Genomic DNA, 129,349 nt, shown 5'->3' on the forward strand with positions numbered 1-129,349 from the left:
TTACACACCGTAGTAACACGTTCCTGCATTTCCAGAAATAAAATCCATCTTATGCTAGATAAGTGGGTGCATGTGTGCATGCATGTGTGTGCAAGATTCTGGATGTCGTCATGCAGTCTGTAGTAAAGATAATGTCCCAAATTCCCCTCCACTGCCCAGAGCTGCCCAGCACCCACCCACCCTCCCTCCCTTCCTTCCTTCCTTCCTTCCTTCCTTCCTTCCTTTTTAGCTGACGGTATCCCCGCGCTGCCTATTGGTATTTTGACTCGTGGGAGAATCAGTTCCTCTCAGCATCACAATTCCCTGTGCCCTTTTGCAGGCAGAGCCCACAACGTGTCACACGTGGCCGCGAGCTTTCCTTGCCAGGCCCTGCAATCTGCTCCAGCTGTGCCCTCATTTATCCCATGACGACACTGTGACAGCAAGTCCTGCCCTTGTGACCACGAGGATTGATTATTGTAATACCCTCTGAGCCGGCTGTCCAGACCAGCAGCCCCTCTTGCTCCCTCTGCCAAAGCTGCTTGTTCAGAAGACAACGGCATCGTGGGCAGCCCTGATCCTGTTATCTCACCTCCCCACGTGCCCCTCCTTCTCCGGGAGCGATTGGCAACGCTGCTGAGAGCGCGGCATGTGGCAAACTGGACATTGCCCTGTCGCACCATTAAGCCCTTTGCAGTGTTGGCTCTGGGATTTTAAAGGTCTTCTGTCCTGTTTTACTACAGCATGCCCCGGGCTCCATGACTCAGGTGTGCACCTGTGCATTGTGTGTGTGTTTTCTTTTAAGGTGGGGGGAACATAAAAGTGGTTTGGCTTCCTGCAGCTATGGATGCTAGTACCGATTAAAGAAGATGTCACAGGCTAGGCTATAGAAAAGGTAGAGTGGTACCATGGTAGAGTATCTGCTTTCCAGGCAGAAGATCCCAGGGTCAGTCCCTAGCATCTCCAGTGACAGGAACAAGCCAGCAGGAAATCAACCAAGCCAGTTGGAGTTAACTATTTATTACCAAAAACAGGATCTGCACAGGAGTGCCAGGCCTAATTTGCATAGCAACACATCTCTGGCAGGTCTTGCCCCCATGAAGCAGTTGCTGAGACTGAAGGTCCCTGGCTCCCCACAGGTGCCTAAGTCCCCTCCTCTCCAGGGTTTTCCCCAAGCAATCTGAGACTGTGCCTGCGTGAAGCTGACTTCTCCTCTGCCTCTTTATGCTTCTTCTGGGCCTGGGAGTCCAGAGAGGAGGAGAGCTTGTCGCAGTGGGAGAGGGAGACACTTGTGCCTCTTCAGCAGCCGCACTCATCTCTGCCTCTTGGCCTCCCTCCTCTCCTGCTTCAGCTTCTGCCTCTGATTCTGGACTTCTTTCTGTCACAGACTCTTCCAGCTCACAAAGCCCTGTTACCTCTTCAGCTTTTGACACTTCCTCCGTTTTCTCCCTCTGGCCACTCATCGTTGCCCCACCACCACTCCCCTGGCTCTGAGCCTTCTTCCCCTGGGGGTTCCCCAGCTGGTTCCTCCTCCCCCCCCCATTCCTCTGTATCCAAGCAGTCTGTGACGTCCCGGTTTGCTGTTTTAAATTCTGTCTAGGAAGTACCAGAAATATTACATTTTATTCTCTCACCTTAACAAAACCTTGTCTTTGACTACTCAGAAGGTAAGCAAACTAATTTAGGGAAATGGTGTGTGTGTGTGTGTGATATCTAGATACCTCACACCCACACCCACATGTTCATATCAAAGAGATGTGGCTGGAGGACTGCTTAACAGAAAAGGAAAATACGAATGTACAGCCATGTTAGCCAACATGTAACTTCTAGCTTTGTGTATTTGTAGCTTTTGAATTTGGTAACCAAATTCAAGGGTACATGCAGTCCTGGGCAACTTGCCTTACCCTACCAAAGAGCCAGGAACCTGAAGGAGACTGAAGACCTGTTTCTCATGAGAAGCACACACCCCAATGCCAATCAGCAAACTACTTTTGCAGTTGGGGGGGGGGGGTTAAAAGCAGCCTCTGACCTGGTCATAGGGCTTAGCTACCCAAAGAAACAAAAGCCCCAGGCTAGGGCAATCCTTTTATTTGAGGCTTAAAGGTTATTTGGACCCCGGGTGCTCATGGTTTGAACAAAGGATCTTCTTGAGCAAGGTATAAAATGCTTGCAAACATTTCCAGTGCGATTTTGGGGAGGGGGGCAGCTTAAGAAAACCCTCTAAATGTTTGTTTTTTAAACTGTTTCCCGTTTGTATTCCAGGGAAGCAATGAGCTATAATCTGACTTGGTTGGCACTGCTAATGCACCAGAGTATTTTGCTGTATTAAATTCTGTCTAGGGTATCAGAAATACTACATTTTATCCTCTCACCTTTTCTTGTCTCTAGCCTAGCAAGTTCTGAAGCGGTAAAATTAGGTCTGAGCTATACCATTTTAGGGGGGGTTCATTCTGCTCTGCTAACAACAACAACATCCTCCATATAGAAAACTTGATACCAGCGAGAAGAGTTCTTGTCTAGCTTGTTTCCCTGACATGCTACTTTTCCATGTGCAGGAATTTTTTGTCCAGAGCAGCATTCACTAAGGGTAGTCCCTGCTTGTAGCATGAAGTGGCATAGACCAAGCACAGATTTACTGCTCTAGTGTAAACTCCTCTGCTGCCTTCTCACTTTTAGCCCCAAGAAATTTCCCCTTTATTCCATTGTTTGGCTTCTGTGTTTTATGGCTGCAGCTGGACAGGTTTTGAGCAATTATTCCAGAGGCTGGTTTAATTGGGTGCTATTTGTGTTTGTGTTTTCTTTTCAGGTTTGGACATCTTGGTGCCTGCAATGGATGCTGATGCAGATGGAATTAATGTTTCAGTGGAAGTGGAGCCAGGATGGACATGGAACCTAACCATCCCTAGGTGAGGCAGAAGAATGGCATGTTGAAGTCTATTTGCAGCACACTGTAGCTATTACTACTATTCTTCTTATTAAGAGTGTGCTTGATTTTGGTGGGGATAATTCCATCAACCCTGGAGGCCTGGTATTCCCTTGACAGTATTTCAGTGTCTGTTTCTGTAAGTTAATTGTCCAGGCTAATTTCATTTTACTGTAATTCATGAACTGTGGCATTGGTTGGGATAACAACAAGCACTGCCCTTGCTCTCTCAAGCGCAGCAGAGGAATTGGCTGGATGGTCAGAAGTGCTTAGTGAGCCTCCCCACCCCCAGCTGAGGAAGTTTGCAACTTGGAAAAAAAGGAGATGGTCAGATCTGAGCTCATGGCCACTGCATATTTACAGGCAACTTTCAAATCTTTAACTTTTAAATATGGGGTACCTTGGTGCAAGAAACAGCAGGGAAGCTCTAGGTGTTTTGCCACTGTGGGTGGGTGGGTGGGTGTCAGTGTCAGATTCTCATCTGGATATTCCTGAAGTATAGCTCCTTCCCTAGTGTTAGGGATTAGCCATTATATTGTGCAAGTTAGGAAGCATCATGCCAGAAGCAGCTCTAAATTGTTTTCAGCTGTGCACTTGTTTCAGTCGATACAAAAAGACCAGGAATAATAGTAGCAGTAGAAATAAATAACTAAACAAGCAAACAAGTAGTGTGACATGGATGCAAAGGTTCTGTCTGTCCTCTTGCACACAGAAAATTCTCACTTGAATGATTTAAAGCAGGGACGGCCAACTTCCAAGAGACTGTGATCTACTCACACAATTAAAAACTGGCAGTGATCTACCCCTTTTTTTGGGGGGGGGTCAGGTCAAAGTTGTTAAGCTTTTTTAGGGATGAACGTCCAGTTTTTTTTTTTTTTGGGGGGGGGGAGGTTCAGGACCTGTTGGACATCCCTGATTTAAAGTATCATCTAGTGGCTCAGAAACAAATTGCTGCTGCGTTCTAAAAAGTACCTGACAGAGGCAGCAGATCTGCCTCCTACCCCTGTTGGCCTCCTCCTCTGCTGTCATCTGTCATGGCCACCCTTCTGTGCAGGGCGCCATTTTGAAAACCTTTATGGAATAAGAACTTACTGACTTTGGCTACTGGGGGGGGGAACGACTCCTAAATTGCAGGTCTCCAGAGATACAGAGGATCCAGAATACTTCTATATCATCTGCTAGGATTTTATTTCTTATGTTTTAGACTTAGGCGCCCAGTGTTCACCCACTGTCTATGCCAGCTTAGAAAATAAGGATGTCTTGCTTTATATTGGGTGTGTTGCCACTACTTTTTCTTTTTTCGTATGGGGTGTGACATAATAACAACACTTTGGAGGTCCCGAGCCTCAAGGAGGTTAGATTGGTTTCAACTAGGGCCAGGGCCTTTTCAGCACTGGCCCCAACTTGGTGGGTCTGCAAGATGGAGCTGTTTTGCCTGGCCTTCGGCTTGGACTCACTCTGACCCCTTAAATGGGATTTGGTATATAAATTTTCCCTTGGTTTTTTTGCTGGCCCATGCAGGACCAGCATGGATAGCTGGCTCGGGTGAATATCTGATGTTTCCTCCCTTTACGGTCTTGATTTATGGGCTACTACTAAAATGAGGCTGCATTTTAAGCTATATTTTAATTGTTTTTTTTTTCTATTACGTTTTATTGTAATTTATATTCGGTGTTAGCCGCCCTGAGCCCGGCCCTGGCCAGGGAGGGCGGGGTATAAATAAAAATTATTATTATTTATTTATTTATTTAGCCTTGCTATGGCACCTAGGTATTGTGAGTTATGGTCATTGTGCTTCATTAAAACGTAAAAAGAGGGAGGGGAGAGTTCTCCCCCCAAACCAAACCTGAAATGACACCCCTCCAGCAGAAAGAAAAGCAGTTCAGCTCTTCAGCCTTAATGAACTTCATTGCACCCTCCATGGCACTTTGTCCCAGGTATTTAGCAGGCGTAGTGCACTCCAGTTTGGAAAGGAGGCAACTCTGAGAGCGAAGTCAAATGAAGGCAGTGCATTAGTCACACCAACCCCTAGCTATCTTGTGGTGTTAAGTGAAAAATTAGCAGTTAGGTGATGGCTCCTCAGGAGGCCTTTGATCCTACTGTGACTGTAATGAGACAAAGTGAATGAATCTCAAAAAAAAGAGCCTTGTAGAAATGAACAGGCAGAATATCAAAGGTCTTTTCTCTTTCTCTCCTTAAAACAGACTGGAGCTAAATTAAATGCATTTCCTCTGGTTTCTGTTAAAACAGCTCAACTTTCATGCTGTCAAGTTTGCTGAGGGCGGGGAAGTCTAGGCAGGGGCATTGCTGAGCTGTGATATTTTCCAAATATTAGGCTAGTAGCCCATTTTCAAAAGAAATTGAACTTTTTTAAAAAAGATATATATTTCATTACCTTCAGAAGTTATTATCATCTCATGTAACCTCAAGGTGAATACTGTAAGACTCATAGGAAGCTCTTGGGTTGCTTTGCTTATGAATATATAATTGACCGGCTCTGGTCGAGACCTGACTTGCCCACTGCTAGTGCATGTTTGTGCTGCTTTTGTAATGCCACGTGAAAGATCACTCTTTACTTCTCCTGTTTGCTGGAACTGGTTCTTGGCAGTGAGGGCTGCAGGATCCTCCATGGAGGACGCAGATTTGTTTCACCACTACTACCTTCCAGGGCTGGACAGTATATCAATATATTGTCCAAAACCAGTTTCAAGTCCATATCATGATTTCAGTTTCATATTTTTTGACCTGGCAATATATTGCAAATCATGATGTGTGTGTGGGCACGTGTGCTGTGCAAAAATCACATGGGGGAGAACTGTGAAGCTGGGCAAGGCTTCATCCTTCTATCAAACATTGTGATATATCACCAGCTAAACACTGTATTATACTGATAGTCATGGAGTTGATAACCAGCACCATCCTTATTTCAGACATTGTGATATATCAATAAAACACGATGTTTATTTGGTGATATATTGCAGTGTTGAAAGCCAGATGTTGCTCAGCCCTACTATCTCCAAGATCTACATGTCATATTTTCCAATGGAAAATGGCCAATTTATGAGATCTATCCATGACAGTAGAATCCCAGGGGGTTGCAAACAAACGATCTCTAAATGAGAAGCAGGATGCTACAGGCATCGTTTCTGATGGTCCCCACTTGATCAAAGGAACTGCTCAGAAGGGAACATGCTGCCTTTTCCTTGACTATGATGCTTTTAATAGTTGGCTTTATGGTTTCCAAAGCTTGCTACAAGCAGAAGTCAAAACAATGCTATAAACCAGTCCCTGTGCACCTATCATTTGGGGTTGGGGAGGCACACGAAACCTGAATTACACAACTGGCAGTGTAGGCTGACTAGATGGCTGTCTGAGCCTCTTTGTTATCAGTTGCCTGAAAAAGGACCAGAGTAAACTTGGATTCAGTAATCAGCACTTCAGGTACTTGAAGCTTTATAGTTGGCTAGGATAGGGACTACAAGGCATATCTTTGAGCCGGCTCAATGTAAGGTTATATTTTGATCCTCAGCTCTTGAGTGCACCCGCAGGACCTTGCCTGGGAAGGGAACTCACTACAATTCAAGACAACATGGAGCAGACATAGGCAATAGGTTTACAAATTGCCCGAATTTCATACGAAATGTATAACTTGAGAGCACTTCCAACAGGCATGAAAGGCTGCCCAGGGCAGGCTGGCCAGTCTTCATTTAATGGATCTGGGAGACCAGGTTATTGTGCAGAACTGAAAACCTAACAATTGATAACCCCACCCAACAAATTGAAATTCACTCACAGTCCTGCATACTTTCACGGATGCTAGTCCCAGTTAAATTGCATCACTCATTTTCAAGTATTAGCAATGTGGTTCAGAATTTTTGAACAGGGAAAGCAGTAGCTTAGGGCAGAGCATCTGCTTGGCATGCAGAAGGAGCCACGTTAAGTCCCCAAGTGGGGAGAAGGACACTTCTTGTCTGAAACCCTAGTTGCTGCCAATCAGTGCAGACCAGTGCTTCCCAATTAGCTAATGACTGAGGACCCCCTACTTTTGAAAATTTAATAATTCTATTGTAGTTACGTCTGCAAAGCAATTTTTTGAACAAAATTTGGGGTAGCCCTTAATAAGCAAAGGATTTTAGGTATACTAAAAAAAACCAGACCATAAAATTTGTGATATTACCATGCAAAAATGTCAAAAAATAGTTGGGGGGAGGCAATGGACGGGGCCACAGACCCCCGGGGTCCCCGGACTTCAATTGGGAACCACTGGTGTAGACAATAAGGAACTGACTCTGTATAAGGAAGCTTCCTGTGTCCTATGAGTGACCTCGGGGTCCCTTTCTATAATTCTAAGTTGGACCAAAAAGATTTCAAAAACTCTGTGAAGATGGATAAGAGCTCTAAGTAATGCTGTCTAGTCTCATTCTAATCACAAGATTTGCCAAGTCCCAGTTGTAATGTCTGTTTAAAGTGGTATGCTACTGCTTTTAATTCATAGTGCAGATGAGGCCTTGGTGCAGTGATGATAGTCTATTGCTAAAGGTGTGTTTTTAGGACCTAGGTTAAAAACAGTGGCAGGTTAGTCCCAGTCTAATGTGAATTAAGCAGCGATGGCAAGGAGAGGAGAGTTTGGTGCATGCCCCCACACTCATCTACTGTTGCCGCCTTATCTAGCCAAGGATCCTAGCCAAGGATCCTCTGCCTTGAAGTGGCAAATGCAACCCGCCCCACCTCACACACCCTTCTTCTCCTGGTGGGGCTTGGGGGGGGGAGAGAGCTATGAAGGCAACATCTAGGGATGTCTCATGTCCTGGTGCATTTGACTCAAGGGAGGTTGAAGGCGGCAACCTTTGTCAATGTGGCCAAAAAGAAAGAATGAGAAAGGAAGGGTGTGTGAATACATTTTAAGAAGTGTGTATTTAATAACCTCCATTTGGCATTTTGGGCTCTTTACGAAGATCCAGAAAGTAATGTAAAACACTAAAAATATCATACTATGCCCCCTGTTCAGTCCTCTATACAGTCTCCATTTATATCAGTGCATTATGGGAAAGCAAGATAGTCCTAATCATTTTGTTTATTTGTTTAATAGGAGGCTGTTGGGCATTTCCCACTGTGTCACAGACAGCCATGCTCTGAACGATAAACTGGCACTGAAATGTAGATGGTTGACACTGCAACTGATGCTTCATAAGCTATCCACAGAGGCAGCATGACTGTGAATCACCACCATGAGAGAGTCGTCTTGTACGCGAGTGAGGGCATCCCAGTGCCCAGCAATGGAAGACTTTGGAATCAGTCAATAAAGTGCCTTCAGCTGCTCCCGCTTTGCGTTTTGGTCCATTAGAGGATGGAGAAAGGTCACTTGCTCTTACGTTGATCCGGGGTGGTAGTAGTGAAGAGACAAAGAACTTTCTGCTGATACCGGCTTAACAGGGAGACGCAGAACGCTGGCTTGGAGGGCCTTGTCTCTTGCCCTCCTGGATGAGCTTCTTCTCTGCTGTCTCCAACCGAGCATCAAGAGCCCCAGCATCTTCCCCCTATCAGACTTCGGACTCTAGGCTAGAGATTCGCCTCCACGATCTTCCTGCGTAAGGGCTGTGCATCCTCTGGGTGCTCAGGAAGTCTCTCTGCTCAGTATTGACCATCTGAAGAAACGTTGGGTCCACCCTGCTGCGGTCCCTGTAGTCTCTGTAGGTGCTACCAAAGTACATGGTCCTCTGGCCATCCTGGTGGACCAGGAAGTCCCTGCTGCAAGGCGACCAGGGAGCTCGGCTGAAGCAGTGCTGGGTGGCACTGGACTGTTCGCACAGCTGCGGAGAGCCTGGGTAAAGGCGCCCCCAGTAGATAGGCAGGTTTGTGTACGAGTTCATGTAGGCATACTGCTTGTGCACCACTGTGGAAGAAGCCTTGTGCACGCCTGAGCTGTTGTGTAGGCAGGCCTCCCGGTACGAGGGGAGCCTCGTGGACTGCGAATGCAGCAGCCGCTGGTCCTTCCAAGGTAAGCCATTGGCCTCCACACATTTCCTATTGCATGTATAAGTCGGCCTAAGGGCACCGGGAGGGTAGGAATGCGTTCCAGGCACTGACATTGTTTTTGGAGCCCGGCCAGCTTTGGGGAAGAGGTCTGGCACATCCCCATAGGCTGAGGACTTCCCATGATGTTTCCACAGGCCTAGAGACTGGGGTCTCTCCTGCTCCCAGCCGGACCTCGAGAGATTAGCTCTGTGGCTCGGCTTCTCTCTCCTTAGCTCTATTGAGTCAGATTCTTTGTACAGAAAGGGTCTGCAAGTCCTGTTAGCTTTGGGGAAGGAATTGTGGACACAGGCATGAGGCGGAAAGTGGCTCTCCAACTCCTTTCGCTTCTCGGAAGTGGAAGCCAGCCGCTCCACCTGGGCTGAGCTGTTGTCACCACCTTCTCCGTACACCAGGTGAACATTCTGGTGGTGGAATTTCTCCTTGGTGTGCCCTCTGGCCAAGGCCAGCTTATGCTTATGCTCAGGTAGAGGAAGCTCCCTAGCGGTTCCTACTGGGGAGTGGGGAGCAGCACTAAGGTGGTTTCCAAGTGGCACGTGGTTTCTGACATGGGTCTGAGGTGTGGGTCTTACCATGTAGTGGGGGGAGCTGTTCACAGTGGAACCGGGGAGCACCTTGTCCTCAGAATAGCTGCCTCGGAACTTCAGCGGATGAAGAATCTGCGGCTGCTCTAGTGTCCCTCTCCAGTTTTCACTGGCTGGCACCAAAGACTGCTGGAGCGGAGAGAGGGATTGTGGGAGAGACCTCCCAAGCCTCTCAGCTGCTGCTGCATCGGAGGCATGAGCTGGCCTGGTAGGCCCACTGGTGTTCTGCACAACAAGCTGAGGAGTCCTTAGGGAGAAGGTGGTTTGGAGGTTTTCGCTCCTGTTTGACCAGTTCTCAATGGTGCGTGTGGCGTTCTCCAGGGAGTTCCCCACACTGGCTGTTGACACCATGTTCTTCGCGGCCTGTAGCATCTTCAACACGTTGGCTTGAGCAGAGTTAGCAGTGACGTCTGGTTTGTGGACACGGGCAGGGCTCTCCAGATTCTGGACTCCACTGAAACAGCTGTAAATGCCCTGGAAAGAAAGAGAAGAGGGAAGGCAGTGACTAAGTAGGCATGTATTGGAAAGGGGATGAGCTGGAGGGTAGAGAGGGCAGGTTGGCTTAATGTTCAAGCTCATGCAGGACAGACATTACAAATACTGAATGAGCACATTTTTCTGAGTGAACTGGGAAAATGTTTGAGCAACAAGATACTTGGGTAAGCTAGCTATATTGACAGTCCTACTTACCCTGTTGCAAACCAAGTGCTTCAGCCATTCAAAGGAAATACAGTGGTACCTCAGGTTAAGAACATTATTTGTTCCGGAGGTCCATTCTTGAAACTGTTCTTAACCTGAAGCACCACTTTAGCTAATGGGGCCTCCTGCTGCTGCCGTGCCACCGGAGCACGATTTCTGTTCTCATCCTGAAGCAAAGTTCTTAACCCAAGGTAGTTTCAGAACTTGGGTGAAAGATCAGGATTCCATTATAAGCTTGGCTGGATCACCAAACAGGGTTGATAAGAAATGTGTTTCCTCCTTTTCTGCTGACCAAGTCAGGTTGTCCAGGAGGTTGTTCATGTCTGACCCCCCAGTCACTCTAGCATTCACAGATCCAACTCCCTCTCGCTGCTTCTGGCATTCCAGTCTCCAATTGCCATGTACTGTTGTTTTCTATGAAATATCGCAGGTTTCCTGTTTCGTTTCTTGGAGGTGAAGTAATTCTGTTAAAATGTATCACGCTTACACATTTGAGAATCACTGTACTAGATTAATTTTATTTCATATGTTTATCTCCTGCTTTCCATCCCTCAGGTTTAAAGATCCTACAATTTCTGAATCCTCGTTATCTGAACTTCAGCCCAGTACACCTGGAGGAGCGTCTCCACCCCCATCATCCAGCCTGGACACTGAGGTCCAGCTCCGAGGGCCTTCTGGTGTTTCCCTCATTGCAAGAGGTGAGGTTATAGGGAACCGGGCAGAGGGTCTTTTCAGTAGTGGCGCCTACCCTGTGGGATACCCCTCCCAGCAGATGTTGTATTGTGTTTTTATTGTTTTTTGTCGGGAGCCAGTCAGATGGGTGGCATATAAATAATGAATTTGAGTAATAATAATAATTTATTATGTCCCATTACTCTTAAGGGCCCTCAAGGTGATGGCATTCGACAAGATTAAATACCGTATATACTTGGGTATAAGCCAACCCGAATATAAACCGAGGCACCTAATTTTAGCAGAAAAAACTGGGAAAACTTATTGACTCAAGTATAAGCTGGTTCACCACACCACAAACCTGGTGGTGGCGGCAGCGGTGGAGGAAGGAGCAGCCCAAAAGACTGCTTTTGGGCCGCTCGTCCCTCTGCCACCGCTCACAGGAGCAGGCATAGGAGCCACGGTTGGGAGAGGCGCAGCACAGGGCAGCACCGCTCCTGTGCCTGCCCTTGCGAGAGACGGGCAGCAGCGGCGGTGGGACCAGCGGTGAGAAAGGGCTCCTTTCTCACTCGAGTATAAGCCAAGGGGGGCTCTTTCAGCATTAAAAATGTGCTGAAAAAGTCAGCTTATACTCAAGTATACAGTGGTGCCTCGCAAGACGAAATTAATTCGTTCCGCAAGTTTTTTGTCTTGCGAAGCACGGTTTCCCATAGGAATGCATTGAAAATCAATCAATGCGTTGCTATGGAGACCGTCCGGGGACAGAGGGGAAGCGCCGCGCGCCTTTCCCTCTGTCCCCGGACCTGTTTAAAGCAAGGGGCGGCGGGGAGAAGATTGCTTCTCCCCGTTGCCTGCCCCGCAATCTCCGGGGACAGAGGGGAAGGCGCGCGCGCCTTCCCCTCTGTCCCCGGACCTGTTTTAAAGCAAGGGAAGGGGCAGCGGGGAGAATCGCTTCTCCCCGTTGCCACCCCTTGGTTCAAAAGGGGTCTGGGGAGAGAGCCTTCCCCGCGCGCGCCTTCCCCTCTGTCCCCGGAGATTGCGGGGCTGGCAACGGGGAGAAGCAATCTTCTCCCCGCCGCCCCTTGCTTCAAAAGAGGTCTGGGGACAGCGGGGAAGACGTGCTGCGCTTCCCCGCTATCCCCAGAGCTTGCGGGGCAAGCTTCATTTTGCGAAGCAAGCCCATAGGGAAATGCGTCTTGCGAAGCGGCTAAGAAAACGAAAAACTCCTTCGTCTTGCGGGGCACCACCGTATACAGTAACTAACATTTTAAAGTTAAGAACAGATTGAGGACAGAGATGACAATAAAAGGCCCTGTAATGAGAAAGAGGCCTATTCTGATACTAGATATCAATCCAGATTATGTAGAAACAAATCTCTCTCTTGCTTCTGTTCAACATTAAATAGTTTCAAACACCTATTACTTTGATCAGGTGAGGCACTGGCAGGAAACAGTTAAGGCATTTTATGTTGGAGCAGACAGTGCAGCCTCGAAATGTAAATGCAGTAGAACCAGGAACAGGCAAATCAATTTCCTGGTCTTTTCTCCAGTAAATTTCTAATTGGGAAAAGATTGGTTTTTGATTGGTTTAATTTCAAATACATTTCACACAAATTAAGCAGCAGTGATGCAGTCCTCTACAAATTGCTTCACAAACCTGTCACAGAAAGCCGTGCTCTGTCTTACCAGTACTAGGGAAGTGGGTCATGACTGGGCTACAAATACTGATAAGGCGGCTCCTTCAGTGTACATGAGGAGCAGCACACTTGTTGCTTTATCCGCAGGCAGGTTGACTACGGAAGGCTTTCTTGAGCCTGCCCTGTCCACATGTTGCATTTTTGACCTGAAAGAATTGTGGCTGCCTAAGAGCTGACACCCTGCTCAGAAGAAGCAGGGTCAGGCAGCTGTGGGCAGCGTTGTTCCTTATCCAAAGATGAGTTCCTAGCAGAAGGTTGTGCCTGGTTGGAGCACTCTTTGTTAACAAGGCCCAGGTGGCCCTAAAGAAAAACGGCGCAGGGCAGAGGTAGCTTCTGTTTTTACACTCTGCCTCCTTTGTTAGCTGTAGCCACCATGGGTATCATTACTGCTAAAACTGCTTGATATCATTCCTCCAGAACCATGTATGGAAAAACTAATTTCCATAAAATACATTTTCAAATTTAAAATTTCAGGTTCGCGTGAGGAGGACTGGAAGCTGTCCATGGAACCTGTATGTGTGGAGAATGTATTCAGCTTATCTTTTGGTTGCTATTTTGTTAATGTTGTTAACATTGTTTTATGGATTATAAATGCTGTATTGGTTTGTTAATCATATAATGTGACTGGCTTGAATTGTGATGTTTAGCTTATCAGTTGTTGATTTGTAAATTTTATAGATTGCAAATGTTCTACGGATGATTTGTTAATTATTCTATGAGATTTACCATATTTTTCGCCCTATAGGACGCACTTTTCCCCTCCAAAAATGAAGGGGAAATCTGGGTGCGTCCTACGGGGCGAATGCAGGCTTTTGCTGAAGCTTGGAGAGCGAGAGGGGTCGGTGCGCACCGACCCCTCTCGCTCTCCAGGCTTCAGGAAGAGATCCGCAGCCTAGGCAGCCCTGCGGGAGATCCCGCAGGGATGTCTAGGCTGCGGATAGCAGCCTGCTGCCCAGCGCAAGGGGCGCCCTGAAGCAGAGCACCCCCCGCGCCCGGCAGACATCCGCAGCGTGGGGAGCCTTGCAGGAGTTCCCCGCAAGGCTCCCCACGCTGCAGATAGCAGCTTGCCGCCCAGCGCGAGGAGCGCCCCCCGCACCGGGCAGACATTCGCAGCGTGGGGAGCCTTGCAGGAGTTCCCCGCAAGGCTCCCCACCCTGCAGATAGCAGCCTGCCGCCCAGCGCGAGGGGCGCCCTGAAGCAGAGCGCCCCCCGCGCTGGGCAGACATTCGCAGCGTGGGGAGCCTTGCAGGAGTTCCCCGCAAGGCTCCCCACCCTGCAGATAGCAGCCTGCCACCCGGCGGGCGGGGCGCCCTGATGCAGAGCGCCCAGCCTGCCACCCGGCGGGCGGGGCGCCCTGATGCAGAGCGCCCCTCGCGCTGGGCAGACATCGGCCAGCCCCACAAGCTCGGGGGACAGCAGGGAGGCGCAGCGCTGCCATCCCGCTATTCCTCGACCTGGTTCGGTTTCCCCGACCTGCTTTTGGGGGGGAAATTGTATTTGTGATGATCTGTAATGTTAGTGTTATTTTTTGTATGTAAGCTGCTTTGGGATTTATTTGAATGAAAAGCAGCAAAGAAATATAATAAATAAAAACTAATTCATTTAAGCCACCTGCATACCCCTTCTTTTGAAAGTGAATAATAGATTGTTTTTAAGCATTCCTGGTATGAATGTGGGGACAGACCAGGAATCAGACAAAGTGAAACTGAATTATTGGCTTATTCCACCTCCCAACTACAGGAGAGGAGAGGGGAATGCTTGAGCTATCACTTTGCACTGGTTCCTTCTTTTGTACTTATGCATGCAGGGCAACACTGTGGTTTAAGCCCTCTGTTCAAATATGACCAGCGGCTTGGAAGAATAAACTGTCTATGTGTCACATTAGGAATAATCTCAAAGGGGACATAGAAGGGGTATGTACATATCTACATGGCATCCTTACCCTGCTTATAGCCAGAAGGAAATCCAGCTTGTGAGACTTGGGTACAGAATGTCTCAGCTTCCAATAGACCAGGTGTTCCCAGGCAAAGACGAGTAGGCTCAGCCCCATAGCCACCAGCAGCATGTAGAAGACGCCTGCCATGTTGTCAATGTCCAGCTTGCTGCTCATCACCTCGTTCTTCTCATTTTGGCAGATCCCTGACAACCACACAGTCTCTAGCTTCTGTGTTTCACCTGGGAAACAAATAACAAGAAGGGAAGACAGTCAAATCCTAGCAAAGGGATCTCCTCTGATTGACATCACAGATAGCTGAACCTGAAGAAATTTAGATTATTTTTGGCTTGTAGTATTCATTGTCCACCTCAGTCAAGATACCCATGGCTACTCAAGTAAAATTTCCTGTGTTCCCATAAGCATTTCTGGAGGTCTATACCATGGAAAAACCTTTCCCCAGACAACAGAGCTTAAATTTAAGATTACCAGCTTCATGGGCTTTATAGTATAATCCTAGAACTGTAGAGTTGGAAGGGACCACGTGAGTCACCCCATTATATAAAGCTCCTGTGTACAAGTGCAGAGTGCATTTCCTTAATCAGGCCAGAAGGTATGGTCTCCACCCAGGCCAGAGTCCTGGGAGCAGCTGTCCACATGTGGGATGTTCACCCTGTGCTCTTCACTGTCGCCCCACCACTGAACACCTCTCTGCTTTAAAACACAAGAAGCAGTGTTCAGAGAAGAGACAACAAGTCAAGACTGTGTGACAGGAACTCATTAAAGGGACCCTCTGATGTGTGCTTTAACCTTATTTGCTTTTGTTCATATAACAGCATATTTGTCATTGATCATACGTATAAGTGTACAGACCTTCCCTTTTCCTCTCCTTTTCTCATAGCCTGTCTCCTTTTCTGGCTCTCTGATCCCCCATTATGTTCGACATTTCCTTAAAACACTTCCATCTGAACTCCCCCAACCCTGCACACGTTTTTTTTAAAAAAACAAAACATTTTTTTGCACACAGATCACTTGCTAAGGTCTCCAGAGTGACAAGAGAGCTTTATTTCCTACTGAAGGGAAGAGAGAGTGATTTCAGGGCGAGATAACTTCCCAGACACCTGACAAGGAGACGTTGTGCTTGATTTAATGTGGACTACCAAACGGTGTGGCAGGGAGGAACAGCGCTCTGAAACCTTCTCAGAATTCTCCCTAGTGGCCAGAAAGGAACTTTGGTCACAGGCTGGCGGCTCAGTGGAGAGCGCCAGAATCCGAGCATACAGTTGTCCCAGCACCCTGGGGCGAAGCAGTCAGCAAGACAGAACCGACGGGAGGCACTGCCACATGGTGGTCAGGAAATTGGGTCAAGGAGACAACCGAGGCCTAAATACATGCAGCAACTGTAACACAAACGGGAGCCCTGGCCAGCAGCAATACAAGGAAAAAATATATATTGGAGGAGGCATAATAGGAGCAAAATGCATGGGGGTGGGGGCAAAGTTTGTCCCACATGGGATAAATGATTCCACCCACAAACATCATACAGTGGTACCTCAGGTTAAGAACTTAATTCATTCCGGAGGTCCGTTCTTAACCTGAAGCACCACTTTAGCTAATGGGGCTTCCTGCTGCTGCCGCGCCGCCGGAGCACAATTTCTGTTCTCATCCTGAAGTAAAGATCTTAACCCGGGGTACTATTTCTGGGTTAGCAGAATCTGTAACCTGAAGGGTATGTAACCCGAGGTACCACTGTATAATTGTACTAATTTTGATGGTGTAGGGCTGAACTCCTAACCCCATTTAATTGGGAGCAAGCCCTACTGAAGTCAGTAGACATGTTTAGGAATGCAGCCTTAGCTTTCAAGTAAACATGTTTAAAATTGCAGCTTCAATTTAAATTCCAGTTTATCCTCCCATTATTATTTGCATGTGAAAATGCCTTTTAAAGCAACTGCTATAATGGAGGGAGGGAGGGAGGGTGAGGGACTTGTGAGGGGGTGGCCTTCCTTATGCCTCTTTTGCCCCTCAGGGTCTGAGGTTTTGACAGGCTGTTGGAAGTTTTTTTTTGGGGGGGGGACGGGTATAACGCCTTCATATTTAAAAATAAATACAATTTTAAATAAACACAGGGCTGTTGTGATTGTGCCAGGGAACATGGAGGGGTGGATGAGAAAGTGGAAAGAGGAGAGAGGGAATAAAGATTAAATAGGGTTCAAGCTTTGTGTTTGTGAGGCAGTTGTGGCCAGGTGTCCCCCCCCCCCCCGCAACCTGTTAAGACAGAGGTTTTCTTGTTCTGTGACCCCTTGGAGAAAAATACATAGGAGACTACTGGTAACTACCCCTGAGGATGAGGAAGCAAAGTGTGTTTGCGGGGAGGAGACAGAGAACTACTTACCATCTCCCAGGAATTGTAGGAGGGCTAAATCAATTGGCCTCTTCCACTTGGAGTCCTTCTGGAGGGCAATGCCATAGCCGGTGGTGGCAAAGACTTTCCCGCTGCCAATGGTCACCAGTTTGCAACCCTCATCCTTGCCCGCCATGTAGTTGAGCACTGCGGCATCATATATAAATGCATCCAGCTTTCTGGAATCAAGCAGAGAGAGAGAGAGAGATGGAGAGAGAGGGGGGGAAATTAAGGGACAGCAACTACAAAAGCCACATGGGGAGGGGGGTTGGTAAGCTAGAAGGTCACACAGTGCCAAGTGCCAGGCTGTAAAATGATGCAAGAAAGCAAGCAAAGCTGTTCTCATCTGTGGGCTTGACCATATTTGTAGGAGAGTCCCAGAAGCTTCAATCCAATAGAAAAAGTGCTACGCTGAGAGTAACCTAGTCTTGCAGTGCAATCAAGGGGCAAGAGAAGACAGCATATGTCATCGTCTTGCTTGCAATTTTTTGGAAACAACTCGTGCCTCTCTTAACACTGAAGATGGGGACTGCACACTGTTCAAACAATTCATGTAAAAAAACCAGTTCACAAAATGGTGATATCTAGCATATTCTCCAGGGCAGCCACAACTGTAATAGTTTGGAAGATAAATCACATTTTCCCCAGCTGCAAAATCTCACAGTTTGAGTGATTGGGGGGGGCAATCACTTTCTCCATATCAAAAGTATGGCCTTAGGGGAAAGCAAGCATTACCCCACTGTCATAAACAACAGGGCAGTCACTGTCCATAAAAACAATTTCACAGAAATACGCTTAGAAACTATCAGGCTGTGGCTGCAGTCATGTGCTCCCTTTCCTGAGAGCAAATTCCATTGAACTCTGGAAAGCAGCAAGGACTGCTTGGCTTGGGCCTGTGCATGCACAGCTGCAGCTTTGCAGCTCCTGCAGCCCCACCTTGAAATGCTTAGGCAGAATGTGACATACATGCATGCACGCTGCAGCCTAGGGCAGGTGAGTACAAGAACTGGCTTGAGAGCTTTCCCTCCCTTGGTTTTAGAATACCACATCACACTCAAGCTTCATTGTGCTGTGCAAGTTGCCTTTTAAAAAGGACAACAAGAGGTCAACAGATCAAAGGATAGCAACAGAGGAATGAAAGAAAGAAATGGAGCAAATGAAATTAGAGGGTGAATTAGAGGCTGGTAGCAGAGAGAAGACTCTCCTACTAATGAGAAATACATTCGAAATCTGAACTTCCAGAAACTGGAAACGTGGAGACTTCTGTTGCTAAAATTAGGAAGCACTAAATATTTCGAGGCTTGTTAGCTACAGGAGTGAAACCAGCATTCACTCTGGAACGCACCCATCAGGCACCAAAGGAAACCTCTATAAAGAGGCTTGAGAACCATTGTTTTGATTGATCTAGCAGCTTGCAGGGGTATCAAAATTGTTAAATTTTGCATCACATGTAAAGAAAGGAACCTTACATGTGATACACACATATTCCAAAACATCCAGATTGTTAGGAAAGTCTGAAAACAAGATATTTGGGCATCTCACGGCCAGCACTCGGTCTGTGACATTTACCTCACAACAGCAGCAAGCAAACTTCCACCCAGAATAAACATAATCGTGTTTGGACAGAATATAGATACCTAGTTCACATATTTGTGGAGTTTGACTGAGAGAAGGGATTCGCAGTGAGAACCAGGAACTTAAGTCAACACTCTCACAGAGAGTAAGCCAGCTATGTGACAGAATACTGAAACGTAGTCATCATTAGCAGAGAGCTTCTTTATGGTTTAATCTCACACAGCATCAAGCGTGCAGAGAAACTTCAGTCAATAAAGATCCTGTTCATAGGATGGTGACTTGACCAGGTTGCTATGGGCTGCCCATTTTTGACATGGTGGCCAGTCCTGCGAATGCCCCAAGGAAGTGGTCAGAAATGCAGCATGCCATAGTGTCAATCTGTGTGAGAGGCATACAGGAACATTCACAAAACTGATCAGAAGGTTTGCCTGAGTCTGTCATCACTGAAGCAGAAGCTCACAAGCAAACAGAAAACAAGAACCAGAAGCTGAAATGGGCCAGTTCCAACAACCAACTTCAACGACATTATTGAAGTATATGCCAGTATATTTACTTATCCTGTTATATTTGCTAGGGCTGGCCATGAATGCACTGAATGTGGCACAGATACCTTGAGGCCTTCTTACACGCTGCTCTTTCTTATGGGGAAATGCTGCCACCTACCCCATTTTGAGGCTGACCAGGGCATCCTCCACCGAGCGCTGGTTGTACTTCACCATGTGCGAGTGCATGTCATGGTAGTTGCTCCGAATGTTCCTCTCGGTGCTGCCATTGGGAACTGTTCCAAACCGGAATGGGGGGTACTGCTCCTGAGGCCTTTGAAACTGGGAAGGACACCACAAAGACAAGTCTGTTGCCAGATCCAGAATGGAAACAGCACCCCTCTATTCAGACTTGAGGATGTGCATTTCAGAAAGGACTCTGGGCTCCTCCAACCTAACTATTGAGCGTTCAGCCCTGAGTTGCTTGCACAAAGCTTAGTTGGAGGTTAGACCTGGCCCTTACTGGGCATTTGTTCGAATTTGTTAGTGGGAAGGTTATACAACCTTCATCATGGATTCATCCTGATTTGTTTGTGCAGTGGTTATATGTCTTCCCATTAAATCAACTGTTCATCCCACAGTTTTCAATGCATTTCCTTGCCACTTTCCAAACCAAACAACAAAAAACTAATCCTTTTTAAAAAAAACAACCCACAGATTTGTTTGCACCAGGGTGACAGAACCCTTTAATCCACTTGAATGGCTGCAAACCTAAATTTTAGGTGTGTGCTTAAATCTCTCCTACAAAATAGTTTTTATTTAATGTATTGCATTGTAACCCATCTTTGCTCAAAAACGCTCAAGGTAGCATACATAGTTGTTGTTCTCCTCCTCCCCTATATTGCCCTCACGAACAATCCTGTGAGGCAGGTCAGGCCGAGAAGGAGTGACTTGACCAAGGTCTCTGAGTGACCTTCATGGCAGAGTGGGGATTTGAACCCTGGTCTCCAAAGTCCTGGTCCAACACTCTAACCACTGTATAAAACTGACAGTCTGGAGGCAACCTGAGTGTGTACTTCAGTACCACCATTTTAGCATAATTTTCTACATTTACTTATTTCAGTTTATAGTCCATGTTGCAACAGTGTCTTGGGAGCCAGTAATACAGAGGTTAGAAACTTTGAGAGTAAAAAAGCAGAGCCATTGAGTTATCTTCAGCCTTACAGATGCAAAGGTGGGCACAGAAAGGGACACTTTTGTGTGGGCTTAATTTTCCTTGGTAACCAAAAGCTATCAGGTTTCCTTTAGCTGCTTACCAAAGCCAGCAAATGTAACCAACTTGAGTTTATGTCCTGCCATTCAGTCAGCACTAGCACATCTTCCTTGTGGGATATTCCAAGCTACAAAACGTTGCACCCATGGCCTAAGCACTCGACATTCATTCCCTTTGCCACCATTGCTCAAGCATTCCTCACCTTCTTATCGCTGAGCCCAGAGACAGTATCAATGTATTGCTCTTGGATCATGAAAGCTGCCAGATTAGCAGTGTAGCTGGCCAGGAAGATGACGGCGAAGAAAGCCCAGATGAGCACCATGATTTTACTTGTAGTCCCTTTGGGGTTTTCAATAGGAACGGAGTTGTTGAAAACCAGAGCCCAGAGCAGCCAGACGGACTTGCCAATAGTGAAGGAAGGCCCCCCAGATTCTAGAAAAGATGGAAGGGAAAGCAATTTTCCGTTTTCGTTCATTGTAAGCTTTTGGAAGTAAAACACGTGCATTTTATTTACTTTGGAGATCTCTGCTGAAATATTTCTGGCCGCCATTTCTGCTAAGGCTCATCATGTGAGCAGGATTTGCTTTGGGAAGGGATTGCTTCTTCCACTTGTTAAGCAAAGACATGCACTTGTATTTAAAGATGTAGGCACAGCAGAGTTTGACAAGCAGAAGGTCAAGAAGGAGAGAACCAGGGCAATCCAGAACCCAACAGTGTACTTAAGAGACCTCATAATCTGTTTGACCTTTGTTGGATTGCAACAATTGCTGCAACCTTTTTATTGCTCAACACAGACACAGTATTGAGAATGCTGGCAGATTAGCAGCAGAGCTTGCCTGGGAGACGACATTGAAGAAGACCCAAATAAACACCACAATCTTACTTGGAGTGCCTTTCCAGTAAAACCTACTGAGAATCCTGAGAATGTTCATCATTTATTGTTTATAAGTTTCTAGACCCTATGACTACAGGGGAAAGCCTCAAAACCCAAACAAATAATGTGGGGCTTCAATTAAGCAGATCTCAGACTTTCTAGGACCACCCTGCTGAGAGCCAGGGGGCCCTGCTCCTGCCTCTCTCCACCTGGCCCAGGGTTTATAAGGGCTGCTGCTGCTGCTCAGCAGAGAGGGCTTCTTCTTTTATATCCTTTTAAATTGTTTTATGAACTGTTTTAAACGGAGTTGTAAGGGCATTTTGTGCGATGTGCCTGGGAGGAGAGGAGCAGGGGGAGGCCCAATTGCAGGGGGGCAGGGGGAGGTATGGCGTGGGAGGAGGGGCAGGCTGCGTAAGGGGCACACAGCACAGGCAGTTAGTGACTGTGCTGTGTACCAGTCCCCCCTCCAACCTGGGGAATTGTGATTGTCATATCAGCCAGCCCTCGGGTCTGCGACTGCTGCTGTTGAATGCCAGAATAAAATCTCCCTCATCCATGATCTGATTATGGATGAGGAGGCAGATCTGGTATGTGTCACTGAAAAACCTGGGTGGGTGAACAGGGTGGAGTTGGTCTCACCCAGCTGTGCCCACCTGGGTGCAGCATCAGGCCAGACTCAAGGTTCGGGGAGAGGGAGCTGCTGTGGTCCATAGAGATTCTCTATCTCCAGGCTCTCTGTCCAGTTGGGGGTGGGATCTAGAGTGTGTGTTCCTGGCATTGGGCATTCAGGACAGATTAGGGATTCTGCTGGTTTACTGCCTGCCTCGCTGCCCAGCAGTCTCCGTGCCTGAGCTGACAGAGCTAGTCTCAGAGACAGTGTGGAGGAGTCCCAGACTGCTGGTTCTGAGAGACTTCAACATCCATGCCAAGGCATGGGGAGTCTCAGGATTTCATGGCCGCCATTGACAACTATGAAGCTGTCCCAACATGTCACCAGCCCAACGCACATGGCAGGCCACACTCTGGTCCTTGTTTTCTCGACCCGGCAGGAAGAAGGTGATTTGAAGGTGGGGGGCATTGACATCAGTCCCTTGTCATGGTAATAATGATGCCAAAGGAGGGACGGTGGCACAGTTAGGAACGTTTGCGAGTTCTTCATATTTCCATTTCCCTCCTGTTTGCAGTTATGAGATTCTGCTGCCATTTCTAAATTAAGAATGCAACAATACTGAACAAACAAGCCAAAAAACAAAAAAAAACCCACCCTAAAATCGAAAACCCAGAATGTGAAGAATGGTTCAAAGGCAGCTCCCAGTGAGAGGAAGGAAGGAAGGAAGCAGCAGGGTACCAGCTACTCACACTCTGCCAGAGGGTTTTTTGGTTTTTTTTTACAGAGTTGGATGATGAAAGCTAAAAATAGGTTGTATATTTTTATTCCAGGCTATTCTCTCCTTGTAGCTACCAGTCTCCTCCTGACTTCCAGCATCTTTTACCTTTGTTTGATCCACCTTCAGCAGCAAATTCTCAGAGGTCAAGTGGGACGGTGGCATTTGGGGAGCTCTCCCGGGGAAAAGGCTAGCCAAAGGTGGCTGGAGGGTGTGTGGGACCTATCTCTCAGCACCCGAGGAGCCTTTTCATTCCCCGCATGTCAGGATGTGTGAGTTTTAATGAGCATTTATCAAGGGCAGGGATGGTAGGATTGGCCTGGGGCTGACAGCTTCTCCGAGCAGCTGTGAGAAATCTTCTGCCCAGCTCACTTAAGACGTGGAAGCTGTTAACAGGAGGAGCCGCTCACGGAGTTTACAGGCGAGCCTACAAATCAGGCTGGCTGATCCGGCCAGCTGTTGACAGTTCAGACACAAAAGATGCTGACATGACTCAGAGCTGGATCGGATCGGCCTGCAATGGATGCATTTGTTTCTTCGCACAGACTGCTGCCCTTGCAGGAGGAACACTTCAGGACCAGCTCCTGGGTGATCAGGAGGGCTTCCTTGGTACCCTCTAGACTGATTCGGAAGAGATCCAAAGGCACTATATCCTACAGGAAAGAGTCAGGGCAGGGCACTGTCTCTAAACGGCCTTCGCATGTGCCGACTACCAGATGCAATCTGGTGCCTTCCATAGCTGCAAAGAAGCCAGAATTTCTGCAGCTTTGTCATGCAGAGGTGAGAAAATCTGCATTGACATGTTCCCTTCTGTGCATCTATTTTAAAGGCACAGGAGCCCTGTTTGCTTTTACACCTGGTCCATCTATACACATGTAAATAAACAGGACAGAGAGTCCTGTCAGTGTCCGTATAGTTTGCTTGAAAGGCTCCTGGGTCTCTCTCCCCACAGCAGGGGACTCTAAGTGGGCATTTTGGGTGCTTTTCAGTTTGCTCTCCTAAAATCTAAAGGGTTGTTTTTCCAGATTTTGTCACGAACTGCAGAAAATGTCTGGCAGGTCTTAAATATTTAACAACATCGAACGGCACATATTTCAGCGGAGATCTTTACCAGTCTCCTTTGCCACATTTCCATTCTCTTGTTTGGGGTTTATGTGTGCACATGGAAATGTTATCGGTGCTGGTGGTGTGAAAAAGACAGCGACCATAAAGAAATAAATATCGTTGGGTCGCCACAGAGTGCTGTACCGCACCCCGGTTTTGCTGGGTAAAGGAGATGTCTGGAAATGCCATAACTCAAGTTACTAAATAAATGGAGGAATCCTTACACCAGAAACTGGAATGCCATGGGACTCTTGTGGTGGGGAGGCAGAGAAATCCCACCTGCTGGAGATTGCCATGGGCTCTCTTTCCAAAGGTCAAGGCTTTCGATGAGACACTGAGAATTGTTTATCTTTTGCAACTGTTTAAATGTGGAGTGTATAATAGCAGGGTGGCTCATGCTTATTACACCCTGCTTTTTGTCATTGCCCCCACCAAAATAATAAGGCTCACTTGCTGTGCGCAATTTTGGAAACTTACTTACTTTTGCCACTGGTTAAATTCTGGTTGTAGCCAACAGGGCTGAAATACTCAAACATGAAGACTGTGATGGCAACGACAGTGAGACACATCACAAACATCATCACCCACACGGCTGGACTGTAGGGTTCTAGAAGACAAGAGGAAGCCAGTCAACCCAGAGCAAGTGACAGGTTAAGAGTCACCCATCGATGCTACAAACACCCCCTCCCTGCCCATTGATAGAGAGAAAAGATGGTCCGATAGACAGCGGGAGACTTGCAGTCAATGCCTGCTGAAGTCAACAACATGTGCTGTGAAATGCACCTCTATTGTGCTCATTCTGTGCGTGTGACAATAGGAGTTGTGAGTGTGATTTGCAATGAATTGTTGGAGCAGGGAGTGCTTCCATTCACTGCACCAGACAACCCGCCACACCCTCCCCAATATTGCCACCCTCTTCTCCATGGTTTGATTCTGCTATGGCTACATTAACACCCCAAACGTCAGAAGCACAGAGAACCAGTGAGACCTGCAACAAAACATTACAGAGTGGAGGACTCATTTTCATCCTCTCCTCCTCTCCCCAAACCAAACAGTCTGTCATCATTCAGTGGCCCCTGAGTATGCTTGGTCCTCCTTGGGCTGTTTTGTGGGACTACCCACTTTTCTCTCTTTTTTCTCTAAATACTTCTGTGAAGTGGGATTCCCCTGAGCTTCCTGACTCCCTCTCAGTGTCAGTCTGAGCACTGAAAATGGAAAGAACGGTGATTGTATGTGTAGCGATGCTGATAACAGGTATGGGTACATATTGGCTGCTGTGGTGGCACTGTTGAAGTGCACCCCAGCACCAGTATCAAACACCATGCAGGACTTACAAGAGCCCATATTATGAGTAGGCCAGCAGTAAATAACACTGCTCAAGCTGGAGTTGAGTCTTCATTAGTCAGAACACAATCTGCACAGACTTGGTGCAGTGTCAGGCCTAATGAGCACAGCAGCTTAGCCCCATGGATCATGTGCTGAGACCGAAAGTCCCTGTCTACCCACAGTCATCAAAGTTCCCTCCTCTCCAGGGCTTTTTCCAAGCAGTCAGAGACTGCGCCGGTGTGAAGCCAACCTCTCCTCCACCCTTTTCACGCCCCTTCCGGTTCTTGTAGACAAGGAGGGAGGGGAGCTTTTCACAGCATGAGAACAAGACACCTGCGACTCTTCACCAGCTTGACTCATCTCTCTGCCTCTTGTCCTCCCTCGTACCACTCGCCTGCTTCAGCTTCAGCTTCTGCCTCTGATTCTGGACTTCCCTCTGACACTGATTCTCCCAGCTCACTTAGCCTTGTTGCCTCTTTAGCTTCCAAAACCTCCTTCTCCCAGTCTTCTCCTTTTGACCACTCATCATCATCCCACCACCAATCCCCTGGCACTGATCCTTCTTCCCTTGAGGGTTCCCCAGTTGGTTCCTCCCACCGTTTCTCTGCGCCCAATTACAGCCCAAGAGACACAGGAACCATTTTAAGACAATATGCTGCTGCTGTTGCCCTGGGTACTCAATGGGGGCGGGGGGGGGAAAACTCTGTCCCCAATCTATGCGAGTTCATTAAATATCTGAATGAAGACAGGGAGACAGGCAGAGTCTGCTACTGGAGGCCCCTTCATTTAGCAGGGAGAGAAGCATCAGGTATGGAAAGAGTTAGAGTAGTACAACCACCCCTGGTGATAGGTGCTTAAAGAGTCAACTTCACTAAAATTTATGTACGTAACCTTTCCATAGCACCACACCACACAAACACTTGCGTCATCCACAGCGATGGTTTTGACAACAAAGCAAAGGAAATTAAGGTGACACCCAAGACCTTGGAAGATGTCCTTATCAAGCTGGAAAAGGCTGTTCATTCCCCATCTCTACAGGACATTTATTTTCTCTCTCCCCAGTGCTGTCAATAGACAGACATGAGTAAGAAATTTGGTTGTTGTGTGTGCCTATTATACTCACATTCATAGAATCATAGTGTTGGAAGGGATCCCGAGGGTCATCTAGTCCAACCCCCTGCAATACTGGAATCTCAGCTAAAGCACCCATTTGCTGCATTCATTGGTTGCAGCAGATACCATAGAGTGTGCAACTAATGTCCATCAGGTATGTCCTAGGGAGTCCTCTCCCCATGTGAACGGACCCAGACCCTGCAAACATCATCTAAGGCCCTTCTTTGTGCGCCGTCTCCAAGAGAGAACAGGCCTTTTCTACAGTGGCTTCCCTTGTTGTTAAATGTTCTCCCCCAAGGAGGCTTACCTGGCGCCTTCATTGTGTATATTTAGGCACCAGGTGAAAATGTTTCTCTTCAACCAGGTATTCGGCTGATTAACATTCAATTTTTTTAAAAAAATGTGTTTGTGGAAGGTGTTTGGGGTTTGTTTTCTGTCTTTGTTTTATTGTGTATTTTGTATTCTCATTCTTTATTTTTCTGTTGTGAACAACCCTGGGATCTTTGATTGAGGGTGGAATACAAATTTAATACAAAATAGTAAATAATAATAATAATAATAATAGTTCCCAATTAGACCAGATCTTTCTTTATTTCCCCCTCTGAAACTTAATGGAACCAGAGTCTTTACTTGAAAATCTCTATTGAACCGAAAGCTTCAATGTTTCTCTGCAAGGTAACCTCTTGGTGAGAAAATCTCTCTCCTTTTCTGTGAAGGGTGGGGAGTGGGGGGTGTTAGAAAGATGGGCCCACCGTGCAGGACTGTCAGTAAATATTACTATTCCCAAAGCTAAGGCTGAAGCATTTTCAGGAGCATTTAGGAACCCTAAGCCACATTTTAAAGCTGTAAGAATGAACAGGCTCTCAAGTCAACGGGATATTTTTCAACACAACACACCCCAAAGCTACTTGTCTGCCTTTATCAGAACAGAAAAATTAACATGGTTTTCCCTTCACCTGTCAAATGCGGTTTTGCACACCAAGGTGTATGAACAGAATGTGCTTTGCAGGGCTGAGGCAGAGAATGAGAAATACCAACCCCGTGACCAGTTGCTTCAGAGTATGAAATATTTTCCCATCCGGGGCTGGTATTTTGTCAGCAAAGAAAGAAAGAAAACAAAACCCACCACAATGACTTTAAAGGTAATTTTGGGGCAGCAATATTTATCAAATTCCTTATGAAGATAGTGGGAGGGAAATTATAAGTACAAATTGTAATACAATGATGAAGTATACAGGAAATCTCCAAGCTTCCGGCGCATCTTACAGATGTGCTTAATTACACAGAAAGAGGAAAAACATATTATAAAGGCATCTCATTCTGTTAGTAATTACTCTGATGTAACTCTTCTATTTTGTTTATGTATTTTTGATGCACACGTACATATTACAAGAGGATCAGTTGCAAGGTTACAACCTGGTGATTTGCTCTACCTCTTTACGGACTGAAAAAGTTGCATCGGAAGCCCCCTGCCCTGCAGGTCCAGCATGGAGGGGGGGGCATGAAAAGGTTGTAAAGGGCAGAGAAGAAACAAATGAAGCTGTAGCTACTACATTTCCCACCTAGTTCTAAAGCAGGAGTGGAGAACCTGTAGTCTCCCAGATGTCAGTGGACTACAACATCCCTGGGTTGTGCGTGTAAGTTTCGTAGGATTCGGCTCTCCCCCTGCCCTGCTTTTCAGGCTCTGGTTATTGGAAAATGGGTTTAATGAACACTTTTGCCTGTGACCTGCAGTCGGAGAAAGAAGCTGTTTCTGCCCCTGGGTGAGAGAACCTGTTTCTGTGCACCAGGAGAGTCAAAAGAGAAGTGAGTGCATGAAGGTGGCTTGATTAATGGTTTCCCTGTGTCTTTGCCACAGGTTAACCAGTGTTCTCAATGTCTTTTTCATCAGTGCTTGGTCAGCAGTGAGGGAACTGTGGCCTTCCAGAGATTACCGGACTACAACTCCCATCATCCCCGACCGTTGGCCCTACCAATGGGAGTCAAAGTCCAGCAGCATATGGAGAGACACAGGCTCCCCATTAGGCGTGGCGATGCAGCAACTGGACTCGTGACTGGATGCAAAAACACCAAGGTAAAAAACACTAAGTTGCTGGCATCTGTCTATCTCGGGGGACAATGGAGGAGTGCTCCTTTGGGGGTGAAGTCCAACCGTTCGTTGGAAGGTTACAGCGCCTGCTGTGGCTGTAGAGACCGATAGGGGAGAGACATGTTTTGTTGCAGCTGGGGCAGGTGAAGGCATCCAGTTGTGCTGCTGCAGATGCACCATGGCGTTTCTTCTGTCTGCGCTCCTCCCACCAAACATTCCTCCTCTGGTCACTGGTAAGGATGCACGACCTGACTGCCCGTCTCCAGGCACTGCGATCGGGATTCCCATGGTTGATGTTGCCAGCCTTCATGCCGCGTTTGCAGACATCTTTGTAACACAGCATTGGTCTGCCAATGGCTTGGTGCCTGAAGCCAGCTCCCCGTAAAGCATGTCTTTGGGGATCCCACTATCTTCCATTCTGTGGACATGATGAGGCCAATGTAGATGTCACTGGGACAGGAGTGCGAACATGCTGGGCTCGGGAGAGCACATCTTTGTTTGGAATTCTGTCCTGCCATTTGATATGGTGGTGAATACAGCACATGATATCATGTGCTGTCCCTGGAGTTCGCTAGATGACATTGCGGGAGACCGCTGCCTCAGGAGAGCGCGGAAAATTCTTAGGAACAACTCACACCCTAGACAGCACCTCTTCAGGCAAGAGATACAGAAGTATAGTCAGCCGCACCAACAGGTTAAAGAACTGTTTTTATCCATGGGCTGTTGGGCTGCTGAATGGAAAAAAATAGTGGTGCAATTGACTTCCGACAAGCACACAGAGTGCGAACAAGACTGAGTGTATTGGGGGGGGGGGCGGCTCGTTTAATTTCACTGCACACAGGTGGTGTAGTGACAATAATAATAATTATTATTATTATACCCAAAATCCTCCTGACGCAGCTCATTGTGTAAGTTGCGTGGCAAGTCCCCTCCCCCCTTGTGAAATGAAGACAGAGGACACATTATTTAAGGCTAATGGGCATAAAAGGCCACAACTTTATTGATTACAGGAATTGAGAGGTATTGGCCTTAGGCATTGGTTCCTATCGACTACCTGGCATGGAGACCGGGAAGGGTTAACCACCAACCGGGGGAGTCCTGCTGAAGTACGCCAACTAGGATCCCCCGGGTGTCACCGCTTGGGGGCGTGCCTTAGGCCCACACCTCCATAGGCTTCGGACAGGGCAACACCCCCCAGAGTCCTTTACCAGACTACCCTTCGCTTTGGGGGAAGGCTTCCTTCCCCCCTTCATTTGCATAACAATTACCCCTGCCAATGCCTAACCGCCAATACCGGGAAAGTTGTGACGTTTGCTACGAGGTAGGCGAAAAAACCAAATGGCTGGAAATTTGCCAAGTGGAAAAATTCGTACCGAAGCAGCTGGAACGGGGAGGAGAGGAAAGTCCCCGGGCGCGCCAGCCTTAAATGTGTTAAGCCATGCCTCCCCGACCCGCTGATTGGCTGGCCGGGGCAGTGACGCGCCCGAGGATTCCCCAGCTCTCGCGGGGGCTGTGAGCCAGCCCCCGCATGCGTGGGGAGGGGGTGGGCCCGCAGCCCCACCTCCTCTCCAGCTCGGAAGTGGCTTTGACCACAACTCACTTCCATGAAGCAGCGTGTTCAGCACTCAAGCCTGGCAGACCTTCATCACGGTATGAGACGTTAGCATCACATTCACCCATACCCTTTTGGAGAGGCGAGCCATTGCCGTAGCTGCACTGCCAATATGCTTGTCCAGCTCAGTGTCAATCGAGAGGATGCAGGTTAGGGTGGAATCCAAGCAGAAAAACTCATCTACCACCTCGAGTGTGTGGTCAGCAATGCTGATGCATGGAATACTGGCAACGTCTGGACCCAGGATGTTGGAGTTTGTCAGGCTGATGGTAAGACTGAACTCCCTGCAGGCTTGGGCAAATTGGTTGACAAGTCTCTGTAGAGCTTCCTCAGAATGTGCCGTCATGAAGGTCTTCTTATTACCATATAGCCCTGAACAGCTTGGGATCAAGTTACCTTGTAATCCTGTCTGGACACCTCAATTCTCGAGAGAGACACTCCTTAGTAGTGCCATTTGCTCCTGAGGTTTGTCTTCATTGAATTGAATTGAAATACTTTATTGTCACTTGTACAACTTAAGTCCACAAAGATCCAGGGTCTTTGAAATGGTGGCATCACCCCCCTTGGTGTGTGCTCTCAAATGAACACCAAGTAGGCACTCCTGACATGTAGGCACCTGCTTAAACTCCTCTGTTCACTCAGAATTCCTCTGATGGGTGATCCAGCTGTGCCGATGTATTAATCTGTGATGCATTTTGAACTTTTATTAATGTAACTTCCTTGTTGATTTTATGCTCTTCGCCACCATTCCCCCCTCTTCATGTTGGAGGATAGAAATATTTGCAAATAAACAAGTTCCCTTCAGCCTCAACCAGCATGACTAGTGGTCAGGGAGGATGGCAGCTACAGTCCAACATCTGTAGGGCCCTAGTAAAGGTAAAGGGACTCCTGACCATTAGGTCCAGTTGTGGCCAACACTGGGGTTGCAGCGCTCATCTCGCTTTATTGGCCAAGGGAGCCGGCATTCAGCTTCCGGGTCGTGTGGCCAGCATGACTAAGCCTCTTCTGGCGAACCAGAGGAGCGCACGGAAACGCCGTTTACCTTCTCGCCGGAGCAGTACCTATTTATCTACTTGCACATTGACGTGCTTTTGAACTGCTAGGTTGGCAGGAGCAGGGACTGAGCAATGGGAGCTCACCCCGTCGTGGGGATTCGAACCGCTGATCTTCTGATCGGCAAGCCCTAGGCTCTGTGGTTTAACCCACAGCGCCACACACGTCCCTCTGTAGGGCCCTAGGTGCCCGCAAATCTGCTTTTAAAGGGTCGGAGGTGGAGGAAGCCAGATGCACATACTCTGCTGCTCTTTTGGTTATCACTCAGTGTGGGATGAGGTTGGGGGAATGCCAGCCGAGGCCGAGGTTCCCCTGCTTGCGTACACTGCGAGGACTGGCTTGTGCTGAGACACCACATCTCTTCCTCTAAGCAGGAGCTGTGCGGACGTGACCAAACTGAGGAAGAGAGCAACACAGGGGGGAGAGGAGGGGAAGAGGAGCAAACAGAGAGCCCAAGCAGTTGTCTGATGACAGCAGCAGACTGAGAGATAGAGCTCCAGCGTTAAAGGGCAGACTGAAGGATGGGATTAATTCAGGCCCTCAAAATACAGCAACCGAGGCCCATTTGTCAGCTTGTCCTTCCCTGTCAAGGAGGACAAAAACTTTATCTGATGGCATCAGATGCATTTCATTAGCACGTTGAGGCAGATGAGAAAGAGAGGAGATCCAGAAAAGCAAGCAGCACTGGGTGGGAATCCAAGAACAACAGCAGGAATGGCCCCTAATTTTCTCTGGGCTTAGCTTTGCCCCCACCACCCTGCCCTTCATCCAGATGGTTAGATGGGAGCAGGTAGCTCCCTCTTCTTGCCTTTTTGTTCTCCCCATTCTTAAGAGCCTTTTTTGTTTTGAGTTGCTCCAGTATTTCTATGGCTTCCGAAAGGCTTTAGAGATGATCACTTCAGGTTCCCAGTCCAAAATGTGTGGGTACACACACACACACACACACACACATGTTATATGATAACTATAGTACAGGTAATTAGTGTGTACCAGGGGGACTGTGAATGCAAGAGGCAGCCACTCTGTTCTGTGATGCTAAGAGGATCTGGCATGTAGAATCTCCCAGGTTTTTGTGCATGTGTGTGTGTTTTTTTAAAAATCCAGATCAGAGAAGTGTCTTTGTCCTAGAGGAATTTTTAAAATGTCTGATTCTTTTATTTTTCTGAAGTGTAAGTAAAAGGTTCCGAGAGAGGTTTCTGACAAGCCCTCTCCTCTTTTAAAAATAAAATAAAGTACATATTCCTCTAAAGTGGGGTACAGTGGTACCTCAGGTTACATACACTTCAGGTTACAGACTCTGCTAACCCAGAAATAGTACCTTGGGTTAAGAACTTTGCTTCAGGATGAGAACAGAAATCATGCTTTGGCAGCATGGCAGCAGCGGGAGGCCCCATTAGCTGAAGTGGTACCTCAGGTTAAGAACAGTTTCAGGTTAAGAATGGACCTCCGGAACGAATTAAGTACTTAACCCAAGGTACCACTGTACACTTCTACATGCCACGCTTACCCTTAACCAGTAAAGGCTGGCAGAGGTCACTACCAGAGGGGAGCTGGCATGGAGGCTGGAGCAAAGTTGGAGCAAATGGACAGGCTCCAGCGCTGCACCCACATCATGCCAGCCACCCCACTGCCTCCCCCATCTCAGTTACCAGCGGCACCCTCTGCAATGGTAAGCAATGCTGCTCCATTCCACCAGCCACTACTGCCCTTTAAAAAAAGCTTCCTGCCTCTATTCCATTTTAATATTCTAGCTGTGGACCAGGCATGCAATGGGCTGCTTCCACCCACACTGAAGGCACAAGGGAACTCGGCTCAGAGCCATGGGATGATGCTGGTTCACTGAGCAAATGCACATCTGTTGGTCAATACTATCAACTTTCCAAATCCCTGCCAGATGGGTTTTTGATAGTACTTGTGCCTTTGGGCAGCGATCCCCACCTGTAAAACAGTAGGCAAAATGGTACCCTCTTGATTTCCGAATGCACTTACTCCCTGCTAAGCGTATGCCATCGGTGTGCTACTGCTTTTCTCCCTAGGAGTACTGGATGCTCCTTTAAACTGAACTTGCACTTGATCCTCTAGTGCAGTGTTCCCCAACCTTGGGCTTCCAGCTGTTTTTGGACTACAACTCCCATCATCCCTCACTAGCAAGACCAGTGGTCAAGGATGATGGGAATTGTAGTCCAAAAACAGCTGGAGGCCCAAGGTTGGGGAACACTGCTCTAGTGGACTCAACAAATCTCCACTTCCCCAGGAATCAGCCACTGCCTGCCTTTCTGCGAAACGGCTCCTCTCTCATGAGGTGTAATAGATTCCCCCTGACTGTTAAACAAGCTTCTATTTGAAATACTAGACCAATCAATCACTTGCCGTGTCAAAAGGCAAAAACACAGCTGTTGTGCATCGAGGATGGCATTTCAAAGCTTTCCAAAGTACAACAGCATGACGTTGGATCCCCCCCACCCCACGCCCGGAAAATGTAGCTCACTTGCTCAGCACCATACTGTGAGGTGCTAACTCGTATAACGTAATACGTGTGCCTCTTTTTCAGAACCAGCAACTGACGGAAAACAGGCTACCACCTTTCTTGCACATAAACATTTGCCAGCGCTCACTCAACATAGCTAAAAAGCTAATATTTCACGCAAGGCTCTTGCAGATGCATAGCTACGTTAATTTATCTTCCCAATGGATATTGTTTTCACTAATCTTCAACAAAGAATCCCTTTTGTTTCCGTAATTATGTGTTTGCCGTTCCAAGAGAGAGCCTGATATGACCCCCCTCGACTGATTGCAGCGATAATTCTGCCTCCCTGTTGTTTATTTTATTGTTTATTTTAGTGCCTTCAGCTTTCGGCATAGATGACGGTTGGTGCCAGAGAAACACAAGAAAGGAAGTGACAGCTTTTGTTTCACAACAGGAAGGAGGAGGGGCAGCTCTCAGGAAGCCCTGCCTGCCTCGGAGGGGCTTTAATGGGAGCCTATGAGAAGCCAGTGTCCTCACCTGGCACTGAGCAATTCATTTCCAAGGGAGCTCCGTGGAGTGGAAGGAAATGCATCCCCTTCCTTCGAGGGCAAACAATAAATTCCGCGATATAACAAGCTAGAACCAAAGCGTCTGGTTTTGTCCGTATCTTTCAACTCCAAGTGGGAAAAGGAAAAAGCCCCTTTCAGCTATGATACACCCATGGATAAACAACACAACTCGCGGAGGTGACCATGTGGCAGCAGGCTCCGCCCCTGCCCAAGGGGCCTGCACTTCATTGGCTGCACACACACCATACGTTTAAAGCACTTGACATTCCCCAAAGAACCCTGGGACTGTAGTTTGTTGAGGGTGCTGGGGGACTCTAGCTCTGTGAGGTGTAAGCTACCATTTCCCATCATTCTTCAAGGAAGTCATCTGTTTTAGATGTATGGTATAGTCGTACCTCGGGTTACAGACGCTTCAGGTTACAGACGCTTCAGGTTACAGACTCCGCTAACCCAGAAATAGTACCTCAGGTTAAGAACTTTGCTTCAGGATGAGAACAGAAATCGCACGACGGCGGTGCAGTGGCAGACCCCATTAGCTAAAGTGGTGCTTCAGGTTAAGAACAGTTTCAGGTTAAGAACAGACCTCCGGAACGAATTAAGTTCTTAACCCAAGGTACCACTGTATTGGGGAGTTTTTAATATCTCTCTGTTTTATTATGTTTCTGTATATGCTGGAAGTTGCCCAGAGTGGCTGGGGCAACCCAGTCAGATGGGCGGAATACAAATAGTAAAATTATAATCATCATCATCATTGTGTATGTGCAGCCGTTGTTTCAAATGAGCCTATGATGTGTTCAAGCGCACCTACAAAGGTACCCATCCTTTTGTGCAATCAGAACTCTATTGCTGTGGTACTGCTACCATTTTTACGCCTCTCCCCCTCTATTTGACTTTAAAATGCTTCAAAAGATTATTTGATATTACTGAAGTAATTGAGCAGGAGCATTTAAAAAAAAGTGATTAAACACACACACACAAATCTGATTGGGAGGAAAAGTAAACAAATGGCCTGCTCCTTCCCTGACCACTGAACTACATTGCGGCTACTAACATGGGGGGAACACAGTGTAATCTAGACAGACGCAGGAACATAGTCAAAAGGTAAAAGGTATAGGACCCCTGGACGGTTAAGTCCAGTCAAAGGCGACTATGGGATGCAGTGCTCAACTTGCTTTCAGGCCAAGGGAGCCAGCGTTGGTCCACAGACAATTTTCTGGGTCATGTGGCCAGCATGACTAAACCGCTTCTGGCACAACAGAACACCGTGATGGAAACCAGAGCGCACGGAGACATTGTTTACCTCCCTGCCGTAGTGGTACCTGTTTATCTACTTGCACTGGCGTGCTTTCAAACTGCTAGGTTGGCAGGAGCTGGAACAGAGCAACGGGAGCTCACTCCATTGCAGGGATTCGAACTGCCGACCTTCTGATTGGCAAGCCCAAAAGGCTCAGTGGTTTAGACCACTGCCTGGCATATGGAAAGACAATTGCAATTCCATGCATACTGACTCTATCTCGCTACACACATGCACCTTACACCAGCTTTGGCTGCAGGAAGGGAGATAACTTCACTTTCCAAGCCATCCTCTATTTGAAACTTTTTTGGAGAGATCTCTACATCAAGAGTCTGCCTAATGATTAGCTCCCATTAAAAGACAACTAGCAGCTATCCTAGGCTATTAACCAGCCATCTCCCCGACAAAGGAATGGCTGGCTAGCAGCCATAACAATACATCCACATCCTTGTAAACAGGGGTTGCAAGCAAATTACCCAATAAAAGAGTCGCCACCGCCAAGGGCTGCTATGTTTAATATGCAGAGACCGTATTATGCTAGACTTTCTACACTGTGGGGATGATGCAAGGAATTTAGACCACAATAAACAAAAGGAAGGACACGGGATTTTCTGGGAACCACGGGTGCAGTATAAACTGAAGCTATACGGCTGGCTTCAGCACAATTCTCAAGCTATCCAGCACTAAACAGATGAAAGAGCTTGCCAGAGGGGAGTGCTAGCAAGCTAATTGGCCCATGATAAAAAAAACCACAATACTTTAAGTGGGAAATGAACTCTTAACGCTGCTAATCCAACACGCAAGTTTAAAACTTAAGTGCCGCCTCCCACACTGTATCTGTCCCAAACTACTCTATGGACGCCGCCAAGTAATTGATGTATTTGATAGCAATGCATCAACGGAGCGCCCATCAGTCAGGAGACATCATTAGAGCAATAATTTTTTATCCTACAGTACATTTCATCCAAGAAGCACTGAGTACACTATAAAACCGTTGATGAACTTGCTTTACTGCTTTGCTCTGCAGCTGGGCAGCCCAACTTTTCATACCAAGTGAGCCGCAAGAACACTTCAACACAGAACCTGCAGGCCACACACCACAAGGCCCAAATTTGACACACGCCCTTGCACTGCCTTTCTAAAGCTGACTAAGTGAGGCACCAGGCTTTGGGAAGGGGTTGCAAGGCTCTGACAGGATCCTAGAGCCCTCCCACCTCCTTCCCAAATCTGGGAGATCACTAGGCTTTGGGAGGTTGGTGGGAGAGATCTAGGACCATGTCAGAGCCCTCATGCCCTCATGCCTTCTTCCCAAAGCCCAGCGCCTTGTTTGCCTGGCTTTGGGAAGGCAGTGGGGGAGCTGGGGTGTGCTGAGGGCCTTTGAGAAGCTCACAATGAAGTTTCTACAATCTCTCTGGAGAACTCTGGTCTATCGGCAGATTTTGAAAGGTAAATGAGACTCCACTGGGAAAAGGTCAAATTTTTCCAAAAGAAACGAAAGGGACACGAGAGAATGTATTGGCTCTTTAAGTCTCTGGAAACATATCAGAACAGATAATGAAGCAATACATCTTTAAGTCTCTAGGACAACACAGGGTGATTACCAGAGATCAGCATGAATTTGTTAAGAACAAATCATGCCAGGCTAAGCTAGTTTCCTCCACTGATGGAATAAACTCATGTTAATAGATAAGGGGGTGTAATTAATATCATATATCTTGACAGCTCAGCCTCTTCCGAGCCCTGCTATATTTCCTTGGTTTTGGAAGGGGAATCGCTGGCAACTGTACATCTGATGGTATCTCCTTGCTGCCAACCTTCCTTGATACCCTTTCCCTTTAGCATTTCCAAACATGTGACTTTTCCTGTCAGTTCCCAAAGCAACACATTATTTCATGCTCATTGTTCTTTTACCTACTGCTCACCTTAACTTCTCAAGCTATCACTTCATGACAAGATCTTCCCAGGTCACCTACAGCCTCTGTTCTCTCAGCCAGTTCCTTCCTGTTTGTATCAGCCCAATTCATTAATCTCTTAATTGGTTGCCCAATTTTCTGGTTCAAGGCAAAGCGGCAGAGCAGTTTATAAGAACTTTTGAAAGGATAAACACCTCCCTTTTTGAAGTTGACGCTCCATTCTTTTACAATTTACATTGTCCTCTCTTCTTCTCCACTCCCTCAACGACATTTGCCTGCCCTCAGTTGCATCATCTCATTAGCAATTTAGCATTTGATGTCACTCATTACATGTTCATTACATGCTCCCCAACTGTTGGGAATCACCCATATCACCGCTTCCAACGAAAAACAGCTTAGACTCAACATTAACCAAGGGAAACAACACCAAACAATGTTATGAAATCGACTGGTCATGCAAAGTGTTCCTTTTGGAAGTATTTCTACTCTTCCACAAATCGTAGTTTTCAGCTTGAAAACTGAAATTGGGTAGCATTATGTACAGCCAAATATCTAAGCAGTTATAAAAGTGCTAAATTCTCCCTAGCACACATGATTTGGATCTGGCATCAGCAAATCCTCTCCTCTATTTGTGATGATCAAAGGTGAGGGCCAATCCTTATACAGCAGGACCTCTACTTACGGACATAATCAGTTCCGGAGGTCCGTCCGTAAGTCGATCCGGGTCGCTGGTAGAAGCGCCATTGTGCACAGGCGCATTCGGCGGCAGCACACTCCTGTGCATGTATAGACGACAGCAGCCACTTCTGCGCATGTGCGATTTGGGGCAAACCTGGTACAGTCACACCTCATGTTACGTCCACTTCATGTTACGTTCTTTCAGATTACGTCCCGCAGTGACCCGGAAGTACCGGAAAGGGTTACTTTCGGCTTTCACCGCTCGCGCATGCATGCGCAGAAGCGCAAAATGATGTCACACGCATGCACAGAAGCGGTGAATCACAATCTGTGTGTGTGCAGATGCGCCACTGTGGGTTGCACTCTTTTCATGTTGCGAACGGGCCTCCGGAACGGATCCCATTTGCAACCAGAGGTACCACTGTATTTACTTCTGGGTTTGCCGTGGTCGCAACTTGGATTGGGCTCAAGTAGAGGCAGTCGTAAGTAGAGGTTCTACTGTACAGCCAAAACAGCATCATCTGCACACAGGGAGGAGGAAATAGAAGCCTGGAGCAGGGGGCACTGAGGTTTATAGAAGCACAAGACATCTTTAAAAATAAACTTGGAGGGGACGGGGACGGGACTCCACCACCACCAGCACCTCAAAGCCAAATGAAGAATGAGTATGTTCAGTGGCTACAGGACACTTGTGGGTGGCGGGCGGGGGGGGGGGGAGAGAAAGGAACAGAATATCATGGCAAAAGGCATGGCTGGCTGAAACAGTGAACAAGGGCACCCCATTCTGCAGCACCCACTTATAGCAAGTCCCTCTTTTTGAGTGCTATCGGCATTAGCTCATACCTAGAAAAGCGGAAGGCGAGACGGTCCCATTGCTTCTTGCTACCATGACGCTGATGCCGGTCTCCACAAAGGGCACAGAGAAATCCACAATTTGTGAGCGCTCCTCATTGATGGTGAGGGACCCAATGGCCATGTCTGCTCGCTTGTAATACACCTAGAAAAGAATGAAACGACAGGAATAAATCCCTCACCACGTGCACACAAAACACCACAACAGAGCCAGCTGCACACAAACTGAGCAGAGCATCTTGCACTCATTGATCCCTTCCCTATCTTGTGCTGCATCTCTAACAAGCGGAAGAGGCTGCAACCTTATACACACATGTCTGGCAAGGGCTGTAGCTCAGTGGTATCATCTGCTTTGCATGCAAAATATCCCAGGTTAAATCCCCATTGGCTCTCCAAGTAGGGCGGGCAAAGAAGCCTGCCTGAAACCACCTTGGAGAGCCACAAGTTAAAACAGTACAACGCATCATCAGAGACCTACAACCTCTCCTGGACAATGACAGTTCTCTTTCTCAAGCTCTGGGAGGAAGACCTTTCATTGCCTACAGACAGCCACCCAATCTTAAACAACTCCTAACCCACAATAATACTACAACCAGACTTAACACGGACACTGGCACCAGAGCCTGCAATAAACCCAGATGCCAACTTTGCTGCCACATACACCCGGACAACACCATTACTGGCCCCAACAACATCACACATACCATCTCGGGACTATTTAATTGCTCATCGTCTAACATTGTGTATGCCATCAAATGCCAACAGTGTCCTTCAGCTCTCTATATTGGACAAACAGGCCAAACCTTACGCCAAAGAATAAACGGACATAAATCAGACATCAAGAATCACAAAACAGAGAAACCAGTAGGAGAACACATCAATCTCCCAGGACATTCTATACAAGATCTCAAAGTAGCTGTTTTACTACAAAGGAATTTCAGAAATAGACTGGAAAGAGAAGCTGCTGAATTGCAACTCATTACCAAACTTAAAACCATGGAGAGACCTGGTCTGAACAGAGACATTGGATTCTTATCTCATTATACATGACTAAGCCATTTTTCACCATCTCACCCCTTGCCTTTTCCTGTAAGACCTATTGCAGTCGTTAAGAGTCGTCAACAGGCTCATCTCAGCTATCTGCCAATCACTCATTCCCACCACCCTTCTGAGTAATACCCCTCCCCACCTTCTCACTATATAGAAGGATCTGGCAACTTCTGTTTCAGTGTATCTGAAGAAGTGTGCATGCACACGAAAGCTCATACCAAGAACTAACTTAGTTGGTCTTTAAGGTGCTACTGGAAGGATTTTTTTTATGGAGAGCCACTGTCAGTCACTGAACTAGATAGACCAATGGTCTGACACGGATAAGGAAATGTATATAGAATTGCTCCCTGGATAACCTATCTGCATGAATGTACTAGTGGTAAAGGTAAAGGATCCCTGGACGGTTAAGTCCAGACAAAGGTGACTATTGGGTTGTGGCACTCATCTCGCTTTCAGGCCGAGGGAGCTGGCGTTTGTCCACAGACAGCTTTCCAGGTCATGTGGCCAGCATGACTAAACTGCTTCTGGCACAACGGAAGCCAGAGCACACGGAAATGCCGTTTACCTTCCCACCACAGCGGTACCTATTCATCTACTTGCACTGGCATGCTTTCGAACTGCTAGGTTGGCAGGAGCTGGGATAGGGCAACGGACAGATCACACAAACACACCATTGGCTATAGGAAACTAAAGAATAAGGGGGAATGGTTCTAACACAGATGCCTCCCAAATATGGCAGATTTCCATGTGCAAAATGACTAGCATTGTCTGTGTTGGCTCCTTGTCCTCATGGCCCATAGTAAGTTGGCAGTGCGCACCCTCCCTCCCAAGACACCAATCTTCTATTTGCACAGCATTTTTATATGGATGTCAGGTGCACTGTCCTTCTCCCCTTCCTGTCAGAAATATCATCTTGTCTTTAATATTGCTCTGTCTGCCTTGGGAACATCTGATTATGCTTTGTTCCACTCTTGCGACCTAGGCAGGAGAAATGACATTGCCGTGGCTATATAAAGGTTCTTTGTACTCCCCGCCTGCACAAGCTCCGCTCTCGAGACCACTTAGTGTAGGGATCCTTTCGGCCAGGGTAAGATGCTTCTCCCCAGAACCAGGGGAGCTGGTGGGGAGTCAGGTCAGAGGGGGCAGCTAACTGCGGGTGAGTCAGTAATAGCCCTGTGAATGAATGAATGACATGACCCCAAACTCTCGCAGCACAGAGACTCACATTCACAGCACACACTATGCCTGCAACAGACGATGGTGTTGATGATGGAGAAAGACCTGAGGCAAAAAAAGTATTAGAGCCAAATAGTGGCAGTGAGGAAATGAGGCTGTAAATGCAGGACTGGGGTAATTAAGGCGGGATGAAAATTCGTACCAATTCAAAAGTTCAGGATCTACAACAATCGAACCTTCAACCTTCAGTTCAATCTCAAGTGTGGACCCTGCTATAACCTGCAACTTGTCTGAGCAATAATCCTTTCCTCCCTCAGCAAAAGACAGTGGCAGCCCAAGACATTTCTCAGTCTGGAGTTCAAATGGAGACCCTCCACAACTGCAGCCAGTAAGAAAGCCTCACTGTATCGTTTGCACACCACTTCCTGCCTTCATCTATCCTCCCATGGGGGGACACCTTAAGCAGGGCCACTTCCCCCTTGTGGCATGGTAGGGCCGGCTCTGCCTCAACTGGCTCCTCCCCCTTTTGCACATGGTCCATGCAGGTGATGCTGCTGCCGCCGATCCTCCTTCCTTCTTGGCCCACCCCAAAAGGCAAGGATTGGGAAGAGGCTGAATAGGGCCAGCAACATTATGCCACAACTTGCTAAATTCAATACCTTGTGGAGGTTCCTCCCCACCCCACTGCATCTTTTTTTAAAAAAAATATGTTAATTTAAATTACACACATATACAGAGAATTTAGAAAGAATTTACAATCTCATACTACAAAAAGAAAATTAAAGAAAAAACAATTAAGAAAAAAAGAAAAGAAACTACAGAAAGAAGAAAAAGCAGATTTATGTGCATAAAAAACCTTCCTAATTAATACTTAAACACTTAAATAAAAAAGACTTGACAAAACGAGTCTTCCAATCATTCTCATTGTACTGTTTATATTGTCATTGTTTTTTCGCAGTTTTATATTCGTTAATATTGTTCCCATCTACTCCACAAACGGTGTTTATTGTTGTCAGGTGTTCAGGAGCAGAGGCGAGGGCAAGGGAGGAAACAGAGAGCGAGGGGGAGGAGGCAGAAGAAAAGATGAGTGATGACGACGACCCGAGATCTCCGAGTCTTTCCAGTGAATCAGAAGATTCACAGAAAGGAGCACCAGTGGCCAGGGCAAGGGGGGAGACTAGGGGGACACCCCAGGAAGATAGAGCCAGAGGGGACTCAGAGGGGAGCAGTTGGAAATCGGGACCAGCGTCACCGCCAGAGAGCAGGGAAGAGGAAGGGCGCCAGGGATCAAGCGCTGGCAGCTCACAACAGGAGGGAGGGCACGAGTCAGGAGTGGCCACACCTCCATCGGGGAGCGAAGAGACGGTTAGACGGAAGGTGGAAGGTTGGGCGCGCGCGCCAAGTTCAAATGCACAGGGAGGTGGCGCAGTAGGCAGCCCGGAAAGGGAGCCAGGTCCTAAAGCCCGGCGCAAGGAGACAGGAGGGTCCGGGGGGTCAGCGTCAGAAGAATCCCGGAAGGAAGAGACCCCGGGGGGCAGAGGGACCCAGAGAAGAACAGTCAGGCGGAAAAGGTGGAGCAGGGCTAGGATATTAAGTTGGTGTACAAGGGGCGGAGACTCAGACGGAGCTTCGCCGATCTAAGCATAAGACGTAGAGTTGCACGCAGCAGCTTGAGAATGGAAACTGTAACTCAATAAAGACTTTTATTTAATGATCGCTGGCTAGCGTGATCCTCTGTGAGCTAGGATCTGGAAGCAACTCTGACAGTAAGCTCCGTCTCCATAAATTGTGGGCATCCACGGCCTCGCGGAGAGGAGAGAAAGCGGGTGCCTACTAGCGAGCTCACGAACGGCAGACAATATGACGGCCGAACAGCAGATAGCGGAACTCAGAGAAGCAGTGTCACGACTGAATGCCGAGGCTCTTGCATCCAGGAAGAGAGAGGAGGACGCAGCTGCCGCCTGCAGGGATCTCCAGGTCAGGTTGGAAGTGCTTACGAAGCAAGGGCAACAGACACCCAAACCAGAGGGGATTGGGTTGGGGAGACGAACAGGCGGTCTGGTCTCTCACTTTGATGGGAATTTGCAACAGTACCCCAACTTTAGAGCAGATGTAATGTGTGCACTGCAACTGCTGAACAAAGACTTTAGAGATGAGGAAGAGAAGGTGGGGTTCATCATGTCCCATTTGCATGGAGACGCTAAAGCATGGCTGCGCAATTTGTGGAGAGATAAGGATCCGGCGCTCCAAAATGCGGATGCCTTTATTAAAGCGATGGATGGGTGCTTTTTATCAAGCATTGACGTGGATCTTGCCCGGAAGGAGGTGCATGGACTAAGGCAAGGGAGGGCCAGCGTAAGGCAGTACCATGCCCGCTTTTTCGCTTTGGTCAGTGCCCTGGAATGGGACAGAGATTCGGCCCCTGTAAGAGACCTGTTTTGGGAGGGATTGCACAGCTCGGTTAAAGATGAAATTGCGAGGGGGGAGAGACCCCGGACCACGCAGGAGATCGTTCAGAGGGCGCTGGCGGTGGGGGTGCGGCTGGAAGAACGTCCGTGGAGCAGGGACGAAGGGCGTGGAGGGCGTGAACCAGCCAGGGGCTCCTCCTCCCTTCCCAGAGAAGCAGCGCGTGCGCAATCCACGCCTCCGCCCGGAGGAGGGGCGGAACCTATGGAGGTTGGAGGTGCAAGGGCTCAGTCAGCAGCCAGAGCCCTAGCACCGGCAACAGTGAAAGCGAAGCCTCCTAGAGGGAACAGGAAGTGTTACATATGTGATGATCCACAGCATATGGCGAAAGAGTGTCCCCGGAGGCTCCACAAGCACACTGCAGCCTCAGCAATGGTAACTGCAGCAACGCAGCAAGCAGAACCACAGCAGGGAAACGACGGAGTCTGGCTGGAGGAAGAGGCACTGGGGCCCAGCCAGACGTCTCAGTGAAGCAGTCCCCAGAGATTTTACAGCCCATGGACCCCCTCCCGCCCAAACCAGTAGTAAGGCTCACCGCATCTCTCCAGCTGCCCAATGGAATCACCATGGACGTGCCAATCACCATTGACTCAGGCAGCAATGCGGACTTTATAGGGCAGGACTTTGTCGACCGGCACGCTATACAGTTGCTGCCTGCCACGCTGCCCCTGCAGGTTGTCACGGTGGATGGCAGGGAGCTGCTAGGGGGGCAAGTGGTGAAGCAGACGCCACCAATGGTGATGCGACTTGGGAATCACAGGGAAGTCATCAGCTTCAACGTCACTCAACTATCGGACACGCCCATTGTATTGGGCATGAGTTGGCTGGACAAGCACAGCCCGACGCTGGCTTGGTACCAGAGGCAGCTGACCTTCGGCTCTTCCTTTTGCGCTGAACACTGCATCGTACCCCGGCAGGAAGGAGAGGAAGAGGAGTCACAGCTGCAGCTAGGCACGCTGCAAGCGGTTCCCCACAAGTACGCAGAATTTTTGGAGGTTTTCTGCGAGAAGGAGGCAGACAGGCTACCCCCCCACAGACCATATGACTGCAAAATTGACCTGCTGCCGGGGGCGGCGCTGCCCAAAGGGAAGCTGTATTCCATGTCTGAGGACGAACTGCAGGAACTCAAGGAGTTCATAGATCATAATTTGGAGCGCGGTTTCATCCGAGAGTCCAAGGCAGCGGGGGGCAGTCCGGTATTCTTTGTTAAGAAGCGGGACACGCCCCAAAAAAGACTCGTAGTGGACTATCGCATTTTGAACAGTGTGACCAAGCCATCGGACTTCCCCATGCCCCGAATCGACGACCTCCTCGCAAAGGTACGCAAGGGCAGCGTGTTCACCAAGTTGGACCTGCGAGGGGCGTACAACCTCATTCGCATGCGGGAAGGAGATGAGTGGAAGACAGCCATGTTCACGCCCCTGGGCACCTACGAATATAGAGTTATGCCTTTTGGATTGCAAAATGGCTCCCACGTTTTTCAAGCTTTCATGCATCACGTGTTGGCGGGGCTCCTCTACAAGACGTGCGTCTGTTTCTTGGATGACATCCTGATCTTTTCGGAATCGCAGCAGGAGCATGACAGACACGTCAGGGAAGTGCTGAGCAGGCTACAGCAACATAGGCTTTACGCCAAGCTGGAGAAGTGCCAATTCGACGTGACGGAGGTGGATTTCCTGGGCTACAAGTTGTCTGACAAGGGGCTCGCCATGGACAGCGCCAAGGTTCGAGCAGTGTTGGATTGGAAAAGCCCACGCAACCGGAAGGAGGTCCAACGGTTTGTCGGCTTCGCGAACTTCTATCGCAAGTTTATCAAAGGCTTTGCTATGCAGACAGCGGCCATCACGGACACGCTCAGCTCCAAGAAAAAGAAGTTCATCTGGACAGAGCAGGCGGAGCAGTCCTTTCAGGCACTCAAGCGTCTCTTCGCATCGGAAGAGCAGCTGCTTCATGTCAACCCCAGCAGGCCGATGAGGGTTGAGACAGACGCTTCGGACAGAGCCGTCGGAGCAGTCCTGCTGCAGAAGGACCCGCAGGGGGTTTGGAGGCCGGGAGCGTTTTACTCAAGGAAGCTCAGCAAGTCCGAACAGAACTACACCATCTGGGACAGGGAGTTGCTGGCCATTCATGCAGCATTCAAAGCATGGAGGCACTTCCTGATCGGCGCCAAGCACACGGTGCAGGTCTGCACAGACCACAAGAATCTGGAGCACTGGCGCACGGCACAGTTCCTGAACCAGAGGCAAATACGTTGGGCTGAGTTCTTTGCGAACTTCGACTTCCGAATAGAGTATGTCCCGGGGGACACCAACATCATGGTGGATGCTCTCTCCCGTAAGCCACAGTATCTGGAGGAAGCAACGCCAGCGGCCGCCATGCACATCTTCGCACCGACAGTGTGGGCGTGCGCTGCGGCAACAGTTGACCTGGAGGCGGTGCGACAAGCGTTGCAGGATGACTCCTTCGCGCAAGCAAAGATGGCAGAGGTGCACAGGGGCACGGCAGCGACCGACGAGTTCCAGCTGCGAGATGGATTGCTCCTACGTAAAGGGGCCATCTACGTGCCGGGAGACGAACTTCGCGCCAAGGTACTGCAGCAGCTGCACGACGCGCCCACTGCCGGGCACTTTGGCAAGGAGAAGACGGTGGAATTAGTCGCCAGAGACTTCTGGTGGCCCAGAATGAGAGGGGAAGTCGCGGACTACGTGGCGAGGTGTGACACCTGCCAGAGGGCCAAACCAGTGCACAGACCGCCGGCCGGACTGCTGGAACCGCTGCAAACTCCGTTCGAACCATGGGAGAGAGTGGCCCTGGACTTTGTCACGGATCTGCCCAGCTCGAGGGGCAAGACGGCTGTGCTGGTGGTGGTGGACTTGTTCTCCAAGATGGCACATTTCATTCCGTGTGCGAAGGTGGCCACGGCGGAACAAACCGCCAAACTGTTCATAGATCACGTGTTCAAGGTTCACGGTCTGCCGCGGTCTATTCTGTCCGACCGAGGGCGACAGTTCATCTCGAACTTCTGGCAGAAGCTGATGGGCTTCCTGAACGTCAAGATCAACCTGGCGTCGGCTAGACACCCGCAGACCAACGGGCAAGCGGAGCGGGTCAATGCCATCATGCAGCAGTACCTGAGATGTTATGCGAATCAACAGCCTGCGACGTGGGTGGATTACCTGCCTCTCGCCGAGTTCGCCTACAACAACACGAAGCACGTGTCCACGGGGGTCACGCTGTTCTTCGCCAACAACGGGAGGCACCCCAGAACCTTCCCGGGACTGGAAAGAATGGGGGAGGGGGAGCCGCAGACAGCAGATGCGTTCGCGTCGGAGTTGCAGGAGGTCCACGATCAGCTGCGGCGGCACCTGGAGCTGGCTAAACACGCATACAAGGTACAAGCGGACAAACACAGAAGGGTTGGCGAAGAGATCCATGTGGGAGACTGGGTCTGGTTAGCAGCCCACGCAGTGCCGGCCAGGTCGTTGGCAAAGAAGAAACTAGGGCATAAACAACTGGGGCCCTACCAAGTCGAAGAGCAGGTCAACCCGGTGGCTTTCAGGCTGGCGCTTCCGGAGGGCTCCAGGATGCATCCGGTGTTCCACAGATCGGTGCTCACTCCCTACAAGGCACCTCACAGGTTTCAGGAACCAGGAACGGCACCGAGTCCACTCCGAGAGAGAACCGGGCAAGGGGGAGTGGCACAGGAGGAGCGCATCAACGAAGTCACGGAGATTTTGGACTCCAGATGGGGGGAAGAGGGGGTAGAATACCTTCTCGCCAAGGAGGGCACCCCGGCCAGTGCCAACAGCTGGGTGCCGGGCTACGCTTTAGACGAACCTCTGCTCAAAGAAGAGTTTCATGCCCTCTTCCCACATAGGCCAATGCCAGCAGACTTTTTCGACGACTGGCTTTTCACGCCCACGCTTTCAGCCAGCACGTTCCGGGGGTTCGACTCGGACGAGGAACCGACACGAGACGCCCGTTCCCCGGAGGGGTCACCCTCGGGATCTGCTTCAGAACCCTCGTATTGGTGGGATGATCGACCAGAGGAGCAGTGGCGCAGAAAGTGGCTGGAGGGTCCAGGACGAGCAACGTCTCCAGAAGGAAGCGAGGGAGAGACGGACATGGACGTTTTCGGGGACGACCCGGGTTTCGAGCACGGCGGCACAGAGATGGAAGCGGAGGTGACCGTCGTCGACGAGAGCAGGGAGGAAGAACCGGAAGACTTCAGATGGAGGCCCGCCACGGGAAGCGAACTGTACCCGACATTCGTCCCCTTGACACGGCAGCACCCAGCTCCCTCACCGGAAGGAGGGGAGGGGGGAAGAGGGGGCTTCGAGGGGGGGATGGATGTCAGGGGTTCAGGAGCAGAGGCGAGGGCAAGGGAGGAAACAGAGAGCGAGGGGGAGGAGGCAGAAGAAAAGATGAGTGATGACGACGACCCGAGATCTCCGAGTCTTTCCAGTGAATCAGAAGATTCACAGAAAGGAGCACCAGTGGCCAGGGCAAGGGGGGAGACTAGGGGGACACCCCAGGAAGATAGAGCCAGAGGGGACTCAGAGGGGAGCAGTTGGAAATCGGGACCAGCGTCACCGCCAGAGAGCAGGGAAGAGGAAGGGCGCCAGGGATCAAGCGCTGGCAGCTCACAACAGGAGGGAGGGCACGAGTCAGGAGTGGCCACACCTCCATCGGGGAGCGAAGAGACGGTTAGACGGAAGGTGGAAGGTTGGGCGCGCGCGCCAAGTTCAAATGCACAGGGAGGTGGCGCAGTAGGCAGCCCGGAAAGGGAGCCAGGTCCTAAAGCCCGGCGCAAGGAGACAGGAGGGTCCGGGGGGTCAGCGTCAGAAGAATCCCGGAAGGAAGAGACCCCGGGGGGCAGAGGGACCCAGAGAAGAACAGTCAGGCGGAAAAGGTGGAGCAGGGCTAGGATATTAAGTTGGTGTACAAGGGGCGGAGACTCAGACGGAGCTTCGCCGATCTAAGCATAAGACGTAGAGTTGCACGCAGCAGCTTGAGAATGGAAACTGTAACTCAATAAAGACTTTTATTTAATGATCGCTGGCTAGCGTGATCCTCTGTGAGCTAGGATCTGGAAGCAACTCTGACAATTGTGTTTACAAGTATCACTCAAGTTCTGCTAATATGGCGTGGTTGGTACAATATGATTTTATATAATCCTTAAATATTCTCCATTCTCCAAATATTTTCTGGTTCAATGCTCCTCTAACTCTTCCCGTCAGTTTTGCTAGTTGTAAATATTCTAACATGAGTATCTGCCAATCTGTAATTGTCGGTATTGTTTTGTTTTTCCCACTGCATCTTAAACCCCTCAAGACTAACAATATCCATAGCTAGCAATACTGAAAGTTCAGAAAGATTCACTGCCATGTGTTTCTGAGGCCGCTTCAGATCACAGCCGCTTCCCGATTCTTCTGAAGTCTTCTCCCATTTTCTCTAGTGGATAATTTTAATAGCTGGAATCCTGGAGCAAGAATAGTTTCTACTTATGGAGAAACGGTGAGCGTTCAAGCTAGAATTCGGGGCTGCATGCCTAATACCCCACTCCCAATTTCATTGCTGCCAATGACTGCCTTTTCCCCCTCTCAGGGCTGCTTAGCTGTATTTGCCAGCACACACAGTGGCCACTTAGTGCTGCTCTGGTGACTCAGCCAGTTCAGATGGATTTGTGGCTCCTTACCGGGCTGATCCAAAGCAGCTGGAGCACACCAAAGCTGTGCCTGGTGTAATGTGTCAATATTTTCTCATCCCTTTTCTAACAGGTCAGATAAAACCGACTGTCCCCTGGTTGCAAATTCTGACATAACAGCTCTGGCCAAGCTGTACGTTTGATTTCTGCTCTACCTGGAGATCTCCTGCCGTACACAAAGGGCATAAGGAAGAAGGGGAGGCTAGAACCTTCCTTCCTGTTTCACAGGACATTTGTGACATAAGTGTTCCTACATATAGTAAAAATAAATAAATAAATTTTTATTTATACCCCGCCCTTCACGGTTCAGAAAACCGGGCTCAGGGCGGCTAACAACAAATTTAAAAAACTTAATTGATGCAAGAAAAAAACAGCATGAAATACAGTATAAAACGTGAATGACAATAAATTCAGAATTCAAAAATCATTTTTTTTGGGGGGGGGGGAATCCATCCAATAAACATTAGATGACCACCAGGGCTAGCTGGCTAAATTAGTCCTATTTGGGCCAGCGAGGAGACCAGGGGAGAATTAGCTGTGGGATCCCAGAGCGGGTAATCTTCATAAAAAGGGGAGGGGGAGGAAAAGAAGGGGAATAAAAGATCAGGCTAAGTTCAAATTGAAAGCCAGGTGGAATAGCTCTGTCTTATAGCTCCCCCCAGTTTGTATTGTGAATAGGAATAGTCCTGGGAGGACTGTACCATGTGCTTTTTCTGAATATGGCTGTTACATCCATGCTGCAGATTACATCTAAATATGGATGGGGTTGAAAACATATGATCAACAGCTAGAGAAATGTAAACTGAACCCATGGAACAAACTTTTCTAACGAATGATGTACGGAGGCCACATTCACACCAGACATTAAAGCACTATGATACCACTTTAAACAGTCCTTCTGGGAGCCGTAATTTGTTAAGCGTGCTGAGAGCTGCTAGGATACCCCTATTCCCCTCCAAGAGCTACAATTCCTAAAATTCTCTGGAAAGAAGGATTGATCCAACTCTATATCCACTCTCATTTTAACACAGTTTTTCTCAAACTTGGGTCTCCAGCTGTTTTCGGACTACAATTCCCATCTTCCCTGACTACTGGTCTTATTAGCTAGGGATGATGGGAGTTGTTGTCCAAAAATGAGTCTGGGAAACAGTGCTCTAACAGAGGCATCAGGAGAGTCCCAGATCTTGCACATCCGATGACTTCTCTGTTACTCGCTATACAGATGTTACAGAGACTTTTCTAGGAAAATGCAACCTTCACGTATTTCCTTACCTCTCCGATCATGCCATTCCAGAAGCCATCAACTATTTTTCCATGTTTCCCATTTGTCACCAGGTAGAGGTCATAGGAGAACTTCACTGTCTTGGCCAGCTTCTTTAGGATATCAATGCAAAAGCCTTTGCAGCAGAGCTTGGTGTAGGGATCCATTGGTTCTTCTCCACTGAAAGAAGGATATATTAAAAACACACACATAGGACATGCTTAGTCCTTTGCCTCCTGCATTGTGCTGGGGCTCTCCAATGATCTCTTAAGCGTGAGGGTGATCTCCGCCTAACTCCCTGGCCCCTTCCCTGTTTACTCAGAGCAACACTATAGCAACTGGCTCCATCACTCTTTTCTCAGAGGGGCTAGAACTCAGTCATTTGGAGGTGGCAGCCAGCCACATCCCAATCATACAATTTTTGCAATATAACTTTATCAGTGGCAAGAGAGGCTGCTGCTCCCACCTTTCCTATCTCACAAACATCTCTCTCTCCCTCTCCCTCTCCCTCTCCCTCTCTCTCTCTCTCTTCCTCTCTCTGTGTGTGATGGCCATTACTGAAGTCAACTTTGCACGCAAATGCTCTCACGAAGTACACAGCTGTCAGCATGTTCTGTCCCATGCCATTGCCCTCTAAGCACCTGTGAGGTTCTGGCATTCTGGAGCCCCACGCAGCCTAGCTGGGCTGCACACATAGTCAAGGTGTCTAGGTAGAATGAGTGATAAGAGGAACGCAACTAGGTTTGATAGTTATAGAAAGCAGATTCCAAAATACCCATCTCTATGAGAGCTGAGGCTCCAATACTTTGGCCACCTCATGAGGAGAAGACTCCCTGGAAAAGACTCTGATGCTGGGAAAGATTGAGGGCACAAGGAGAAGGGGACGACAGAGGACGAGATGATTGGATAGTGTTCTCGAAGCTACCAGCATGAGTTTGACCAGACTGCGGGAGGCAGTGGAAGACAGGAGTGCCTGGCGTGCTCTGGTCCACGGGGTCACGAAGAGTCGTACATGACTAAACAACAACAACAAATGAGGGCTACTAGCCCTGCTCATTTCCACTTACTGCCCCAAAGAAAAAACAGCAGACAGTTTTTTGCAAATTTGTTGAAGTCCCGTCTGCAGAAATGTTCCTTCACCCTTGAGTATGTGCAATCCTTTTCCTTCTTAAAGGTTGGGGAGGGGGTTACATGCACGCAAGAGGGAGAGGTGACAGCAGGCAGGGAGGAAGGGAGGAGTAACTGATTCCAAGAAGCTTCATGGAGGGGATGCCTCCTAGCTCAAGAGGAAGTGGGCAGAGGGGGAAATAGAGTGTCTGGCAATCTTTGCTCAACTCCTTTGGAAGGGGACATGCTATCCTTAGCACTAGGAAAAATGCTAATCACGTCTGGGAAACTCTGCACACCACAGTGGGATGCGGGGAGATGAGCAGTCTTCTAAACAGTCTGGAAAAAACATCCAGTCAGAGACCACTCCAGGAAAAGAGAGGAAAGATTAGGGGTTCTGGCTCTGACAAGAAAGAATTTGATACAGGCCTGGTAAAACAAAAAACAACAACCCTTAGGTTCCACCTTAAAACTAGACTTGCTTAAAAGATTGTACTTGTTGTTGTTGGAAATGATAGCTGAAGTCTCACTTGCTCACAGCCAGTTTGCACGTCAGAGCCAGACACATCAGAGTGTTGACACCTCACTCCTTCCTTTTGTACTGATCTGATCTCCAAGGGAATTGTCCTCGCCTCCTCTCTGCTCAAAAGGACAGGGAAGGAAGGGGGTGTTCCACTGCTGTGGATGCTGCCACCACCAGCAACATCACTTGATCTCAGGCCGTGGATGCAGGTGAGCATTCCCCCCACATGGCAACTTGGCGCACAGGCCATCTGCTTAATTCCAACTGGTGACAGGGAAATAGAATCTTGCCACATTTCTGCACCTGGTTACAAACCCCAGAAAAGCAAGCATGGGGACAACACTTTTCTGCCTGGTAGGACAATTCAGCCAACAACACATAGTGGGCAATGCTCACTGGGAGAGAATGGGGTTTCCCTGAAGGTTTCAGGTCCAAATCCTAACCGTCTCCAGCTAAAAGGTAACAAGTAATCAGGCTAGGAGAGGGCTTGGCCTTCCCCAACTCTGGGGCCTTCCAGATGTTGTGGCACTCTAGCTCCCACCATCCCCAACCACTGCCCACACTCTCAGGGGCTGATGGGAGGTGGAGTCCAGCACCAGCTGGAGGGCACCAGACGGAAGAAGACAGCCTTAGTTATTGCCCGTCAGAGTAGAAAAAAACTAGGTTACTCTTTATTGAGATTTGAAATATTTGAATGCTGTCATTTTCCTTAATTACATTTTTTTTGTTTCATTTCACAGAGAAGGTCTTTACCTTTAAATATTGCATATAAATGTTTCCCATAAATAAACAGATGACAATATGGATGGACACACTACAAGGCAGATTCATATGTTCAAAACTGGCTTGCCAAACCATGTTTTCCCCTAGGGTGCTTGTGAATATACTGCCCACTGGAAGTTAGTTTCAGAATCTGTGTTTCTGCAAAAGCTTTCCGATAGTTTTTAACCTACATTTACTGAGCTGGGGAAAGTAGCTTGCTTCTTCACCCAGCAGGTTGGCTGACACAACTTTGATCAGAGGACTGCAGAGGTCGGCAACAGGCAGGTGATTAATAACTATGGGCAGACTTTTCAGGTTAGGTCTCGGTGGGGGCGTGCGGCAGAGCGACTGCCATGACCACCTTTCCAGCTAGTTGCTTCCAAGGAGCAGCCACAGCCTTGAGAGTCTGCTTGCAGGGTCACTACATGTATGCAGTCCTGGAAGTGTAATTGATGGGCCAGCTCACCAGGTAGCCTGCTGGGAAAATGCTACCTTTATAGACATAGAAGTGGAGGGGAGGATGCTGCTGCTGGGGCTTCAAATCTACCTGCAAGCCAGAGACACCTCATCCAGAGCCTCCATCCCAAAGCCTCAGCTTGCCTAGAGAAACCAAGCTGTCGGTGATGGGACAGGAATCCTTCCTGCATTAAGAAAACACTACTTCAAATCCCTTCAATGTTTTGCAGCGAGGGTGGGAAGCCTATAGCCCTCCAGGCGTAGTTGAGCTCCAACACCCATCAGCTGCAGGAGTCATGTCCAATGGTCAGGGATCATGGGAACTGGAGTCTAGCAACTGCTGGGAGAAGGACACAAGTTCCCCTCCTCTGTTTGGAGCAGTGTTTCCCTAACTTGGGTCTCCCGCTGTTTTTGGACTACAATTTAAAATATCACCTAGTACAGGCATAGGCAAACTCGGCCCTCCAGATGTTTTGGGACTACAACTCCCATCATCCCTGACCACTGGTCTGGCTAGCTAGGGATGATGGGAGCTGTAGTCCAAAAACAGCGGAAGACCCAAGTTTGGGAAACACTGGTTTAGAGGAAGCAGCATTTTTAGTTTCTCTGTCTTTGAAAGCTGCAAATCCAGGAGAAAGTCAGCAAGTGAAGATTTTCCAATGTAGTGATAGGAAAAGCTGTGCTGAACTGAATTTGCCTATGTTATGCAACTATTAAAAACATGGTGACCCTTATTATGGAAGGAGAAGATAATTAAACGTAAGCACAAAAATAATCTCATTTGATAACCTTGCTATCATTTAGTGAAATGGAGGTTTATCTTAATTTTTGACTACCTGGTTCTTAAAATTGTCTTACTCATTGTAAGGATATGATACATAGCAGATGTAACTATGATGCATTGAGATTTGCATACAAGTTGTTTTCTCTTTTTTGTTATTTCTATATTTATTTAATAATATAACAGTAAATTTAAAAAAATCTGGAGAAAGAAAAGAAACAGTTAAGAATGCTCTGATTCCTAAGACTCAGCCAGCCAGGAACACTCAAGGTAACTTCTCTGTTTTCCCTGCTAAATTTTTCAGAAGTAAAAAAACCTCTGAGATCTCCATTGACTGATAATCATTTTCATCCATCAAGATGACTCCCACTTCTAGTGCCACCCTGGGAAGCAAACAAATGGCATTTCAAACTAACGGCAACGATTCCTCCAGCCAGTGGCCCAGCATCCATCATGTTTGTGTAATTTTTATGCAAATTCAATTAATTGTGTATGTAAATTAAAATATGTCAAGTCCTGATGTGCTTCTTTTGTGGTTCTGGATATTGAGCACACTTCTCGGGGGCCCTGCCTGGGGCAGATTCTCATATTCCTTGGGCAGGCAGCAGGAAGGATAACTTTATCACTCACACACTCGGAGCCAGGAAGGATGAAGGAAGCCATCATATAAAAAGAAGACTCCCAGCAGCTTCCTCTCAGCTTTGCAACTGAATCGAAAGACAGTCAGCACACCAGTGAATTTGTCCATCGTCTTGCCCCTCCATGCTTCAGGTGGCTTGCCTCTCTCGGACTCACACAGCCACCGTTTGTCTTGGAAAGTTAATTACGTTTCCCACAGATACAGAAAAGAGAGTCACAGGCTCTGATCTGCTCTGCAGACTGCAGAGGGTATGACAAGTTTGATCTTCTTGCTTCACACAGAGCCAGCAAAGGGTACAGCCCTTCCCCATTTCAGACATCCATACAAAGTCAGAGGGTCGTTTCTGTGGTTTTGGGGCAGCAGGAGGGGTGGTTGGGCAAGCAAGTCAGTGCCAGGCAGACTGCTTCAAACATGAGATGCTTGTCCAGTTTATACTGAGGAGCCAAGAAACTTCGAATAGGCTTAAGCCGAACTTCCAGCATCTACGGCTGCGATGCTGGCATTATTTGAGTTGGTAGACTTGTGTTTGCCTCTACATAGCTCCCATCCTTATTTTAGACATTGTGATATATTGGCATAGTGCAATGTTTAGCTGGTGATATATCTCAATGTTGAAATCCAGATATCGTCCAGCCCTACTCGCAACTAAGCTATTTGAAATGCAAGCACCTTGTCCCAAGACTACTGTGCCCTTTTAAAATGGGGTGTGTGTGTGATTATTGGGTTGTTGTTTTTATTTTGGTTGTGTATTTTGTGGTTTTATATTCTGATTTTATCCTGTGAAGCACCCTGAGCATAGCTGTCAACGTTCCCCTTTTTTAAAGGGAAATTCCCTTTTTCTGAATAGGATTCCTCGCAAGAAAAGGGAAAAGTTGGCAGGTATGGCCGTGAGACCAGAGGGTGGAGGGAGGGAGGGAGGGAGGGAGGGAGGGAGGGAGGGAGGGAAATAAATAAATAAATAAATAAATAAATAAATAAATAAATAAATATGAACATAGCGGCTGAAGGACTCGTCAGCACACGGCAGAAGATTGGTACAGAGAACACCAGGGCAACAAGAATTGAGTCTGTTGCATAAGGTGCCACCAGCTCAACCACGGACCCTGCTGGAATGTTCATGCCATTGAAGAAGCAACCCCAAAGGTTATTATGCAAAGGGTTATCAACCCCTTCGTGAATTCTCCAAAGATGTGGACATCTGAGTTCCACATCTGGCCCTCTGATCAGGCCACTGAATTCAAACATGATCGTGCCTGCCTTGCTGAATATTCTTTACGATGCGAAAGAAGGCATAAAGGTGAATGATAGCGGCCCACAACATGAACCCTTCGTTAAGAAAGAAAAAACCCTACGGGCTGTTCTCAAAGCAGCAATAAGCCATAGTCCTGTCAGTGCAAAAATTCCCACTCCAAACCACCACCCCCTCTCCCATGTGCCCCTTAAATCTGTTCCAGGGGTTCCCCCAACCCTCCAAAGCAATTTTAGGGAGGGCATGGGATGTCCCACTGCACAAGTGGAAATATCTGAGCCTTAGAGATGCAGGAGTTGGGATACTGCCCTATTTCAGGTACAATGGGAAGGCCTATGGGGCAGGGGGGGCACATGGCTTCCTCCAGAGGCTGGTGGGCATCCATTCCCATCAGTCCTAGACATTGTGGCCGATGGTCAGGAGCTTGTAGACTAGCAGCAATGGAAAGGCGCCGTGATGGTTAACCCCACTGCAGGCTTATGCTGGGGAGATGGCCAGCAGGGGGAGGCAGCAGGAAGCTCAATGCTCAAAAGGCACCCCATACCCGCAAACCAACCCTAAATATAGACTTGTGCTAAGTGTGTCCCAGAAATCCTTGCTGCAGTCCCCCACCCCTTAACTGCCTTCCTATTTACCTCTTTGTGTGGTTGGCCTGTTCCCGGCAGGGGACGGTATTGCGGACGCACACTCCGGTGGTTGGGTCTGTCTTCTCCACAATGACAAAGGGCCGCTCCTCCAGGGTGGCTACTGTGAGGTGGTGGCTGTCGGCCATGGGCTGCAGGAAGGATCCGTAACGTGGCCACACCGGGTATTTCATGTGGATGATGCCCTTCTCCCATTTCCCCACCTGTGCAATGGGCAGAAAGCAAGGGACACGGTTTGTACCAAGCAAAAGGAGGCCCTCAGCCATGTACACACCTTTGACACCCCGGCTGTGCCGTCCTAAATAGCCTGTTGTCAGCAGGAAATTTCTGCTGCAAATGACTATAAGACTGACAGGGGAGGAGAACATAGGACAGAGCCAGGTCTCTGTGCAGCTCATAGGAAACCAAACAGCGTGAAACGGACCCAGAAGTCAACACAGGCCCCCGGGGCACAGGAAATGCATGCTGCTGGCAGCCTCTGCCCTGACTGGGGAGGCGGCAGAGATTGGCAGCTTCCAGGCAGTCCCAACCTAGAACAATTTGCCAAGCAACTTGATGACAAGCCAACAGAGCAATTGGAAGGGCAGTTAGCATTCAGTATGTTTTGTATGGATACAGAAGACAGATGTTTTATTTCTGTTTCCCTGATTGAATGGAGATGATTTTTTATGGGGAGGGGGGAACCACACTCCCGCTGCAACTGAGTTCAGGAGATAACAGTCATTTTGGAAATAGAATTTGTGATATTAGTTTCAAATGAGCCAGATTTTGAAATGGCCCGGCAGCAATTGGCTATAGAGGCTCTTATTTATTTACAGAGATTGAACACAAACTAGCTATAACCCCAGGCAGGAGGAACTTAGGTTTTAAACAGAGCATTGTGTGGAGAGATTTTCTTTTGCTCTGGGACAGCTGTCTGGCTCCAGTAACCAGACAGAGCACGCTCTATGGCCCCACTGTTAACTCTAGGTCTGCTGCTCCTCATCTGAGCTCTCCATGGTCAACCTGTTACTTAGCTGGATATCACACTCCCCAGGAAGCTTGGAGGCTAGAATGTGAACTACAGTCGTACATCGGAAGTTGAACAGAATCCGTTCCAGAAGTCCATTCGACTTCCAAAATGTTTGAAAACCAAAGCACGGCTCTGATTGGCTGCAGTAAGCTCCTGCAGCCAACTGGAAGCCCTGGAAGCCCCGTCGGACATTCAGCTTCCAAAAATAGTTAGCAAACCGGAACAGTCATTTCAGGGTTTGCGGCGTTCGGGAACCAAAACATTCAGGGACTAAGCTGTTCTAAAACCAAGGTACAACTGTACTTCCCTGGAGAAATCAAACCTTGTATCCATGAGCAAGGAGATTCCCATGACATGGATTAAAAGGACCACTCCACTAAAGAGCTCTTGCTCTTTTATAGTTCTTTAATCATCCCAAAGGTGATTATTACAGAAACCAATCCTGGGGCGTGTATCTCAAGGGATGATGGGTCAAAACCATGCTTGATCAAAGTTGCAAAAAGGGAAGGGATGCAATGGCACAGAGCTGTTGCTTTCCATAAAATGCAAAAAGCAGTGGTGGTGGATAGGATTCCGAATTTTTAAAATCTACTCAAGTTATTGTGATCTTACTGAAATTACATTTTTATTAGAATTTATTTTTATGTATATTTATATACTGTGACAACAAAAGCTTTGCAATAAATTGATAAGATCGAAGTGTGGTCGAAGTCAAGCATGAATCACTTGACATTAGAGATGCTGCCAAGACCTGCTCAGAAAGATGAATCTTGGGGCTCACAAAGCTCACCCCAAGTACATTGTGAGCAACTTGACCCCTAAATTATCCTTGAGCTAAAACGTCTGCAGGAATGAAAAAGTTTTTTCAACTGATGTTGAAATGACACCAGCAAAGCATCATAAAAGCCTGTCCTCCTCAGTGACCAGCCCACCATATCTATATCAATTGGGGCACCAAATTAGGACCTCCAGAGATTATCTCAGCATCCTGGTAGGCTCAGATAGCAACAACCAATTCATCGGATGTGCCACGTTTTAAAGTCAGCCCATTTAAAGCAAATTTCATTGAAAAATCATATAGTGTACATTTTTACACACTTGGCATTTAGGTAGTAATCTTGGCTACTTTCACTACTGAAACTTGAACATTATCAAGTGAAAACTATTTATTTATCCATCCCTCCTCAAAAAATGAATTTTTAGAATGAAATTATAGAATGTAGTTATCTAAATTCTGAAGTTGCCATGTTTAATCTGAGGCATGCAGGTTTAAGGCTGTGTACACACCATACATTTAAAGCACATTTAGCACATTCTCCCACCCCCAGCTCAAAAGAATTCTAGAAACAGTAGTTTGTTACGAACTGTGACTCCGCAAGGGGTAAACTGCAGTTCCCAATATTCCTTTTGGTGGGTGGGGAACAGACTTTAAATGTATGGTATGTGTGCAGACTTGGTGAATTCAAACTATACCTTTCAAACTTGATTTTGCTCTTAGAAACACAAAAGGAACGCAGCAAACTAGGATGGATAGGATAAAGGCTTATTGTTGTTCGAAAAGATAGATGTGTTCTCTTTTTATGCTATTTGGCAGTTCCCTCAATACCTTCAATGAGAGAATATTAGGACAAGTCCATCCTAACACTGCAAATGCAGTTGTATCGACTGTGTTTATAGCATTGTACTCTTGGTTTCTTAAGAGAAGTATTGACAAAGCAATAGTAATAATTGCTATGATACACGAGAGAGCATTTTAACAGCCCAAACCAGTCATATCATAAAGGGAAAGTGTCAATGGAAAACATTTACTCAAACAGCAGGGTTGACTTAATTAACACTAATATTATTCCACTGGTAGCTTTCATCTCGGCCAAAGTACTTATGGCACTCTTCCAAAAAGAATAGAAAACCCAACCAGAAATATTTAGTAACACATGTTTATCGGATAGAATAATCACACACACACACACACACACACACACACACACACTTGGCCATCACAAGCAACTGGCTCTATTTTCCTCCCTTAGGTTTCGCCACTTCTGAAGAGAGAAAATAATGGCCCAGTCTCAAATGCATAAAACGTCCAACCATGGAGCAGGGAGACAATGCCAGTTCTCCAATCAGCAGTAGGATTTGGTTGCATGTATGGACCCCCAGCACAGTCTAATTGCCAGAACGTGCTAATAAGGCCAGGGGAATGGCAGATTCTGGAACATTCTGACACAAAACTGGGCCTATGGCACTGTTCAAGAGCCTACACTTACTGGAGCATTCCTAACCGGTAAAACCATGCAAGGATAAATGAAGCCAATAACCGTGGACGACCCAAAATTAATCCTGACTATAATCCTGACTATACAGGGCCAACCTAAGACCCTGGAATCTTCAGGTTCCCATCTGGAAATCTGGAAAGCCACAGCCAGTCAGTTTTGACAGTACTGAACTAGATGGACCAATGATCTGACTCAGTATAAGGTAGCTTTGCATGTCCCTGTGACATTTTGCAGAAAATGGTGCCCTTTCTACCCCAAGCAGCACAGTATCCGAGGCCAATTAAGTTGTTTTACACCTGAGGCAGGAAACTGACAAGGGCCTTTCCCCTATCCCAGACCATAAAAATGCCCCAATAATAAATGGAACAACTAACAATTTCCTGCCCTTTCCCGACACGCAAAATCATCTGCCTGAGGGGGCCGCCTCACTCTGGCTAACAGTAGGACTTGACCTGTGGACTAGACAAAAGAATGAAGAGTCTCACACAAAATGTAAATACTGGTGGGGAATTAACGTTCAGTGTCTATAGCAGGATATCAAACCATCTAAAAACAGAACTTTGTTCTATCTTTTGCCCTTTCTCCCTCTGAGGTAGAGATGGGTAAGTCTATTTCTGCTCCATGTCAATTTTGCATGTGTTCGGTCACAACTCTGCTCTATATTCTGTTTCCACATTAAACTGTGGCTTAAAAAAGAATATTCAATTTAAAATACCTATTCTCAAAAAAAACAACCACCCCACCCTATTTAAATTCTGTTTTATCTCAATACACACATTTCTAAATGCACTTTATCTTAAAATATTCCCTTTTAATGCATTTTGGTACTTTTCTCCGAGTCAAGAACTGTATCAAAAAGTTCAGAGAAGTGCAAAATATGAAGGTAATTATGTTCCAGTCCAGGAGGTGTGGATCAAGTCACTCTGTATTGGAAATCACGGGAATCAAGTTACTTAAATTTCCCTTCACTATTGTGCAGCATTTTGGAGAGCTCCTATTGTATACCTGAGGGAGGACACTGGATATCAGTGGTTTCATCCCATAAGCCAGCTAACCTGTGGGCCTCTAGATACTGTTGGACTGTAACCCCCATCACCCCAACCCCATGTCATGCTAGCTGGGGCTGACTGATGTTGGAGTCTAACATCTGGAGGGCCGTGGGTTAGCCACACCTGCCACAAGGGTTCCAATTTGTTTTCAACTTCTGATGAACGCAATTGATTGACAAGCTTCGCAGTTGCCCTCATCTCTGATCTGTAACTCACTTAAGCCAATTTGCCTTCACATAATTTGTCCAGTTCTGTTTTTTAATTCAATTCCACACGAACGAAACTACAAAGTAATCTTGCGCAAACAAGGGCATTGCTGCCCTCTTTCTCCAACTGAGCTATGCACCCCGTAGCATGTGATACATTACCAAGGCGCCGCAAATTAAATAAATTAGTTGTGTAACACTGAATAAATGAATCCCAAATTTCATTTCATTTCATGGTGCTTCCATTTGTTTATGAAATGAAATTGGATTGCCATGCAGATCCTGAAGAAAGCATCGTTTTCAGCTTTTAATCATTCAGTTAAGTCATCACCTCAATGGCAGGAGCACAAAGCACAACTGGGAAAGGCAACAGGAAGCAGAACTTGGGGGCTTCCAAGTCGTTCTTTGGTTTAAAGCAGGGGCAGGGAACTCTTTTTGCAGCCCAAGGGTAACATTCCCTTCTGGGCAAGATTCTGAGGGTCATATACCAGCGGGGATTGGGGCCAGAGACAAAAGTGGGTGGAGCAATGGATGCAAATTTTGCAGTTTAATGCACTCTCTCTCTCTCTCTCTCTCTCTCTCTCTCTCTCACACACACACACACACACATACACACACACCTGATCCTCCAGACAAGCAAGAAGCAATATCAGAGTTCAAGGGAACATTCCAGCCAAGTAAAAACACTTGGGTACAGTAAGGATTGTGGCTTAGGGAGAGTTCTGAGGTCCAGATATAGAGAGACTTGGAGGGCTGCCTTTGCCCCCTGGTTTAAAGCCAAGACCCCTCTTTCATTGATTTTCTCCTTCCCTTCCTCCCCTCCACAAGCACTGGTATGTGTCACCCTGAAACTCTTAAAGCAGGAAAGCCTGGAGCTTGAATGGTGGGTAAACCCTCCTGCAGAAGAAGATGAAGAAGAGTTTGGATTTGATATCCCGCTTTATCACTACCCGAAGGAGTCTCAAAGCAGCTAACGTTCTCCTTTCCCTTCCTCCCCCACAACAAACACTCTGTGAGGTGAGTGGGGCTGAGAGACTTCAGAGAAGTGTGACTGGTCCAAGGTCACCCAGCAGCTGCATGTGGAGGAGCGGAGACGCGAACCCGGTTCACCAGATTACGAGTCTACTGCTCTTAACCACTACACTACACTGGCAGGAAGGGAGACTGTGCCTCCACTCACAGAGAAGGCTGCCCAGAAAAATAAAAAGGAGCCCTCACCATCTCCCAGAGCCGATGCCGGTTCAATGAGATCACCACCAAGGTGGGCCTCACCAGGAAGCCATCGTCATTGAAGGAGAAGTCCCTGTTTTCCCACGTCACGTTGAGCAAATGCCTGTTGGGAGGAAACGAAAAGCACTTTGAGGTTGCCAGGAGGGAAAGGACAAGCGAGAAGTCCCCCCATTTCATCAGTGCAATGTGCTCCATTTGTCTTCCTTTGAGAGAAAACATTTCCCCTTCAGTCTCTCTCGCATGCTGACCTTGCAACAACCACCCAGGCCTCATCAGTTCAGAGCAAGATGGTTAAAGGGCATTTTACCGAAAATGCCTACACCTCCCTATGAGCTCAGACGTTGCTTTCCCCAAGAGATGCAAGAGTGAATGAGAAAGGATTTAGTAGAAAAGCCTTCTCGCAAGTGGTCTTATGGGGAGAGCACCTGGCAGCAATAAAAATGCGAGCACATTTGCAAAGCTGACCAGGGTCTGGTATGGTTTTGTGTTGTGTGTTCAGATTCCTACACTGCAGGGGGCACTCACCACGGGGCCTGCAGCGCACCTGAGCCATGCATCTCTCCTGGGAGTGACGCAGTAGCTTGGATGCCCACAGGCTCCACGCTGCCCCAAATGGTCTGCCCGCCACCTCCCCCTCAGCTGTAGGGTGGCTAAGTGGGAGGAGGCAGGCAGACTGCTCGGAGGCCCCGCAGAGTGTCCTACCCCAGCTCACCACACCCCTGTGACAGACTAAACCTCCATGATTTTATCCAATCCTCTTAGCCATCCAAGTTGGTGGCTGTCACTTGGTGGGAGCAAATTCCACAGCGATCTGCTTTGTGAAGCTCTTTTGCCTGCCCTGAATCTTCCAAGATTCAGCTTCATTGGATGAATCCAGGTTCATCATCCTTCCCTCCTTAAAGGCTCCTGCGCTTGCCCTGCTGCCTTCCAGCCGACTCCCTCATCCACATCTAATACTTGCAAGGTTATGATCTTCAGGCTGCTCCACCAGCACCAGTCCCATTTATTTGTCTATTATTTATACCCACAGAGTGACTTGAAGGTTGTGCAAGTACCCATTAGTAGCAAAGCCCAAGATTTACATAACTCCCAAGTTAAAGCCGTTGCTCAATTATTGAGTGTCACACTCCAGAACTGTTCATTAAAACCGGGAAATTAAAAAATGTTTCGCTCAGTTAGCTTTCTTCATACTTTAGATTTTTGCCATCCCTTGACTCACAACAGTTGAGCCTTCCTCGGCTATCTTTCTTTCTTTCTCCCTCCCACCCTCTCTCATTCTTCACTGCTGTACCAGTGACCACACAACCCACTTGAAACTATGGTGATCGGCTCAAACGACAGAAAGAATAGCAAAGAGCTTCAAAATATCAAAGGGGGTGTATCCAACATCCTTTGTTTGCTAGCGCAATGACTCTTGGGTGAGCCTTACTGTTGTGCTACAACTCCCAGAGAGATTGTAAGTTATATCACTCTGAGAATTGTAGTTCTGTGGCGGGGATAGGACTCTGCTAACAACTCTCGGCACACTTAACAACAGCTCCCAGAATTACCTGGGGGGAGCCGTGCCCATTTAAAATGGAATGGAATGTGCAATAAGCTGGAGAATTGCATTTGTAGAAAATGGGCCATTTCTAAATGCAGAATTATGACTGCAGAAAATGGCAGAATTCTCAAGTGTATGAAAACTAAAGTCTCTCTAACTACCAAGACACAAAATCTTCCTTACAAATGGTTGCTGCAAATCAAATTCTAATTTCTGATGCACACCAGTAGCCAACAGGGTTTAAATCGTGTTAATTAATAGGCTGTTGCCCGGGCTGACCTGTAGAAGGTGTTGTTTGTGGGTATACTTGAAGGTGTCTTGTTGTTGCAGTCTCTACCCACTATGGGAAGGTAGCCATGGGTCCTAAAATAGCTCTCTGCTCCGAGGGCGATGATAGCCACACCATCCCGGACCTTTTGCCTCAGGCTCATTTTCCAGCTCTCCGTGACCACACTGATGAGGCCAATTGGGAAAGAGGCAGGTGGGACATCCATGTTCCCCACGGTCAGGCTAGGCACAATCCAGATATAGCCAGGTCCAATCAAACCAGCCTGTTCTGCCACTTGGAAGAGGTATTCCGCCTCCTCTCGCGAACAGTACACAATCATCACCTGAGCATCTAGCTGACGCAGCAACCTTTGGATCTTGGAGTTGCTCCCGTCCTGGGACATCTCAAAGGTGAGGACATCTTGGATTTCCCAGCCAAAGTAGCTGGCATCTGTGAAGGACCGTATCACATCCAAGAAGACACTGTATCCAGGATATAGGCTGGTGATAATGGCAAAGGAGCTCCAGTCATATTCCTCCAGAACTTTGAAGATCACCTGTATTTGCTGTTCAATTGAGACACCCAGCTGTAGAAAGGCAGAGCCAGCCTCCTAGGAAAGGCGAAGAGAGATGGATTAGTAAAAGGGGGTACATGAATAGTTTTAAAAATTTATTTACTTTAGTCCGTCATTACTGACTTCTTAGCTATTTTCACAGACCTTGAATAGCAGGCTTGATGGCCACTCTTGTTCTCAACACTCACACTTTCCCAATTTAATATGAGCTGTGAGGTGCAAAACCTTCCTTTTGCTTCCAGATTTGCCACCTGCTTGCTGCATAAGCCCGGGTGCATCAGCAGAACTCTCTCTGTAGCTCAGAGCTCTCCGATTTTAAAACAGGAAGCACACACCCCACCATTAAAATCTGCAAGTCTATTGTGGAACTCAATTAGTCAATCTTTATATGATGATATATAGAGGCAGAAGATGTGTCATCACTTCTGGCACTTATTTCCTGCTCTGGCTCAGCTGCTCTTTGCCTGGGCCAGCTGTTACAAGTGGTCTCTTTCATCCCCAGTTCCTAATGGCTATTCCTGGTCTGTTCTTGTTTCCTACACTAACATTTGATTCTCTTGCTATATGGGCAAATGCACATACCCATACATACTCACAGAGCAATAACTTTCAAAAGACTCAGTTGCTTCGCCACCCACAACACAATTTCCAGAACATCCCGTTTTACAAAGCAATGGCGAATGTCGCAATCCACAAATGAAACATGGTCCAGAGCAGGCATAGGCAAACTCGGCCCTCCAGATGTTTTGAGACTACAATTCCCATCATCCCTGACCACTGGTCCTGTTAGCTAGGGATGATGGGAGTTGTAGTCCCAAAACATCTGGAGGGCTGAGTTTGCCTATGCCTGATCCAGAGTATCTTCATTTGGGAACTTAAGCTCATTTGAGTCAACATTTGGCAAGGTCAAAATTTTCCTAGCCAAGTCAATCAGCCTAAACAGTCACTGAATTCATTCTTGCCCTCTGTGTATGTTTCTATTTTAAAAGCCAAACCAAACCTTCAGTATTAAAACACAAAGGGGGAGGGGGGAATCACATGGAGAACTGACTTTGTTGAATACTCTGTTTTTCAGTCAGTACTTGCCTGATATCCATCTGAATTTTTCATTTGTCTAATCTCCCTCTTTGGCCCAGCCTGGCCCTCTTAAGGACAAGATTAACTGATTGGTATTTATCTTTAAATACCAATTTAGTTTGGAGTTGGAGAGGTGTTCGGTTATTTTTTTTGGAAGAAACTCACTTGGAAACTCAGCAATATATTTTTTTGCTGCAGTTTCCAAATAATTGTTTTCTAAAGGGATGCAAAGCAGTTCCAGACAAAACCACGTAGGAAAGATTTAGTAGGCAAATTGAGATAGTCAACGTGGGTTGAAGAGGACCTGGCCTGCCTTGGAATCTGAGGTTGCAGCAGAGGTACAGGGGTTGTCAAGTGAAAGAGCAAGGAGAAAACAAATGGGTTTCAGAGAGGTATATAATCCCAGGACAGCAGCAGCAGCAGCGGAGATTGGATGAAAATGAGGAAAACATATTGCCAAGCTCAAACCTAAATCAGTTAGGACCTTGAAGAAAGATCTCCCCTGAAAAATGAGCACTCTAAAGAACATTAAAACCACTAGTTTGGGAGTAGGTGACATTCTGCTCCTTGCCTTTCCCTCCCCCAACTTCCACTACCTAAGGACCATCTTGCCCTGAGGGGAGGGGAGAGAGAGAAGACCAAACAACCCGGATAGCTGCTCACCATTTAGCTCCTGGAGTTCCAGTGAATGTGGTCTTTCCATCTCTCAGATACCACCACAGGGGCTATTTTGAAGACTATCTTGCCATGGAGGGAGGGGAGATCTAGCTTTCAACAAAGGTTTCTTCTTTGAAGCTTTCCTGGCTTGTTATAAAGGGCCATGCCCCCTCTACTGACAGAAGGCTCTTTGATACATTAGCAGAATGGTGGGGTAGGGACATTGAATTATGGCTGCAATTTAAGCTAGTGACTTGATAATATCTGGAGTTATAGCTGGGCTAGGATGGGGCTCTTTCCATTCAGCTGCATGGGCTTGGAGGAGGGCTCAGAGAGAGCATTTAAAGCAGGCTTTCTCAACCTGTGGGTCCCCAGATGTTGTTGGCAGTAGAGTCTGACTTCACCACTAGTGATGATATTATGTCTTCCACAGTACCTGAGGCACAGGGCCAGATTAAGGCCTTCAGAGACCCTAAGCCAGCCTTTCTCAACCTGTGGGTCCCCAGATGTTGTTGAACTACAACTCCCATCACCCCTAGCTAGCAAGGCCAGAGCTCAGGGATGATGGGAGTTGCAGTCCAACAACATCTGGGGACCCACAGGTTGAGAACCGCTGACTTAAAGGGAGCCTGCCCAAGATTCAACTCTGACAACTCAGAGAGCCTTCCCAAGCTTAATCAGAGAAGTTCAAACATTGTACAGTTCCCTTGCTCCCATAGCTTGGGAGGCTTCCTGAGTTTTCCCCTATGCCAGCAATGTCCAACCGGTCGACTGTGATTGACAGGTAGATCCCTGGGATCCTTATTGATTGCGGGAATATAAGCAAAGTATTTTGAATGATTCTGCCCCTGCCCCCTTGCTCTGTCCATATGCACCCCCCTTAAAAAGCTCAACAACTTTGCCCCCCCCAAAAAAGCTCAGGAACTCTGGGCAATCTTCCCCTTTGACATGCCCACCCCACGCACGCTCCTCCTCCCTCCAATGACAATGGGTAGATCACTGCCATTTTTTTTAATAATGGGAGTAGATTGCAGTCTTTTGGGAGTTGGGCGTGCCTGCCCTATGCCAATGGTTCAGGAACCACAGATTTCCCTGCAGCCCCCCCCCCCCGGATCAGCATTTGGAAGCTTTTGTATAGCTCAGTCTCAGCTGTGTCCAGAATTTAGAAGAATGGGGGGTGATTTTTTTTTTAAGCAGATGAAATTCACTGGCTATGTTCAGACATGATGTTAAACTATGGTTTAGCACAGTGTTTCCCAAACTTAGGTCTCAGCTGTTTTTGGACTACAACTCCCATCACCCGTAGCTGGCAGGACCAGTAGTCAAGGATTATGGGAATTGTAGTCCCCAAAACAGCTGGAGACCCAAGTTTGGGAAACCCTGGTTTAGCATTATGTGAACAAGCCTTGGGCTCATCAGCACCGCTCTCCTCCTCTGCAACAAACCACAGTTAAGATTAGCCACCGTCTAAAGTTCAGCTGTAATGCGAAGCTCCAGTTTATTTAAAATGGAAGCGAAAGCTTCCAATCTCCTCCTTGTGGCCACGCTGGAGACGATGGCAGGGAGGAGGAAGTGAACAAGCGAGGCACTCATGCACGTAATGCAAAGCCATACATTAGCATTAAATCTAAATGCGGCTAATGAAAACTGAAGGTGCTACTTCATTACTGCAAATGTGACAGCAAAACTAGAATGCCAACAATATGATGTGAAAACGAGCAAGTTTCCCCTAAGAGTACTCCAATAAAGCTCAAAAACACGGAACTGATTCTGAAACAAGCTTTTGGTGATGATTATTTATGATAGGGACTGGGTGCGGCCCTCTAGATGATGCTGGACTCCAGCTCCCATCAGCCTCATCCTGCACGGTCATCTGGAGGACCATCCCCGATTTATAATGTCCCCAAGAAAGTCAACATTTGCGCCGCAAAACGCAACCCCATAATCATGCCTTAATGTATTCAAATGCTATGCTAAAATATAAAAATGAGCCAGCATTCCTATGAGATCAGTGTTTGCATCAGTGAATTAAAACACTTGAAATGAAAATATTCTGCTTATAGAAAAACAAAATTTCAATTGTTGATCAGATCCAGTTGAGAACGGTGAAAGAGCGTAACCCTCTTTTTTGCATTGCTATAAATGGAAACTTTATAAATGATTACTTGGTGTTTAGCTAAAGGGTGGGGAGGAACAGTGATTAGCATTTCCACCACCACCCCCTGCTCTTTTTAAGAGCTTGATTGTGCCTGGGTGTCATTTTGCTCACATTATTTTAGTTTATTTTAAATAAATTAGATTGGGGGAAAAGGTGAGCATGCTTTCACATGCATTAAAGCATTTCTCGTCCTCTCCTTCAACATGCAAGCCCTGGGTGCTCAGAAAGGTCGCCGCGTGTGTGTAATCCATGCAGCATTTACTTGTGACCTGCTGCTGACGCACATCATGGAAGGAGGTTGGCAAGGAGGGAGGGGATGCAATATGCTAATGCTCTAAATGAACTTCTCCTGTTGTTCTTGGCCCCGAGGAAACACTGTGGAAACACATTAGGCAGCTCAACCAATGTTATAACCAACGTCCATTCCCTATGAGCATTAGCATCTTCTGGGGGAAGGGGGGAACCTTCTGGAGCTTCTCCTCTTCTCTTCCTGCTCACTACAGGCATGACAAGACTACCACAGCCTTTCTCTTACTCTACTTTGAACAGTGGTAAGCAAAGGGACCGTGTGGATTAACGTGCTGGAGAGCCTTGTGTGAACAGCTAGCAAGTTGGGAGGCACTGATCTGGGTTACTGCCAGAAATACTGGAAATAATGGCTCTCTCTGTGTGTTTCAAGGCCTTCCCAATAGAGCACAATGTTCAGCACCATGGAGAGCACTTCAGTTGCTGCATTGGCAGGGCTGTCGTGCTCACGCTGCCCACTCAGCCATGATAGCCCACCATTGATGGTGGGAGGCATATTTCTTTTCGTGTGCCTCTTCCCATGTACACATAACTTTGGGGTTGACAGTGGGGAGCCTTTAGCAGCAACAGGATCATACAGGACATGAGCATTGAGCCCTTTTGCTTCCTTTGCCTTACTTGGCTGTAGTCCACTGTTTCAGTCTCTCTCACACACACCAATTTCAGGTTCACCTCTGGAACCTGGACCAACAGAAACAGAGAAATGGAACTGGAACAAACAAGGCAACCAGGAAACACAGAGGATGGGTGAAGGTTCAGCCCACTGACCCTTTCTGCTTACATCCACCCACACACCCTGCTTTCTTGTAGTGGACATGTGAACAACGGTTCCATTGCATCTGATTGGGCTCCTGCCGTGTGTGTGTGTGTGTGTGTGTGTGTGTGTGTGTGTGTGTGCTGATAGGGTGGAACAGAGGTGGAAGAGTACATGGCAGGGGGTGGCTTCCCAAAATGGCAACCCCTGTGTTAATCTCACTTTCCTTCACCTTCAATCTATAGCCATTGAAATATATATGATCTCATTGCATGGTGCTATTTCCTCACTCCAATGCAACAACAGTCAGCGAATGATGTGTCACCTGTTTCCACCACTCTATTATATGAGGAGCAGGAGACTGAACTCAACCTGGGGCAGAGTTGCTGTTGGTCTTCAAATGAGAGGAATATGCACTTGTTTAACAAAATTGAACACCTGCCCAGGAAGTGGGCTTTCAGTGATGCCATTGGGGGAGGCCTTTGGGGCAGAAGTTTAACCCCCCCCCCCTTTAGCAAAACAAGCAGGAGGATCCCCAAATGCATCAGGGTGGGGCTGACCACAAGTTGAAGTGAAGGAATACATTTTACCATCTAAAGGAGCACCCCACCCCACCTTGAGACCATGAAATTCAGAGACTAAAATTATCTTAATTCACCATAGACTGGCCCCTTCCTCTGATGTTCACTTCCATGTGGTAAGATGCTCCTCTGGAAATGCAGGCGATAGCTATCACCCCACTGTCACGGACTCATGCTTGGGTGGGTTTGTGGTGGCAAGATCCACCAGGGCTCTCCCTATGCCACTGTTACATCATGTAACAGATAGGCTGCTATGGATGGGATTGCTTGCAGCCACCACAGGGATAAGCTTCCGCATGATGAGACATTGCCCCACTGGCTCTTCTAGAAAGCATGGCTTTAATTTGGCAAGACCCAGCAGCAAGTTCCTGTCAATAACCCAGAGGCCCTTTTTGACTGGAGAGCAAGAACTTGTTAGTGGCCAGCGATGGATATTTCCATGAATTGCTTTATGGAGCACATGTTGCCAGGGGAATGAGCACTAATGGAGCATGGCGAAGGTGAGGAAGCTGATCCAAGGTGGTCCTTATTGTTCCTAATCATGTCCTAAAGGCTTCCCCCCACCCCTCAAGGTAAGTATCACACATGATATTGGTCTTACGTAAGCTGTGCTGCCATTGAACGAGGCTCAGAGAAATTTCCCCGTGAGCAGGTGACAGTAACCGTCGCTGACATCCTGTGACAGGCAGGCAAGCCAAAAATAATTACACAGCGCACAGCCCACCTGTAAGGAATCAGGGTGCCCTACAGCAACCACTGTGCTGAACTTGCACGTGCTCTGAGCCAGTGATTTAAGAGGTAAATGCAGCCTGGCTGGGGTGAAACATGGGACTGGATCCCACCCTCGCCCACCTGAGCTACATCCTAATGGCTTTGGGATGGATGCAGAACAGATGGCATTTTGCCTTCCTTCCCACTAGCCTCTCCTCAACATTAGCATTCTCTGCGCAATAACTTGTTGGGACTTGCTTACAGCAATTGGTCCAGAAATCGATAAACGGACATCACATATTGACAAAGTCATTGGCCACTCAGCTTCCTCCCCTCATTACGAAGCGAGACAGTCCATTTCCCCCTATTTCAGCAGTACAGAAGGTTTTCAGTAGGCACTCCATAATCAAAGCAAGTTTATCTGATTTCCATTTCCTGACCAAGACAGTTTTAGCAGCAGCTAACAAATAAATGGTTGGTTGGATCATTGGTCTCTAAAACAACAACAACAGTTCTTGGCCATTCAGGGCCAGGAGAATATAACACAGATTATCAGGACCCCGGACCCTGTCCCTCCACATGCTGGTAACTATTAGCTTATAGCTCATGGGTAGGCAAACTAAGGCCTGGGGGCTGGATATGGCCCAATCGCCTTCTAAATTCGGCCCACGGACGGTCCGGGAATCAACGTGTTTTTACATGAGTAGAATGTGTCCTTTTATTTAAAATGCATCCCTGGTTTATTTGTGGGGCACAGGAATTCGTTCATTTCCCCCCCAAAAAAATATAGTCCGCCCCCCCCACAAGGTCTGAGGGACTGAGGGCCCCTTGCTGAAAAAGTTTGCTGACCCCTGATAGCCTTTGGCCATAAAAACAGTAGCAACAGGCTTAGGGAAATGGAACTGTAATGGAACTGCTACAGCCTGACTTTGCTTGTATGGTGTATGAGATATTTGGCAACATACTGGGAATTAATAGTCACATTACAAGTGGATGAGAGGAACCTGTTTAGAACACAAATTCTTCTTCTATTATATAACTTTCCCAAACGTCTAGCATTAGACTTTTCCTAGAGAGAGAGAGAGATGGACCATACAGCCATACAGAATGGGTGGTATCCAGACAAGTAGCACTGTCAGTGCAAGGACTTCTGGCTGCACAGTGCAATATCCCCTCCCTCTCATCTCCCTGCAAGTCCCACTAAATCTGTTTTGGGGGTTCCCCCAATCCTTTGGAGCAGGTTCGGGAAGGGTGTGGTGGCAAGCAGAGAGGGACAGGAAGCTACGTTGCGCTTCTTTGCTCTGGTGGCTTCACCTGAGATACGGTATTCCCTACAAAGGAATTTTCTGCAAATGCTATCACACCGCAGGTAAGCTGAAGTCCAGGCAGTCACATAGAATTCACTGTATAATTAACTAAACAATACAGTGATCTACATGGCTACTCAGAGGAGGTCTCTTTGTGTTTCATGGGGTTTGCACCCAGGTAAGTGAGTGCAGGATTATAGCCTTAACTGTCTTGTGAGGAAGGAGCAAAAAGGTTGATAGCGATGGGGCCAGTATCAAGGCAAAACAAACAGATATTAAAGGCAGCCTATGTTTATAAGAGAGCGATATAAAATCAACAATAATTTTAACATGTTACTAATAAAATAAAAATTATTCTGCAACATTTAAAAATCCCGGCACATGTCAGTGATTTTGCAGTTGGGACAAAACACTATAAAGTAGGAGCCAGTATTGATGCTGTTTTAAACTGAGCAGTTAGGGAAAGTACTGACTCTTTAGTATTTTACCTATAAAACTAAAATAGTTAAATAATATATATATATTAAAGTACAACCCTCTTCTTTTCACAGCACCCCTGTGGCTACAGGCCTAAGGCAACTCAGTCTGGAGTGCAACTGAACATAGGGATTATGCATTGGTGAAAAAAAAGCAATAACCAGGCTAGTTGAAACCTTAGAACTGTACTAAAATGCAGGGGTGGGGTACCCAGGAAAAAATACGAAACTGTATAGTGCAATGACACATCACTATGGTTAAAGGAAGCAAATTTTGATGCTTAGGATACAAGCACTAAGTTCCCTTTTGCACCCAGCTTTAATCCTCCTTCTATATCTTCGCAATAGCCATGCAAAGTAGGTTAGGTTGAGAGATGTTGCCTGCCTCAATTTAGGAAACGAGCAAAATGCAATGAGAAGCGAGTTCAAAATATTAACTGCACATGCTCAGAGTACTTTCTTTTTGTTTACTGCGACTGTCATGGGCAGTTATATATTTTGCTGATAGGAGTCAGGTTCTTAGTGGCTACCCACTGCTATAACCCGACACATTTATGAATGGCGCACTGCATTCACCCCCAGTCTCCCAAAATAACGAAAAGGTTTTTTCACCTTGGGTGTTAGGACCACAGCAGATCCTCCACTGATGCTAATGATGGGTACGTTGGTCTGGGACGAGATGAAGTCTAGAATCTGCGCCACGGCTTCTGTGCCGATGTTGTCCTCAAAGACGATCCCGTGAATTTTCGTGCTGGACAGCATGTTGCAGATTTGGGTCAAGAGAGTCCTGGGGTTGGTGTCGTTCACTACTACGGTGACTGGGTGGATCTCCAGAGGCATATCCAGGAAGCTTTGGTGCGTCAGCCGGCTGCGGATGTGGACAGGGTAGGAAGATCCCCCGAAAACCACGGCCACCGTTACCACTGGTTCCCCGGAGCTTGGCAGCGAGTCATCCATTAGGACAGCTGAACAGCCCAGCACCATGGACAGGACCAGGGTGTTTGTCAGAGCTCTGCCCATGTCCACCATGGATTGCCTGCAACCCAGGACAAAAGAAACATCGGTCGGAAAAGGACAGCGACAAAGGATCCAGAAGGAGAGCTGGAGGGAGGCATTAAAAGATGCTGTTTTGCCAGCAGATCTAAAGTCAGTCGCACACAACTGTTTAGCCACCAACGTGGGCCAGCCACCGAGCGTACGGGAGACAAGGGAGCCAATCCCAGCCTTCCGACAAGCTTGTCTGCACGATATGCCACTTTTTGAACACCTGCTTGCTGTGTGCATGCTCTGCATTTTTAGTCTCACATAAGGACACAACAACAACTTAGGGGAAGACCCGTGTGGAGTGGTCCCTGAGCAATAAAGCGACAGGTGGATTTATTCCACAAAGCAGTCGCTACGCTATTCCCCCCCCTTAATATAGGCACATTTGACGCCATGCTTTCTTCCCTCCGAATCCAACCAGACCTGCTTCACCCATTCCCTCTGTCAGATCAGCTCTCCAGCTAACCTCCACCCCATCTGTTTATCAGCCTGCCCCCAGCTTTCACTCTCCCTCCTTCCCCACTTCCCACCCCCCAGCCTTGCAGTCAATCCCTTCTCACAATCCTTTGCCCTTCCTGAACCTATAGCCACCTTTTCTCTTGCCACTAAGCTCCCCTCCAATCACAACCCTGTCCTTCCCAAACATCCGCCCTCGGATAAGTTTCCTTCCATCATCCTGAACACCCTTTCATCCGGGGGGGGGGGATGTTTGAGGAACCTGTGGCCCTCCAGAAGCTAACAAGACTACAAATCCCATCACCCCTGGCCACGCTGTCTGGGGCTGATGGGAGATGGACTCCTGCAGCCTCTGCCAAGCCACAAGTTTCCCCATCCCTGATTTAATCCCAGCCACTTCTACGCTTTCCTCAACCCAAATTTCCCTCTGCTGCCACCCAGTGGCATTTTCCCAATGCTTCCTCGTTCTAGCTTTTTCCTAACGGGTCTCTTTGATTTCTTAGCATCATTCAATCACTGCTCATGTATTATATATTTTCTTTTTAAAACATTCACTGCAGCGATCTCCATTTTTATTCTTCTTCTTTGGTATATTTTATAGGGCACATAGGCTTGGTAGGCAAAACATCCCAGATTCAGTCCCTGGAATCTCCAGGTGAGGCTGCCTGAAACCCAGCTAGACAGCTGCTGCCAGCCAGTGCAGTTGGTACTGACTAATGGTCCGGGCTAGCTATAAGGCAGCTCCCTATGTTCCCATTTTGGTTAGAATAATGACTCTTCTAACACACAGGCTAGACAGAGGCAAAAAGAAGAAGCAGCAAAAAAACTCCGATGCAAAAGGCTCGAGGCTAAATTGCTTGGCGCTTTGTATAGCTGACAATCAAATATTTAAGAGGGAAGACTCTCCCATTCCATCAGTCATCTGCACTGTAAATCATCACTGTAAATTCAACACTCATTGGCATCCCTGCCAGCAACCGCCAGTCACACAATGTTCTGGATCTCTCTCCCCCTTCCGCTGCATGAATTGGAAGATCAGCACATCTTACCCTGGATACTCTCAAAGCAAAGGCAGCTCATTCTGTAGCATCATAAGGTAGAAGTGGAAGAAAACTGCCCTTCTTCAAGCCAAGTCTAGGCTTCATCGAGGGCAATTTAATTGGGTTATGCTTGGCAAATCTGCTTTGGGTAAGGGGCTGCTCTGCTTCGGACCATTTCGGATGAGACCTGCTTTGCTTCAGATCCACAGTGAAGGGTGGCTTTGGTTTTCCAAAGCTTCATGTGTCTCTTCATTGACTATAATGAAGAAATCAAGAAATGTAAAAATAAAATAAAAATTGGGTTTTTTTAAAACCCTTTTGCCAGAATTGGATGAAACTTAAAGGTAGTGTAGCTGCTTCTGAAGGGGTGAAAACCAGCCAAATTTCAGATTAATGTTCTCCAAAGATTCACAGACCTCCCTGACTTCAGCCAAATGCAACTAGGGTCAGAATGGGATGGAAAGTGGAGGGGAAAAGGAAGTGACTTGCCTAATTGCTAGCACTCAGGCATAAACAAACAACTGCAAGTGTCAAGAGGAATTAGGATGCAAGAATAGGATTGATTTCAAGAAAGCTTTGGTCTGGACTAGAATAAGATCACACACTACCAGCAACAATTCCAACTGTTTCAACTTTGCGGCTCCTAGAAGTGTAATCATCCCCTCCAGTTGCAACTGGAGAACCCTGGTAAAGTCAAGCCCTAGTTGGAAGCTATAGCTGTCAGACATTTGGGTTCCAAAGAACGTTTGCAAACCAAAACACTCACTTCCGGGTTTGCAGCGTTCGGCAGCCAAAACATTCAAGTCAGAAGGTGTTCGAGATCATAGGTACGACTGTATATAAAAACATAATAAAACATTAAACATTCAAAACTTCCCTTTACAGGGCTGCCTTTAGATGTCTTCTAAAGGTTTTATAGCTACTTGCCTCCTTGGCTTGGTGGTCGCATAACTCCATACCCTCTGACATTTCACTGATGAAAACAGGGATGTGTTAAGGAAAAGCGTGACATTCCAGGATCAAATCAGAAACTGGGGCGGCTTCTGTAAATCTGGGACTGTCCCTGGAAAATAGGGACACTTGGCACGCTCGACAAACTACAATTCCCAGGATTCTTTGGGGCTGTCAGATGTGTGCTAAATGGTGCTTTATATAGTGTGGAAGTGAAGCGTGGCTACCTCAATCTCCCCCAGGACCCCAAAATGTAATGGAGGATCCCTCCATGATCTCCCCTCCCTTTGCAGTACAGTGGTACCTCGGGTACTTAATTCGTTCTGGAGGTCTGTTCTTAACCTGAAACTGTTCTTAATCTGAGGTACCACTTTAGCTAATGGGGCCTCCTGCTGCCGCCGCACGATTTCTGTTCTCATCCTGAGGTAAAGTTCTTAACTCGAGGTACTATTTCTGGGTTAGCAGAGTCTGTAACCTGAAGTGTCTGTAACCCGAGGTACCACTGTAAAGTGTAATTCAGTGAAATTCTGTGGCACACCATACTTCCCAGGTGAAAGAAAATTACAGGTGCAGAAATGAAAAATGTTGAGATGGATGTTGGTGCTAATAAAGAACGACTGGGAACAATATGGAGAAGTTAGGCAAAAGGCTTCTCTCGGCTGGGGCAGCTCTCCCTCAAAGCGGAAGGGAGGAAAGGAAAGGGCCACCCAAAACACTTTGCTACCTGAGGTAATGAACAACAGGCACCCCCCCTCCCCTCTTCACATACAGAAGTCATCCAGACTGGCAGTAGAGTCTGACTTCACCACTAGTGATGATATTATGTCTTCCACAGTACCTGAGGCACAGGGCCAGATTAAGGCCTTCAGAGACCCTAAGCCAGCCTTTCTCAACCTGTGGGTCCCCAGATGTTGTTGAACTACAACTCCCATCACCCCTAGCTAGCAAGGCCAGAGCTCAGGGATGATGGGAGTTGTAGTCCAACAACATCTGGGGACCTACAGGTTGAGAACCTAAGCCCTGAAAAGAGTATGGTGCCTCCCATGTAATTCAAAATAAAAACAGTACTAAAACATAAAATAAAATTTTCTTCTTTGAAATGACACTAAACTTACACTGCTGAGGCAGCAAGCTAGTTTGGGGGCAGGGGGAAGACAGGCCATGTAGCGTAAATATCAAGTGATGCAACTTTTTTTACCTCATATTATCCAATTTTCTTAAAATTTTGTACACTTGAAGAATGAGCATAACTAAAACTAACATTTTAATCTTTTCCCCATCCCGATTGTGAGGGATGAGGGCTTGAATTTTCAAAAAAATATATATGACCATTTTAGCCTTGCCAGGCTACACAAAAACATTAAAAGCTCAGCCCAAAATGGAGATGTGTCAAAACTAAAAACACCAATCTCTTCAAAATTTCATGGGCCTTAATATGATATGTCACATGATGGACTTACTGTAACTTTTAAGTTACAAAATTTAACATTTTAAAAAGTGATTAATAAAATGAATATGATTTGGCAAGGCAAAAGAGGTAAAAACGCTGGATCACTTGATATGGAAAGACCCATCTCTGAAGAGAAAAAAATAGGAGGCCTGGAAGGAGCAGCCATGGGGATGTCATGGCTTCCCATCCCTCTGCACCTGCTGTCTGAAGCAGTTGCCTCACTTTACCTAACGGTAGGGCTGGGTTGGCAAATACCAGTCACATACCAGTAAATTCAGATTGCACAATTACAGTTGATTGGGAGGTCTATTTCCCCCCATCTACTTTTCCGATAAGGAAAGTGAGGGGGAAAGGCACTGAAAAGTGGGGGATCCACACTTCTTTTGATGCAATTCTACCTAAACATTACTCAAACAAATCAGAACAAAGGCTCATTATATAATGGCTGCCACTGTCTAATCACTCTAAAAACAAATCAGGATGAATGCTTGATAGACAGGTCACCTGGAAGTGCCCAGAGAGAAAATAGTGCCCCATTAGAGTTCTAAAACTGGGTTATAAAGTGCCCCTGCAAATTAAACATTCTCTATGTTTCCCCCCCCCCTCCAGCCACAAAGGAAATCTGCTCCACGACTCCCCAATTCTTTTGCCTCTGTTTCCTGAGCAGTTAATAAAAACCTTCTTCTCCTTTCCTTCCACATTGCCCTTGGTTCCACAGCAGTTCAGTCTCCGAGTGTCCTTGAGCAATTTTTTATTCTTTTAAATGATGTTGGGGAGCAATATTGTCACTCCCCCTGCTGCCCATCCTCCTGGTCTTATGACTCCTGCTGTCCCTGTGGCTGTGAGCTGCCGCAACGCAGCCTGTCTTCACCATTTCATTTCTTCTTCTTCTTTTAAAAAAATTATTTCACAGCCTGATAGGCACCTTCAGTTCCATCAACTCAAAGATTAAGTACCAGCGGTAATAATAAAAAATTTAAAACACTTCAAGGGGAAGAAATTAGCTCTAACGACTTCTTTGGATGAGGCAGCAGTTAAAACAGCAGGTCTTGGGAAGGAATGCTACAGGGCAAAAGACACACAGGTTTGGCAGCAGTCCCTAAAGCTAGCCTTGTCCCCCGCCCCAATCCTAAGCATGATCACACTCAGATTCCATTGACTTCACTTAGAGCCGGGCTACTCATTTGGATGGCTGCGTGAAACACCTGCCCTTTTGCTAGTGTTCTCCCCTGCAAATGCGTAAAGCACCTAAATAAAAGATGCATGCATATGCATCTTTTAAAAGCACCTTTACGAGTGTCTGGGAAACTTGATTAGCATAGCGATGCTTCAACAGGCATGCATATCCATTTCACACCGCCACACGTTCACGCCATAAAACATCAACGTTTCTTGCAATAATTGCAAGCCATAGGGCTGCCCATTGGTCAGCATAGGATAGTGAGGGACCCATGGCCCTGCAGATATGGCTGGACTCCCATCGCCCCTGGCAATTGTGTCATGTTGCCTGGGGCCAATGTGAGTTGGAAGCCAACAACATCTGCAGAGCCACAGGTTCCCCAGCTCTACTGCCGGCAAATGGGGACAAGGTCCCTGTCGCAGCCAGCAGCTTGAAGAGCCCTCTCTGCTCAACTTTCTCAGCTGCCTCAAAAAGGTCCCTTCAGTTCCCTTTTCCAAAATGGCTTTGAGCGGCATAGAAATGGCCGAACCGAATCAAACCACTCTAGCTTGGTGTCCCAGCTCCAATTCAACTGCTTCAACAGACTGCAGAAAGCCAAGACGAGCAGTTATGAAATCTAGCTGTGAGCCTTGCACATTTCCGAAACTGTGTGAGTTACTAAACCATTTAATAAGACTGATCTTTGTGCAGCAGAAGGTTGGGAAGTTTTTAATGTGTGACATTTTGATGTATTTTTAATCCTTGTTGGAAGCCGTCCAGAGTGGCTGGGGAAACCCAGCCAGATGGGCGGGCTACAAATAATAAATTATTATAATATTATTATTATTGGGAACCAAGAGTGGGTTGCAGCCTGAACTAAGGTGAAGTACAAACAGTGGCACTAATACCATACACATTTTTGGTAAAATAAATTAATAAGCAAGCAAGCCGGCAGGTTCCCAAATGCATGGTTAATATAAAGGTGGGTCCCAGGTCTGAAAAGCTTGAACTCTTCTCCCTCATCCAATTACTACCTTGTCTATTTGCCAAAGTGGCCTCTTTGCAAACTCATTTGAGAGGACCTACTTCTAAGCACATATGCAGAGCATCAAGGTCATGCTACCCAAGCCACAAGGGCTTCCATCCCACTGAGGGAGTTTACCAGAATGTGCTACATTACCTGGGGGTTTTTTTGGTCCTTTGGACGAAATCCTATGTGTAGCTCAGACAGGTGTTCTCAACATACAGCCCACAGAATGGGGAAGCTTGAAAAACTTCTTTTTAACCTCCTTGCTCTTCACACAAGATGCAACAGGTGAGGCGTCAACTCCCTCATTTGGCTGTTCTCAGCTTCTGCCATTGTGATTTAACTCAGCTGTGAGAAAAACTGGGTGGTTTTCAACTAGGTTTTACTCCTAATGGACCTAATGGACTCCTAATAAACATGACAAAGTAGTCATGATTATTAATTTTAATGGGTCTGTTCTAAATATTAAATAAAAGTTAGCTGAATACCGCCCTCACACACATTACAACCATTTCATTCCTGGCTATTTAGGTTTTATTTATTATATTTACACATATCTATAATGGCCCATCTTTCTAAACATTTTATAAATTCAAATCAAATCACAAAAATTATTAAGAATGTAGTACATCATACCATTTTAAAACTCTAATAAGATTGATTAGATTTTTACTTTGAATGGAGTTTGTATCCAGCCATTAAACATTGTTCTTCCATCCATCTTTATAAGTTTTGGGAGGCTACCAAACCACATTCCTCATCCTAATTTCCCACAACCACTCAAAGCCATCCAAGTTGATTAGGGTTGTCATCTCTCCCCCCCCCCACACACACCTTTGAAGCTTTCTGTATCTTCAAAAGTGACATAGCAGGAAGAAAATCAGCAGGTGAACCTTTCCCCCATCAAGATACAGGAAACCTCTCAGGAAAATATTGGCAACACACATACATAAACACACACTACATTGCAATGTGTGCTGTAGACATATGTAATACACACGCAACCATCCCTGAAATGCAGAATTTTATTTATTTTATTGGCTCTGGTTCCTGTGTATTTTACAACAGACTTGCATGCAGAAATTTAAGCAAGCAAAACCTGTCCCAAACAATTCCTCTCTGTGCCAGGAAAACCTCATGGGCTGAATTTCTTCATGCAAGGTTACGGTTTAAAGGCACAACTGCAGGAGGAGGAGGAAGAGGGCCAGTGAGCAAGTTGGCAGGCCCAACGTTCACTGAGCAAAATTCCATTCCACCCCAATGCTAACACCAGCTTGATGCCCCAAGCGCAAATGTTAGCATTTGGAAAAGGAAATGCAAAAATTTAACGGCAAAAACTTGGCCAGTGATAATCAAAGTATTAACAGGGTTGGAAGAGGGCGGGAATCAGTTTTGCCCTGGGCTCCTGCTCTCTTGCCGTCACTAATCCTGGTTTCCTCTCCATCCCTCTTCCTCTCTCTTTTTGCTGCAAGATGTCAGCTGCCAGCAGGAGTCTTGGAAGCACCAACTGTAATTAAAAACTGGATTTCCAAATACGGCGCTGCTTTGTGGGGAGAACATCCCTTGCTGGGCGGACCTTTGCCTGCTGGGCTCCATTTAGACAGATGCAAGCACTTAGCTGAAAAAGCAACTGGAGGAAACAGGGCATTGGCAGGGCCCAGGATAGTTGCACTCCTGGCGCCTCCCAACACAATCCTCAGCACTTGCCCACCACGCCCAATTTATTTTCAGAAGATGGATACTAGAAGGTCATGCACACACTCTGAAGATCGTTCTCTGGAACTAGGTTGGGCTCAAACCATATTCTAGCAGGGGTGCCTTTGAATCTGGCAGCCATTCCCTGCATTAGTGAAGCCAAACATGTTAGGTCATCTGCGTTGCACTCTTCATGTACTGTGCACTATCCCCTTAACTTTTGCACTGTTTTCTTAAGTGCCACCCAGACCCCAGACTTCATCTGGCTTAAGTGAAACACTGCTGCAGGCCTGCATTAAGACCCCTGCCAGGGGAACTGCGTAAACTAATTCAGTGTTTTTCAACCTTTTTTGGGCAAAGGCACACTTGTTTCATGAAAAAAATCACGAGGCACACCACCACTGTGTGCGGAGAGGGAGATGTCACAGCCCCACTGCTCTCTATGGGGAATCGGATGAGAGCGGACCGCCTGTCCGCTCTCATCCGATCTCATCCGATCTGATCCCCACCCAGGACGGATGGAAAATAGGGTGGACACAGTCCGGCGCCCGCCTAGTGGGCGAAAATTTGACTTTTTAAAAAAAAAATCTTTCAAATTTTCCAATTTTTCCCACGGCACACCAGGCAACATCTCGCGGCACACTAGTGTGCCGCGGAACAGTGGTTGAAAAACACTGAACTAATTGATGGCTCAATCCATCAACCTCTGATGGATGATTTAGTAGGAATGGGTCCAGCATCACTTTCGCTGTGCATGTGTGCCAGTATCCATACTCAGCAGAGTTACATCTCAACGCAGCTCCTTCCTTGGGGTTGAAGATACACACAGTAGACAATAAACACTCATGGATGCCATAAAGATTCAGTCAAGTGTAGAAGTTTACTTGACAGGTATAAAAGCGTATTAGTAACAAATATATGCAATCTTTCACCACTACCGTGGTAAAGGCATACTTAAGAGTCCAACAAGAGTCCAAGTCTCTCTCTCTCTCTGCTTCTCTCCCCACAAGGCGCAAGCAAGAGACTTACAAGCAGCTCCAAATTACAGTGGTACCTCAGGTTAAGTAGTTAATTCATTCCGGAGGTCCTTCTTAACATGAAACTGTTCTTAACCTGAAGCATCACTTTAGCTAATGGGGCCTCCTGCTGCTGCCGCGCCGCTGGAACACGATTTCTGTTCTCATCCTGAAGCAAAGTTCTTAACCCGAAGTACTATTTCTGGGTTAGCGGAGTCTGTAACCTGAAGCATATGTAACCCGAGGTACCACTGTACATAGAACCGTTGTTATCAGTACTTCCTGTCACACTGCGCATGTCCAAAGAACAGTTCCCACAGAAAATGTCCTTGCATAGGAAAAAACAATCTCAGCCTTCTGATGATTCCTTAAACAACTTCTCCGTTTCTGGAACAATTGATTCTCACACACACACAGAGAGAATGTCCAACACTAATAAAACAGAATTTGCCAACATTGATGTGGAGTCAATATTCCATAGTCAAGTTACAACAGTTAACATTGACATCAAAGGACTTGTTGTGACTGTGTTATACACTTTAGGGCAGGGGAGCCCAAACTTTTTTCAAAGAGGGCCAGATCTGATGAAGTGAACATGCATGAGGACCGACTGAAATTGTTGAACTTTTTAAAGGAATTTTTTAAGCTTCTTAAAGGATTTTACTGCTACAGGGGCTAGATTAAATCGACCAGCAGGCCGGATTAGGCCCCCAAAACAGACTTTGGACATGCCTGCTTTAGGGGCATCCAAACCATAGCACTTTTAATTCTTCTATTATTTAAGTACAGAGCTGTGGCACATGGAGTAATTCAATCAAAGTGCAGAATACACCGTCGGTGATTCATCCTATGAATGAAATCTGTCTTGCACAGAGTCAAACCACTCAATATTGCAGGGGTAGCTAACCTGTGGGCTCTCCAGGTATGGCAGGACTAAGCATCTCCCATCAGCCCAGCTGGCAGAGCCAATAGTCAGGGATTCCAGCAAAATCGGGAGGGTCAGATGCTCACCAGCTCTGCGATATTGGCTACTCTGCAAGGTCTCAGGCAAAGGTCTTTCTCAACATTGCAATCTGAGATCTTTGGGGATGCCAGGAATGATGGGAAACCCAGATAATTCTGTGTTCTTTCACCAAATTGCAGCACCTCCAAGTATTCATGTTAAAATTCCTATTTTCAATTATAATTGAAGGAGGAGAAATTGCTTTGCGACAATTAAAAGAAAAAAAATCTGGATAAACGCTTTTCACAGTACATTTGCTTCATATTGCGGGGCAGATCTCCTAAAATTTGAGCAACTGCTAAAAATGATGAATGGGGTGATATAACCCAACTTCACATCTGTAATGGTATGCATAAAAAGTGCTCTCTGCCCCACCCCAAGTGTTCTTTCGACTATTAATACCAACTGTAATGATTGTACTGGAGATAATTACCTCTGATGCTGTTCCAGCAGAGGTGATTAAGAGAGTCTGCTTATGGCATTTCCTTCCAGTACGAAGGAACTCACAGCACATTCCCTATGCATGTCCGAAGTATACCTCACTGAGTTCTATGGGACTTGCTCTTAGTTAAGTTTGTATAGCCTTCAAGCCTGTCGATTCTGTCCCTTTCTGTATGGGTGGGGCTGCTATATAAGCACTATAGAAAATGTTCACTATTCATATATTTGGGGTGGGGGCAGAGAACAGGATAATCTCAGGTCTGCTGAACTGGGCTGCTTCTTAGAGGAAGAGTAGAATGCAACACAGTAGAAAGGTAGAAGCCCTTTTCAAATAACAACCGAGGAAGAAGGAAGGTGCGGAAATAGGAGAGTAAGATTCATGTCCATGGGACATGTCCTCTTTTTCATGGGTAGAGTTACAGATAGGTAGCCGTGTTGGTCTGCCATAGTCAAAATAAAAAAATTCCTTCCAGTAGCACCTTAAAGACCAACTAAGTTAGTTCTTGGTATGAGGTCTCTGCTGAATTGAAGCTGCTGAATTGCAACTCATTACCAAACTTAAAACCATGGAGAGACCTGGTCTGAACAGAGACATTGGATTCTTATCTCATTATACATGACTAAGCCATTTCTCACCTTCTCACCCCTTGCCTTTTCCTGTAAGACCTATTACAGTCGTTAAGAGTCGTCAACAGGCTCATCTCAGCTATCTGCCAATCTCCCATTCCCACCACCCTTCTGAGTAATACCCCTCCCCACCTTCTCACTATGTAGAAGGATCTGGCAACTTCTGTTTCAGTGTATCTGAAGAAGTGTGCATGCACACGAAAGCTCATACCAAGAACTAACTTAGTTGGTCTTTAAGGTGCTACTGGAAGGAATTTTTTCATGGGTAGAGTCATCATAGCAATCCATAGTTAAGTCAGTAAATGTCTCCTCTTTTTTGCTCTTCAAAATATGGCAACGCTAGATGGGGTCCCATCCCTGACTCCCATGCGTTAATTCAAACCTGTACACTAAACAAAAGTATCTGGTTCTGTGCACAATGCATGCACAGTAAATCCTTTTCTTTTACATGCACAGTAAGTTCTATGCACAGAGCATGAATTAATGCATTTAAGTTGGGTGTGTGTGGTGAGTGAATGAGTGCAATATCAGATTTCCCTCCTGCACGCTTTCTCTGTTGTTTTCTAGAGAGGAATACATCACACACACACAAAATACTATGTCACCCACTCTACTAGAAAATTCTTCTGGACAAGTCCCATAGAAATGACTTTCGATGAGGTTTGCACAGCACCACCTTATGGTCCTGGATGGGCCCAATCTGTCTATCTCCCCACACGGCCACCATTAGCAATTCCCAAAATCATCTGCCTGAGGCAGCCGCCTCGCCTCGCCTCATGGCAGGGCCTCCTTTGGAAAGTAACGAGAGCCAATAAATCCATCACAATGCGACTGGCGTTATAACTCTTCTCAAAACATGTTCATCCATATGCAGCCTGGAGAGCAGGGATTAATGATGACAATCACATGGCTGCCTATCTCCACGGAAAGGTATCATCCTCGGCGTATCCCAGGGGGCACAAATCAGGAAAGCACTCTGTGCTGTTGCAAATTATAGCAATGCAGCCATTCTGTGACACTTTGAAGAGAGGAGTTCTGAAGAGCAGACTAAACAACCGGGGGAGGGAGGAATAACACCAATGCAAGTGGGTCAATCCTAACGGGGGGGGGGGAGGCACTAGAGACTCCCTGAAGTTCTCTAGGGATTTGATATCTGATCCCCTGCCCCATACACACACCATAGAAAACATTCAGATATGTCAATTAAAGGGTTGGCTGTATTAGGCTTTGCCTAAGATTTGTAGGGTGCTTTGGATACTCAAGATTTGCACCTCTGCTGAAATGTGAGGATCATTTCCCATCCTTATCTCTAGCTTAAATGTGGCATGTTTAAACACTGGTTTAGAGCAGTGTGCAATGAACACAATGAGAGGAAGGAGGATTGCAAACACAAACACACAATCCCAGCCACATGTATTCATCAGCTCTGTATGCACAGAGTCTACATCTCTGCAAGTTATATACACAAGGCGGTGCAATCAGGGTGACTGGTTTGTGCTTAAGTCTCCAAGTCATGCAATCCTGCATGCATATAGGCTCCACGCACGTATACTGGATGAATGTGCGAAAGTTGGGAAGGAGGAAATGGGGGGAGCGCAAACCTGTCCGTCCGCCCCCCTGGTGCATTCTGTTCATCATATGTGTGTTCAAAACATGACAGCAGGGGGCGTCTTACCCATAGGCACTAGGGGTGTGGGGCACCCGGGCGCCGGGCTCTCAGGGGTGCCAGGCCGAGAGTCCAGGGCCCAAGAGTCTGAGGAAGAGCCTGCCCATCGGTCAGAGCACCACAGCAGGCTCTTCTGCTGCGGGAGGCTCTGTGCCGTGAGTTTGGGGGGTGACCGAGCCAGCGAGACGCCGAGGCAGGCGGACGGCTCCACCCTCCTGCATGCCTGGGACTGGGCAACCGGGGAGGTGCGTGCCAGGTGGATCTTTGCACCCCTGGCTCATTAGGGATGATGGGAGTTTTAGCCCAGCCTCTGGAGGGCAACAGGTTGGCTATCCTTGCAGTAGACTTTGCATCTAATATAATCAGTGCTTTTTTTCTCTAGAAAAATAGGTGCCGATACTCACCATGAAGTTGTTACAGTAAGCGCCACACTTTTTAACAATGCAAAAGAGGTGCCATTACTGTGTACCCTTGAGTGTACCCCCTGAAAAAGAGCGCTGAATATAATGCATGTAAAACATGCATCCCAAGCAAATACAGTGGTACCTCGGGTTACAGACGCGTCAGGTTACAGACACCGCTAACCCAGAAATAGTACCTCGGGTTAAAAACTTTGCTTCAGGATGCAAACAGAAATCGTGCTCCGACGGCGCGGCGGCAGCGGGAGGCCCCATTAGCTAAAGTGGTACCTCAGGTTAAGAACAGTTTCAGGTTAAGTACAGACCTCCAGAACGAATTAAGTTCTTAACCCGAGGTACCACTGTATCAATTTCCCCTGGCACAGAGACAAAATGATGGGGGAAATGTTTCAGCGCCTTAATTTCTGCATGTCAGGCGGAGGGGGGCTGCTTCAGACTCTTTTAAATGCATGCGCCGAGGGGGGGCGGGTAGATTTTTAGGTTGGTTGTGCAAACTGCAGAGCAAGGTTTGAAGATCTGCTCTTGGAGCCTATATCTGGAATCTGTCAAAGAGCATTTGTTTTTGTTCCTTGTATACTTCATAACAATGAAAAAGGGTGTTGAGAACCATTATGGGCCGCTAAGAGATTTCTACTTCAAACCTGGAAGGCTAAATGTCTGCTATCAGAAGACCTCAATGCCCTTGCTGAATTTCAAACCACTTTTTATAAAGGCTAACTTCACTTGGATACCTATCTGGACATTTGGATGACATAGATCGAGCTTTATGTGTAAACTAAGACGGATGAACTGATGGTTATTGCATTGCGAATGTGAGCTGATGGGCTTTTCTTTCTTTTCCATGCTTCCTCCTTTCCTTTCACTCTTTTTGGCTTTAATAAAATTGCGATAAATTAGAATACTTCGTGACAAGAGACATGGATATTCCTGAGGAATTATCACATGCAGCCTGAAGACCAGAAGTGTCTGCTCCCAACCTCCTTCTCCCTAAATGGTGTCCTCAGTCTGGCTGCTGTTAGATGTCCAAGGTAAAGCAAAGAGATGGACAACCCTAATGTAAGGCCAACTTTGCCTCTTTTGTTCCCTCCCCTCATTTGCCTCATTTTGATTTTTTTAGGAACCAGCCAGCCAAATAGAAAATAAGAGCACCTTGAAGCATTGCAGGCAGGTCTCCCCCGCCTTCATACCTGACACCAAGGAAGGGCCATAACTCGGTGGTAGACCACATGTTGGATGCAGAAGGCACCCAGTTCAGTCACTGGTATCTCTAGTTAGGGAGATTAGGTGAGATAGCGGGTAGGCCCCATTCTCTGAGTTCCTAAGAGAGGTCCCGTAGGTCAGATGAGACAATATTGGGCTAGATGGCCAAAGAGTCTTAAACATGATATAAGGCTGCTTCCTAAAAGGAAAACAATATGGATGGCCTAGCATTGAGGATAGGCTTTTAAAGAGAAGATATTTCAAGGTGGGAGATTAGGCAGAAGACAGCGAGGATCCCAGGTGAGAGCTGGGAGGGTCCACCCTCATGACATAGAATAAAAGTTAAAATGCATTGTTGACAGAGGGCTCTGTATTCTTTTTAACATCCCCCCTCCTTTCTATTCTTTTCTCTTTACTTCTGCTCTTTCATTCCCCACCCCCTCTTTAGATTAGTTTGAATGTTCCTGTATTTTACGCAGAAAACTTTTAATGAAAATTTGATAATAAAAGGTTCAGTACTCAAGTATGCATCTGAGCTTTGCACAGGAAAAAAAAAGAAAGAAAAGAGGATAGGCTTTTAAGGCCTAAGTGGGGAACCCAAAGGAGAAAACAGCCAGGACAATTCAGTAGTACATCAAGGTCCTTATTAATTCACTAGGAACAGGAATTAGAATTACAGTAAACTGTAGCCTGTTTGATGTGCCACCCTCCTTCACACCCTTTCAGATGCAGAGTGAGGCCACTGAGGGCTTTGGTGGCAATAACAGCTGCCTCCTCCCCAGCTATTCCTTCTGAACCACCAGACATTCCCCTCTGTTGCAGGACTGAGCCATGTAAGATGGCTGCCCTGTTCGCCATAAGTTAACTTGCTGCCCTCAGGTGTGGCAAAGGATGCTGTCTCAACACGGACATTGAATTAAGAGTTAACTGTCCATCTGGTTGGCCTTTGTACAACGAATGGCGGAGGGGGAGCGCCATCTTGTCCTTTGCACCTCAGGTGGCAAAATGTTTTGGGCCAGCCCTGACAGCCTAGGCTTGCGCACCAAACAGCCACAGGCTGTTCCTACCCTTGGCGAGGGTTGCAGGGCTTCCAGCCGCAGCTACCCTTGTGTATATAACCCCTTGTTATTAGAAGCATTGAGAGTCCCATGGACTGCAAGAAGATCAAACCTATCCGTTCTTAAGGAAATCAGCCCTGAGTTCTCACTGGGAGGACAGATCATGACGCTGAGGCTCCAATACTTGGGCCACCTCATGAGAAGAGGAGACTCCCTGGAAAAGACCCTGATGTTGGGAAAGATGGAGGGCACAAGGAGAAGGGGATGACAGAGGACGAGATGGTTGGACAGTGTTCTCGAAGCTACGAACATGAGTTTGACCAGACTGCGGGAGGCAGTGGAAGTGCTCTGGTCCATGGGGTCACGAACAGTCGGACACGACTAAATGACTAAGCAATAACAAATTAGAAGCATCAAACTTAAGAAAAGGGAGGATCCAGATTATGTGAACAGAGATCTCCCATTCTGCCAGCAGGAAATGTGATGCGTATCAGTGCTATTACAATGCAGGCTTCATATTTCTTGCCACATTGCATGAGCATAAGACATGTCGGTCCTCAGCACATATGGGGCAAAAGGGGGCCTGCCACGGGGACGTATAGGAGTTGTATTGGGATCGCAGAAGCAAGGGGAAGAAATATTTGGCTCTCAGCAAGGAGAAAAGGTGGGACCTAAATGATGCTACTATCCTGGGCCAGTTTCTCAAGCGTCTTAAGCTAGGAGGTAGTTCCTAGGTCCTAGTGCCTGCCCGATCCTCCTCAACCTCAGCATGGGGAAATGGAGAAGGCATTGAAGCCAATACAAACAGACACCTGATACCTTCTCAGAGCTGACATTCGCGGTTATTGTGACTGCATCAAATTTGTGAAGGCATCGTAACATGACATACTCCAGCCCCCCTGCCTGGGCTGGGCCGGGCTGGTAGGAAAGGCTCTTTTATTCATTGCTGTGAATTTCCAAGTATTTTTAGCCCTGTGATCAATAATTCATGGTGATTATGGCATCAACTACCTGAGACCAGTTAAAAAACACACCAAAAAAAAAAAAGAGGCCCAGAGTCTCTTAAATCCAAGATTCGCCCATTTTAATTTCACTTCAAGGACATTTAAACACACTGTAGGCAGCACTTTCTCCCCATAGAGGCTAATAAGTTTCTTCTGTATCAGATTTGATGCACCACTAACACTACAGAAACTCCTGCATTGTGCTTCAGCTGCTTTGTGGCTCCATCTTCAGCTTCAAGGCTACCTCTGTCTAGTGAGAAGAGTTATGCACACCGGAACCAGCCTGCTTGACACCAGGACTTAATCTTTAACAGAAGAAGAGCCAACGTTCAAGTATCACAGAAGCAGGGACAGACTTTGGTCTTTTGTGGCTTTCCTGCCGATTGAAGTGCAGAGTGTTTGACGACTGGGACATTCGCAAGGAAACCAAAATGCTTGTTTACAAAGCTATTGTACTACCAACCTTACTGTATGCTTGTGAAACATGGACCGCTTATAAACGCCATCTCCAACTCCTCAAAAGATTCCATCAACGGTGTCTCCGAAAAATTTTACACATTACTTGGAAGACAGGCAAACTAATACCAGTGTACTGGAAGAAGCAAAGATCACCAGTGTCAAAGCAATGATTCTTCAACATCAACTTTGTTGGATTGGTCATGTTGTGCGGATGCCTGATTCCAAAGCAACTTCTCTATTCCAAACTTAAAAATGGAAAGCTTAATGCTGGTTTTCAACAAAAGAGGTTTAAAGACTGTCTCAAGGCAAATTTTTTAAAATGTAGTTATAAACCCCAACAACTGGGAAACACTTGCCTGCGAGTGCTCCAACTGGAGAACAGCCTTTACCAAAGGTGTCGTGGGCTTTGAAGACACTCAGGATGCATCTTAGGAAGCAAGGGAGAAATGTGCTAAGAGGAAGGCACACTTGGCAAACCCACACCGTGATCAACTCCCTCCAGGAAACCAATGTCCACACTGTGGGGAGGACGTGTGGATCCAGAATTGGCCTCCATAGTCCCTTACGGCCCATTGTTAAAACCATGTTTATGGAAGACAACTTTACTCAGCTACGAGTAATCAAAGAAGAAGAAGAAGAAGAAGAAGAAGAAGAAGAAGAAGAAGAGGGCTGCCTCTGAAGATGGTTCATAAACTTCAGCTAGTGCAGAATTCAGCGGCCAGGTTGCTCACCAGAGCAAGGTGGTTTGAGCATATTAATGTTAGACAGTGAAAAGGAGGTTGGAAACTCCATGGTTCCTTCATAATATCAAGTTCGTTACTCAATGCTAAGATGAAGATCCAGAGCCAGAGAGATAGATTGAAAACCAGAAATGAACAACAAAAGTAATGTTATGATTCCCTGAACATATCATACATGAAATGTCATTTGAGCTATGGGGGCATGTGTGTGTGTGCATACACCACAAGTGTCCCGAAAAACAGGAACATCCCATTTCCCCGCGCAAGAGTACAGTGGCCATTTTAAGTGCACAATTTCATGCTGAGAACTCGCCCTAAAAAAAGGTGGTTTTTGGGGGGCTGCGATATCACAGTGTGCCCAAAAATGGAAATGGATTCTATGCGCCCTAATGGTGGTCAAGAGGCAGATACTGATGAACTGGAAGCATAAAGATACAATTCCCCTTAATCAATGACTTGACAACATGACAATATTGGCAACATATGAATGGGCAGCTTATAGATGCAGACTCTCTTTGGATAAATGATATTTGGAATGAGTTTACACAGAATATATTTGGTTATCGATAACTATGTGTGTATCAGGATAAAAAGATTATAAACATCTATATACTAATGTATGGAAATGTAATGGAGTATCCCCCCCCTTTTTTTTTTCATTCTCACTCACTTTTTTCTTTTTCTTTTTTGGTCACTCTACCTTTTTATAAATTAAATTATTTGAATAAAATACTAATAATAAATGACTGGTTCATACGGACCAAAAAGGGTCGCCCTTGTGAAATTTTGTAAAGGTGCACTATAACTCTTTGACCTTGCTCTAAGGTACAGCGCACCCTGGTTCCTATCCAGCAAAGCACTTACGCTTGTGCTTAAACTAAGCACAGACTTCAATGGGATTATTCACAAGCATAATGTTAATAATCATACTTGAGTGCTTTGCTGGGCTGGGGCCAGATTGTTCACCTCTTTCCTCATCTCACTGTCCCCTGTATCTCACAGCAGCCCCTTAACCTGCAAAAAATAAAATACAAAAGAGGCGACTTCTTAAGGGCAAATGCAAAGATCAATTCACCTAGCTCTAAAATACACACTATTCCAGGGCTAAACAGTAGCATCTTCTTAAGTGCCAAGTTGCAACACACACACACACACACACACAACAGCCAAGGACAGGATAAAGAGAACGAGGATGCCATCTCCATTTCTAAATACAGAATTAAATTGAGGTCAGAACGTTGCTGGGACTTTGGAAATCCAGCCAGAAGAACCCTTCAGCTCTGCTTGCAGAGCGCCAGAGTGCCATGACTGACAACAAGTGGTCAGAACCTGGGGAAAGGGCACCTCCGAGACAAGGGTTGATGCCTTGTTTTCTGATTCAAGAGCACTGGCTCTACAATGCACTGGGATGCAGTCTCTATAATTCACGCCCAGTTGGAACACCTTGAGCTTGCAACGCAATGTCACAGGCACTCCGAATCTCAATAGCACCCATTGTCTTATTCAAAGGGGACACCCCTGATCTGTGAAAATGCCTTCCCCAATTCTCTCCCTCAGGAGCATTAAGAAAAGAAAAGCTTGGGGAGACATCCTTCACGAGCCTGCAGGCAACATCTACGTTACATACAGAGATTGGCTTTATATTAGCTGAACTGTGATAGCTGCCCCCTCCCAAAGAATCCTGGGGTTCACAGTGTGCAAAAATCCCATTAGACATTCTAAATACCCGCCTACAGAGCACTAACAGCCCCAAGATTCCACAGGGAGAGGAATTACTGCTTAACCAGTATATATATCTTCTGTTCTGTAGACTAGGGGTAGGCAGAAGGGAGATCATGATCTAGTGGTAGATCTCTGGGTAATTTGAGGTAGATCAGCTAGGATTTCCAATTCACATATGTTTAGCAGTGGCAACAATGAAGTGACTTCCCCTGAAATTAAGAAAGCTGGCAAGGGGAGAGTAACCTGGTTTGTGCAGCAGGACTTTGAGCTTGTTGTGTGTTTGTTTTTGGAACTCCAAACAAATTGATGGTCTCTGAATTCTTCAGTTCTGGTGGTGCTAAGCTCAAGGGGAATTCAATCACATTGCAGAAAATCCAGACAAGCACACTCAAAGTTGATTTGCTGCTCTTGCGTAACAAACCCCACTGCCCTAAACTGGCTTTTTGGCAATAAAGAAAGTGATGGGGAACTGCACTGGAAAGTGTGGCGATAACACTTGCTTGCCACAATGTTCTCTCGACACCCAGACATTCTGAAGGACACCCAGAATTTGCGAATATGAAAAGTTTGAAGTGTTGTAGCAACAACACTTCTAAAAAGCTCATGGACAACATATACTATGGAATAATCAATAATTTCAGATAAGTAAGAAGCAGATCATGGAGATCACAACATTCACCTGCTCTAATAAACCCCTGGAAAAGGGGCCAGTTCAGGGGAGGTCCTGAAGTTCTGACAACACTCCACGGTTTAAGGACATCCCAAGCAAAAGCAGACAAACTTTGTCCATCACTTGCAGTAGGTTTAATGTTTTAGATGGCAGGTACGTTTCTGCCTAGATTGCATTTAATTTGATTTTAATAATGTATGCACCCTGTCCTGGGACCATTTGGTGATGGGCAGGTTTATAAATCTCATAAAAAACAAACTCTAGTGCCGAGCGCCATCAGCTATGCAGCCCAAATGGGACTGCCGAGAAACAGAAGAGAGGTGTCGGCATGTCTGGGATAACCCTCGGGGTTTGGAGAAATACGAAATACATTTAGGGGAAAGCAGTAGCAGCTTGTGTGGCTGGGCTGCACTGAGGAGCCTCCCTCCTGACACTGCCATCATCAATGAAGCTGACCTAGATGGAGATGGACAGGGTGGCTGCAAAGTCAGGATTGTGTGGGCACATGGACAGGAGGAACACAGACTTGGCAAGACCAGGGCATCCCTGCAGCCTCAACCTCACCACCACACCACCCTAATCCCAGGTAAACTGCAGCACTGGTAGTGCCAAGAGGGCAGCTCTGAAACTCCACCCTGCCACTACTGAGGGGAAGAGAAAGGGGAGAGAAATCTCCCCAATGGACTACTGAGAACAGAACATGCTCAGCGACCACAGGATTCTTAGTAATGAAAAGCTGGGGGAGAGGGAGGAATGGAATGGAGCAAGTGGTCTGGCACCCTGAACAGGTGTGTACCACACTGCAATGTCTCATTGCAGGACCCGATTACCCTCTTGACTAATAAAGGTAAAGGGTAAAGGGACCCCTGACCATTAGGTCCAGTCGCGGACGACTCTGGAGTTGCGGCGCTCATCTCACTTTATTGGCCGAGGGAGACAGTGTACAGCTTCCAGGTCATGTGGCCAGCATGACTAAGCCGCTTCTGGCGAACCAGAGCAGTGCACAGAAACGCCATTCACCTTCCCGCCGGAGTGGTATCTATTTATCTACTTGTACTTTGATGTGCTTTCGAACTGCTAGGTTGGCAGGAGCAGTGACCGAGCAACGGGAGCTCACCCCATCGTGGGGATTTGAATCGCCGACTTCTGATCAGCAAGTCCTAGGCTCTGTGGTTTAACCCACAGCACCACCTGTGTCCTCTTGACTAGTAGCAAGGCACAAACTGATCTACTTCTTTCAATCAGTAACAACCCCTTTCGAACAAAGATGGGACCAAAAGTAGCACTAGAAGCACCAAGCCCCCCCCCCCCCCCCGCTTCTCTCTGTTTTTCTCCCTTTGATATACCAGCAGAGAGACGACAATTCTTTCACTGAGTGTAAGTAAACAAGCATACCTAAACTCCAGACCCTAGTCAAATCATCGTCCTTTACTCACTTCGACCCCAACTCTAAGGCTGGATTAGTCCATACAACAGGCAAAACAATGACGTTTCTTTTTGCAGTTGTTTGGGCAAAACCGAACCAACCCAAACCAACTCACTACGGCACCAGTCAAATCTTGCTCCCTACTGAAAAAGTGTAGGGGGTGTTAGGGGAGGTGTAATACTGCTAGTGGGGGACATGTTGTGCTCCTTCTCGGGTGGTTCGTCCACCTTTGGGCCCCACCCTGTACTCAGCTCTCACCTGTGGCTCCTAGAAGCTGTCAGTATATGACAGTGGCCACACCCTGGAAATAGCTTCAACTGGCTGGCTAAACCAGGTGAGGGTAGCCAATGGGTCTCAAACGCTCAGCGAGTTAGGGACTTGCGAAGATGTGGCAGATTGAGCGGATGAGACCAATACTGGACCCAACAGTCAAGAATGAGGTTTCTGCATGTGCTGTAGAGAGAAGTGAGGGACAGATGGGGCTCATCAACCTGGGAAGGCAGCCCATCTAGGATCCTAAACCTCTGCTGCCTTGCAGGGTATCATTGGGAGAAGAAAGGGCTAAGCAATAAAACCCTTCACAAATCCAGAGTAGAGTCCCTAAGATGGTTGGATGGTGTCTTGTATGCCTTCTTCTGGCAGCTCCTGCAGCCAAGCTGGTGCCAAGCATATTGCCCTGCTTTCCTTTGAATCACATCAGTGAGGTCGAGAGGAGGGTCTTGTTGTCTGGGCAGCCCAGGACCTCCATACACACTGCCCAGGCTTGTGCCTAGGGGAGGTCACTTTGGTGCTGCTAATGCAGCAATTTGACTTCATCCCTGGAGGTGCTCTCCATGGTCTCTTGAGACAGATGGATACCAACAATAATAATGATATTATAATAATTTATTATTTGTACCCCACCCATCTGGCTGGGTTTTCCCAGCCACTCTGGGCGGCTTCCATCAAAGATTAAAGATACATTAAAATGTCACACATTAAAAACTTCCCTAAACAGGGCTGCCTTCAGGTGTCTTCTAAAAGTCAGGTAGTTGTTTATTTCCTTGACATCTGATGGGAGGGCGTTCCACAGGACGAGCCCCACTACCGAGAAGGCCCTCTGCCTGGTTCCCTGTAAGCTCACTTTTCACAGTGAGGGAACCACCAGAAGGCCCTCAGCGCTGGACCTCAGCGTCTGGGCAGAACAATGGGGGTGGAGACGCTCCTTCAGGGATACTGGGCCAACGCCGTTTAGGGCTTTAAAGGTCAACACCAACACTTTGAATTGTGCTCGGAAACATACTGGGAGCCAATGTAGGTCTTCCAAGACTGGTGTTATGTGGTCTCGGCGGCTGCCCCCAGTCACTAGTATAGCTGCCGCATTCTGGGTTAATTGTAGTTTCCGGGTCACCTTCAAAGGTAGCCCCACGTAGAGCACACTGCAATATTCCAAGCGGGAGATAACTAGAGCATGCACCACTCTGGTGAGACAGTCCGTGGGCAGGTAGGGTCTCAGCCTGTGTACCAGATGGAGCTGGTAGACAGCTGCCCTGGATACAGAATTGACCTGTGCCTCCACGGACAGCTGTGAGTCCAGAATGACTCCCAGGCTGCGCACCTGGTCCTTCAGGGGCACAGTTACCCTATTCAGGACCAGGGAGTCCTCCACACCAGCCCGCCCCCTGTCCCCCAAGAACAGTACTTCTTTCTTGTCAGGATTCAACCTCAATCCATTAGCAGCCATCCATCCTCCAACTGCCTCCAGGCACTCGCACAGGACCTTCAGCGCCTTCACTGGTTCTAATTTGAAAGAGAGGTAGAACTGAAAAAGGATTCATCCTCTCTTGTAGGATGCGTCTTACCCCTCAAGAAAACACATAAGTGGGAGAAAAGACTCGGGACCAGTTCATGCAAGGGAACGTCACATCACTTGCCCCAATCCTTACGGAATGCTGTGACATCACAGCATTTCGTAAGGAGTGAGAAAAGGCTGAGACATTTTCCTGCTGCATGGAATAATCCTCTCTCCCACTCATGTGGGCACAGGGGGTGGTAGCCCATTTAAGTTTCACACAGAGATTCTTAAACAATAGGGATATTAGGTCTTCCTGTCATTCTGAGATTAGACGCGCAAAGGAGAACCTAACTGATACAGTACAGTTAATACAGAGAAGCAGTTGTGATCAGTGTTCCATCCATACCGCTGGGTCCTCATGGCTAGCCCAGCTCATGGAAATAACTCCAAACCCTCCCCCCCCCCAACTTCACAGGGCATCCATCTTCCTCAGCATTTCCAAAACCCATCACGTAAAGGCAGCAGCTGGCTTGGGATCTGCAGCCCGGGCTCAAATCACAAATCAGCCACAGGCGAGTCAATCATACAATCTCAGTTCTTCATTCCAAGGGGGGGGGGGAGGAAAACAAATGTGAGGCAGGCACACACAGCTGTTGTGTGAATGAGGCTCAATCAACAAGTACAGCAGAACAAGATGGCATAAGTGATTGCACTGTTTCAGAGCACATTTGTGAATGTCCCGCCCCTCCCGCCATATACAATTTAAAAATCAAGTTTACACAGCCCAGCTTATTCCTAGGGCAGTTTTAAATAGCAAAGTAACTTGTGAGGGCTTTTGCTTTCTTCCTTTCTAAAGGAGGGGATCCAATTATGTCCCCCACCACCACCCTTGCGATCTGGAGTGGTACAGTCACTTCTAAAACTGCAGGACTCTGCCACTTCATTCTGCTCCATACATAGACCTGCCCTGAAATAAGAATTGTTGCCTGCTTAAAAAGGCAGTCTAGTTAGCCAAGGATAATATTCTGAAGTTTTACTTCCTCCAACTGGGCAGGTGAAAGAAGCCTCTATTCTGTTGAGAAGTCATCTTTGCCAAGAAAATGTTATTTGCTTAAGAGTCAGGGTCCAACGACATATTCAGTCAGAGACAAATGATGTGAAGCCAAACCATGGCTTAGCACAAATGCACAAGCTGCTGGAGAGGAGATTGTGGCTATTTTGCTGTCCCTCTGATCCTGCTGCTGTTGCTGCACTCCTGCAAGCAAAGCCATGGTTTTGCTTTGAATGTTATCTGAACCTGGGCTCAAGGTTTGTCTCATTCCAGACAGACCACAAGCTGTAAATGGTGAACAAAACCTTGGTTATAATTATTGGCTTGTCTGGGACAGAGACAAACCTCACACCAGGTTGAGATGACACACTAAGGCGAATCAGTTCAGTTGTACATGAAACATGTACCTTCTTGGTAGTGGCACCCTCCCTGTGGAGGTGTCAAAAAGATAAAGAATTACACAACTTTTAGAAGACATCTGAAGGCAGCCCTGTATTGTGAGATTTTTAATGCTTGATGTTTTTAGATATGCTGTAAGCTGCCCAGAGTGGCTGGAGAAACCCAGCCAGGTGGGTGGAGTAGTAGTAGTAGTAGTAGTAATAATAATAATAATAATAATAATAATAATAGTAATATTTCCTGCCCTGGCCTTTGACACACTATATACCTGTATTTTAGGGCACCCCTCTATGCTTCTAATTGTAAATTGTTTTAGCAATTTAGCTGGCTCCAACATTGTTGTTTTACACTGTTGCAGCTTGCCCTGGGAACTTGTGAAGGGCAGGTAAGACATCTAATAAAAAACAACAATGCTGAAGCATAAAAACTTCAGCAGCAGAGATTAGAATTAGTAGAGGACTACTCTCAAGCAACACCAGAAGATATTCCAAGCAGGTTTTAAAATTTAAAAAACCTGCGAAAGAAATAAAAAGAAGTTTTCACCTGGTGCCCAAAAGACCACAAAGTGAATGCCAGGCAAGCCTCTATGAGGACAGCATTCCATAGCTAGGGTGCCACCATTGAAAAGGCCCTGTCCCCAGTAACCACCTGCCACACATTTTCTTGGCAGATACCTAGAGAATGGGAAATAAAGATTTAAGACCATAGTCCCCAGCATGGCACTCATAGGCACCATTGCACCTTTAGACATCCCTTGGTGTTCACCAAGGTTTCCACTGCTCCTTCTTATTTTTAACTTTAAAATATTTATTTTGTTTGTTTGGGGTGGGGGGGTGCTTTTTTGGGGGCAGCTTTTTATCTTTTTTATTTGGGGGGTATAGGTGTTTGCCTGTTGTTTGTCATCTGTGTCTTCAGTAGTCAGATTTCCTTCTGTAAAATGGGTATTTTGAGGTGCCCATGGCAGTTTCTTCGATTTCAGATGTGTCTCCCAGGCTCCAAAAGGCTAGGGGTTCCTGATTTAAGGCAATTCAGAAAAAAGGTATTAACACGGAGATCACTTCTGCCTAGGAAACTTTATGGGTGCCATGTGCAGTTTGTCAAATATAAATGTGACAAGGCATCTATTCCACTGCACCGTCAGTTGTGGCTTCCTGCTGAACATACCTGTATCAAAATAGCCACCAAGCATTCATCACAGCTGATGAACTACTCACAGGAATTATGTAAGCAGCTTCCATGCGGGAAGCGCCTCTCTCACGTGAAAACCGTTTTGATCTGTTAATATCCCTGATCAAGCAAATGCAGAGGGAACTTGTGGGAAAGTATATTCAGTACTTGTGAACAGCTGCAGATACTGCCAGCTAAGGCTTCTGTTATTCTTATCAGTCATCATCATTTATTAATTTATCGATTGCCTTTTACACACATCTCAAGGCAATTTACAAACACACTATAAAACAAGTAAAAACTACCCCCACTGATAGCCTCCACTGTTTGCAAAAGAGAAAAGTCATTAACTGAATTAATATCTTCCAAGGGGTGGTCATGTAAAAAACGGTATTTCCATTAGCGTGCCAGTCTGTTTAACTGGCACAACAATGGGCAGCTGCAACGCATTGAACAGCAGCAGCAGCAGCAACAGGAAGTTGTGAGACCCGTGAAAAGGCTACTTGCCCACATAGACACAACATCTTTTCCAGATTGTCCCGTCACAATCACCTGCATGGAGCTGTGCGATATTCAACTACAGTGGTACCTTGGGTTAAGTACTTAATTCGTTCCGAAGGTCCGTTCTTAACCTGAAACCGTTCTTAACCTGAAGCACCACTTTAGCTAATGGGGCCTCCTGCTGCTGCCGCGCCGCCGGAACACGATTTCTGTTCTCATCCTGAAGCAAAGTTCTTAACCCAAGGTACTATTTCTGGGTTAGTGGAGTCTGTAACCTGAAGCATCTGTAACCTGAGGTGCCACTGTACAGAGGAAGCACAAGCACAACAATATTGCTGCAGGTGGGTGGTTGTGATCAGGGTTCACTAGTTTGCTTTCCATAGATCCAATTAGATCTTTCTCCAGCTTTCCACTCACTTGTCCATCTCCCCGCATTTGTATCGGGATCCCTTGACACAACCTACATGCAACGTAGCCATTTCACAGAGGAGCTGCGAGGCGAGCAATTTCTCTGAAGCATTCTGTTGAGGACAGAACCACGCAACTGACACAGGACCACTGCTATTTTTCTAGAAGAAGAGGTGCCGAAACTCACCACAAACGCCTCTCTTATAATGGGAATGGCACCCACTGAGAGGTGCCAAAATTGAGTCTTGGCTGGGGGAAAAGCCCTGCCTAGCTCTGCAAAGTGTGATGAAGGCTGAAGAAGTCACAAGTGTCTGGAGCTAAAGTGATTTGGAGATTGTTGCAAGGATGGCACTTAGTGAGCGTGAACAGAATTGTGTTTGCTTAACTCTTCCAAAGGCCGAGACCTGAAATGTTTAGTAGCATTTCAGTAATGTCAAGGGCAGGAGAATGTGGACAGTAAATTTGAACACCAGACATGAAGAGCTGAGAGAGGACCAGCAATTCAGAATTGTAAGATATTGTGCGGGGAGGGAATGCGGCAAAACAGAACCCAAAGATGAACTACTGAGGAAATGTATAAAGTCAGTAACTATCTAGGCTTGATGCACCCATCTCAGGCTGCAGCTGGAATCAAGCAGTTCCAATCACCCCTGTGTCTCAGAGATGACTCTCCACGATGATGCTGTTTCAACCCAGAGCACAGAATGGATGGAAAAGGGACCAAGAGGCTCTGAATGTGCTAAATTCAAATATACCTTTTTCCTGTTTTTACTGGTATGTCAAGAGATCCAAGTCTTGCCAAACTACAAGGGAACGAGAAAGACCCAATGAAATCTTTCAAGAATGAGAGTTGTAAGCAAGTATAGACTCCTGTGCTGTGTTTTCCCTCTGTCAATTTCAAGCTGTGGCTACACAGAACATCACCAGTGCTGCCCTTCTCTCTTATTTCCCCAGGAAATACGTAGCAGGAAGAGCCGGTGGTGATGGTTCGATCCTGCTTCCCTGCCTCCTTGTCCAGTTTCCCTGCATGCTACAGAGTCCAAGCCCCCACCCCCTGCTCTGACTGTACTTTTTAAAAATGTATTAAAAAGAGGGAGGAAAAAACAGCCTCTTTAATCCATATTTCCTAAAGCCCTCTAAATAAGCATCACATAAGTACTTATTTAGGAAAATTATTTAAAAGGGAGATTATGAGCCGAAAGGATTGGGAAGTCACTGCTGCTATGCTGAGGGTGGTCAGCCCCAAGGCATTTCAGAGCTACAACATTCCCTCTTCAAACAAGGCAGAGGCCGCGGGTGCAGGGAATAAATTCAGGTGGAAGCAAATCTTGGCCTATGTCCCCACCGCCACCTTATGAAATGTGGGAGCAGATTTGGTCCTTGGTCCTGAAGCCGGAGAGATTTTTTGCTATTGGACGCAATGGAAGGCCAACATTTTCACCTCTGTGGAGCTCAAGGAAAGTGAAGGCTGATGGCTTCTTGAGAAAACCCTCAAAACCCAGTACTGCGTATTTCACTTTCCCAGGAGGAGGAAGAAGAGGAAGAACATCTACCTTATCACAGCTCCCAACATTTTGCATGCAAAGCTCCGTTTGTAGGGAACACCTTTCAAGCATATTGTTTTATAATATATATAGGCAAACCTGTCGCAGCTGTATTTTGTTGGTGCTGCCGTAAACAGTGAATTTTGCTGGTGCTGCATTTGCCAACACACACACACACACACACACACACACACACACATTGTGGATTGCTAAAGAATACACAGAGAAAGGTGGAAGAGAAGAAGGAAAACCCCAAGAACAGCAGCAAAGAGTTCCAGTGGAAATGAATGGAAACTGAACAGATCCTTCCCTTGTATATCCATGGAACTTGCAGAAGAAAACCTCCAGTAGGAGCAGAGTTTCCAGTTTCTAATTCCAAAGGCGGTGAGACTAACCCCATCCCTGACAGCGCTCAGGCTGCGGGTGAAAACATTCCGATTCTGCATAGCTTTTAATGCATCTTTAATATATGAAAGAAGGTTTTAACTCTGCTTTTTTTCTCCCATGTTAAGGTTTCAGTTTTCCATTTTTTACTTGATGGTATGATTTGTTGTTCTTTTCTTTTTAATGGTATGATTCCCCCCCCCATTAAAAAAATAAATATCCAACCAACCTGGAGAATATTTCATTTTAGATTCAGTTTCTTTCTCGCCACTCATATCACGTCATGGCAGGTGGTTGTGGAGAACAAAACGGCCTTATTTATAAACCTCACTTTACTATCACCTTCCTCTCCTCCCAAAACATATCTCCAGGTAACACACACAACTGTCAGTGGAAATTATTTTAACTCCCCTTAATTTTGTGGATGATGAAAATTCCTTAAAATATCTGTACGTTTAAATCTACCTGTTATCTGTGTGAGAGTTATATTTTGTTTATTTACTACTGTTATGTGTTGAAAATAAGCTCAAGGGGGTTACCCCCCCCCTTTCTATTTTATCCTCACAACAACCCTGTTAAGTAGGTTAGGCTGAGAGACAGTGACTGGCCCAAGGATGCCCAACTTGGCTGGGTTGTGATTCGAACCCTGGTCTCCCAGGTCCTAGCCCCATAATCTAACCACCGCACTGCACTAACCAAAGCTACAAACTTTTAAAAATCCTAAATTTGAGGATGGAGTGAAGCACAGGTTTCCCTCCTCCACGATTGAGATTCTGATGTCTTTTAAGTGGGCTAGAAGGATCACTTGCATTATAATGATTCCATTCCAGGAAACAACCCCACCGCCAAGTTTAAGAGAATATACAGTAACTAAAGGAAGGGAGGAAAGTTAGTTAGAACCGGGTAGCAGGGAATAGTGCACGTTGTTGATATACAGAGGACAAAGTGGAAAACTGAGATTACAGAACAGAAGGAGAAAAAGGAACAGGGGGAGAGATTCAGGAGAATCTACTTCTGTAGCGCTTCCAAGGATACTTGAGGAGAGGAGAAGATGATGATGTGATTCTTCCCCTCAAGAAGGTACTTCCATGACATGCTACACTCTGCCCCATTATCCTGTCTGACCTTTTGTTCCTCTACCCCCAAAAGGTCTCCCTCTCTCTCCCCCCAAAAAAACTTCCAGATGCGCATGAATAATCGCCACTCACACACCCCAAAAAAAACTTCGTTCCCAACAGCTACCTTTCCTCTAAGACCCCGATGCTCTAATGTATGTCCGCCTTATTAGTAGAAACCGTATTATTCATAGCATTCTTATGTAATTTCCCCCTTTCTCCCCTTTGCTCCTCCCGCAGCAACAGTTGGAGACGGGGCGGGAGGGAGGAAGAGCGTTATCAATACCAATTAGAACCCTGAGAGACTTCCGGAGGCGGCGCGAAACTGTAATGGCGGTCCTCTTCGTTCTCTGAAGAGGGGCTCCGCGGAAAAGGGTCGTTCGCTGCGGCATAGCGACGACCCATTAAGATAAACCACGGGTAGAGTGAGCCCGTGGCCGTGGGACTCGGCGGGCACCAGAAGCTGCCCTGAAAACACAGAAGGGACCCCGTAAGGAGACCCGGAGTGAAGGAGGGGTAGCGGTGCTGTGAGTTCATCGCTCTTTCCGCGGAAGTGAAGCCGCGCGGCTGTTGCAGATGAGCGCTGACCTTTCTTCCTAAAACCAACACTAAACTGCAAGCAACATACCCGTGAGTAAAGGGATTTAAATTTGGTAAAGAATTTGTTGGATTTGGCTGAAATCGGGAGATGAGAAAAGGGAAGTCCGTCTCCCGACATTGCTGACAAGATCAAAGCAAAGTCTTAAGAAGCGGAAGCGCTTGAAACGGGACTTTGGGAAGTTTTAACTTTCTTGCGCTACTAGATCTATTCTTTATTTTACGGAAGGAAGGAATGGATATTGACTAAATTAAGCTGTAAATGTGGACTTTCCTCCTATTTCCTGCCTCTTTTGGTTTGTACTTCTAAAGAGTCAGACGTCGGACTGCCGGGGAGAGAGGTTGCGATAACTGCGGAAACAGTTGCAAAAACTTTTTTGGAGTGCAACTGATACATTTGAGCAGAAAAGACTGTATGAGACTTTGTTGCAAGCACCGTTGATGGAACTTTGCTGAACTTTAAGAGGTGCTTTGGGGAATTTTTTGGCCGGTGAAGGGACTGTTGGATTATTGGATTTACTGAGCAGAAACAACTTGGAACTTTAATGGCGGAATACTTCCTTCTTTGTCTTTGAAACTTGGTGGCACTCCCCCTACAGGGCTTTCGGATTATAAAATCCTGGGAACTGATCTTTGTTTTGGCTTTCATTCTACTGATTGTTTATAACTGGTTCTGTCTTTCCCATGGAACAATAGACAATTTGACCTTGAACACTGACAGATGTGTAATGAGTGGTGCAGGGAGAACAAGAGCATCTAAAGCTAAGGAAACTAAAGAGGCCAAGGAAAAAGAAAAAGAAAAGGAAAGAAAACCAGTACAATTTGTACAAACAACACTGACCCAAGGACGTCGATCGTCGGTTCCAGCTGTACTGGTGACACAGAGGGAGCAAGCTGAAATAACAGAGAAGCCCACTGAGGAAGATATGGCAGCAGGTGGGTCAGACACATTATTAAAACAAATATTGGAGCAGTTATCAAGCTTAAACCAGAAGGTGGATGACCAGTCTCTGAAAATAGACAAAGCGACTTCTTCGATACAAAAATTGACTGATCAAGTTTCCCAGCATACGCAAGCAATAGAGAACTTGCAAGGAGCAACAGCGGAAAACCGTGAACTAGCTGGAGAAGCAATTCAAAAAGTGGGAGCCTTACAAAAAGAAGTTGAAGAAATAAAAGGAGAAGTCAAGCCTCTGCACAAACAGGTGGGTGAACAACAAACCTACCTGTCAATGGTGGAATTGAAAAATCGTGAGAACAACATCAAATTGAGAGGCATTCCAGAACTTGAGCAAGGAGACTTGATTGGATATCTGACACAAGAATTTTCAAAGTTCTGGGGCATAACAGAAGATACAGACTTTAAAATTGTCTCGGCATACAGATTGGGAAGACTGGTAAGGAAAGACAGATCCAGGGACTGTTTGATAATTCTAAGATCAAGGGAAGAGAGAGACAAGATCCTAGGCCTCCATTTCAAAAAAGCAATTCAAATACAAGACAAAAGGGTGGAAATTTATAGAGATATCCCAAGACAGCTGTTGGACCTTAGAGCCACCTATACAGAACTAGCAAAATTACTGAGACACAACGCAATTCCCTACAGGTGGGAGTTCCCACAAGGATTATCCTTTACATACAAAGAAAGGAAGGTTAAAATTAGAACACCTGAAGACAACCAAAAGTTCCTTCACGATCACGGTGAAGATCTCCAAAAAGGAGCAGATTGGCTTCCACCTTTACCAACACCAATTCTGCCTGGAAGCGGGCCAACGCCTGCCCCCTCGGGATCGGAGCAAAAGGAAGACACCTCATCTTAAGAACATCTCAACTAGAACAGGATGTCCCTGCAGCTACTTAGTTGGAATATAAATGGCGGGAATTCTCCGGAAAAAAGAAGGAGGATATTTCATATCCTAAAAAAAGAACAATTGGACTTAATATGTCTTCAAGAAACACATGTGACCAGGCTCCACAGGAAAGTATTAATCAATAAAAGATTAGGCCAAGAATTTATCTCATCAGACAAAGTTAAAAAGAGAGGCGTTGTAATATATGCAAAGGAGAATCTGACACCAAAATTCTTATTCAAAGATGACCATGGAAGAATTCTCGCAATTGAAATTCAAACACAAGGGGAGAAGATTCTGATACTAGGAATTTATGCACCAAATGATGGAAAATCAGAATTTTATAAGAAGCTGCATGAGACACTGCTCGACTACCTGGACTATTCTAATATTATCGTGATGGGAGACATGAATGGGGTGGTCTCAACAAATATGGATAAATCCCAAAATCAAAATTTAACAACAGACGGCAGACTCCCCAAAACGTTTTTTGAAATGACAGACAATATGGACTTGATTGACATCTGGAGGACAAGGAACCCCTTGGGTAAAGAAGGAACCTTCTTTTCTGAGGCCCATTTGTCATGGACACGAATCGACCAAATTTGGATATCTAGAGGGCTGGCACCTAAAACAAGAAAGGTGGAAATCTGCCCAAAAACCTGCTCCGACCATAATGCCTTAAAAATGGAATTGAGACTTATCCCAACCGGATCCTTTAGATGGAGGATGAATGACACCTTGCTAAGAGATCAAGAGATCGTTAAGAAGGCCCAAAAAACTTTAAAGGACTATTTTGAAATAAATTTGAACACTACGGTCGAGAAGAGAACAGTCTGGGACGCAAGTAAAGCTGTAATGAGAGGGTTTCTGATACAACAGAACACAATAAAAAGAAAATTTTGGAATGGAAAAAAGGAAAAAATCTTAGAGAAAATAAGTGAAGGAGAGAAAAAGCTGAGGACCAAACCAAAATCAAAAGAGGTATTAAGAGAAATCAAATTCCACCAAGCACAATATTCGAAATTGATTAATCAAGAAATTGAATGGAAAATTAAACAAATGAAGCAGAGATCGTTTGAATCAGCAAATAAATGTGGAAAATTGTTAGCTTGGCAGTTGAAAAAAAGACAAAAGTTAAATACAGTTACAAATTTAGAGATTCAAGGAAAAATAGTGCAGAAACCAGAAGAAATAAGGAAGTGCTTCCACAGATACTTTAAAGATCTTTATGCACAGGGGCCTCAGCAAGAATCGGAAATAGACCAATTTTTGAGAATAAATGGTCTAACTAAAATAAGTCAAGACCAAAGAGTAATTCTCAACAGTAAAATAACCCAACAGGAAATTGAAGGTGCCATTCGAAATATGCAACTCGGCAAATCTCCAGGCCCGGACGGGCTCACCTCCAAATATTATAAGACTTTGAAGGACTTTTTGATACAACCATTATTGGAGGTTTGCAACCAGATTATGGAGGGGAAGAGGGCACCGGAAACGTGGAAAGAAGCATTCATCACATTGATTCCAAAGTCGGAAATGGAAAAGACCCAGCTTAAGAACTATCGTCCCATCTCACTCCTGAATGTGGATTACAAAATATTTGCAGACATTTTAGCAAATAGATTTAAAAAAGTATTAAATGAAGTAATTCATAAGGACCAAGCAGGTTTTCTCCCTAGCAGACATATGTCGGACAATACCAGGAACATTATTGACATATTGGAGCTTTTGAGAATTAGGAACACAAGGGCCGCATTAATTTTTATTGATGCGGAGAAAGCATTTGACAACATTTCTTGGAGGTTTATGAAGAAAAACCTGAAAGGGATGGGAGTGGGAAGGGGGTTTGAAAATGGAGTAGAAGCAATCTACTCAGAACAAAAAGCCAAACTGATAGTGAACAATGTGGTGTCGGAGGAACTCAAAATTGAAAAAGGGACACGACAGGGGTGCCCCCTGTCTCCTCTGTTATTTATTTCTGTCCTGGAGGTATTGCTGAATATGATCAGAGAGGACCGGTTGGTGCAGGGTATAGTGGTCGGAGCGAAACAATACAAACTGAAAGCTTTCGCAGATGACCTAGTCTTGACATTACAGGAGCCAGAATCTAGCACAAAAAAAGTTCTTGAACTTATCTCGGAGTTTGGTCGGGTGGCGGGATTCAAGCTTAATAAACAAAAAACCAAGGTTTTGGTTAAAAATCTGACACCTACAGAGACAGAGGGGTATCAGAAAGAAACAGAGTTAAGTGTGGTGAAAAAAGTGAAGTACCTGGGGGTATTTTTGTCCACCAAAAATTTAAATTTATTTAAAGATAATTATGAAAAATGCTGGTTGGAAATCAAAAAGGATTTGGACATATGGGCAAGATTGAAACTTACCTTGTCAGGCCGAATCGCAGCTATAAAGATGTGTGTTTTGCCAAAAATGTTATTTTTATTTCAAACCCTACAGGTCGTGGACAGAATGGAATGTTTTGGAAAGTGGCAGAAGGATATATCTAAGTTTGTCTGGCAGGGCAAAAAGCCCCGAATAAAATTTAAAATACTAACTGACTCAAAAGAAAGAGGGGGGTTTGCCCTGCCGGATTTAAGGTTGTACTATGAAGCTGCAGCCTTCTGCTGGTTGAAGGATTGGTTCTTGTTGGAAAACACTGATGTCCTAGACCTGGAAGGGTTTGACAATGTCTATGGTTGGCATGCATACTTGTGGTATGACAAGGCAAAGGTTCATAAATTGTTCAAAAACCATATTGTCAGAAAATCAATATTTGCTGTATGGATGAAGTACAAGGATTTACTAGAAAGTAAAACCCCGAGGTGGTTATCACCAGTGGAAGCCAAAGTTTCCAAAAAAAGGCCCAATATGGAGGCCTACTGGCCAAAATATTGGGAATTAATTGAAAGAGTTGGAGACAACTGGAAGCTCCAAAGCCAAGACAAATTAAAAAATAAGGTGCGAGACTGGCTACATTATGCTCAAATGCAAGAGGTTTTCAAAATGGATAAAAAAGTTGGTTTCCAGGTGGAGAAATCGAAACTAGAGACGGAGTTATTAGAACCCAAAACTAAGGTACTTTCGAGAATGTATAACTTGCTGCTTAAATGGAATACACAGGATGAGACAGTTAAATCGGCTATGATAAAATGGGCACAGGATGTAGGACATAACATTATGTCTGAGGACTGGGAAAGGTTATGGAACACCGGTATGAAATTCACGGCATGTAGTGCCTTGAAAGAGAACATTATGAAAATGGTATACCGGTGGTACATGACCCCAGTCAAGTTGGCTAAAATATACCACCTGTCTGATAATAAGTGTTGGAAATGTAAGGAGGAAGAAGGGACATTCTTTCACCTCTGGTGGACCTGCCCGAAAGTAAAGGCCTTCTGGGAAATGATATACAATGAGTTGAAAAAGGTATTTAAATATACCTTTCTTAAGAAACCAGAGGCCTTTCTGCTGGGCATGGTGGACCGGAAGGTGCCAAAGAAGGACAGAACTCTGTTTATGTATGCGACAACAGCAGCAAGGATTCTTATCGCAAAGTACTGGAAGACACCAGATTTACCCACACTGGAGGACTGGCAGACACAGTTGTTGGACTACATGGAGCTGGCAGAAATGACTGGCAGAATTCGAGATCTGACCGAAGAAACAATAGAGGAGGACTGGAAAAAATTCAAGGATTATTTGCAAAAATATTATAAGTTGTTTGAATGTTAAGATTGTGCATGATTAGGAAACGTCACGCTTCCGCAACCTACTTAAGCAAAGGATAAAATAAGCGTAGATAAAAAAGAAAAGGAAACAAATTTGAAACAATATATTATGTTTATTGTGAAGGTACCAAAAGTAAACTACAAACTTTCGAAATTGGTAACATAATAAAGTCAAAGATACAATAAGTTGTGAAACAAGGTAACAAATTGCTGATCAGGTTAGAACAATGAATGCAATGTTGGGAAGATGTGGGGAGGTCCAAAAGAAAGTAAATTTATGAAACATGATGTGTAACATATTCAATTTTTTTTTTCTTTTTTTATTTTTCTTTATATATAAAAAAAAAAAAATGTTTCTTGTATGTTGCTATGTAAACTAATTTGTGAACCTATGAAAAGGAACGCAATAAAAAATTTTATAAAAAAAAAAAAATACCAATTAGAACCCTAATCGTTTGTAGACAAATGCCAGAAGCCCAGGAGGAACATGGAGGGGGGGGGAGAGGGAGAGAGGACCATTTGTCACCGGGACAAGACTCCCTCCCTCCCGGGCTCCGGCTCAGACACGCAAGAAGGAAGAAGGGAGGGAGCGAGGCAAAAAAATGCAGCTTAAAAAGGTCGCATATGGATTAACCAAAAATAAATGCAAAGTGTCCTGCCTGATGCGATGTTACGCAAGGTGCTGGAAGGGGGGTGGGGGGATGTAAAAATACCGACACTCGGCGATTTAGGAGGGGAGAACAAGCGAGCGCCAAAACACACACATACACACACCAACCAAACTCTCTTGCCTTCCAACCAAGCCAACCTTGGTGTTTCGTGGAAACGTTCCCAACACGACCCGGAGGGTGGATGGATGGGAGCTGCTTTCAGAGTGAAGGCGAGAGAGAGAGATAGCAAGGAAAGGGAGTTGTTTTTTAAAGGGAGGGCGAGTTCTTCCTCGGGGGTGCAGAACTTGGGGAAAGCGCCACAGACTTGGCGCTGCGCAAAGCCCTCCAGGAACAACTCCAGGCGTGACATTGACAAGGTGGCAGCGGGATGGGCGCCTCTCGGGTTACTTACTAGCCAGACGCCGCTGTTGCTGCTGCGGCGGCGGAGGGAGAAGTAAACAAACCGGGGCTACTTACTAGAGGGCAAGTGCGGCGGCGGAGGGCTGCATCCCCCGGTCTCCGGGGCACGTCTGGGCTCCTCGCGGTCTCGGGAAGAGGAGGGTGCTGTCGGGGGTCGGCCCCCCGGTCCACTCGCCAACCCTCTGGCGGCTGGCTGGGCGAGGCATAAGCGACCCTCGGCTCCTTCTTCCGCGCGTCCTCTCCCGCCTTCCCTGTCGCCACCACGGAGCCAGACGAGTGGCGCGAAGGGCTCTCCGTGGCTGCCTGGCGGGGGTCACCAGCGTATCCTTGCAAGGAGTGGGGATGGGGGGGACGGGACCGAGGGATCCCAACGGCTTTGGAGCGAGGGAGGTGGCGAGATCCAACTTGGGTAGCCGGCGGCGGCGGCGGCTAGCAAGGCAGAGGACTTGCCCTCCGTCGAGGGTCGCCCTTGGAGGAGGCGAGACGGCCGCGCGCCCGGGATGCCAGCAAGTGCCTCCTTCCCGCCCGCTTCATCGCCCTCCGCGGCTCTTCTCCATCTCCGCGGCCGAGGAGGAGGAGGAGGAGGCGGGCGGGACGGCGGAGAGGATCTTAGACAGCAGCAAGGCTGCGCAGGGCGCTGGCACAAAGATCGGGCAGATGTCCTTCCGTGCGCGCGGGGCCGCCCGGGCTGCCATCCCCTCCCCTCCCCTCTAACCCGGCCTGAACCCTCCTGCAACTTGGCGCCTAGGCGCTGGGCCAGCGAGTCCCAGGAGGGGGACAGGTGGCTCCGATTAAAGCTGCCTCGCTCCGTCTGCGCGGGCACCGCTCCCAGTTTAGGGAGAGGGAGGGCGCTCGGGGCGGGAAGCGGGCGAGTGGCCTTGGCCTCCGCTCGCCCGGTGGCCTCGGTCCGCCTCTCGACCGCCCCCCTTCCCCAGAAAGGACGCGCAGGGCAACCTCGCCTTTAAAGAAGCGGCGCCGTCGGAAGACCGAGGTGACCCCACGTGCGGCGCCCATAGGCGGCCCGAAGAGGCAGAGGGTGCCTCGTAGGCTCTAAAGCACCCAGCACGCACCCACGGTTGGACCGGGAGAAGCCAGACGGATCCCAGCGCGGAACACACCTGCGAGCTAATCGGCGGAGTGGCCGGAGGAGCCCTCGCGTGCTCGGCGTACCGCCCGCGCTCCCCCGACGCTCAGCCGCCGCTGCCTCCCTTCTTCTCCCCAAGCTCCAGCCGGCAGGAGCTCGCCTGTGCCCTTCGGCTGCCCACCTCCCCTCCTTCTTCCCGCCGCTCCTGCCATGCTCTGCTACCCGCCGCGCCTCGAGCCCACGCTCTTCCCTGCTCCCCAGCCAAGAGCTTGGCGTCCCACCAAGGTCCTCTTCCGCAGCCTGTCCCTTTAAGGGCGCTCGGACCCCGGCCCTTAAGCAGGGCGCCGTGGGAGGGGCCTGGAGGGAGGGGGAGCCGCCCCCGCCCCTCCTACGCAAAAGGGAGGAGGAGGAGGAGGCGGAGAGCGCCGAAGCCTTCGGAGTCAGGAGCCTCCAGCTGTCGCCTGGACCCCGTCAGGACTAAGGGTCACGTGGTCAGGAGGCTTTTAATTTGGAACGTGGGGGGGGGGGCAAACGAACGGAGTCAATGGGCAGGGGAGATGCTTTGCCATTAGTTTGTTAGTAGGAAAGACAGAAGGCTTTGGTCCCTTTACCAACTCTGATGAAGCCTTGTTTGCATGGCATGCACCCCACACACGTCGCAGTATTCGCATCTTCAGGACTAGTGCCATGGGCTCTTCTTTTTGGTAAAGGTAAAATGGTTCCATCAGTGTCTCTCTCTGCATTGGGTGCGAGGAGTTGGTGCCCACCCACCCTTGTTAGACTCCAACTCCTACCAGCCCCAGCTGGCATGGCCAGTGTGGTCTGGGATTGTAGGACTGGATAGCCCAGGAACCTTTGGAAAGCCATGGCTTCCCCATCTCTCATTGAAGGGTTGAGAGCGCAACAGCCTGGCCAGGGACAATTCTTGCCTCTTTAGCCATATACATGCTCTTGGGGAAGTTGCCTGGCCTCTTGCTGATTCCTGTAACTCTGATGCAGGTTGTACCTGGCACAGAGAGCTCTTCTCAATCAGTCTGCATATGGATGTTGTGACCACAACTGAGAAGACTGGTCACATTGCAGGCTGGCAGAACATGAGCAAGCCTCCTCCATCCCAATCATACACCACCTTTGTTCTGTTTTATTGGGGAGGGGGCTATGTTTCTACACCTTGCAGGTTTTGCAGGTGAATCTTGTGAGACACTGGTGGGAAGTGAGCTAAAACACTCAGATATTGTTTAAATCAACACATCAAAAAACTGAAGGCCAGTTGCTTCAACACGAAGACTCCCGAGGCTGGTCTTGTGACATGTAAAATAATTAAACTGGGGCAAGAACACAAGCTTGTTCTTGATTTTTCTAAAACCACATGGCCAATTATGTACCAGCTTGGACCTGAAAAAATGTGCAGGATGAGCTTTCTGTGCCAGAGACTCTTCGTCAGGAGACTATTGTTTTCCCCACTACAGAGAAGCAGTCTGTTTAGCTGGGGCAGTAGAGTTCGTGGCATCCTGTGTTCATAAATCATAGAATTGTAGGGTTGGGAGGGACGCTGAAGACCATCTATTTCAACCCCCTGCAATGCAGGAATCTGCAGCAGTCCCATACAGGGATTGAACCTGTGACCTTGGTATTATCAGCACCACACACTAACCAACTATCAAGCATACATCTGAGTGGGACACTGGGGTGGCAGTCCAGGGCCCCATTCAGCAGAAGAAGTAGGATGGCCCCCACAGGGCCAGCCCAAGATGTGTTGGCACCTGAAGCAAACCACAAAATGGCACATACCCCCCCTCTCCCCCAGGAGAAAAGAGGTGAGTGAAGAACTATGTCAGGAACAAGGGGAAATAAAGATTCTGCCACCCAAGTCAGTCACCACACTTTGCCTTATTAACATCCAGAATCTAAAATTACCCATTTGCATGGCATGGCTGTAAATTACAATGGAAGTCCCAAGCAATTTTGCTTGAGAGAGGAACACAATGGCTGGCATGCAACGAAGCTTTGCTCAGAGTAGACCCACTGAAATGAATGAACATGGCAAACTTCGGCCCATTAATTTCAGTGTGTCTACTCTGCACAAAACTTTGTTTAATATCACCCGGTGAACTCCCACCTCCACCATGCTATTTAGCTTAAATATGAAATTTAATAAGGAAACCCATTTTTTAAAGTACCTTAAATTGAACACAAAATGTCCAAAATGTCACAGACCAGGGTACAAAACTTCAGAGAGAGAAATGTTCATCATACCGTATCAAGATTGCTTTTCTAATGCTGGATTTCAAATTCTTTTGATATGCAATTTTTTTATATAAAAAAAGTAGAAAGTGGGAAGTACGTAGTTACTTTTGAAATGATGATGGTGAGGATGAGATCTTGATTAGGAAGAATTGTCCATTTGCAGCGGCTAATAAATTTTACAGTTCTGGGGGCAGGGAGGGACAAACCCAAAAGTTACGGTAGCTCTTCCCAGATAAGTGCAGGACCTGGTGAAGAATGGCTCTTTAAAAAACCCACCAGCAGCAGCAACAATAGTGTGCTTCGTCCTTGAGCAATCAGCCTGTGCTGGCTGATCATTACAGAGCAGCCACATGATGCAGAAGAAGCTATAGAGCTTCTTCATTTATAGACGGAGGTTCTCCACAGCGAAGTCTTGCCTCACCACGACAGTGTATGCTAATTATACACAGCTTGCACAACACTTGCATAAAGTTCAAGTGAGCAAGTGCAGCCCCAGACAGGACAATATTTCAGAAATTCCCAGGCTGATCAATTCAATCTGATAACCTTCTCTAAGAGCGTTGTAAATGCCTGGCGCATGACGTGCCACTCGTGAGCCTCTTTTGTGCCACTGGTGCACAAACTGATAAGGGGCAAGAAGTTTTTGTTTAAATCAAGTGTGCCTTCCAGCCAGTGCCAGAATTACAAATACAAGAAAGGCGAAACAGGTTAAGTGGTAGCAGACCACACTGCCAGCTATAACTCTCTGTGTTTTCTGGAAACAATTGAATACATTTTGCTTCTTTGTTTCAAGAAACTTGTCCAACTGAATCAAAAGGTCTATGTTTTTGGTGTTCATTTTGTATTGCTTTTTAAACTACCTTCAGTAAAAAAAATTCTCCCAGTTGGTTTTCAGTAATAAAACAAAAAAGAAACTACCCCTCTCCCACCCCCTGGCCTTTTGTACTGTTTTAAAAACTGTGTGTGTGTGTGTGTGTGCATTGCCGTGACACAAAGCAATTCATAAATTATAATAATAATTACAACAATGAAGGTCTACAGAAGTACCAAGAGAGTCGCAGAGGGGAGAGACTTCCTCTTTCTCTTCTGTCAATTGACACATGACCACCTGGTCATCTCTGGGCCAAGGCAAGAGGGGACTGGTGACTGAGAATAATAGGGCAGGAGGCCAACAGTAGGTGGCACCAGAGTCAATGACAGCAGAAGGCATCCTCTGGTTGTAAGAAAGGAGCCAGGCAGGAGCTGGTTGAGGGCAGTGCCACATTTGCCAAAGTAGACCAACCCCACCAGTGGCCAAGGCTAAAAAAAACTGTCCCACAAAGTTACAGATATACTGGAATCTGCTAGTTGTTGTGACCCCCATCCTCCCCAAAAAGAGGATGAGTATGGCATGTAGAACAGTTTGAACAAGACTCAACTGCTGAAGATCTAAAGGTCTTTGGTTCTGAGCAGTGCCTGAATGTGAGGCCACCGGGGTGCTTGATTAAAACCACTATGAATTCCATAGGGAAAGAGTGGATAAAAACTTGCAATCCTAGCCCCACGTGCCTGTGGAGTAAGCCCTATTGAATTCAATGGGCCTGACTTCTGAGCAGACACAGTTAGGATTGAAGCCTAAGTAAATAGCTGGGACCCAGCTCAATCCACAAAACTCTGGAGGAATTTCCAAAGTTGCAGACGGCCCCAGGATATAGGCTTGAGCATGACCTACAGCTAACCTGTCATTTTTGGCTGTATATGCTGCTGCAGAGATGCAGCGTCAAAGGTGGTGAGTGCTTAAGATTCACTTTGTACTTCTTTCAGCAGCAGCAGCATCCACTGAAACATCCTGGTACGGCTAACACGGCTCCTTGTGCAGCAGTTTGCGCCATCAAGTCCAATGATCTGGACTGTCGTTCCCTAAGAATCTTGGGCGCCTGTGTGTGGGACAAGGGAGGTTGGCTCATCCATGTGAAACTCTAGGACTGAATGAGAGTCGTGAGTTCCACTTTGTGCTTCAGCCGGAGAGAGTGAGGGAGTCTATTACAGCACAGCTAAAACGCTAAATATAACTCAGGCTGTTAAGGGTGCCTATCTTTAGCACTGTGTAGACCACAACTCCAGTCCCTGGCATGGTGACCGGTGTCCTGTCGATACCAACAGGAAGTGGGATAGCTGAGCAACTGATCTGGATCTGCAGTGGGTCAGCGGCAGGTCAAAGCACAAGGATACCTGAGCTTTGCTCAGATCAAGAGGAAGACCTATGGGTAAGATCTACTACACTGCAGGATATTTGTATTTCTTTCCCAGCTTGGGCCCACATACCTGGGAAACACTGGTTTAAACAATCTACCGTTATTTCATGGGAGCATCTATTTGTTGGCTAGGAAGAGCAGCCTCAGGCAAATTCTGCGGAGAAATTTCTTTTAGCTACATAGTCTGAATTGCAGAAGTCAAAGTTTCAGCTTGCAGCACTTCCCTGTTTTTGCAGTAGAATGTGAACATCTTCCATCCAGAATTTGGAGGGTGGGGAGACAAAATCTAAGTGCAATAAATGGAACCTCAAATGTTTATCTTCTCTCGCATCGTCCATAAAAATGGCACCCCTTCGTATCTCTGGGAGCTTACAAATATTGTGTCCTGGCTAAAACTGATAAAGCAAAGTGTATGGTGGCAGCATGTAAATGGACGTTGCCGAATCTTGATGGTGGATCTCTCAAGAGAGAGAGAGCACTGCTTACACATTTGGCCTGACTCAGCCAGTTGTCTATTAGTAACCCAAATGACTGGCTGCTAACAGCCTACACTAAGGGAACTAGTGATGGGCTGGTGATGGGCCATTTACATCCACCTCAGTTAAACCCTGGGGAGAGAGAAAATATTACAAAGAAGCCAGACAGCAACCAGCTCATAACTAGCTCAAGCAGCAACACACATTATTGCTCTGTCTGGAAGACATGCTTTTTTAGCAAGTCTAACACGCCAGAATCAGAAATAGTAGCATCCCCTGCTTTACTTACGACTGACTCACTTTCCACACAAGCTGGTAGTAGTCACGCAGCCATGAAATACTCAGGTAGGCCTCACTCTGCTTGTGATACCTCAGTGATACCTCAGGTTAAGTACTTAATTCGTTCCAGAGGTCCGTTCTTAACCTGAAACTGTTCTTAACCTAAAGCACAACTTTAGCTAATGGGGCCTCCTGCTGCCGCCGCACCGCCATAGCATGATTTCTGTTTTCATCCTGAAGCAAAGTTCTTAACCCAAGGTATTATTTCTTGGGTTAGCAGAGTCTGTAACCTGAAGCGTATGTAACCTGAAGCGTATGTAACCCGAGGTACCATTGTACATGCTTTCTGCAGCACCCCTGTGGGGCTCAGGAGCCCAGTTATGCCACCCCTTGCCTGCAGAGCTGGCAGCCTGTGACCCTTTTGTGGCTCCACTGTTTTCCACAAAGCTTTGCCAAAGCTGGCTAAACGTTCAGCACCAAGGAATGCGTGGCAGGCCATTTGTTTTCCGAGTCGGAGCGCTTACACTGTACACATTTCACTTATGCTATCAATCTCCTCAGTGGCTCCAGCACCTTGGGGCAGAGGCTTTGCGTTTCTCTGCCTGGCTGACCAGCAGCTCTCCAATGATCTCCTCATACACCACGGCTTTAGAATGACAGTGACAACACACGTGCGCTAAAAGGAGCAATTCCTGCGACCCGCCATGTGTTTTTTTGGACTCGGTTCGCATCAGCCTCCTCTCGGCATGGCCAGTGGTCAAGGAGGATGGGAGCTTTAATCTAGCAGCATCTGGGGGGGGGGTCACAGTTTCCCCATTTGTGGGAGAGCAGGGGCTCAGAGCCTACTCAGCCATGAAGCTCGCTGGCAGACCTTGGGCCAGTCACCTTCTCTCAGTCTAAGCTTCCTCACAGGGCTGTTGTGCAGAAGGGGAAATCTGTATATGCCACCTTGAGCTCTTTGGAGCAAAATGTGGGATTTAACTGGAAAGAACAGATAAAGAATTTCTTCTTAATGTGCATTTATAAACCCTGACTAATCATGAGCTATTTACCTCCCTATCTGCTGATCCTGGGCAGGTGCTCAGTTCTGAACCTTCTGGAACAGCTTCCCCAACCTGGGGCCTTCCTACTACAACTCCCATCAGCACGCACGAGACAACATGGCCAGGATGGAAAAAAAGCTGCTTGAAATCTTTCTTTCTTTCTTTTTAAAAAGACTTCCCCCTACAGATGTAGAAACATTTGCAGAGTTGGGCTTTTAATCAACAATCAAAGGAAGGCTAGTTCTGCAAATGTTCCACGTATGGCACTCCTAATTAAAAGTCACTGAGACTTCTGGACTTGGACAGTTTGTTGCATTAGCCTCAGGGCCACAGATGGATTAATATGTGAAACTGCACAGCTTATCTTTTTAAAAAGTTGTTTTCACTATAATTGGCCTCATTTACAAAAGCCAACATAAATACTGGTGCAAAACAGTACATTGGTCTGTAGCTTTATTTAGCAGCTGGCTACAGATGTAGGCCCAGGAACGGGTTTCTGCTAAAAAATTCAGTGGGTGATTCCCCACACCCCAATGTCATGATCCTATGGACAGGGATAAGTAAAGAGTAAGACAGCTCTCTCTCTCTCTCTCTCTCTCTCTCTCTCTCTCTCTCTCTCTCTCTCTCTCTCCCTCTCTCTCTCTCTCTCTAGAGCAGCCTTGCCCAACATGGTTTCTTCCCTTCAGACGTTTGGACTTCAAACCCCATCAGTCCCAGCCAGTTTGGCCTCCGATCAGGAATTATGGGAGCTGCAGTCTAACATTTGGTGTGTCGTGGTTTCCCATTCCCACTCTGCACACTTATCCGTGGGGAAAATTTATTCAGCTCAACAAAACTTACTACTGAATAGAGATGTGCAGTTGGGTTTGCTTTCTGTCATTATTGCTTTTGTTCCTTTTAAAGCAGAATTCTGGCTTCCTGTCATAAAGGGCTATAGATTTTCATTTCTGTTGCCCCCCTTCCAACCCCCAGGTTTGAATAACCAAAGCCAGGGTATAATTAAACACACAGAGCCCCAAATTGCACATTTTGCACTTACTTGGAAGCAGAGAGCGCTGCGCATCCACAATCACCGGCAAGCAAACACTGCTTGCTTTAACACATTACAAAATCCATACCTGGAAAACACTTCCATGTCTGGATGTGCAGGAAACATGTTTATAGATCATACACATTTGCCAGTCGTATGTATGGGATTTCCAGTGCATGTACACATGGTGAGAAGCAGCAATTGGCAAGGACACACATTTAAGGAAACATGGATAATCTTAGCATGTTGATACTCATAACGCAGATTCCAGGTAGAAATTTCCTAATATACACATTGGCAAAGGACATTGATGGGTACTTAGGGCAGTGATTTTCAAATCCTCTGCCTGCGGAGACCCTCCCCTGTCTGAATCAATATGGAACCCTGTGGCTCCTGGGGAGGGTCCTATGCTACCCACAGCTCATATGGGATGCTCACAAGGACATTTGGGGCTTCTTGATGCCCTCCATGGACTGAGAGTGCTTCCTTTTTAATTGTGTTGGCTTTTTTCCAATGTTGTGCTAAGTAATCGTCCTGTCAGCACAAGGAGTTATGCTTGTGCAACAGGACTTTCCCCTGTCTGTACTCCCCCTGCACCCTTCCCAAATATTGTCCAGGGTTTTTTTTGGGGGGGGGAGCCCTAGAACAGATTGAGGAGTTTCATGGGGGTGCAGGGAGTCAGTTCCAATGTGCAAGTGGAAATTCCTTGCGCTGACAGGGCAGTTACTTAGGGCAACGTTGGATACCAGCTGTTGTTTTGCTACATGTTTGGTTGCTGCTCTCTTGAAGCCTAGGGCACAAATTTAATAAATAAAGCATGTCCAAGATTTCCCAATGGTGGTATATTTCCAAAGAAGATAGGTGGGAAGGTTTTCCACCTGCTAATTGTGGAGCCTTTGATAATCTTCCAAGGAATCCTATGGTTCTGCACTGAAGAGACCCAACAGGAAAATAGGATGTTGGAATGCTTGAGGCTCTTTTCAGGGATTTCGTGTGATAACTTACTCATCTTCTATGTTAGAAAAGCTCCTCAGAGAGCACTTGCCTGCTAAGGTGAGGAAAGAGCTGGGTGGGTGGGTGGCGGGGAGCAGCAGTAAACAGGCAAATGTATGGAAAATGTGGCATCTGTATTTTTTAGATTGGGTTTCAAGGAAGTTGCACCAGTTTATGCCAGCCAAGATGCTGGCCTTTAATTGTGGCCTAAGCCCTGTTCCACCTGGACTCCTAGAATATCTATGGAAATTCTACCCAAAGGATAGCAGAGCCAATGTAAAGAAGCATCTTCTATGCATCTGCTCTAACAGTCGAGAAATCAGTCATTCAAAGGGCAGCAGATTCCAAAATTCCCAGCTGTAACTTAGCTGAGCAGCAATCACAAGCTGGGCGGCATAAGAGGTTTTTACAATAGGAATCTTTGTCGATTGTTATTTCGGCTTCTGCTCACAGGGGCTGATTGGACCTGCATTTACTAGGCGTTAGAAATCTCTTTTCTCATTATGCACACCATAGTAATAATAACTATGTGGCCGCATTCACAGGTCCAGCTCTACCATTAGGCAAAGTGAGGTGGCCACCTCCAGAGCTTATTTTGGGTTGTCATGGAAGGGCAGAATTTATTTTGGCTATTTAATTTGTTATTGTTGTATTTTCGCTTTAAGGGAAAGATACTTGTGAGATTCTTTTGCCTTGGGCACCAAAAAACAAAGCCTTGGCCAGTCTTGAATACTATGCCCCTTGGCGCTGTCTCTCTCTCTCTCTCTCTCTCTCTCTCTCTCTCTCTCTGTGTGTGTGTGTGTGTACACACACACACACACACACACACACACACACACACACACATTTGCAGTTCCTCCTTAGGCAGCAGGATGTCTTGGGATGAGACTGTGTATTTGCTACATTCTTGTCCTTATCCTTGTCTCCTGCTCCCTCCTCCTTAAGGCAGGAAAACCTCCTTTGTTCATGTTTCTATGTTCTATGCCAGGCTTCCTCAACCTCGGCCCTCCAGATGTTTTGAGACTACAATTCCCATCATCCCTGACCACTGGTCCTGCTAGCTAGGGATCAAAAACATCTGGAGGGCCGAGGTTGAGGAAGCCTGTTCTACGTTTTGTGCAGTAGAGGAACTAAATAAAAACGCAATTTGAACAGCCACAGCATAATGGGACAGTACTTGACCAGCAGTGTCACACTTTAGCTGTCTCAGGAACAGGGGCCAACGGAAACACACTGCCCCTGTTCCTGAGACAGCTAAAGTCTCAACCCCCCCTCCTGCCCAGCAGCTTCTCTGACTAAGCTGTAGTATAATGTTGGAGGAACCTAGAATGATAGCTCTGGGTCATTTCACTATCCATACTGAGGATTTCTCTAGTGTCCTGGCTTGGGCCTTCGTGGTCTCCATGACGACCATGGGCCTGTCTCAAGTTGTCATCAGTCCAACACTCAGGGCAGGGTATACCCTCAATTTGGTCTTTGCTACAGATGATGGAAGGGGAGGTTTGGAAATAAGGGAGTAGATATCATGGCTGAACTACATCCTGATGAATGTTGGACTTGCACCTCCATTTTTTTATAGATATGTAATTGTTTTAATAGTTTTTCATTATAGGCAACTGTTTTACATGTGATTTTATTGTATGCTGAAACCACTCCAAGATGCCTCGTAGAAAGTAATTCATAAATGAAAATAAATAGTTATTATTTGAACCAGGTTCTTGCAAGTGAGAAAATTAGGATATGCAGAGGGCAGTACACCTACCAGTGCTGGGTGAAGTCCCATTAATCTGGAACAACAACTGAATGAAATGAAATGTGAGACAAGTAAGGTCAGTTGCCCAAAGTCCACCTCTGAATAAAGTCTGGACTGTCCTTTTCTGTGAGCCTGGTCATAATCCCTGTCCAACCCCCTCACCTTCCTTTTATCAGGCCCGGCGGCTGCCTCTAGCCATTTCATCGGAGTTCCATTTCAGCTGTGCTGCCAGGTGCTCATTCGCTGATGCATTAGACATAGCAAATGACTTTGTCATTTTTTCCCCTTGAAAACACTATGTTTTATTAAACTTGAGGAGTGACCCTCCCCCCACTTCCCCCATCCCTGGAGAGCATGATGGAACTAGGTATCCATCAGACTTATGACAACACTCATCAGCTGCAGCAGCAGCAGCAGCATAGAGAAGAGGCAGGCTGATCTTGGAGGAAATTGGCTTGGTACCTGCCAAGGGATTGCTGCCAAAGTGGGCATTTCCAGCAACCACAAGGGGAAAGTTAAGAGCATAAAGCCTGCTAGCCAGTGCCCCTTCTCCTGTTCTCACAGTGACAAAACCAGAAGCCTATGGGAAGTGGGATGTGAGTGCAACAGCACAGAAGAAGGTAGGGATTTGTTTCCAGGTTTGCTCTGTGCCTCCTTGAGTGTTTTTGCTTGACTTGAACTCTGAACATGCTTCCTGCACGCCTGGATGGAGGATAGAGAAGTAGTGTAAAAACTAGCCTACTGAACAAAGGTAACATTTATGTTTGTTGCACCAAACATTTTTACACCCTGGCTACACCCACAACTTGTGTGCAATCCCCCAGAAGGGTGCTCAGGGATGTGGCTCTCAGCCTGGAAAAGGTTGCCCACTCTTTCAGCAGGTTTTCAACTCCCTGGTGTTATAAGTGCTGGGAGCTGTTTGCCTATTTAGATGGATGGGGTCCTTAAAGATGCAGCTGGCCACCTGCATCCCGCTGCATCCTGAAATGATACAATCTCTAGAAAAAGCTTTACCACTTCACTTTTGCTGAATGGGTAGAAAGCAGCCCTTTCCCCCCCTGGCCCTTCCAACATTCATCTGCCCTTGTTCTTCCTGCTCACTATCACCATGCAAGTTATAATATGCAATTGCATCTCATCTGCGTTCTATTTTTCTCTGTCTTGTCTGATCCGCCACCGATTTATTTCAGTCTGGAATGGCCCCGTAAACTTTTAGGGGGAGAATCGGTTTCATGAGATCCTCTAAAGTGCCACCCAAGCTACTGATGTAATAAATGAGGCTGGCTCACGCACACACACACAGAGTGAGACAAAAGAAACCAAAAGCCTGCACACAGAGAATCTGAGAGGGGCTTTTTCACATGTGCGATTAGGTTGTGTTCTCTAAAAACAACCGGCGGCGGAGGACCTTGAAACGGGAAAGGTGACAGCATCTCGTGTCACTTTTCTTAATCAGCCTTTCCTTCTGTGCTGAGGGGCTGCAGCGGGGAGCGTAATGAAAATAGAACACTGCTCCAGTCAATTCATAAAAAGGCTACAGGATGCAGGTGGCTGAACCATCAAGGGCCAAAATACTGATCCAGGTTTTATGGGCACAAATATCGCCCGGCGCCATTTAGCTTGGATTTCTGCCACTGGAGCTGGACAGCTCTAGCAAACTGACTGCATGAGTACCATCCACCAGGAATGGCTTCTGGAGAAGGGGCCAAAGCTTAGCTGTAGGAGAGCAGGGAAAGGGTTTAACTGGGTTAAAAGGATAGCAAATAGCAGTTGCTTGGAAAGAGGCACAAGAAATAACAGGAGCCCCCCCCCCCCCAAAGCACAGGCACTCCTCCAGACACCCATTGTTTTGGGAAGCTTTTAAGATTTGATATTCTGGTGTTTTCTTTTATACTTTGTTCGTAGCTGCCTAGAGTAGCTGGGATAACCCATTCATATGCATGGGCTGCAATAATTAAATTGTTATTGTTATCATCAGGCTGATTGTGCAAGCTGACTGACATTCTATTTTATTTGTTTATCTATTTAATTCACTGTGGTTTAACTACTTATAGTTACTGAAATGGTGGACAGCTTGCAGGCCCAATCACTCCAGGGCATTGTGGGAAATTACAATACTTGCTGCTATTTTAATTTATTATTTCCCACAATGCCTTGGAGTGAAGCTACATTGTGAGATTCATGGGTAATTAAAATGGTGGGCAGTTTGTAGAGGTCTGGTGCAGATGCGCACCACTGCTGCCCACAACTAGCAGCTGGTACATAAGTCTGCTGAGAGTCCCACAGATATGGGGAGTGGGAGTGGCAGAAAACACTTTGACAGAGACCACCCTCAAACATGGAGCTGGAGTGGGATTTGCTTGCACAACTTCTGCTTGCACAATGGGACTCTTTCCTCCTCCTGACATCAATACCAGGGAAGATTCTGGAGCAGATCATTAAGCAAACAGTCTGTGAGCACCTAGAAAGGAATGCTGTGATCACCAATAGTCAGCATGGATTTCTGAAAAATAAGTCATGTCAGACTAACCTGATCTCGTTTTTTGACAGAATTACAAGCCTGGTAGATGAAGGGAATGCAGTGGATGTAGCCTACCTTGATTTCAGCAAGGCATTTGACAAGGTGCCCCATGATATTCTTGTAAAGAAACTGGTAAAATGCGGTCTTGACTATGCTACCACTCAGTGGATTTGTAACTGGCTGACTGACCGAACCCAAAGGGTGCTCATCAATGGTTCCTCTTCATCCTGGAGAAGAGTGACTAGTGGGGTGCCACAGGGTTCTGTCTTGGGCCCGGTCTTATTCAACATCTTTATCAACGACTTGGATGATGGACTCAAGGGCATCCTGATCAAATTTGCAGATGACACCAAACTGGGAGGGGTGGCTAACACCCCAGAGGACAGGATCAAAACGACCTTGACATATTAGAGAACTGGGCAAAAACAAACAATATGAATTTTAACAGGGAGAAATGTAAAGTATTGCACTTGGGCAAAAAAAATGAGAGGCACAAATACAAGATGGGCGACACCTGGCTTGAGAGCAGTACATGTGAAAAGAATCTAGGAGTCTTGGTTGACCACAAACTTGACATGAGCCAACAGTGTGACACGGCTGCTAAAAAAGCCAATGCAATTCTGGGCTGCATCAATAGTATAGCATCTAGATCAAGGGAAGTAATAGTGCCACTGTATTCTGCTCTGGTCAGACCTCACCTGGAGTACTGTGTCCAGTTCTGGGCACCACAGTTCAAGAAGGACACTGACAAACTGGAACGTGTCCAGAGGAGGGCAACCAAAATGGTCAAAGGCCTGGAAACAATGCCTTATGAGGAACGGCTAAGGGAGCTGGGCATGTTTAGCCTGGAGAAGAGGAGGTTAAGGGGTGATATGATAGCCATGTTCAAATATATAAAAGGATGTCACATAGAGGAGGGAGAAAGGTTGTTTTCTGCTGCTCCAGAGAAGCGGACACGGAGCAATGGATCCAAACTACAAGAAAGAAGATTCCACCTAAACATTAGGAAGAACTTCCTGACAGTAAGAGCTGTTTGACAGTGGAATTTGCTGCCAAGGAGTGTGGTGGAGTCTCCTTCTTTGGAGGTCTTTAAGCAGAGGCTTGACAACCATATGTCAGGAGTGCTCTGATGGTGTTTCCTGCTTGGCAGGGGGTTGGACTTGATGGCCCTTGTGGTCTCTTCCAACTCTATGATTCTATGATTCCTCTTGAATTCATCTTCTGGCTCGGTGCAACCTATCTGCTCACGGTATTTGTGTACGTATTCCTCTGCTTGTGTGATCTAGTGGTAGTGACATTACTTTCCCACCACCTTTTCTAGTCCTGGTTTTTTATGAATCCAGACATGCAAAGGCTAAAACTGTGTATTAAAAATAAGAGAGAGGGAAGCACAGCAGAACGACACCCCAGTTGCAAAAGCTGAATCCTACCAAATATAGAGCCCAAGTAATCACAGCAGATGTCATTGCAGAGATGATGATTCTCGTAAAGAAAGCAGCACCTGGCTGAGACTGATGGGAGTTAAAGTCCAACCACGTCCTGAGAGCCGCAGGTTCCTATCCCTGCTCTCAACTTAAGAAACCCCTATTCCCCCACCCCAAAAAAGTATTAAGAAGATGCAAGGGTCAAGATGCTTGTGAGATCAGCCCATGAGTGAAGTAGGTCAGCAGATATAAATACAGTAAAGGAAAATAAGCAGCCTTGCTTGAATTGTGTTTTGTGCAGGTCTTTCAACAGCTCCACAAAACAGCTGTTGCAGGTGCACCTTCCAGGCTGTTCAATTCCCTTTCCAGCCTTTGAAAACCTGCTTGCAGGCCTGTGCTGTACAAACTGACACACACGGAGAGGGGGAAAGGAGCCCTCAATGAATCCAGAGAACTACTTGTGGCTAAGATGAGAAAGCAAACAAAATCTGGAGGAGGGAAACCTGTTAGCCTCTCTCCAGGTGTCACGAAGCAAACCGACAAGCAAGGCACATGAGCCTTAGCAAACAGGCAGCTTTCCCAGCGGCTCTTCCCAAAGGGGAAGCGTGTCTTTGGGATAGAGCAGCAGCAGGACGTGCTGCTCAAAGCCCAGGGGCCATCAAAGGACAGCAGCAATTCGCTGCGGAAACTCACAGGGATCCTTGCTATCATCAGCCAGGCAGCAAGTGCTGGAGAAGAGCGGTGCTCTCAAACTGTCACTTATACTACGGCGTTGCTCATCACCGGCAAAAGGTTGAGGGAGCCACCATCCTAGGCAGGGAGGAGCTGGGACTGGAAAAGAGCTCCAGGAGCAATGCTGGGTGAAGAAATCCTCTTTTCTGGAGACTTTAAATGGAGAGCAACACATTTCCTTCAGAATTACAGGCAGGAGCTTGTCTCATCCAACACACATTTGAAAGTGTATGGCTTCCCTCTCAAGAATCCTGGGAACTGTAGTTCACAGAATTCCATACCCAACAACATTTCTCCCATGAAAATAAGGACGTCCTATTCCGTTGTTGTTGTTATGCTGGAGGAGACTCTTGAGAGTCCCATGGACTGCAAGAAGATCAAACCTCTCCATTCTTAAGAAAATCAGCCCTGAGTGCTTACTGGAAGGTAAAAAGCTGAGACTCCAATACTTTGGCCACCTCATGAGAAGAGAAGACTCCCTGGAAAAGACCCTGATGCTGGGAAAGATGGAGGGCACAAGGAGAAGGGGATGACAGAGGACGAGATGGTTGGACAGTGTTCTCGAAGCTACCAGCATGAGCTTGACCAAACTGCAGGAGGCAGCGGAAGACAGGAGTGCCTGGCGTGCTCTGGTCCATGGGGTCACGAAGAGTCGGACACGACTAAACAACAACAACATTATTATTATTATTCCCCCGCTCATCTGACTGGGTTGCCCCAGCCACTCTGGGTGGCTTCCAACATAACAGTCGTACTTTGGTTGATGAACAGCATCCGTTCCGGAAGTCCATTTGACTTCCGAAAAGGTTCGACAACCAAGGCACAGCTTCCGATTGGCTGCAGGAGCTTCCTGAACTCAATCACAAGCCGGGTCAGACATTTGGGTTCCAAAGAACGTTTGCAAACCAAAACACTCACTTCTGGGTGTTCGGCAGCCAAAACATTCAAGTCAGAAGGTGTTCGAGATCATAGGTACAACTGTATATAAAAACATAATAAAACATTAAACATTCAAAAATTCCCTATACAGGGCTGCCTTTAGACGTCTTCTAAAGGTTTTACAGCTACTTGCCTCCTTGGCTCGGCGGTCGCATAACTCCATACCCTCTGACGTTTCACTGATGAAAACAATGACATGCTAAGGAAAAGTGTGACATTCTGGGATCAAATCAGAAACCAGGGCGGCTTCTGTCAATCTGGGACTGTCCCTGGAAAATAGGGACACTTGGCACGCTCGACAAACTACAATTCCCAGGATTCTTTGGGGCTGTCAGATGTGTGCTAAATGGTGCTTTATATGGTGTGGAAGTGAAGCGTGGCTACCTCAATCTCCCCTAGGACCCAAAATTTAATGGAGGGTCTCTCCATGATCTCCCCTCCCTTCGCAGTACAGTGGTACCTCGGGTTAAGTACTTAATTCTTTCCGGAGGTCCGTTCTTAACCTGAAACTGTTCTTAACCTGAAGCACCACTTTAGCTAATGGGGCCTCCTGCTGCTGCCGTGCCACCATCGTGCGATTTCTGTTCTCATCCTGAAGCAAAGTTTTTAACCAGAGGTAATATTTCTGGGTTAGCGGAGTCTGTAGCGTCTGTAACCTGAAGCATATGTAACCTGAGGTACCACTGTACTAACAGCAGTCCCTCCTTAGGCCGAGGGGCGGGAGACACCAGGTGGGGCGCAATGAGTGCCCTTTCCCCACAACTGGCATTTTCAAGAGGCTCAGCAGGGCTTGCGCTCAGGCCAGCATTTCAGCAAAACGGAGCCTTCCGGTGCCAGCAGCCTCCGGTGCCATCTGTTCCTCGAATGAAAGGCCATTAAGGAAAGAATCATGAAGCCGCGCACCCGAACGACGGCTGCCGGGCCCGATGATTCATTGCCGCTAATGTCGGGGAACTTTTTAAAAAGCGGGACGCAGCCTCTGCAGACGTGTGTGTGTGTGTGTGTGTGTGTGTGTGTGTGGTAATTTGGGAAATTCGCCTAATTTTTTTTAACGGTTTCCTTAAACAAATCGCTTTTTGAACAACGTCCCTCTCCCGCTCCTCTTCCCTCTTCGCTCGCTTCTGAACCGCCCTCTTCCCCTCCTCACTGCTCTGCCCAAAATGGAGGCAAGGAGGCCTCTCCTCCTCCTCCTCCGTCGTCCCTCGTGAGCATTAAACAACCAGGTAGCCAGGCGGCATGGATCCCCAGGTAGCATTGCGCACACACTTAGGAAGAGCTATTACAATAACGAGGGCGGTAGTTAAGCAGGCGGGCGCGCCAGTCATTTGTTGCGCCTGCACAGAGGAACATGTTTACAAACACAATGGGAAGGAAATGACAGGCTTTGGCGTCAACTGGCATAATGGGCCTCTGCTGTGGGAAGCTGCCGCGTTGGCATCGCCTGCTTCAGGGATTCTGCAGGGGGCCGAGCTAGTGCATTTTCTGTCGCTTGTTATCCACACACCCCTCTCCTCTCTCTATTTTTAAAGCCTGCATCGTGGGGCAATAGATGGGGCTACCAGAAAAAGAGGCTAGCAAAACGGATGGCAGGCTTGTTTCATTTTTTGAGTGCGCAAGGACATAAGTCACATTCGCGTCAGCCATTTGAAGAGCTATTAAGACCGCTTTCGACCGTCGTGAAGGACCCTGGGAACTGTAGTTGTGAAGGGACAACTACATAAAAAACTACAGTTCTCCATGACTGCTAAAAAGTGGCACAACAGGGCTTTAAGTGGCTGGTGTGGACGGCGTGAGCAGAATCGCCAAAACTGCGTCCACTCCTCTCACAGAATTGCCCACCCACAACTTTTCCAGTGATGTGGTGGTACGAAAGAAGTGAGGGGGCGTATCAGGAGAACATGCCCTTTATCATACAGTCTTCGGCTCTCTTAAAAGCAATTTTGTCTGTAATATAACGAGGGATGGGGAAGAAATTTGCTTGTCATATTTTGATGCAAAGCGACTTAGCCTGCGCTTCCTCAAACAATAAATGAACCAATCCTTTGAAATTCACACTCCTCTGAATTTTGTGGTGCAGTTTCCCAACCATATACTGTATTTTTCCGTGTATAAGATTAGGGTGTTTTTTTTACCAACAAATAAGG

The 129,349-nt window shown here is 46.9% G+C and overlaps 1 protein-coding gene and 1 long non-coding RNA gene across 3 annotated transcripts; one reads left to right on the forward strand and one right to left on the reverse strand.

Moving 5' to 3' along the window:
* Positions 1-7,797: 7,797 nt before the first annotated feature.
* GRIN2C (glutamate ionotropic receptor NMDA type subunit 2C) lies at positions 7,798-111,961 on the reverse strand. 2 transcript variants are annotated; one of them, XM_083487108.1, is made up of 13 exons: positions 110,508-111,961; positions 73,202-73,625; positions 64,000-64,598; positions 62,166-62,280; positions 56,396-56,607; positions 50,254-50,422; positions 38,574-38,727; positions 24,098-24,223; positions 20,456-20,685; positions 19,162-19,322; positions 16,915-17,102; positions 14,529-14,761; positions 7,798-9,993 (listed from the first exon to the last, which is right to left on the reverse strand). In XM_083487108.1, the coding sequence occupies exons 2-13, from the start codon at positions 73,616-73,618 to the stop codon at positions 8,443-8,445; spliced, it is 4,155 nt and encodes a 1,384-aa protein (XP_083343234.1). In that variant the 5' UTR covers positions 73,619-73,625; positions 110,508-111,961; the 3' UTR covers positions 7,798-8,442. The 2 variants fall into 2 exon arrangements, with proteins under 2 accessions (XP_083343234.1, XP_083343233.1); XM_083487107.1 differs by having other exon boundaries at positions 111,569-111,858.
* LOC310699449 lies at positions 8,764-13,304 on the forward strand. Its single transcript, XR_014522083.1, has 3 exons — positions 8,764-8,900; positions 10,774-10,916; positions 13,061-13,304. It is a non-coding gene; the product is annotated as an uncharacterized lncRNA (long non-coding RNA).
* Positions 111,962-129,349: the final 17,388 nt, after the last annotated feature.

Source organism: Podarcis liolepis (assembly GCF_965112155.1).
Source record: "Podarcis liolepis genome assembly, chromosome: 2".
Lineage (NCBI taxonomy): Eukaryota > Metazoa > Chordata > Lepidosauria > Squamata > Lacertidae > Podarcis > Podarcis liolepis.

Excerpts from the sequence above, each read along its gene's own strand:
- GRIN2C (XM_083487108.1), bottom strand. The coding sequence starts at position 73,618 with ATGGTGGACATGGGCAGAGCTCTGACAAACACCCTGGTCCTGTCCATG. Across the intron at positions 62,281-63,999 it reads ACAAACAACACCTTCTACAG|GCATTTGCTCAACGTGACGT; the intron begins GTCAGCCCGGGC and ends TCCTCCCAACAG. Across the intron at positions 20,686-24,097 it reads GAATTTAACCAGTGGCAAAA|AATCTGGGGGGCCTTCCTTC; the intron begins GTAAGTAAGTTT and ends CATCTTTTCTAG.